Below are 122,184 nucleotides of genomic sequence, written 5' to 3'. Positions count from 1 at the left end.
TTCATCCTACTAGATTTCGAAAGGCAAAGTGATACTGACTTAACAATAATTAGACTGAAGAAAAATAAAAGCACTTGACTTTCTGTTCTGTTCAGTTCAATTCTCTGCCTTTGCTCTTACAGCATTTTTTGGGGGTTTCCAGTTACATCATTTTCATTCTAAATGAACCCGTGAATCCCTGTAAATCCCCTGCCTCCGGCAGCTGCGTCTTCAAGGGACACAGCAAGTATTGCGCATTGGGGGTACCACCAGCAAGGCTGAGGGACTTCCTTCCTCTTCTGGAGGCTTCTATGTGCTTCCTCTGCTCTGTCCATCTCCCCACCCAGGTCTGGATCCAGCCTCTGGTGGAGCAAACTGGCACTGCCAATCCGGTGCTGTACCTGTGGTGGGAGGGGATTCCTCCTCTGGAGCGGTCCAGCCAGCACCTACTGCAACGGTGGCCTCCGTGCCAAAGCCCACAATAGGGAATGAATCCCTTTCCCTGCTTTCAGCTGCTGGATCCAGTGCTTCGGCCAGGAATCTGGCTGGGGGGTTCAAGCCCGCCATGCCTTAAACGCCGCCTCTCGCACTGCCCTCCCTTCCAAGAAAAATGGAAACAGGAGACGAAGGAACTTTCCTATGCTGCATCCAGCTTTGCCCGCTGCCAGATTATCATCATGATATTGTATTAACGTGCAAATCATGATTGCTCACTATAAAAAAAAAACATAGAAAGAACAGAACGCACGCGCCAGCGAGGAGCGAAGCAGAAAGCGCCTGAGCTACAGCTTAGTCTTTGGCAGCACCAGCTGCAACGGCAAAGCGCAGACAAATTGGGATGGTGTCACCAAAAGGGCCCGGCTCAGCACTTTTCCACCCAGAAAGCATCGTTAGCAGCCAAAAGCCCTCTCTGCTCCATCATCTTGTGCCATGTTTTGCCCAAAGGGGCTCCTTGAGCTCCATACAGAATGCATCCTGCTGGTTGGGCTCATGAGGGCTTTGCCTCACCGACATGGGCCAGAAGGGAGATATGAGATGGGTTTATTTGATTTAAGAGGATCAAGAACAAGTTGAATCAGATTCTTGTGAGTTTTTTTTCCTTCAAAGACACAATAATCTCCAAACTGATCCCCTTTAAAAACCAGTGGTAGCCTCAGGACGCAGGATTTCCATCCACAAACTGTTCACTTAAAGCGCTTACAGGTTCAATCCTCTGACTTCTAGGTTTCTGCATGAAAAAAGTCTGAAAGCAGCAAAAGGCTACATCACCACTTGTGTTTATAAAGGGCTTCCTACCCTTTGACAACCCCAAAGCTTGAGAGATTGATGCTGCTTTACGACCCATTGACTGCACAGACCCACGTGAACACACCGCCGACGTTATTAAAGGAATGTTAAAGTTACAAAAGCAAAGCTAGGAAATTCCAGAATTGCTGTTTCCTGGGCAACCTCAGAAAGCCTCTTTGTGTCTTTGCATTTCCATCCCTGCTCTTTCTGCTGGCCCCTGCCTCCCCCTGCAGCAAGCCTATTCTCGTCTGTGCATGTCCCAGCCTTGGGCTCCCCTCAGCCTCCCTCTTGCCCGACACTTCTGGATTGGTTCAGCTGAAATCCCAAATGGATGGATTATTTGGGAATGCCCTAGGTTTGAGGATGAAGGCAGGCACAGGAGCATGGCATGGCCGGGATAGCTGCCTCCCAGTGTTGGCATGCCAAGAGCCACAGAGAAGCACAGGCATTCATGTTCTGAATGCCCTGCAGCAGTGGAGTCCCCGCTGATGTAAAATGAAGATGCCGGTTGGATTACTGTGGTTTGGAGGAACAGTGGAAATGAAATCAGGTCCCAGGCTGAAATTGCAGCTGTTTTCCAGAGCTATTTTCAAGCAGTATCAGTTCCACCCTGAAATGCAAGGGCTTTCCACAAATACCCCCACCCCACAGCTCACCAAAAGTGCCAGCATATCTCCTGAAAGCATCTGCAGAGTGTCAGCATGTGTGGATATAAGACTGAGAATTCAGATAGATGCAGGGAGAAAACCGCATCAGGACTGTTTTAGGCAAAGCAGTGTTGCAGATCCTGTCCTTAAACTGATATTTCTTTTTTTCCATCATCACATAATCACTGAACCTGAGGAGATGGTACTGGAAAAAAACTCGGGAAGCCAAAGAGAAAAGCAAAGAAACTGCTTTCAAGACCCATCTCAGGATCTTAGAGAAGAATAAAAGCAGAGCTTGGCCTGGGTACATCACAGCACAGACTGGACACATCAGCCTTGGGTCCTGCTGTCCTTAGGAAGAATGTGTGTATTTGTGTGAATGTGAAAACATCCATACACCCTTAGGTAGGTGCAATAAACTCACAGCAACATTGAGAGCCAGCTTCTTTCAGCTCCACAAGTCACAGCCTAAAACGAGGTCCAGGAAAATCAAAACAAGGTAATTATGAGCAGATTTGGCCCTTAGCACTTTTTGTATACAGTAACTTATGGAAACGAATTAAACTATGGACCAAAGCAGTGCCGTTGCACATCCAGAATACCACGAATGTACTGCCCAAGGATGGGGAAAGCATCACAAACCAACTGGGTGGGATGGAACTGTTGCATCTGACATCCCCAACACCTCACAACCAGTCTTCAGAGGCAGGCACTGTATTTACAAGTTGCCAACACGGAAAAGGGGATTTCACTCTCAAAGGATCATCTGCTCCCCCTCCAGGAACCATGCTGTGTGTTTTTAGCTGTGTGTTTCAGCTCCAGCTGAAGGGAAACCTGGCTTTCTGCTAGTGGGCCCGTGGGCTTGGAGGCATAAGTCACAGCAACACATTGCTACTGGGGGAGAAACCATGGGGGCAGAGCTGCTGGACTACAGTTTTATGCCTTTTACAGATGCCAGAGCTTTGAAAACTACGAGATATTCTCATGTATTAGAAGAGGGACAGGCAGCAGAAACCTTTTCTGCAGGAGTGGACTGCGAGCTTGGAGCAACCTCAGGATTGCTCTGGGGCACCGCTGGCTTTTTTGGGATTCTCACGTTTGTTCATGTTTTCATTTAAGCAATGGAAACAGAAAAATGTTCCTTTCCTGATAAGCTTGGCAAAGCTGCCTTTAAATGGGAGGCTGCCAGAACTGAAGCTGCAGGATAGGAGTTGGGGAAAGCACCATGGAGGAGCAGGAAACAAGGAGACATTGACCCAGCAGGATGAGGAGAGGGGCTTCAGCCCTAACCTGGTGCTTTGTGAGGTCTCCCTATGCAGGGTTTTGCAAAACCCAAGTCATCTATATGGAAGACAACATGTATTTATGCTGTGATTGCATATCAGATGCACAGAAAACATCTCACCTATGTGCTACTACAAGACATCCGGAAAGGAAGAGCAACCTCCAGCCATTCTCATCCCACCAGTATCGCTCCAAGCAGCCTGCAGCAACATGCTGGGCCAGTCAGCAGCTCATTTATCCCAATTATGATGAGGAAATGGCTTCTTAGCTCCTTCATTCCCATGCAAAGTCTTTGCTGATGTTTTTGAGGTCTTTGGCAGCCTGTCTATGGGATGTTCCAGCCTGCAAATCCCTAAGGAGGTCATGCTGACTGTAGATGGGACCAGATTTGTCCTGCTGGCGACTGCATCGCAACAGCATTCCAGCAGAGGTGGATGGAGAGTTACCCCAAAAGCCCAGCACTGCAAAGAGGACGTATAAATAGCTGGGATGTATAAATAAGAAAAATGGAAAAGGAAGAAGAGGTGGCAAAAGGAGCAGGGCCGCATACGGAGGTAATTATTGACATATGTACGAATAATAATGGATGCAGATGCTAATTCCCAGTGGCAAAGAACGCCCTTCTCCTAGGGAAAATGAAGCATTGCAAAGAGGGTACTTCTAAAAAGCCCCTTTATTTGTCCTCTCAGGTTTTGGCATCTTGTCTTTTTGCAGTGGTTGGACACCCTAAACCTGCCCTGGACCCATATAAGCAGTGCTTCTTGGAGTTGAAGCTGTTTATGCTCTATTTCCATTTTCAAAGACTCCACATATATTTTATATGAATATTTGCTTGATATTAATATCAGCTTTGACATAAAAATACAGGTAAAATATGAAATCAGTTGATAAGAGACAGAAATGCTCTGCTCCTTCTTTCCAATAAATAAATTAAACCCCAACTGGGTTGAACTTTGCCTGGCTGTGTATCTTATTACTAATTCAAACTATTTACTGATGTCTTGAGATGTTCCTAATTATGGTGTGAAGAGACTCAGCCTCAGCGACATCCCAGCATCTCCACCAGGTATCTGAGTAAAGCATTTGCTTCAGCTCGCGCCTCCAGACAATAAGAGATAAAAATAATAAAAACTGCAGGAAATTAAAAATGCACAGCATTTGCCACCAATTCCACACCTCAGCTTTCACCTTTTGCTTTTTGCTCAGCAAAACCAGACAGAAACCTTTTTCTCTGCCTGCTCATTCTTGGTCAAGCCTTTGAAATTCAGACCTTCTTGAGAGGAAACCCAGTAAAGACTGACCTTTCTTGAAACACTCATAAACCTTTTCTAAATGTTCCTTTTGCTTTAATGTTCTGTGTTTTGATTGGGACCCAAATGTAGACTTATCCTCCCTTTTTATTTTCATTCCTCTTTTTTGCCACTGAATCTGACATCGAACATCTCAGAGGACGGGGAGTTTTCCACTGTTTCTGGTAGCAAACTCTTTATGTTTCATTTTAGCTTTTGTGGCTTCAAAGAAACAGCTTGAATTCCAGAATGGGTCTAGGTTGGCCAAGGAAATATGAAACATCGTAATATTTCTAATGTTAGAAGAATTTTTAAAAGGTTACATAGTGGAAAAACGAAATAAGAAAACCTTGTGGAAGCAAGGAGGTTCCTCGAATGCTCCTGCCAGCCCCCCTCCTACTGCAAAAAAAGGGCAAAAGAGGGAGGAGAATGACAAAAATCCCCCCCAAAAGCAATTTTCACCAGACAGAAGGAAAAGCATTTTATGTCCCGCAAAGCAGAAAATGGTAAAAGGCTTTTCTCAACATTTTTCCCATAGCTGACCTATTCCAATCATCATTTTCATTCTCCTTTTTTTCTGGCACGACAGACCAAAGCCACTGTGTGCATGTCCCTAAAGCTTCCCATGGACTTTCAAAACCTATTTTAATGGAAACAAAGCAGTAATGGAAACATTTTGATTTCCTATTAGCTTTCCTAAAGCCCTTTTACTGTGAAAACCTAAACTTTGGGCTTAAGACGTGCCAACAGATGCATCCCTAATTCCATTTGCTGTCACTTTGCAGGGCTGGCTAGACCAAAGCCCTGAGTGTTATGCTTCATATGGGCATAAAAATTCACTTTGGGTACAGGCAACAGCATCTCAGGGAATATTTTATTTATGCAGAGTAAAATAACGTCAGCAAGAAGCTGAGGTATTAATCCTGCCATCACAAGGAGCTTGGATCACTCAGCAACATGCACTGGCGTTTTTGGGCACATCATTCCTAAACAGCTCTTATGGAAACCAGGCACCATTTTATTTGCTGCTCCCTCTGGCTTATCAAATGAGGTGGATGCTGCCACTGCATTCCCCATCCAAGACAGGCTCCTTTTAGTTCTCTTTTTGTTCTCAGCTGTTCTTTCACTTGAAGAATGAGGTGGTTTATGGGCATTTTCTTCACAGGGGGGAAAAAAAACCACTCCAAACTATCAGCCCGTGCAGGCAGAGAATAAGCTGATTTTTCAACACTTTAAAATTATGTCATAAAGTCCCAGAAAGAGGCTTTGGCAAATATATAAACACAGAATCCAATAGAAGTCACAGGGTGATTAACTAAAATCAACGTTGCCAGAGAAATAATATCTACACAAACAGCCACATACTTTGTTTAGCTGAATAAGTAACAGCACTTCAGCCACTGCCAAGTGTCCCTTTCTTTTTTTTAACTAAAAAAAATAAGATTTTAGGAAGATTGGCTCTTTTACAGAAAAGGCAGTGTTGGAAGCAAATGTTGTACCCTATAGGCTTGACCTTGAGAAGCTTTGCCTTTATGGGATATGTTATTGCCACTCAGTTTGGGGGTCTGTGCCCATGAGTGTGGATGAAGACCAGGATGGAGATGTTTGCTACCTGCCTCCCCAGCCATAGGCAGCACTGTGACATCAGCATCTTGTGCATCACACATGTCAACAGCACCAGCCCTGTGCTCTGTGTAAGGTATCATGTTTGGAGGTAAGAGGATGGTGCAAAACTTGCTGGTTTTTCACAGGTCAGCAAGTATCCAGGGAAGACTTTGAGCAATACATAACAGCAATAATATTGCCCTGTCCCTCTCACATCTTAGGATGCTGTGATCCCTTACAGCTGCCTGGAAATGGATGGGGGATACTCGCCCATGCTCACATCTGCTTTTGCTCCTTCCCTGGGTGCTGGCTCTCTGCATCACGGCGGCACTCAGTGCATTGGCTGCAGAGGCAGCACCTTGCACAAGCCACCCCCTTTGGAAAATGATGTTATCCCCTCCATCAACTCTGTCCCCCAAAAGATTCTTGCCTTGGCTTCCAGCAGCATCTCCCTTATGGAGCAGAGTTGTTGGGGTGGGCTATGGATGGAGAGAGAGCCCTGTGGCATAGCCAGTTTGGAACCCTGCTGGTGGTGACTGTGATGCTGAACTATAGCAGTTTGTTTAAAAGAGAGGAAAAAAAATAAAACAAAATATAAATAAACAAAATACATAAATATATATATAAAAGTCCTCCCTTCTCATAACTGGAGGAGCAGACCCTGGATTGTGTATAAAACTCGTAGTGAACACTGGGCCCTGGAGGAAAGTTTCCTATGGAAAGACATATTAGTGCCGAGGGGCTGGAAAGGCTCCCACTGCCCGGGAGGACACAGGAGCTCAAGAGGGGATGTAACCAAACCTCGCCAGCTACGTGAATGGCTTTAGCAGGGCACTTTCCTTTGTACAGCATGTGCCTTCGGCCCCAAGTTACCATGGAAAAGGGTGAATCTTTGAAGTAAATAGTCTGTGCAGTGACGTCCCAGATCAGGTTATAGACTTGCATCATCTGATCTGCATTTTATTCCTATTTCCCTCTCCCTGACGTCTCCTCTTTAAAGCAAAGACGAACACAAAAATCCTCATGGCAAGGACCCCGCATACTGCTCTGCAGCACAAGCTGAGACTTCAGTTAGGCAGTTTTCCTGCAGCAAAAGTGACCCAGAAATGGGAAAGAAAGGCAGGCAGATCAGAGGTTAGAAAATAGACTTTTAGCTTCAGCAGACTAAACCCTCACCCAAGAGAATACTTTAGGGATAAGCTGAAGTTAAGCAGATGCTTAAGCTCAGTCCTATCCTTAAATCTGTAAACTCATCACTTGAATCATCAAAATGACTTCATGGACATGGGGGAGTTGCAGAGGGGGCTCATGGCTGAGGAAGGTGCAGGATGTTCTGGATGGAACAGAAACTACTCTGGCCAGGCATCTGAGGCAAGCAGTGGCCATGAGCAAATTTCAGGCATGGCACACATGGCCTGGGTTCAGCATTCAGTACCTTGTATCCATAACCCATGCTTTAATAGAAGCCACAAACCAACTGTAAATAATACCTGAACCAAACTTGTACACAGATAAATACATTAGTATGTTTACATGCTCTTAGCACTGAAGATAACCACAAGTAGAGGTGTGTCTTACTCCCCTGCTCAGTCCTTCCTGGAGCTGGGTGTGCTAAACAGGGGGAGAGGAATAAGTATTTATGCACAAGATGGATGATTCACAGGCTTGAAACCATCCCCATGAAAGCTTGCACAGAGGCAGTGGGTACTCTGTGAAAGAAAAGGCAGAAGCATCCCTCAAAAGATGTTGAGAGGCAGGAAAGCTCTGGATGAGACACACTCATTTCCAGCAATGCAGAGATATGGAAATACGAAGCAATTAAGACAAATGGCACCGGTGAAACGAGAGTCTTCTGGACCATAAGACATTGCTTATAGCAAACAAAGGAACCCAGAGCCTGATTGCAAAGACAGATACTCACTTCTGCACTGTGACCCCATCCCTCGTGAGCCCTCAGCCCTTTGCAAACCTCCTCCTCTGCTGCTGGGAGATGCGATGTGGTCCTTTAGATTAAAAGGTTTATATTTATTTGCTGTCTGTCATCAGATAGCAAATAAATGGAGCCACAAGAATGATTAAAGCAAATAACCTGATGGTGTGGAAGGAGGGGAAGAACCGTGAGCAGCACAGGCTGCGGCGAGTATGGATATCTCGTTAAGACAGCTGCAATTAGTAGCTGCTCTGGTTTAATTGTACAACACCCTTAATCACAGTACAGCAAGCAAGTTCCTACACTTCCCCTTTTGGCACACGCTTCTTCCTCCTTAAATTAGCTGTGTGGAAACAGCTCATTAATGCATAATAAGCAAAGCTTGCTTGGGCCAGAAATAATTAGGTGCTGTTTTGTTTATATTGTTCTGGCTTTGGCCACCTAAAAGAATAAGATCTGAGCTCCAGATCTCCTGGGACTATGGAAATTCTCTGCAGCCACCACACCTAGAAGAACCTTTTGAACATGCTCAGGTGCTGATCAGAGAAATTTGCTGGGAAAAAGCGTGTAAAAGGTACATATTTTAGTGGAGCAGAAGGCTGTGGTATGACAGAAAGGTGAGATGTTTCACTGAGAGCTCTCACTGTGCACCAGGCAGCTGAGATACCAAAAAGTCAGTGCAATTCTTGGGTAGCTGGGGTTAGAGGAACCCCCATCTGCACTAGTCCCAGAACCCAGCTCTTACATGGGAAATTGCCATGTCCAGGGGCTGCTGGCTCCCATTGTGGCTGATGCTGCTGGAATGAGCAGTCACCTGCTTAAAGATAAGCACAGTTTCAGGTGCGTAATGGAAAACCAGAGTTAAAACTCATAATGAGAACTGGCATCAAAGACCGATTAAGCAGAAAGAAGAAAAGGGTTTCAAATAAGAAGCACTATTTAGATTAGAGCAGGTACTATACCTGGATTAGTTTTGAGATGAACAAAACTGTTCAAGCACCAAAATCCTTAAAGCATAGGATAATAGAGTATAAAAATGTAACACTCACAGGCAAATTCCTAATAACTTCCCAGATTCAGTCAAGAGAATATTGTGATTACCTCTCATTTTGGCAGAAAAATAATCCCTAGGATAATGGCAGAAAGGCTTTGAAGGTATAAGCCAAGCAAATGGGCTGGCTGAAGCCAGGCACTTGATAGATGTGCAGATAAGCTGGGGTAGATATTATCTTTTCAGCACTAGCTATGAAAAATGTCTGTCTGTGCTCTTCACTTTCTAACAAACTTAATCGCTTCATGATGAACCAATGGCATTTCCACTTCCATATGCTTTTGATATTACTTAATAAACTTAATTAGAAAGCAGCCATCCTACTGGAAAAATAACATTTCAGAGGGTTCTCTCTCCCTGGTTAGGAACAGGCCCCATTACATAACTGGATTTCTCTGCCGCTCTGTATTATCACAATTGGGTTAAATTCCACTATTCATTTTTACAGCACATGGTAAAGCTAACAACCATGATCATTTCGCAGGTAGGCAATAAAATACCTGTCTGCCCCAGTTTGCAGGTAATGCCTTAAAAGATATCAGGTATTACTAAAAAAAGGTGTCCTCAGTCTGTGGCTCTCCCTACACAACTTATTTTCATATACACAACAAATTAAAGCCACAAAAGTCCTGTGTGCAGGAGGGAAAAAAGCAGGAAAAACCTCAGGGGAAGATATAAAGGGATGAGCAGTGTTACCCTGAGGATGCTGAGACAAAACCTGCTCAGATAAATTCCTCTGGAGAGCAGACAGCAGTCAGGAGGAGCTCCTTCCCTGAGGTCACTCCAAATTGAGTGTACCACATGCTGGGATGCATTTCTCTTCCAACCTGCCTTGCGTCTTCCCATCCAGTATAGAGTCTGGCTGCTCGGCATCTGCGTCCTCTGCTGCCCCGGAGACGGGCATGCACGCCCTTTCCAGACAATTGGAACATAAAGCAAAACCATCTGTACTGGTTTGAGGGAGGATGAAAACAACTAATCTACATTTCAGCCTTAATGTAAGGCACATTGCTGCTATTAGGACAAGGGCTTGCCTGCAGATAAATCTTGTCACCCGAATGGGATGAGCCTCCACCATGTGATGCTCAGAAGCAAAGCTCATGTGCTGGTTCAGCACCCACAGCATGCTGTGCAAGGTTGCACTGGAACAAGTGGATCTCTCTAGGCAAACCCTGGGGCTTGCGAATTCAACAGCTGAGGCACCTGATCCTTGTAAGTGGGTCCCACAGGGGTCAACTTATATGCTGTAGTATGCATCCTTCACACTACTGTGGTCTGGTCCTTCCTCTTCTTCTCTGCAATGGAGTCAGAGGCTTCCATTTTTTGAACTTAGGGGACATTATCCGATGGACTGTATTTCTTCTGTACAACCAGCCTCCTTGTGGTTTGCAAATTACACTATGAGAAAGAAACTGGCATGTTCGACCAGACATTAAGGGTTTGTTACATTTCAACAGACAGAAAACTGGACTGGCCTTTGCTCCTCCCTGATTTGAGGGTATTTCAGAGGCAATACAAATATCAAGGCTTTTCTACAATATGTAGGAAGAGCACACAAGCCTACAAGACTTGAAGGCAAGTCTCTCACCTCAGCCAGGACCTTTCCATCTGCAGTGGGCGAGTAGGAAAAGTCTCTGGCTACAAATGGAATACAACCACAAATGAGGAAAAGATGAGATTGGTTTTCAACCCTCAACTGATTTTTAAGTTTAACGATTTTTCTTCTGTCTTTGTTTTTGTACAAGAAATTGTCAGGCTTCTTACCATACTGCACAAAATATGTGATTAGGTTATAAGAAATGAGATGACCTTGTGATGTTTTGGGGAGCCTATATACTGCCTGTGAATTCTGTTTAGTAACTGAGGACATTTTATGTCTGCTTTATGACTGAAAACATCTTGAATGTGGAGCTTATCTGTTTTTCCCATTGCCCTTTTCCACTGATGAGCCTCTGGAAGCTCAGGGGCCAGAAACACAGGTATTGTTTAGGCAAGCCATTTTTTAAGTCCGAATTCCAGCACTGAAATAACAAAGCAACAGACCTTGTGAGGTGCCTGGATCATGTATTGAAGCTGAGCAAGAATCATCTGGAAAAGGACAGGAAGACTGTGAAAAAGAAGATCTCTCAGCAGTTGTTTTTGGAAACCAGCCCCAAAAGCAAGAAGGGCTCTGTGTGCTGGAGGAGAGCTCAGGTGCATCAAAGCAGGAAGAGAGAGGATATGGGATTATTTAGAGGGCTTGGACTTGTGTTCAAAGATCTTTCACGAGACATTAAAGAAAGAGAGGCAGGAAAACATACTTGGGCATTTATTATTTTGTCTACACTATGTGTTTCTTGGGTTAGCTAAAATAGAATGCTGGGGTTTCTTTGGAATTGCTAGTCTCCTCCAAGGCAAGGCTGGCACTGTGACAGTACGTGCTTCAATCACACTGTACAGACTCTGTGCTCACTGCAGAGCACAGGAGTGACCTTGGGTGAATCCCTAAATCCCTTTCCATTCTGGGAGCTGAGTCTGTCACAGACCAGATGCTCATAGAAAGGCTCTGCTCTCTTTGGGCAATGCTTGGTCTTACTACAACACAACTGTTGGTCCTACTACAACACAACTGTTGGTCCTACATCTGGGAGAGCTGAGAGGAGGAATATGGAGGCTAAGGATAAGTAATACTAAGCACAGTTTTGAGGGTCATCATAATACCTGGCTACAACATAAGCAATTGATCAAAGGCAGCCTTTAACTGTGATTTCTCTGGCAGTCAAGTAATAACTACAATGTTGTTTTAATGTAATGTCGAGTATTTAACTTTAGATTGCTGGCATGCTCGCACAAGGATATGACTGGGAGACAGGATGCACTAATATTTGCCAGTGAGACAGAAGACAAGAGATAAAGAACAGGATTACATACAGCACACTACATACACAATAAAGAGCATTATTTCATTGCTCTTGGGACCGTCGTGCAAACTAATTAAAATGGTATTTCAGCATATTGAATTAATGACTCCACTGAGGGCAAGAAAGATCTTATCAACAGGCGTTTTGAAACCTCATTTGCTTTAAAAAATATACCAGATTGGTAATAATCTCAACAGTGAACTGGCAGAGTCAAGTAGAAACACTAATTTTGTCAAGGTTTGTGTGGGGATGACCATGAACATTTCGCAGCCCTGCAGACACCATTGGCCAGGAGCGAGCATTAAGCATCACTCTTCACTCTCTACATGGGTATTGCTGTTTGTGGGACCTCCTACCTTAAGGAAAGGATTTCTGGCTGGAAAGAAAGGCTGCAAGGAGCAGGGTATTTTGCCCAGTTCAACCTCTCCTGAAGGAGAGGCTGTGTCGTCTCCTTGCAGCCACATAAAATGTCACCCACACAACTCCTGGCTCACAACTGCAGCTCTGTCTTGGGATATTTTTTACCCATTACAGCTCCTAGGCTGGAGATGTTTTGTGCACGGTTGACAGGGGTCTCCTGCATCATCTGCTAATGCCAAAAACTATGTCAGATAGTATCCTTCATAGATACAACTAAGCTCCAGCCCAGAATTGCTGGATTTTGCCTCTAACTTCTCCCTGAAAAGGACATGCGTGACTCATGGCCATGTATTATGCCGAAGTATGGATTGGTGTGTCTGAAGAATAAAAACAGAAACAAAATGCCTTGGCTTCCCTCCCTCTTCCTCCCTAGGCTCTCGGCAGACCATTGCATGGTACAGCCCACCATAGGTGATAACATGGGCTTCACCGCCTATGTGGTCCTCACACAGCCTGGGGTCTGCAGGGTGAGCAATGTCTCTGCTCAGACATATCGCTACCCCATCACAGCCATAAAGGCTTTCCCATGGTCCTGAAGTCAAGTCTCAGAGCAAGAATCAGTGCAAAACCAACAAAGTCCTGGAGAGCGTGAACAGATGCCAAAAAGATTAGATGGGAAAAACTTGCTTTTCCAAGTGCCAGAGAAGACAATGAGACATAACAAAGATCTTTGTTTGGGAGAGGGTTTTCTTTAGGGAAGAGGGGAGAAGACTGGAGGGGGGAATAATAGTCCATCCCACACCCAATCAAGCAGTCAAATAATGCTATTGAAGCCAAAAGCTTTTTCATATCCAACCGTTGCATTTTGGCGCCAGAGAACTCCTTGTCCACATGAGGTCCCTGAGAAGGGATGTGTCCTGGGTTGGTCTAGAGAGCCTTATTTTATAACCCAACCACCCTTTGGTTCAGCACACATAGATCACAGCTGGGGTGTGCTGGGTTCATCATGTGCACACACACAACAACCCCGCTAGGGTCTGATGGGGGAGAAGGATGGCTGTAGTGCATCAGCTGAGGTTGAGCATTGGCATTGCAAGAGAGGACGGGCTGTGAGGAGAAGGCAGTATATCCTGGGAGGAGCAGAAGAGTGGCATGACGTGTCATCTCATCTATCATATAAGAGATCAGAGCTCAACCACGCTGCTGCTGAACACAATGTCCCTGTGAGGATGCTGATGCAATCAATTCTGCCCCAGAGATCCCGACCGGCAACGACACAGAAGCCTCTGCTGGCTTTCAGCAGCTGATTCAGAGTGACTGGGAGCTTAACCGGGAGCCTGACAGTGTTGCAGCAGGGCTTCCATAAACCAACACAGGCATCTGGGTGTTTTAAAGCAGCTCTGCGTGCTTTCTGGACAGCTGTTGCACATCAGGAAAACACCCGTTACCGCTTAGAAGGATTCAGGTTATGCAAAGGTCTCTTTTTAAAAGGTGCCAGAGTGTATGCAACCCTTTGGCCTCTGCTTCTAAAGGAGGTGATACACCTATAAAAGCAAACACGTGGAAACTGGGATACATGGCTTTCTCATGGTGACCTTTGAGATCTCCTATCACAGGGTCTCAAGGTGCATGGCTCACCTGGGTTCAGTCTAAATGCCCATTTGCACTGAGCTACAACTTTCTCCTCCTGCCCCATGGAGCTGCAATGCCTTTACCTTGGCCAGTGTGAAGAGGAGGCACCACCCTCAGAGTGGGGTTCAGTATGGGCTGTGTTAAAATCTCTGCCAAGCATTAGCTTGGCAGCTATGGCAGAGCAAAGCTGAAGATGTGCTCCGGGGCAATTTGAGGCAGAGGATGAGGACTTGGAAGCATAAAACATCAGCAGGCTGCTGATGCAACTCCCATAGACACCTGTTTTATAACATGCCAGGTGCCTTTCTATGGCTATTAAGGGAGTGATTAGCACAGGCTTAGGTGCCTGAGCTTTAGATGCCTAAGGTAAGGCAGGTGAATCCACGCTTCATCTGCTCAGGAGTTACCACTCAGGGGCAAAGACAGGCTGAGCCAGAAAACTCCCCACTGTGACAGCAAGAAAAGAAAAGAAAAAGCCCCTCAAGTGCATTGGCCTCCCATTGAACCGCATGGGGAGAAAAAATAACCCATCAGTTAGGAGGAGCTGCTGTCTCACCCGTCATCACCAGTACCTGTGACAGTGGAGCTGACAGATCTCACTAGACAGCAAGCACTGTGATGAGGACTGGAGCACTTTCCCCTCACCAGCCAAGCTGGGTTTGAAGGCAGTGGGCCCCAGCATCATCACTGGCTGTCACCAGCACTGAGTTGCCTGGGATGGGAGGATGAGGGCTCCCAGGTAGAGGAGAGCCACACCAGGGACCCCTGTGCAAAGCAACAGCTACAAATGCTGGAATTTGAGGTGGTTTGAACAGCACTTCATGGGCACCCTTTTTCCAGCCAGAATTTGCCAGCAACCAAGACAGGCTCTAATACAACGCTATTATTATCATAATGCTGCTCTGCCGACTTGCAGAATTCATGGACAGTGCTCCTTGTAGGCTTAAAATAAACTTAATTTAAATGGACTGTTGATTGATGTCTGCCACTTCAGCAAAGAGTGTTAGCAGAGAGCTAAAGCAGCCACAACCCAGCCTTGCAGTGAGGACCTGCATCTCCTCCCTGCTTGGGTGGGGAGCTTGGAGACCACCAGTGCTCTCCCCATCGTCACAATGTTAGGCTTTTCGATAGAAGAGCTTGGGAATGAGTGTCCAGCAGCATATGGCAAATCCCAGGCAGAAAATCACAAGCATCAACTTTTTAAAATGCTGTTTCCCATCCAGGAACAGGGAACAACACGGAGCGTGCTGGGAACTGGGCCCAGGGAAGGGAAGGGGCCCGTGTGGAGCAGAGATGGTTCTCGCTTAATGCGTATTTGAAGTTTTAAAGTCTTCCTCCCTTATCAGCAGCTTACTGTCTGGATTCTGAGAAAACCTGAGTGCATTTTCCAGCCTGCATCTGTGGTTTTCCATTGCTCTGTTTCTAGGAGAGAAAAAGCCGTAGTAAAGAGGTAAAGAAGAGTGCTTGAGCTTACTTGCAGCATGTGAACCTTTTGAAACAGCTTGTTCTGCTGACTCAAGGACCAAGGTGTCCACAGCAAACCTCATTGAGAAACAGCAATTGGAGAAGAACCAACACCACAATACAAAAGGGGATGTATAGGTCCTTCACCCTGAGCACCAACCAAGGGCAAGTGGGCTGCTTTTAAAAGAAAGAGCATATTTTCCCTTCCAGATCATAAATCCTGTGGTCATTATTATCCAGTATTCCCGATTGACTTGATCTTGTGTTGGCAACTTCTCTTGCTAGAACAAGCCTTAGAACATGGCCAGAGCTGCCCTATCATACTTTCTGGGTGGGCAGACTTGGATTTCAGCAAACATAAATGCATTCAATCTCCTGGTGTCTGCTCCCTGCATCTCACCTCTCCCAAAGCAAAGCATCATGAGTGTGCTGGAATCTCTGTCTTTTAGTTTCCACAGTGAAAAGTGAAAAGCAAACAATTTCAGCACTAAAAGGCTTCCCTATACTGGAGATCAAGATATGAGCTGCTGGAAGACCTGGACCCCACCACGCACTGGGGGAAGGCGGCTGCAACGTGCCCTGGCCACCCAAGCCTTGCCATTGCCGCAGCAACCCGCCCTGTCTGCATCAGTGCTCTCCAGCCTGCCAAGGGCGATGCTTCGGTTGCTACGATAACAGGGATCTGTTTTCCATGCATCCCTGTTTGCACCTGATGCTGAAGGAGTTTGACCTTTCCTTCCCTCCCCTCCAACAGCTCATTACAGTCAGCAGGAGATGGCAAGGAAAATAAGGCGGCTTGCGCTCCAGCAGAAGGAATTGGAGCCCAGCTTGAAAACACAGCTAATAAACTTGAAAGCCTGAGCCTGCCTGAAGCCAGTTCCTCGATTTTTACGATAACCCAAAGCATCGTTTGAGACACTCACAGGCTCTCTGCAGCCAGGGCTGGCTGGAGCTCAGGGCAGAAGCATCTTCCTCCAACAGTGCTGGGCAGAAGTGCAATTGACACCCCCAAACCCACCAGCTGGACCCGTTTGCTTTGAGCCATCAGGTATCTCTGCACCAAAACTGCCCTGTGCTCTTGCAAATGATAAATTGCCATCTAACTAGAGGATGCTGAACCCCTTCAGGATTAAGTATGTTTTCCTAGCATCTTTTATCCTCCCTCTTCATCCAACAGAACTTTGTGCTTCCCCCATAGTGGTAGGAATTTCCTGCTTCCTGAGACTGCAGTAAATACTTAAATACACTAAAATAGCCACTGTGCTTTTACTTGTGTTTTAGAGAATGGGTCCTTGGTTTCTGCAGGAGATGCCCCATGCTGCCTATTGCCCATGGCACCTCTCCCAGCCCTCCCTCAGTCCTCACCTCTCATAGTGCATTTTAAGTCAAGTCTTGGCAATAAGCTACCAGCATTTACCTGGTACCAGCAAATATTGCTGTGTTGGAGAGAATTCAACAAGATTTCATGGAGCTTGAGAACAAAATCACTTTATTATTATATATTTTTTAAATAGAAATCTTTCTCCCTGTTGCTCCTCCACTTCTAATTCGTAATTGGACAAGGCAGGTTCTTTCCTATTTCCAATAGGGCTGTACAAAATTACAAGATACATTAGCTTTGCAAAGAAAAAAAAGCCTGAAATGATTTTCAAATTCCTCCTTGGAACCCATATGCTCTGTGGCAGGATAATTTTGTTTAGGGTAATTCACTTGCGCTAATTTCCTGTAAGTCTCACAAGATATATGACTATAGTTTTTGGTTATTTTCCACATATATTCAGCACTAATTTCCCTTGGAGCAATATTTATGAGCAAAATATCTCCAGAGACAGTGGAGGGTTTTTTGTTTGCAGAAACTGTGAAAATGCTTGGTGGGTCACATCACTGGCTCGTTCAACTCAGTGTACATCACAGCTAACAGGGACCTGGTATTCCGAAACATATAGATGCTGCCTCAGACGTAGTCCCAACCTTCCCCAAGGTCCTGAGCTCTTGGAATTGTAGTTCTAATTAGCGTGGGTGACTTCATTTCAGTACATTGCTCATAACTGAAAAATGCAGTTTCTGTAAACCACAGGCTACTGAGGGCAGGTTGAATGGTGAACATTAGTTCAGTGGAATATTTAAGATATACACCAAAAATTAACAAAATACGACGAGGAGGCGGATGCTGAGCGCCCTGAAAAAAGGCTTGCTCGGAGATGTAGGGGCAGGAGTGAAAAAACTTAAGCCACCAAACTCAAAAGAAACCTGTGCCAAAGGAGGGGGATCCCTTAATTCAAATCCTCTGTCCTGGTCACAGAGATCTCACCATGACAGAGGCAGCAGGGCTGCAGGCAGATGCTGGGAGAGATCCCCCCAGCACAGCAACGTCTCCTCCATGCACTGCCTTTCCATCACCTAGAATGGCTTAGTGCACTTCCACATCGCTTTTCTTTTAAATCACAGATTATTTCCTCAAAACAACCTCGGTTTCCAGTCGATGCAAAGTGAATATCCACCCCTGGCTTCCTTGGTTCAGCGGCTGATATACAAATCCCGTTATAATTTGCTTTCACCTCCAGGTGGAGCGTTTCAGTTGCTGTTGCAGGGCTGAGCCCATTCTCCCTCCCAGCTTTGCATCTGCCCGCTGCGGGGCCTCAACTGGACATCACGCTGTAAAGGGGGGAAAAACTCCATTGATGCCCAAATCCCAAATGCTGTGAGTCACCAGACTTGATGTACGGGTCCACTCTTGCCTTGGTGCACATGCAACGGGTCCCACTACCACCACCACCCCTTGATGGTGGCAGCAAGGACGTTCTGCAACGGGCTGTATTTTGGGGCTATCCCAAGCAGGTGATGTGATGAAGGTCTCAGCATCTTCCCCGCTGCAGTGTTGGCTTCCCCAGCAGCAGACAGTTTTGTTTCTGCTGGAGAAAGTGTATTGTTCCAGGTTGGATTTTCACACCCATAGACGCAGAGATGGAAAGCCGGTCGCAAGCCAGGAAGGAAAAATTGCAAGACAGGAATGGGGAGGAGGGCAGATCCAGATCAAAACCCACCCTCCTCATTTACAGGAAGGCAACTGGGAGAAAGCATGATGTGGAAATGAGCTTCCCAAAATAAAGGGAATTTAATGCTAACCAAAACACCCAGGCACAGATGAACTTAATCATACTGAAGTGAGTGAATGTCGTTAAATAAACAGCAAAAGTTGAAGTGTTGAGATAGGTGATATATTTAGCTATCAGCTCTTAGGGAGAAAAAAATAAACATCAAGAATTGCATGGCAAAAAGTTATTTGAAGTACTGAGACAAAGAGAAAAAAACAAATACGGGTCTTTGCTGACACATAACGTGCATAATGGCTCTTTCAGAGGACATGGGTAGGGGTTAGGAGCCGGTTAGGAAGGTAACATTGCAATGGCAGAGGGATTTCCAAGGCACTTTATATGCATTTGCCTTCTCTGATTTCTTATTCTTCTGCACCGTAGTCCCAACACCACTATAAAAAGTTTTAATGTTGACTGTGGTTGGTATAACCATCGATGGCCACGAGCTGTTCCTTGGCTGCTGGCTGACCTTGCATTTCATCTCCCATTATTGCAATTAGTTTCCCTAATTGCAAAGCCCAGTGGCTTCAGCATCCTTGTCAACCATTTGCAGCTCTGCGGTATAAAATGGGATATAAAGTTTTATACTGCTCCTCCGGTTTTCCTTTCTATCAGCTTGGCAAAAGCCTGCATTTTTTAAACAGATGATCCAGGGTTCAGGCCTTGCTAATGAATTTCACGTTCGTTTTCCCGTTGTAAGAAAATCCATGCAAAAAGCACACACCATGTTCCAGCCTTTACATAAATCCGACGTCCTGGAAACCAGTTGTGTTTGCACCTAGCGACCCTCAAGCTGGGATTGATGGTGGTGGCTGTTATTTGCAGTGCTCACCTGGCAGTCTTCAGCATGCAGAGGTGTCCGTGAAATTTGTGGGACCCATAAAATCAGAGCTAGCCAATGAGTCCGCTCTTTGACCTTCAATCCTTTTCCAGTCTCCTGGATGGGGAGTTTCACTGGTTTTAACAGCACATGTGCTGAATAAAGCACTTGAGCTGATCTTTTCTGTCACACCTGCACTACAGAAAATACCTTTGCAAAATGGGAAGGTAGAAGAGTAATTTTCCTGATAGGAACAAGCCACAGCCCTTTACACTTTGAAACACAGAGTTTAGGGGGAATGGATGCAGAATTACTGAGGAGCAACAAAGGATTGTTCGTGGAGCGATTGTTTGGAAATGCAAGGGAATAAATTATCCTCCCTGAATCACCAGTCTGTAGCAAAGAGATACCTGGACTGCAAATGCACACACTCAGCAAAAGTTAATAAATCAAAATTAGAGCTAATAGTCATGGTTGAAATCACCCCAAGAGTCAATGGGGATGTGCATCTGACTCCTGTAGCTGCTTTTATAAGTATTAACTCAAGCTCTTAATGCCAACAAAACCTCTGCTGGGCCCTCCTGATTATTCTGAGTCATTAGATGGTCAAGAAAACAGCAGGCCACAGGATGCTGGTCAAACTCCAGAGAAGAAACAGATAAAGCCATTTATTCTATACAGGAATCAAAACCAGTGCACACAATTCTTTTCTCCCCAAAACATTCTGATGATTAGCTTTGATTAATGGGGCTGCCAGAGGATCATTCATCAGTATTAACTAACAACATCTTTTTCCACATTATTTCCAACTCCCTAGAAGCTGGAAAGTGAAGTGTGCTTCTCTTTTATGATATTCTTTTTACCCTGTTCCCACCTGCATACTGGTTTTGGGGGGGGGGGAGGGTTTGTAGGGTTGCCCACAAGACCTTATTGCTCAAATACAAGAGGGCTGCATGGCACACACACTGGTCCTCCATTAAAAGGCTGTGGGTATCTCTTTCCCATTTGTTATTGCGGGGCTGCTTAGGAGCACCACTTACTAGAAGGCTGCTCAGTGTTGTTGAGCTTCCCGAATGATTTTCCCCCTCCCTAGTTTTTGCTGCAGGAGAGAACTGCCATAAAGTCCTAAGTTTGGAAACCTGGCCATTGCAGCCTGTGCTGCTGCACAGAAAAGATAAAGCATAATTAAAAATTAAGTCAGATTTTGGGCTGCAACAGCATCTTACCGCCACCAAACACAAAGGGACGTGAGACCTTGAACTCTGCGCTCTCCTGGAGCATCCAGGAAACACGGAAACAAAGCACAGCATGACACAGACAACCTTGATGGCCAAGATCTCCATGCTGTCTGATGTACTCCCTGATCCCAAATGCAGGATTCAAGTGCTGGCTTTCACAGGCTGAACATCAGTGTTTCTACAGAGGAAATATTTTGGAAGGTGCAGTATAATTGAGGCTCATGCTGTAAGTAGCATCATGTCATAAGAACAAATGACCGGGCAGACTTATAGATTGGGAAGGGATGGTGCAACCTGCATAGCTTCAGGAATCTGGGGCAGAGAGAGGTGTTCAGGGCAGCTCTCAGTGAACTGAGTGCCTTCAAGCAACCGCCATCTCATAAGTGAAGCCCACACATGAAACCATGACACAGGAAATGTTCTGCACTGTGTTAGGCGATTTACCAATCTAGGAAAGAAATAAGAGGTTATTTCCTTACTGTTGCTTGGCCAGATCCACGCTCCGGTGGGCAAACAGTGATGTCTGGGACGACTTCTGTGTTAAGCTGTGCTGCCTTTCCCACTCCAGCCCCAGCTCCTCACCTGCTGCCAGGCACCTTTGGGATGAAAAAGAAAAACAACATTAAGAGATTTCTGTTAGCCAATAGAAAGGTCTGTGTTATTGCTCCTCCATTTTCTCACTGATCATTTTACCTGGGGAAATTAGCAATGAAAACAGCAATTAAGCAAAGAACCTAGGAAATTTTACACCAGAAAGCTGAAAGGCAGAGCAAACATCACTTGTGACTGTGGGGCTAATATCTGCCCTCCAGGTTTGGGGCTGGGAAAGACTTTCCATCAAGCTGCCTATCTTCCTCCCGTTGGGGCCTCTTGAAGCCCCAAACCTTTGGTTCTTTTCCCAAACACCTTCCAGTCTTTCCAGTTACCAGCCAACAACTTGGGAGAATCAGTTCCTCCAGGCCTGGGGAGATTAAGTGGTGGGGACCCAAACTGCTCCTCTCCAACCCCAACTTCCTAGTGCTAAACCTGGGCATTTATAGGAGATAGAGAAGGCAAGAATGAACCTCAGGGAAAGGCAGGACTTTCCCCCTTCTTCCTTCCTCTTCCACACTCTTCTCCAAACCCAAGTGGTGGAGCAACCAGAGACCAGTTTGATGCCCCTTGTGTGGCAGTGTGCCCCTTGTCCTCAGACTCCCTCATGGCAGACCTGCCCACAGCAATGGGCAGAGGGGCTGAGCTGCCCCCAGCTCCTGCTGCTGCCTGCCACGGGTCAGCTTTCAACCAAGCTGCAGAGAGCAACCATCATTCTTCTGACAGCTCAGGGGGTGTTTCCAGACCTCTGGACTCTCTTTCTGTCACTGCAGATAGGAAAAAATCTCCAGTCATCCAAAGACGGATTCCAGTGGCCCTCCAGGTAATTCCTAAACTTTGAGACAGGCCTGGAGCGTGATCGTTCCCCTCTTAATCCCCTAAAAACATCCATGGGAATGGCAAGCCCGCTTCCCCCACATGTTTGCCCTTTCCCCTGCAGCCCCATCTCTTGCCTTTTCAGACTCAGGCAAATGAAGGCTGCCTCAAATCTCAGCTTTACCAGGAGTTTAGTTTCAGGTCAATGAGCCTATGAAGAATAATTGCATCGCAGGAATGGCACATGCCATCTCCATGATGTGATTCAGCTAGAACGGCTTTCCCCAGCTGATGCTGGCTCCTGGACCATATTATTCCTGAACTGCCTGGATGCTGCCTAACCCTGGAAATGGCAGAATGTCATTCAGACACTGGAAGCCAAGGTGACCTGTCACTTCTTTTTCTTCCAATCTGCATTTAATTTATGTGTTACCATAATAGATAACCCGATTACAATGTTTATAAACACACTCTATGTATTTATATTTATTATGGTTTGCATTAAGGTGGTATTAACGCAGGTGTCTCAACTATGTGGGTAGTAGGTAGGTAGAGGTTGCAATGGTAAGAACAATAAAGTTATGTAACCTGCTCTAGGCAGGCTCCAATATGCTTCAGGAGTAATTTTCAGCAGCCATACACCAACCTTACCCTAAAACAAGCTGCCAGACAGAACCATCTTGGGCCAGACCACCTCTGCTTCCATTTTGGCTGCAGGGCAGTGTTCTTCCCTGAGATACGCATACACCTACACCCTCCCACAATGCCCTCTGTCCATTACTAACAAAACCTGACAAAAACAGACAACAAAGAATGCAATGATGTGAACCAGAGGGATTGTGACAGATGGACAAAACTAGAAATGGCTCTTTGCATACATGCTTCTTTCTTATTTTTTCATTAGAAAATGAGGCTTTCTGTATCCAAATGGCCTCGTTTTGTGTCAAGTGTTTCTCATTTTTAAAGCCTGTCTGCTGTCATGTGTGTAGTGCTCTATAAATATTTTGTTGAGCTGACAGTGAAAGCCCTTTCCTTCGAGTTCATCCTTTGACACTTTCTTTTTACTCTCCAATGATGCTCAAGTAGGAACTGCCTGGGTCTGACCCTGAGCTGTCAAACCTCCACACGGCACAGACTGGGGAGGTACAAGTGATGGCAACAGCTATAACAGCGGTCACAGAGTTGTGATTTCTAGAGTTAGGATCATCACAATGCACAATTTTTTCCTGCAGAGGAGTTGGAAACCAAACTGTAAAAGATTTTTCTCCTTTTCTAATCATCGGCTCATTTGGGTAATGGAAAGGAAGTGTGACATCCTACATGACCTTCCAAAACCATGTATGACAGTATTTCTAGGGATTACTGTGTTGAAAACGAGGATCACAGGATGCGAAGAAAGAGAAACTGGGCATCAGCCCTCCCCAGGCATCTTCCTAACTCTGCAGATGACTTGCTAGAACAAGTGTGTGTGCCACTTGAAATGTTCCTTTTCTTGTTGCATTCACTAATGTTCACAGAGAAGGAGCAAGGGTTAGCAGATTAAGGTTAATCCTCAACTACCTTTTTGGTGACCACCACCCAAGCCCACTAGCACTGCTGAGGGTCTGTAACTTGGTGGTTTCCTCCATCCCTTAAGGACTTTGCTCTTCATTCACATTAATATCATGCGTGCTCCTACCAGCCTCTCTCCAGGGCTGGATCAGTCCTTTGGTAAATCTAAACCAGTGCAAAGAATCCTGCCCAGTTTACACTCAATCCCAAGCAAAAAATCACAGGTCCTACATGAATGAAGAAAAGGAAACGAGGAGAGAAAGCATGACTGCAGCAGTTTTCATGGCATTTGGCAGGGCTGGAAACAGTGATGGCAATAATTGCCCCAAAACTGCTTGTCACAGATTTTCCAAATGCTGAAAAATACAGAAATACATATATTTGTAAGTAACCACCAGACTCAATCAGCTCATCTTGACCAAATACTCCACAATGACATTATTCCACAATGGCATAATCCTTAGAGAAAAACCACAGCATTCTTGGACCCCAAACAGAAACTTGACACATGTAATACCTAATACTAGAGTGTACTTTATACCCTGTGTTCCTATGAGTCATTTTCCATCCCACTGTCTGTTGAAAAATGCTTTTTTGTTTATTTATTAAAGATTCTCTCAATGGCTTTATTGATGACAGAAGAAGGGAGTGAACGAGCTGAAATTCGGCATCCCAGAGACCTGCCACCGAATCTGGCCTAACTAAAGCCATCTGCTTGGGACAGGAGCCACAGCCACTGGACGTGCTGCCAAAATCCGATCTTAAAGGGACAGTGCTAAAGTGGGTGGGATGCAGAATGGACTTCGCCTTTTAAAACAAAGCCAAGTTACAGAACAAAAAAGAGAGACACGTTTTTAAATGGGAGGGACATGGGATGGAAGGACAAAGTTGTTTGTTTTGATTGTCAAAGCCCAGCTTTCTTGGCACAAATGGAAACAGCCCCAGGCCCGTCTGGAAGAACAAGTGCTGGGCAGCTTTTCAGCCGGCGCAAGAAGATAGGCAAATGGAACTATGTACCAACCCAAAAATGCAAAACCGGCTGGTCTTGCTCAATAATGTGAAGCAAAGCTTGGTTCAGCCCTTGCTGGTACTAGCATCATGCAATGGGACACATTTAAAGTCAGCAAGAGGCAGCTCAACATCAGCTCTGCGGGTGCAAGGCAAAAGAAAGATAAATCACCCATTTATTTAATAAATACATTTAATTGTGTTATTTGATCAATCTTTATAATCTCAACAGCTCAAGCCTGAGCTGCAGGGGTTTATTTTCCAATTAAATCTTGTCAAGACCCATTTAAACACTGTAAAATGAGTAGCCGCATCTTGTAGGGATGTTGCAGGGAACTGAAGGGCACTGAATAGAGTTAGGGCTATGTGAGCTTGTACAAAGCTGGGTGAACATTGCTGGGGGGGTTACATCCCAGCACCGACAGCAACAGCCCGCATCTTCAATAGACATTTAATCAACTAAACCTCCTCATTCTGAGTTTGAATCATACAATGGTTTGGGTAGGAAGGGACCTTAAAGCTCATTCAGTTCCTTCCACTATACCAGCTTGCTCCAAGCCCCATCCAACCTGGCCTTGAACACTACCAGGGATGGGGCAGCCACAGCTTCTCTGGGCACCCTGAGAAGGGAATCCTCACACCTTCACCACCCTTACAGGGAATAACTTCTGCCTAAGAGTTCATCCCAATCTCCTCTCTGGCAGGTTAAAGCCATTCCTCTTGTCCTGTCCCTACAGGACAACCCCACTCCAGGTTTCTTGCAGAAGCACTCAGCTCTGCTGCTCCACTCTGATTTGGTGGTAAGCTACCAGGTCACTGAATAAATGTAAGGCTGACCTTTCTTTCCCCTCCAAAAAAGAGCTCCATGTCTCTCCTTATGGGTTATGCTGGCCTTTTGCTGGATATTAGGACTTTCTAAACAGAAAGAAAGTGAAAGGCCTGGAGGGAGGGATCTTAGGTCCAATTAGCCAAATACAGCTAATTGACAGCTATGCAAAGGGAGTCATCCCATCTTGCTCCATCACACATGAGCTACACAAGCCTGACAGTTACCACCCTATCACCTGAACAGCCCAAATAAAGATCATCAAACAACATGACCTGTCTCTACTAATGACCAATGAAGCAAGAAACAATGTGTTCATGGTCTGTGAGAGATCAGATTAACTGATGGTCATGATCCGTGCAATAGCTGCCATGAATCAAAGCACCCATAGCAGATACGCTTGCCTCCCAGTGACGATTGTGCCACTGCCATGAAGGAGCACATTGTGTGGAGCTCTCAGCACGTGGTGAGACTTGCTGTTCCCATGAAAACTAATAATCACAGATCTAAAATGATAACATTAGGAATACCCTTGCTTCAAACAGAGATTCTGTCTTCCCTCACTTCCAAATACAAAGAATAAACTCAAATACATGCATTTACATACATGTATCATAAATACATGACACAAGCAACACAGCCAAGTCAGCTCTCCTGACCTATGTGCAGTGCTGACAGGAGATCCCTAGTGCATATGTTACACGTTTGCCTTATATTCTTTCTTATACAAAATGAACAAAGGTTAAAACTGAGTTTCCGTAGAAGGGCACATTTGCTGTCCAGATGGTAACACAATATGAAGGTCTTTTCTGTGAGTAGAATGGACAAATAGTGACTCTACAGCCCAAACATCACTCTGACCTTCATGCTGTACAGTACACATATGCTTTTTCCCTTAGGCTTGTGCGTCAGCAATGTCATTTGGGATTAGCAGAGCGCAGGGTGGGTACCCCATTTATGTGGTACCTGGTCTTGTACTGTACCAAGCCAAATGAATCTCACGCTATAGCTGAAGTGCCTTCAACCTTGGGATGAAAACCATGTCTGCAGTACATAGAGCACCACTTCCAGTGTTTGGCACTACCCTAAAGCGACGCAGTAGTCCTTACAAACAGGAGAAGGTTTGCTTGGGGCAAAAGACAAGATAAACCCAAGGCTGAAATCAACATCAGTGTAACAATATTTCTCAGGATGACTGGGTTAACAAGATGGCTTCTGAAAAGCGCACACAAAATGCTCCTATCCATTTTTCTCTCTTGGGAAGAAGCACTAAGGCCCAGTGGAGCAGGTTGCCTTCAGCGGCAACAGCTTCCCACCCTTTAGCAAAAGGCTTTGGGTATTTCTGCTATAGTGGTGTTGCATAGGAGCTGGAGAGCTTGTGAAAAACTGCAAGAAGAGAATCAAGGCCCTAGGGAACGGTGTTGTAGTGATTTTTACCATTCACCCTTGGCACCACAGTTGTGCCCAAGCCATATCTGGTCATGCAGGGGAAGGCAAGGAGAGGCAGAGCTTTCTGAGCCTCTATCCTGCCATCAGCCAGCGGTTTGGCGACTGTGCTCCATGTTCCACAATGGGGAAGATGCACATCACGGCCTCATCCAGACCACAGACCAGAACTGCTCCGCAGAAAGCACTGTACCAAATCTCAAAAGGGTAGAAAAAAGCCAACAGGGCCATGGCCCTGCGTCAAAGTGCCTGGGCTCTACGGTCCTGGAAGCAATACTGCAGACTGAAAGCTGCAACGATTCCCAGTTGTTTCTGTTTTGTTTTCTTGGCCTAATTGCTTTCAGGCTGTCAATAGCTACATGTCCTCTGCAGAGCCAAGCATAAATCTAGTCAATTTCTGACTTAGCTTGAGAAAAGAAATGTCCTTATTGTCATTCTAGCCAGGAATGCATGTATTTTTATTGGCCTGAGAAGTGCAATCAATATCCTTGGAGTGAAGGTGCTGCCTACCTGCAGCCTCTTCCTTCTCTATCCCACAAAAAGCTTCTTACAATATGTTTTTTTCCTACGTTGAACTACCAGGTAAGAAGGAAGGTCTTCAGTGCAAGAGAACCAGCGCTCTTCAAGTGCAGCTTTTGTATCTCACTCCAAACACTTAAGCTAATGCAATGTGAAAACTATTTCCCAATCACAGACGAAAGCTAATTCTCTAGGACAGTCTGAACATGCAAATATAACCATGATCTTTGCCATTTGCAACACAATGGAAAATTGCTAATAAAAGTTCCTATTGTGTCGGGGATGTAACAGTAACCTCATGGTATTTCTCTCTCCCTCCTCCCTCCATTCCCCTTTTCAGCCAGGCATCTAGAAATGGCTTAAAATGTCCCCGCTCAAATGCTCGAGGTCAAACAGTGATGCTGAAGCAACACAATGGAAGATCTGAAGACTGTCTATTTCACAGCCCATTGCCCCATTTCTAGGCTCAGGGGATGCAGAGCTCCCACTCCATCCTCGAAGCCCAGGAGTGTGGCTGTGGCTCTGAAGGAAGATCCCAAAGTGCAAAAAGCTGTAGGAATCCCCTCTAGCCCCCAGTTAATGACACCCCATTCTCTCAGCACCAGGCTATGGATATGAAGTCCAACCAGCCTGCCTCATTCCTGATGTCTCCAAAATCCCAAGCTGGCACCATCCTTCCCACCCCACCACTGAGCCACTGGTCACACCGCCTGATGTCTCATCCTCATGGCTGTAAAGGCACCTTGCTTTGGTCACAGTTCTCCCTCCTCCTTCCCCTAAGGGAAAACATGTGCACACACATATGCTGCATTGATGTCTTTCTACACCCTTGTCCCAGCCCAGGAAAGAAAGCTCAGACACAAGAAACAGAAACTGGGCCAGCATTTTTAAGGCTGGGTGCCTGAAGTGGGGCTACTTGATCCATCTTTCACCACGGAGACAAATGACCTGAGTGCTTTACAACCTGCATGAGCACCAGCAGCCTCCTCCTTAAACAGGGTCAGGATTTGCCAAAGGAGGGATTGAAACCCCATTCCTGGGCTCCCTGCTTTGGAAGTTGTGAGCTTTCCCTGAGGCTTTTTCTGACTCCCTTTGTTCCTAGGCTTTTAGGCTCATGCAATGAAGTGGCAGCTGTAGGACAGGGGTCAAGCAGGCAAGAAAAGGCAAGCACAGCTCACAGCACCTTGTCTGTCCTACTTTGTGCTTTTTCCCCACAGCATCCCCTTGCCTGCCAGCACCTCGTGCCCCAGAGCATCTGCTTTGCCCCAGCCTCTCCTCCAGCTCTTCCTCAGGAGAAAAATGCAGGATTAAACTGTGGCACACATGAGACACAAAACCCAATACAGAACCTCAGATCTTGATAGGGTGGTGGAAAAGCACCCATTACAGGGCAATCAGGGGCAATTAGGAGATTTCAGCTGAAACCTGTAGCTTCAGTGTTTCACCCAGGCAGCCAAATGGCTTTATTTCTGTGTATTTGTTAATAATCTCATTATTTACAGGGCCCATGTGCTCTCTATTACCTTCCATACTCCAATATTGAAGGGACATCTGAGGCTGGTTAGCCTGTTTGTAACGGGTCCATCTTCAGCTTTTTGGTATTTCCTGGTTGGCATGTGCCCAAATTAACACAATCCGCTTTCTGCGTAAATAAAAAAGAGTCCCTCCAAGGAACTGCACAAAGCAATTACTTCATTCTGCCATTCCTAATGCATGAGCTGCCTGGGGACTCTATAAGTAGTGATCTGGAGAGTGAGCTGCACATGTCAGCTGCATGTCTCTAAGCAGAGGACACACTGCCAGCACCTGAACCTTTTCCACTTAGTGTTCCCCTTGATCTTGCAGCTGACAGAGGCTCAGATGGAAGAAGCCGCATGACGCAGCAGCATCCCTTCCTGCAAGCTGAAGGCATCTGCTCCAGCTGATTTAAGAAACAGCAGTCTGAAAACAGAGTGGGGTTTGCATTTCTCCCTCCTGTGCTGAGTACCAGGACCCCATAAGGCGCAGGTTTGCTTTCCCTGCAGGCATTCCTACATTTCATGGTGTTGGTGTTTAGCAAACGTTTGCTTACAGCATGTTCCTTTAGCTCTGGCAATCTCAGCCTGGGTTTGACATCCATTAGTTTGAAGGAGATGAAGTCTGGGGAGGGTTTCCAAGCTGCTGGGTTCAGGCAGAGCGAGTGGTGACCCATCCTTAGCCCTAAACAGGCACCCTCATCTTGGCTTCCTTATGTCCACCCCTACCCAGCACAAACCTGGGCAGCAAGTGTGCTCCCTTCCCAACTTCACCACCTCCTGAAACTGGTTCCACAAAGCACCCTATTATCAACCAAGTGAACCACTTAGTTCACTGAACAACCAACCTTTGAATGTAATATAGACAGCTTAGGAAACTTACTTCTGTAAACCAACATACTGATTTATGTTCTAAACACATGCCCACGCATACCCACGTGAATATGTGATACGTTTCTGGACCATTTGCATACTATAATTATCACCAAAACTAGTAGCATGTAGTGAGTCAGATTAAATTCTCCAGGGCAGCCAAAGATGGTCACAGCTGGCATCCAGAGGTTGATATGCTGGGTCTAAAACGCCCTGTTAGAAGAGAGCCTGCCCTCTCCTGCCCCTGAGAGACAAAACCATGCTTCCTGCTTCTTACAAGGAGCAGTGTGCTATTGCGTGGAAAAGCCTGCCAGGAGAGCTTATCTGCTCTTATCACACTTGGAGTAGAGGGAATTGAATAGACAATTCCAGGCAGCTGTGATGGGTAACAGCAGAGATGCTAACACAGATGACACCTTTCCTCTGCCCCACCTTAGGCTCCTAAGAGCAGCTAAAAGCTGTGCAGACCTGATCCCTAACAAGCCTGCCTCTGTCCTTCCCAGAAGCCACCTTCAACATAATGACCTTATACATTAGGACTGCCGACAAGGATCCAACTCCACACGTGCCCGTCAGCTGGAAGCAGTGGGGACCATCACACGTTGCAGCTCATGACCACCTTTGCTGCTGCCAGATCCTGCCGGCACAGCTAGATAGGCAGATTTGCTGGCAAGTCTGACTTCTCTGAGGTTCACGGGTGGCCCAGAATATGACAAAATATTGAGCTGTTAGCAAAGCAAAGTGAACTGGGCTGGAGATCCTGGGTAAAACTGCCAGATCTGTCACTTTTACTCAGAGCTGAATTGGCAGATCATCACCGCTGGGGAAAATGCTGGAGGGGAAGGAAAGGAAATCAAGCAATTTCCCAAGTCACCTGTTTTCTTTATGCCAGCACTGCCAGCTTCACACCAGAAGTACAGCCCCCAGATTTAACAGGATTCCTCCTCCATGCCTCCATTAATTCTTCCATTCCCTCTGCATCCCTTGATTTGAGCCCTTCCCAGGCATTTCACACCTAATTACTTATTATCTCTAATGAGTATACACCATGCATACACTCCTCATCTGTAGCTGGTTTTAATAGGGCAGCCCGTCCTCAGCGGCAAGGAGTTGTGCAATCTTTTGCTCACATCTGCCACCAGCCCTGCTCCACCTCGACTGATGTTTATTTTAATCCCTAACAATGAGTCTTGAGGACTTTCTCTGGTCTGTCTATTCAGGGAGAAGCTTCAGTCACTGCACAGGGAGAGAGGGACCTCTCCAAGATAATGTTCCAGGCTGATGGTTCATCAACACGATGGCCTCATTAACAGCACAACCCAGATAATGCAATCCTTGCAGCACTGGCATTCCTCCTTGCTGAGCAGGCGCGTAATAAATTAAGAAGAGATTTGGTGGGAAAGAAAAGCCCTGATCTGTTCCCATGTGCTCTGGTGGTATGGTTTTCCACCCTAACAGACCCAAAACTTCTGCTGGGATGGAGTAGCTGGAGATAATCAACACCTCCCTGTTGCACCTCCTATGAACACACCAGCTCCCAGAGGGATGCCCCTTGGGCTCCTAGTGATGGTGAAGACAGCATTATGACCCTGCAATGTGGCAGCAGAGATGCTGCAATCAATTCTCCCTGACAGCCCCTGACATCCCCCCAGCATCAGTTGTCTGCGTTGGAAAAGCTGTGCTCTGCTTTCCCTTTCCACTGCTTGGAGCTGCAAACCTGATATGGGACAAGGGAGATTTTTTCCTCCTTCTTGGGACTCTTTTAGCCTGCCTGTGATTGCAATCTGAGCTCCTGCCTGGCAGGAGGCAGACAAATAAACAGGGCTGCGCAGCCCAAAATCCAGCCTGAAACCACAGTGCCCTCGCCCCAGAGAAGTGCTCCTTGTGAAGCTGGCTCCTGGGAGCACATCCATTCACTTGAAAGGCTAAATGAAAACCCTTTGAAAAGAGTGGAAACAAAAAGGGCATAGATCGGTCCTCAGAGATGGGTCCTCAGTCCTGCAGAATGGAGCTCTGCCTGGCAGCCACCCACCCCACAGGGAAAAAAGAGTATTCCACAACGTCTGTTTATTTTCCATTCATCCTTTCTAGGTAGTCTGTGCTGTGTGCTCGCCTTGTGAAGCAGCAACATGATGAGTTCAGGCATGTTATGGACAACTTTCCTCATCCCACAAATGTTCATAACCTCCTGCTGCTGCTGGCATCCATTGAAGGCTAAGAAATGAAGAACTGACCCAAGGCAGAGATTGTAGCCCCAGGTCTCCTGGAATTATCACAGGGTGTATTATAGCTTGTGAGTGTCCCAGCAGAGGTTGAAGGCTGGAGAAGTTCAAGGGAGAGGGATGGCAGGGAAGGCCAAGAAGCAATCCAGCAGCACAGCAAGTTTTCATTAAGACTGACTTCAGATTTGGCTTTCATGCACTTCTAGGATTCAGGCTGCTTCGCATAAAAGGACAGCTTTTACTCCAGTGAGCATCATGGTTTAGATTTACATCAAGGGTTTGGTTTGAGTCTGCTTTGCCTGCTGTGGGAATTTATGGTTAACTGATTTTTCCTTGGGAGCTCTGGAGATCATGTAGTCCTTTTCCAAAAAAGCCTGTCACATACTTGTTGGCATCTCACCTTGTACTTGGCAGCAGGAGGAATTTGACTGCATCTACCTGACATCAGGAAAAAATCCATGCGGTTTGGATGCAGAAGAGCAGTCGAACATTTTGAAAGGAGAGGACACAAAGAGTCCCACAGTGAAAAACCACTAACATCCAAACAACCTCATGTCAAATGCCTCCGTGCTGCTCTCATGTTCCCCAGCATAAGACTCTCTTGAGTCTCTTGATCTATTTGGAGGAAGGCAGTGGCTCACACAGACCAGCCAGCGCGACTCCCTCAACAGACCTATTAGTTCACAGCTCTATAATGGGACACAGGCCTGAGCAAAGCCCTAGATCAGGGAACATCTGAATCTGGTGGAGGCAGGAAACTTCAAACTCTGAACACAACCCCTAAGTTTTCTAAGAGACCTTGAACTTTTTTAATGGGACCCACATACAAATCTACTTATGGATTTCTGAGGTGTTTGAAATCTGAACTGAATGACATTTCAGGGCTTGGACCCATCTCTCCAGCTCATTTTTCAGCTCCTCTTTTACTTGAGAAGCAGTAGTCTCCCTCCCGACTTCAGTGTACTTATTTTTCCATTTATCCCAGAATAACAGAACTCCTTCTCCAAGAGTTACCCTGCAGGGCACCAGTACCTCGTAGAGAACATCTTGCCAAATTGAAAGTCTTCATGTTAGCTCCAGCACAAACGCTAAATGTGGCTTGCAGCTCTGCCTGAGAACAGACAGTGACTTACGCAGATCTTCTGGAAACTCAGGTCATGACTGTCAGTGAGCTTCACCTCCATTTCCTCTGGGACTCTGGGACCTTTGCCATTCCAAAGCCCTTTTAAAACATCATCACTTCAGGAGAGGCAAGTCCATGACTAAGCCAGGGTTAGCCTGCTGGGTGATGGAGTGATGAGACTAAAGCTTTGAACTTCCAACAGTCTGGAAAGCCAGAAGACGCCAGAGCAGGAGCTTACATCACTCTATCTCAGAGGCAAGCAAGCACGGATTCTCCCCAAGCCAGTGCATTGTAGCCACTGTTGGACGGTTACGGGAAGCCAGGATGATGAACGTATGAGTCATTGCAGCTAGATGCTCCCCTGGGAGGAAGGAGCAAGAGTTTCCTCACAAGAAGTGGCTTTTTTCCACTGTAAATCTTCTAAGCAGAGTGATGAGTCTGAAAGGTCACTGGGGCTTGGCACTGGTTTGGCAACTAAGAGCCAGATGGCTTTGATGGGAAAGAGGATAACAGTGTCTCTTTCTAAGTGCCTCTCTGCTGACAGGCTTCACCTATAACTTATCTGGTTCACTATGGCCCAGCTTTCTTCAATTCCTGGTCGTTCCAAGGTAGGCAGAGGTCAGACATGGGCTTTTGCGGGGCTGGAAATCCTGGTCCTAGCTAAGCGAAGGGGAATTTCATCTTTTGCTTCAACAAGAGAATGATTTTCAGCTAGGATCCCTGCTTGTACTTTGAGAAGGGATCTCTAGTGAATAGTGAACTAAATCTTCATGTATTCTGAGGGACTTAAGTGGACCTAGAGCTTTTGAATTTGCAGTGAACGTCCTGAAAACATAGCAGTGCGTTGCCCCCATTCAGATCTCAGCTTTGCCATTCGAATCGATGGAGCTCCTGATAAGAGTCTGTTCTTTCCACACATAATTGTTATTCACTGAAGTCCCTTTACTTGGATCTGTGAGAGAAGTGTCAACATTAGAGGGCCCATAGATAGGAAAGGATTCATCTGAAAGTGTGAAGAAGAAGATTTTCAGAGCTCTGTGATGAAGCAGCGGTACCCGAGAGGAAAGCACTCAAACACTGGAGGCTAGAGCATCTTCAGGAGTGCTCTGGAAGGCGGGAGATAAAGCCCCATGAAAGCAGCTGTGCACAGCTTTAGCCCAGCCAAGACTGACCTCTTCAGAAAGGCTAGCGGTACCACAGCCAGAGGAAAAGCCAGTTAAAGGCAATGAAGTTGTCGGAGGAAGGGTGAGAAGAAAAGCGAGGTGATGAAGATGATAGAAATGCTTCTGTGTAACTGTTCCTCAGGACTTCCATAATGCTAATTAAAAGGCACAGAAACAACGGGGTGACACCAAGTGTAATAATGGCTTTCTGAAGTCCATGTAGCCTGTATTTTGTCACTAGAAATGGCCAAAAGCAATGATTAAACCACAACAGATCCCTAGGGAAAGATTAAAGAATACAATAAACATGCTGTGATTTCCCCCCTTCTTTCCTCCCTGAATATTCTCCCAGCCACAAAAAAATGCAGCTCAGGGATTTCCTGAGCTAAAGGAGGTGTTGTCTTTGTATTAAACAGGACTCAGGGGGATTTCCCTTCTACAAACCTCTCTATTGTCCCTCAGTTAATAACAAAAGAAGAAAAAGAAGCATTGCAAACTATATTGATGATTAGGTGTCAGCCTGAAATGCAGGGGAAAGAAACCTAAATTAATTCACCTGCACCTAAATCCAGGTCAGAGAAAGCCCCATTTCTTCCTTTGACAACAGAATCTTGGTTCATTAACAAAAGTTTTGCAGTAAAAACTTTCCCCTGCCTTAATGCGACTGCTCTAACATCCTTGGAAGGATTATTTCAACACTAGAGGCTGGATCAGTTGGTTCATTAAGCAGCAAAGGTTGTGAAAATCCACAAGGGATTTCTTCATTGAACATTATTATTAGTTCTACAAAATGTCTCCCTTGATTTTTCAACCAGCTGCAAGCGAGTTTTTGCTTTTAAAGCAAATGAATCAGGGACCATCAGCACCCAAACACATCTGTGTAGAAGTGTTAACAGGCCTTTTGGGGTGAACCTTAGAGCTGGAGAATGGTATTTAAAGGCGTTTGACTAGGAGGAACAGCAGGGGAGATAGGTTCTCCTCATCACACATCTGGACATGGCTGCAGCTGCACGTTTTACCCCTCCACAAAACCATTTTTATAAGGAATTTGCCATTTGCTCTGCGTTGTTCTCGGTGATGCGCAACCTGGGCGAACACAGGATCTCACGCACAAAGTAATGACCCTTTCGCACATACCTCTCTGAATGGCATCCAAGGAATGCTGCTAGAGCTTTCTGCTCCAATGGAGAAATCGGTGAGTGTATTCAGCAAGACATGTCTGGGCAGAAGGCTTGGCCTAGAGGACCTGCCTTAGCCGAATTTTTGAGTCAGGAATTTCTGCTTGCCTTAAGCAAAGTTAATTTTCCTTGCCACTTTTGGGAATCATTATAGAAAATCCATCACTATGAGGTTTCTTCTCTTATTAAGTCTCCCTTTCATTGGCTTGACGCTGCTTTGCGCCATCTTTCTTGCACATCATGGCCATATGCTAACATACCAGAAATCTAAACTCCAGACCGGTTGCAACATCTTGATTGCACAAGGCACACAAGTACAAGACTCTAATCTGTGGTAGGAAAGCCTAAAGTCACTTATAACACCACAAGGGCAGAAGAAAATTTAGTTTCATCTCTGCTTTAGCAATAACTAAAAGGGTAATTTGTCTGGGAGATGTTTCCCAGTTTGCTTTTACGCAGATCCACATTTATGAAGAGATTCCAGACACTACAATGATACCACCAGTGCAAAAAAGGTTTTTCCTGGAAAACAGCAGAAAAACCCAAAGTGACTAGAAGAGAATGTCTGCCTTGACTCTGATTTCAACCCAAACCCTTTAAAACAACCCAGGGCTGCAGCACTGTGGGCTTTGAGGACAATATAGTAAACATGGAAGAGTGTGCAACCAAAAAGAGTGATGGAAAGAGGATTTTGGTAAAAGGAGGAGAGTGGCACTGAGACAGCGCAGCAGCAGGGCAGATGAAGAGGGAAAGCAGCTCATCATCACACAGACTTGCCAAATTCCTCATTTCCATGGCAAATACAAATACATCCAGCCATCCCCAAGCCTTGACTTTGTGGCCCACAAGCCCAGGACTTCCAATTAGCCTTGGACTGGCTAATTGACATTGAAATCATTAGCAGCACACCAAACTAGTGTCAGGGCTTCCTGCACCCTTGGGCTGCTAGCTTGTTTTTGCAGCCTCTATCCCAGAGAGGAGGCCCTGGTCATTGTTAATGAGGCATTTCAGCACCTACTCAGCATCGTTATTGGTCTCTAATGAGGGCAAAGGTGTTTGTGGTATTTGACCATTCACCTAATTAGTTTATAGCACAAATGGTCCCTGCTGAGTAGGAGATTTATGAGCTTGAGTTTGTTCCGAAGAGCAGTGCTGGGAAGGGAGCTGATGGTGGCAAACACTCCTGGTTTGTCAAAGTACTGCTCCCACCGACCTGCTCACCCCATTGGTGAGACATCGACAACCAATTGGGAAATATCTGGGGAGCAACAGCACCCCACAGGGCACAGCTTGCTGCCCCACAACTCACACACATGAGTCATCCCCTGTACGTCTCTGGGCATAGCAGCAGTTATAAAGGTTTGCCTTGTGCCAGGGTTCAACGACCCCAAAGGTATTTTTGCCCATGACACATTCAGCGCACAGCAAAACATGGACAACTGTTAGTGCAAAGCCTCTTCCAACTCAGGCCCTGGCTGGTGTTGATATGCAGGCAAGGATGAAATCCTGCCCCTGTGTTTGGAGGATGTTCTTGCAGGTAGGAATGGCTGTTGGGGTGCTGAGAGCACAAGTTGTACCACTATGGATGAAGATGGAGACAACAGACCTACGTCTTCATTCTCCTCCGTGAAACCATGTTTTGGTGATCTACATACTGGTTTTGTTTCAGTTCTGCCTCATGACTCTGCCTGATGCTCCTGGCAATGCCAGGAGGGTGCCACTCAAGGTTGGAACAAACTCAGTTCAACCTGGACTCTCACCACTCCTCACTACCGACAAACAACATCACTGTACACCAAGGACAATTCCAAACCCTCAGTTTTGGTTGTTTCAGAGAGCATGTTGGGTTTCATTGCTAATGGGAGGACAATTACAGCAGAACTTGAGGAGCTCCTCATGTTAAACAGGAAAAGCATCAGAAATTCAGCTCTTCAACTAAATTGCATCTGAAACCTTTGGGACTGGAAATCCAACGTCAGTACCAAGAGAAGAGCTACTATTTGCCGTCAACCTCTTGAAATCATACACTCAAAAATTTCCAGTGAATGGAAATAATTTCCCTCAAAATTTTCAGCTAACTAAAAAATGTTATAGATGCATCTTGGACTGCTAAAAAAGGTTTACTTTGCTTTCAACTATTAGATGCTTTCATATACATTTTTTGAGTTAGATTTAGGAGAATTTCCAATGAAGAAGCCATTTCAACCACCATAAGAATGCCTCCCTTACAAAATCCAAAAGCCTTAACAGCTAGAAAATGTGACATAAATGAAAAAAAGAAACAAACCCAGCATGTACACACAATCAGCTTCATACACATCCACATCTTCTGTGCGGGATGAAAAGAACATTTAACTCAAACCATGTTGCAGGAGCTCAGCTTTACCATGGCCATGCCGGCAACCCCAGGGCTGAGCCTATGATCTGGTCCCTGGGATGCTTGGCTCCCTGAGGGCAAGCACTGGCTCTGAGACACAACTCCCTTTCCACTGACCTCTTTTGCTGTTTGCCTCAGCAGGAAGAGTTGTTTGTTTGGTTTTTAAGTCGCAACAAATATCTTAATGCAAAGCAGGAGCAAACAAGCATCAGGGCTTGCCAAAAGCAGAGCATCTTTCCTGCCTTCCGCCTCCGGCTGTACCGGTTCCCTTTGCAATATTTTGTTCCTGTGAATTTGGGTGAATCATCTCTGACAGTCCCAGTTGGTAAGTGTAACACCAGCCTATGGAGGGGAATGTGGAAACTGGCATCACTGCTGCTAAGAGAAGGCTTAGCTTGACTGGGATAGCAGTGCGCCCTCACAAAATAGCCTGGTGCCACCTTTCCTTTGTTTTCCCACCCTGCTGCTCCCAGAGGACACTTGCCATTACAGGCAATCAGCACATCTTCCATTCCTGCTCTGGTGTGCCCTGCTCCTGCCTCAGCACTGTGGGTTTGTCAGCAGAATTGGCTTAGGATGTTTCTACATAGCTCGAGGACAACTGGAAAAATCACACTTCCAAGCAGAAGCTAACGAGATGCAATTCTGTCTGTGCAAGACAATAAATCACCTCTTAGACTTTTCTAGCTGTAAAATATGTGGAGCAGAGGGAGGGCAAAGATGTGGCTGATGAAGGAAGACTGGAAGGGCTGAGGCTGCTTTTGCCAGAAGGAAAAGATGACAGCTGAAGAAAGATGCAATAGCAGTCTTCAGATCTGTGGAAAAAGAATAAAATACGCTTCACATCTACTGTGCGTAAGACAAGACATGCTTGAAGATATTCACCACCACAGCCTAAACGATGAATCATTCTTTGTAGACAACTTCACGTTCCTGAAAAGTCTCAATAAACGCAAATTTTGGACAACAACAAAGTAAAACCAAGCAAAGCATGCTGATTTCCCCATCAACGGAGGCCAACACATTTCACCAAAGCTTCTCAGCACCCTCAGGGGTTTTTAGCCATAATTGTTTTCTTCATTAGCTGGAGATCACTGGTGTTTATTAATAGCTCAAACAAGACAATACTACAGTGTAACAGAGGACAAGAAAATGTCATCTTTGTCTGGAAATCTTGGGGGGAACAAAGAGGGAGAACTGATTGAGTCCAATGAGGGGCACATGCTGCCATAAACGTGATGCCAGCAAGTTGTCACTCAACAGGGACGTTCAGCCATCAACTCCACTACTGGCCTGTTCGGTGATGATATTGATCAAACTTGTTCAACACTGTCTGCCTCCCCTCCCCTCATCTGCAATGCTACTACACACCTATGTAAAGCACAGGGACGTGAGCATTATACATGAAGAAATAAGACATAAAAACTATGTGGTTTTACTCTGGCTTCGGTTTAAACCAGATGGAGGACAGCCCCTTCCTTCCAATTCCCGATAGCTCAAGTCCTAGGAGAAAGCCTAGTCAAGTTGCCTAAATGGTGAGGAGCTCAGCATCTCTCTCCTACTGGGCTTTCAATTTAAAAAGCATTACACAAATGTAATTGGATTCAATTGCTGCTGCACATGCCATCTGGGGCTGCAGCCACCGAGTAATATTCAATATCAAAAAGCCTGTGTTTGGCACAGCCCCTAATGAGGGCAGCTGCAGCACACCCTGGCCAAGAAACTGTCAAAAAATGAGAATCAAAAATAATTATGTAAAAAAAGAAGGATAATTGCCACAAAAACAAATGGGTGATACATTTACCTCATATGCCCACAGAGGACAATCTGGATGTTTAATACGGTCTGCTTTAAATCAGGAAGACAATAACTGATCGTGGGGGAAAGCAATGCAGAGCAGCTGCTGACAGGCAAGGCCCAGAGGTGCAAATTCGACCCAAGCTTTGCCTCTGCTACTGAAAAGATACAGACCATCACCACGGCCACAAAGGGAGCATCTTTGCAATGCTGTTACCCACCCTGCGATGACAGCACATCATCCCCGTGATACCTCAGCAGCTCGCACCGGTGCCCCAAAACATCCCCTCCAAATGAGACCTACCATCTGTTTAACCACCAAGGCGAAGCATCTCAAACATGTGGCATTGGCACCCAATAGAGGAGCACCTTTCCCCCAAAAGCCTGGATTTGTCTGCATAAAACACCTGCTATTGGCCCCTGCTCTTTTCCAGCTGCTAAATAATTGCTCAAACTTCTGCTAAATTTTTATCACACGTTCTCTGAATTTTCTCTTCCTCAAAATGGGAGTAGGTAAGAGCCTGCTACAGCTTCCCAGTGCCAACACATTGAGGAATGCAAGCCACGACCCCTTGTTGAATGAGATTGGGTGGAAATGACAGCTCTCCTATTAAAGTTTCAAAATAAAGCACATTATAAATCCAGCAGTAAAGTCATTGAATAACTGGAGCAAATCTGAGCTAAACTCCAGATTCACACTAGCATCACATGCTTCCTCTTCAACTGTTACTGCTGGAGAAACTCCCTCAGAAACATGGGTCAGGTTTCAGCCTTTCTGTTGAGGTTACCAGCACTTTTACCAGTTACACGACTCATGATAGCAGGATTTGCTGCGTGGGCATCTTTTCTGCCATGTCGGCAACAGAGATCTACCACCCTGGTTTCCAGAGGTTACCAAACCCTCATCAGCCATCAAGGCTATTTGGTCACAGGCTGCATGTTAACCATGAAAGACTGCATATAGCCTAACCCACCTCCCGAGCTGCTCTGTGTTGCCCAGACCCGGGTATTAACTTCCCTCCTCTACATCATTTTGTGGTTTGTGGTACTCTCAGAGAGCCAGCTAAGCTGTAACTGCTCCATGTGTAATCAAACAAGGGGGAGCAGATAAAGCTGTAGCATTTTGGAGGCACGTCCAGAGAGCACAGAGGGACTCAGGGAAGAACATCTCCCTCCAGCCCCAAGCTGTGTTGCCTCTGCATCCCTGTGCAGCCACTTCTTGGAGGCTTCCTAAGACATGCCACCATACTTGTGTTCAGACAAATTCCACACTAATCTTAAAGTCAATACATAAGAATGCAGAATGGACATGATCCAGGTGCAGAACATGTTCCATCCCAAGGATCTTCATTAATATCCTCTTTGGTGCTCTGCAGCAGGGGACAAAGTGCACACAGGGTAAGTTACATGACTTTATGGACCAAAACCTTGGCTACATATTCACATTGTCAATTCAAAATTTGCAGTCAAAGCATCCTAACATCCTGCTGGCAATGCATAATTTAGAGGTAGGATTCTCCGCTCTCTTTGCTACAGACATAACTTGTACTGACCACAGGAAAAGCTGTGTGGCATTTTACGGACGAAAGAAGAGAACTGGAAAATTAATTTGAGTTCTCCACTGCTTTGAAAGTCAAATGCTGGCTTTGTTTTCAGAGGCTCAGAAGGTAAATATTCAAGATGGTCCCAAGCCACAACATTCAACTCCAAATCTGAATCTTCCCAAAGTTCTGGGGTATGAGGATCCAAGGTTTTGGTTCAGTGATAAAGCCTGGCCTTCAAGTTCAGTGATGTGTGGATCAAAGTACAGATTCTGGTCCACCTCTAGGATGTGTCAGACTTGCCTGGAGAAAGCAGGGAACCTCCCCACTAAGCCACATACCAAAATCTTCATGTAAGGCAAAGGCATGAGACATATGCTGGGTACCCCCAAAGCCAAGAGAAACCCTAGAAGTAGTTCACCAAGGGTTGAGGTCCAGAAAGGTAAGAGGTTGACCTGGGACTTCAAATCCCTCCTCTGTTATCAAATTGTTAACCAACATGTTCATTTTCCTTCTTTGCCATGTCTTTGCTCTCTGGCCATAAAACAACAGCATCTCTCAGCCTAAGAGTGTCATGAAGGTAAATAAATAAAACACTGAAGCACCCAGATACGTGTGCTGCAGCAGCTGCAGCTGATCACATGAAAAGCTGAGGATGTTAGAACAAGTAGCACTCTACATACTTGATCTTTTTATCCCCCCTCATTTCCATCTCTTTATAGTGGCTCAAAAGCAAATGGACCACAATGTTTCCCATACTTTGTCTAAACTCAGAGAAGGGAAAACATAAACATTCCAGCAGCATCCACTGAACCATTTTACTAATTGGCAAATGAGGCGGAAAAAACCTCCACCATACTTTCCCCATATGTTCATGAATACATTAAGTGTTTATGATACCAACCACAATGCTGCATTAACTGTGCTCCTCACAAGATCGCAGTGACTAGCTGGAAAACAAGAGCCTGTCCTTAGATTAAGAAAGATGTTATTCATCCTTTATTATTTAAATTGTCACTTTTTCAGAGTCTAGCACTAATGACCCCTTCCATCACATTTTGCATTTCCTAAGTTTCACACAAATTAATTATTCCCATAAGCAACATAAATATCACACAATGCACAACTCCAAATGGATTGTGAGCAGTCCTGAAGCGTAAGGAATAACTTTGCAAGCCACCGTCCACTTTCCCCTGGAGAAGATGGCAGCCTACCAGGGAGGAGACTCAAAGCTCTGCACACCCATATGTATCAGAGAAGCCAGGAGCACGAGGGCCACAAGAGAATCATCCCAAGAGACAGACCGGTGCCAATACCCTTTCTATGACAAAAAGGAACTTTAATCACATCTGAAGTAGGGGTTTATACAGCTAATGCCGAATCCATAAATAAACCAAGATTAGGGATCACAATTTATTTTGCCTTGTATAATAATATCCAGACCCAACCATAAGAAGGAAATTCTGCATCACATTAGCATCCTGTGCAGGGCCAGCAGCACTCGGCTGTGACTGCGGCACAAAGATGTGCAGATGCTCCGCTCCTATGGGAACACTGTGCTGATGGCACTGCTCTGCCATGGAGCATCCTGCTGGGTGGTGGTCACCATTGCAGCACAGGTATAGGCTGTGCCTACAAACAGTCCTACACCAGCCAAAATGGTAGTAATGAATGAGAAAAAGCACCTCAAACCAACTTTATGTGACCCCGGGGGCTATAAAAGAAGGGCTGCCCAGGGAGGTTGTGGAGTCTCCTTCTCTGGAGACATTCAAAACCCGCCTGGACACGTTCCTGTGTAACCTTATCTAGGTGTTCCTGCTCCGGCAGGGGGATTGGACTAGATGATCTTTTGAGGTCCCTTCCCATCTCTAACATACTGTGATACTGTGATACTGTGACTTGGGAAGGTATGCAGAAGCACACGTGAACCAAGTTTTACGGTGAGATGGATGTTCTTCCTGCATGCACACATGGCTTTTGGAGCTTGCACGGAGGGACTCAGGAGCTTATCTCAGTAGCACCCATGTGAATTCTTCATGCACTGCAAGGGTCTATGTTATCCCATCTACCACAGTTTCTACAACAAGTAAGCCAGTCTACCTTAATCTCTACCCATATTTCCATGCACTTCAAAAGTGCCTTTATTATCAGGGTTGCAGAATGGCCAAGATTTTTGGTGAAGCCATTGCGAGTACTCACTACCTCCAAAAAGCTTACCTATCCAAAGGCCCAATTCCACAAACACATGGGAAATGTTAAAGCACTTGAGTAGAGCTGTTGAAATGGTTTGGATGCATGTGCTGTATTTTAAATCAGCCACTTGCAGATAGCCCAGAGAAAAAAATAAAATCTCTTCTCCCCCGTCTCCTTGCACTGAGAGAGGCCCATGGGGTCCAAACACGCTACACTGAAACCTAATCCATGGCGTCTGGCAAAAAAACAGGTCAATCTCTGCCCTTCACTTTGCCTGTCTCAAAGCCGGGGATCACAGGGATGATTATTTAATATAGCATGGTGGCATCAAGAAGCTTTAGCACAGAGCAGGACTCCATGCTGCGATGTTCTGTGCAAACAAGAGCACTTTGAAGGCAGTAGCTGCCTCCGCTCCAAGATGCTACAGGAGCTGCATCAGAGGCTTCACAGGCACCCTGTAAATCAGGCAAAAGCTATAAAAACCATGATGCAGGGAAGAAACAGGGAATGGAGAATGCAATAGCAGGAATTTCTCCATCTACAACCATTACAATTCCATAAGGTTACTTAAAATAAGGAACTGACACTGTTTGCTTTGTGGACATCCCATGTTTGTTATTAGTTATGCCTCCGAGTATAAATAAATATGTAACAGATTGCAAACTGGTTAATTCCCTTCGTTGTGCACTTAATTGCTTCCTTGTTTGCTTTATACTTTCCACTCTGCTATATCCTCATATTTCAGCATAAGCTCATCCCTTCCACGTTTGTTTATTGTGTCTACATTTCCAGAAAATGAAAGGTCAAGAGAAAATATGATTTGCTACGGAACTTCCTAATACTAACATAGCTTTAACATACAGCACAACTCCGTGCCCTCCCTTGGCATACAGCTGAGCCTGGCTTCCCTCCTAGCTTAGATGTCCACCAGCCTGAGCACCAGGCAAGCCAGCTTGGTTCCAACAAGGAGGCAGCTTCCCTGAAGCATCCTCCCCTGTTTTCTTTCCCAGACAGGAGTCTTGTGTTTGAGCCCTCAGCTCACATCCTCAAAGAGGACATTCTCCTAACCCGCAGGACTGATGCTCCTTGGGCAGGGATGCTGCCAAAGCAGACGGCATCCTGCCAGCACCTCTCACCCTGGTTTTGTGTGGCCACCCATGGCCGAGAAATGAGTTGTCAGCCCTTTTGGCACCATCTGATGATGCTTCCCGGTAGCACTCGTGGTTTTTGCTACGTGGATATCCCCATGTGCAAGTTGGGGCTGATACGGCTGCATAGCACAGTGACCACCCTCAGGAGACCCATAGGGAAGTCTTGCTTGGACCTGGATCAGTGATGTGTTCCATGAGGTTTTGCATGGTGAAGATGTCATCCCAAACTTATAGATCTGCTCCCCAACCCACAGTGGGGCAAAATCTGTGTCATGGCTTCATACAACTCATCACAGAAGCCTCTGCAACCTTCCTTTTATGATCTTTTGAGATCCAACCTCCACTGTGATCTTTGCTTCCAAAAATGAGAAGGAGGAAGATGCAATCCTCACTTGCACAAAAGAGGAACCTTAACTCTGGAGTCTTCACAGGCAGTTCTGGACACACTGGAAGGGGTTTCCATTTGCATTTATTTCATGGGCAAAGCGCTGCATTTGCTTTGCAGCAGAGACATGGGTGGGAAGTGTGCGCTCAAGATGAGAGCATATTTCGAAGGTGAATGCATGAGGAAAGTCACTCTGAGTTCATTATTGGAAGTACAGAGAAACACATGCTTTTTCCAAACAAATATTAGATCAAGATGACATTCATGCACAGTGTACAGATGCACCAGCTGTGGGCAGGAAGAAATGCATCCCATAGGATACAGCTGTACAAGTAGGTGTGTTGTGGAGGTCTTCCGTGTTCCCCTAAAGCATCCGGGAGCAGGCAGAACTGGAGGCACCAATGGGATGCACAGAGGGATGCCTGGAATTGCATCCACACCCTCCAGGAATGAGATGTTGGGAGTTGTAAGGACTGGGTTGGACACACACAAACTTAATGCGGTGGAAAGAAAGGAGAGATATGTCTGAATATCCTGCAACCCTCCCTTTGCACCACACTCTCAACAAGCAAACTCTATTCTTCCTACAGGGCTGTCATCCTTCCCCCAGCAAAAAGATGTCCTGTAGATGCTTTCCTGGGTGAGAGGAAGGCATTACTGCTCTGAATACCAGTAGCTGGTCTTGTTGCACCAGTGAATCAGGCCACACGCAATGTTTTCCTACCCTCTCACCATTGCCAGCCAACGACTGGCACCAGGTTTTATTATTTGATTTTAAACCTGCCCTCAGACTACAAAGCTGCCCAGAGTTTCCAACAGGCAACTGCCTGTTAGGGCTCCCACCCTCAGTCTGGTTAGTCCTTGTGCTTAAGAAAAAAGAGAGTTTTTGGTAAGCTACCAGAGGCTTAAAATTCCTATCTCAACCTATTAGAGGTAAGGAGAAAAATATGCAAGGACATGAAGCAAATTCCTGTCTAATTCCTCGGGAGACCAAATCAATGGAAGGCTTCTCCTCTCTGTTTATTTTCTTCCCAGCAGAAGTCCCAGTCTGTCCTCTTCCTCTTCCAAAAAACCCGATCACGCTCCACACCCAGGAGCCGTGACATCAGAGGATATTTTAGGAAGGCAAATTTGTCCCCAACCCAGGTTTGGTCTCGTTCCCTTTCCCTCACACAACCCCAGCCCAACCCCACAGCTTGCTGCAGAGGAAAGTCAAAGCTGGCTACTGAATGCCAAACCTGGAGGTAAAGTGGGAATTTAAAAAAGAAGGAATTGTCTTTTCCAGTAATTTCCCTCAGAAGAAATAATATGCTTGGCTTGTCTCTATGTTGATACAAGGGTGACTCATTAACCCAACAATGTGAGACTGTTTTAAGGTTAATGGCAGGCATCTAGAACTGGCATCATGTCAGTTGGCAGCTTTTGAGCTCAGCTAAAAAATGCACTTTTATCACTGTAATATATCCGGAATGCAACCATACCTAAAGACTTCATTCTCAGACTTATTTTTAAGGCTATTCTCAGAGTCCGTTTGCTCCTGGCTCCAAGATCTGCTTGAAAATTACCCTTGCAAACCACACTTGTGCCCACCGTTCATGTCTTTACGGTATATTAAAGCCTAATTGCATCTCTGCATATTCTCATCTTACCCAGGCTTGGTCTAACCCAAACCTCTGCAGATGACTATGGACTCAGTCAGTGTGCTGCAAGAGTTCGGCACAGGCAGGGGTTTTATAACTCTCTCAAGACCCATTCAACAACACCCCTTAGAGCATATCTGGGAACACACTCCAAAATGTCTACTGACCTCCACCTGAAAGCTGATAAAAGCTGCTCTCCCCAAAGCTTACTAGTTTTATGGAGACCTCCAACAAAAACAACAACCAATAGTGGTATTTCTGCTATGAAAAAAAGCCCTCTAGAAAAACTACTTCCACCCTTCCTACATCATAAAATAAGGGAGAAAAAAGGCAAGAATATTCTTTCCTTGCACGTCACCTCCAAAGTTTCCTTTAACTTTTAAAAGATGTTTGCTTGGTTGGTTATAGCCATCCTGTGGACAAATGTCTCCATCCTTACTCACAAACTGCTCAGGCAGACTTCCAAGGGAAAACAGTGGGCCAAGTCTTAAACTGCTTCATCCAGTCTTACCAAGGGAGGGCTCAGCTAGCCAGGGACATGTGGAGAGCTGGAAACTCAGCCCCCTCAAAGGCGCTCAGGCTGCCTTAAGCAAGAGAGGAGAATAAGAGGAAAATGTCTCTTTTTCAACATCAAAAGCCTCTCCTCCCTTCTAAGAGACTGGACTGGGGACTCTGAAATGCTCTCCTGCAGCACCACAAGCAAGCAGAAGGGTGATGCAAGCTCTACGGACTGAACACCAGACAGGTCATACTAGAACCCAACACCCATCCAATGGAAGATTTGTTTCCAGCAGTGGCTAAGAGCCATGGGAAGACTATAAAGTCAAGCAGCATAAAGCGATACTCCCCCATTATCCTCTATCAGCCTCCAGCTTTTTTGCATCACCGAGGTGTACCATGCCAGGTACTCTGTAGTTATTAGCCCTTGGCTCTTGCTTCTGCCAAGGTCCCTACGGGGCAAGTTTTCTTGGCTTCCAAATCCCATAACCGTGTGTAACTTCAAGGCACAACACAACTATGCTTGCAAAAGTGGCCTGATGAGTTTAGTATTAGTGAGGTTAGGCCTTGTTAAACATCTGCTTAGTGTTTGTAGGACCATGCCTCAATACTTAAGTATTTTTTTTCTCCAAAGATAATGATCCTTTTTCCATCAGGTTCCGAGTGACAGTGCAATACATCATTCTAACCATGGGCAAACCTCTCAAAATGCAAACCTGCTGCTGCAACTCTCAGAAACATGCGTAACAATCGCATCTATAATACCAAAATCACACACCTATAAGAAGAACAGACATGTCCCAGAGATTTGGGGTTATAAAACACATCTGCTGTTAGGCTTTTGAAAAACCGGCCTCCATTTATTAAGTATGTGGAAGTTCCAAAATGTAAATAAGCCAAATAAGTTATCTTTGCTTTCCATCTTATGAAATCTTCCAGCTTTGTTTGCCTTGAGGAACAGACCACATCATATTCCTGAACTCATCACACTGTGACATTTGTCCACGTGCTATAAGCCTTTATCTTCTTTTTCTGTCCCTGCCTGTGTTTTACTGCACTCCCACCAAAAAAGGTCCCTCATTAACACCCCATCTCCACAGGTGTCCATCCATTCACAGCAGCCTGTCATGTACCCCTACCCTTATAAGAAATGTCTACTGCAGACAAAACACAACCCTTGCTTTCCAATGTCAAAGGGACATTAAAGCTCATCCAGCTCCAACCCCTACTATGGGCAGGGACCCCTTCCACTAGAGCAGCTTGATCCAAGCCCCTGTGTCCAACCTGGCCTTGAGCACTGCCAGGGATGGGGCAGCCACAGCTTCTCTGGGCACCCTGTGCCAGCGCCTCAGCACCCTCACAGGGAAGAGCTTCTGCCTAATCTAAATCTACATGATAATAAATCTAAATAATAATGGCATCAGAATGACTCAAAGAACAACAATGTGGAGAAGAACAGGATAATTCTGGTAACACTTTAATCACGTAAAACTGACTGCTGCAGTTCATCCGGTGAAGCAGGTAAGAGCAGTGCATATCCCTGCTCTCCATCGGTTACCACATTGAAGAGACCACATTAGCAACCTGACAATGGTGCCACATGTTGTCAGACTCCACCACAGTAGGAATCTGTCCATCCCTTGTCAGGCATGATGACTGCTGTCACTCGATAGACACGTGACCCGTTCAGAAGGCAGCAGCATTGACTTTCATGGACAGAGTCACACTAATGTGTGAACACCTCACCTCTCCCTGCATGGACAATTCCGATGTGCTGTTCTGTTCCATTTGGAAGCACTAGTTTTCTGCTCCTAGTTTGGTGCTGAGCATTGGGCTCTGGAGAGGGCAGGAGCAGAGCTGGATGACGGCAGCAGAGGGCAGTGGTTGATTCACACCAGCCAATCTGTCCCACTGTCATGATGAAAACATTGCAGCGTGTGCTGAATAACTTTCCCCATAAACCACAGATGTGTCAGTTTGAGCTGACAGGTTAAGCCTGGGGAGCCTAGGAAAGCAGATAAACCTAAAGGAGGGGGCAGACAGCACACCTCAATTCAGGACCTATTTATGGCAATGATGCAAAAAGAAGTAAGCAGCAGTGACTACTCATTGCTCCTTCCCTTTTTGTTAAGGTGCCTACCCTGGGACAGTGCTGAAGTTGAGGCAAAACCCAAAGCAATATCAGAAGAAAACAAAAAAATCCAAACCCCCCACACTCAGGTCTACTAACAGAAAGGTTTCTGCTTGCTTCAGAAGTATTTTCTTTTTAAAACCAGAAAAATTTTTCAAGTAAACCAAACGTTTTCTTTTTTATTCAAACATCCTGGACAATGACAGCCCTAATATTGTTTGCGATTGCTCTTAATAAATGTTAGTTAGGACAGGAGATCCAGAAGCTTCAAACCCATCCCATCATCTTTCATTCAGAGGGAGGGAATCTAGGCAAAAATCCTCACTAGCAATCTGCTCCTCTTAAAGCACCCCAACGTATCCGCTAGCCATCCTCCTCCTCTTGTGTGTACAAGGCTGAGATTATACAGACGTTTCCCTCTCATTTTATGAATGGCTTTTATTTTTTAATGCAATTTCTCTGCAGGCCAGAGAGTCCTGAGAGGAACAGAAGTAGAAAAGGGACAATTAAAGGCTTTTTACAGCTCCGGAAAGCCAGGCCACCGACTATGCTAATTGCTAACAGCTTTCACTACTATTCCTCTCCTTTCATTCCGCTGCACGTGAAGTTGGTGTTCTGAAAGCACGAGCTGACTGTACAAGGGAGAGGCAGGCTGAGGAGGACCAGCTGCTTTGCCGGGTGTCCCACACCACCCTGCCAGAGCTACGTGGTCCAGACCCATCATCCTCGTGCTCCTCCAGGCCAGTGGCTCACATCAATGCTGCCCCATTCTCGGCACAGCCCAGACCTCCCACATCCAGCTGCCCGGCCATGTGTGGTTTCCTGCAGCCTCCCCCCAGCACACAGTCTCCTTTTCCAGGCCCACGTATCCCCACATGCACAACTCCCAACCCAGCTGTCCTCCAGCCCAAAGCATGCTCCTCTGCGTGTCACCATGACATTTGAAGTTTCAGCTCCTAAGCAGACATCTCTTGGCCTGTGGCACCCAGTGGATGAAGAACATCTGTAAAACACTTCAGCCCAGATAGCAAACCCTTTCTAGAATTTAAAAGGTCAGGAACTAAATCCATCTTATTGCACAGTGCTTTTCTCCACTATGCAAGGGCAGACCCTTCCACTGCTGGCATTCCCACAGCATTATGGGAATGCTTCTGAGCAGGACACTGCTCTTGAGGGATGCTCAAGACCTTTTGGAGGGTGTTAACCCAAGTACCACACATCCTGCATTCTCAGAGTTCATTTCAGTGTGCACGAAGGCTTTCCCTCTCACAATTTGGACCCATTCCCTGCTGGCTGTGTGCCTGTAGCTGGCAGTTCAAGCATCCCAGCAGATCCATAAATAATTCAACAGCTTGCTAAAAAAAGTAATCAATCACGTTTATGGTTCTAAAACATGCAGAAAACGTAGGCAGAGTCAGAGACCTGGAGTGCCAGGGATAAGTCAGGAGAAGTCTGATGGGGATATCATAAGGCAAAGATCAGAGAAGACAGCTGCAATAGGTCTGAAGGAGGGGGGGGGAGGTGGAACCATTTTGACTTTTAATTAAATGTTGAACAAAATAAAAGAAATAACAAACCTTTTTCGTTTCCAAATGAGAATATTTTAGGGCCTTAAACAGCCACGTGAGAAGTTCCAGCTAGAGTAAGCCTTTTTACACATCTTCCAGTAGCATATGCTTTAAAAATCACACAAGAGAAAAGCATTCGTTTCTTTGGCTATTCGTGCCTATTTATTTCCCGGTTCTAGGAGCAAAGTATGCCACAGAGACAAATTTCATCCCTACTTACAGCTACTGCTCCTCTGCTGATATGCAAATACCAGCATTCATTCATGCTCTTTTTGAAGTTTATTAGCCCACTTTCCACTTTGCTGTTATTTTAGTAACACCATCCACACCAGAAATTGTAATTCCATATCCTGTGCTCTGCAGATATTGGTGTAAAACTAAAAGACTGTTTTCTTGTATGGAGATCTCCAAATCTTTCTGGCAGGAAGAATGTCTGACAACTGACTGGGCTCCAGCCCATGCTGCTGAGTGCTGTTTTCTTTTCAGTTTTCCTTTCTTTGGCTGTTGTGCTAGATGTAGTGAAAAGAGGCAGGCTCTTTTTATTTATGTTTCTCATATATGTGTGAAAGCAGGGTCTTACGTTAGCAGGAGGAGCATGCCAGCATTTCAGACCCCACTGGTCATGCACGCTGGAAATGTCCTCCTTGAGTTATTGATCACAGAATGACACACTGCTCATATTTTCTGAAGGATTTTCACTCTAGAAAGAGGACCACACCAAAACCCTTGGGTAGAGTCAAACATTCATCTTCCTCCTTATTCAGCAAGAAACACGGTAACGTGAAGGTAACAGCTCGAATAGGCTGTTGCCTTCAGTTGCCCATCCACAGACAGCCAGACTTGGAGTAGGACCGCAGGGTCAGGCTTAGGTGCCATATGCACCTACCTCCAGCTTCCTGCGGTCTCCCACCACTGGATTAAATGACGTTAAAGATGAGGATAAAGGCAATAAAGGATAGAAAAGATTGCTGTATTTTTTTGCTTTAAGTGCAGGTATGTTCATGGTGAAGTATGCAATACAGTTTCCAATGGCTGGTCCAAGAGAACGCCTCCTGCTCTGTTGGCGAGGCAATGTTAGACCTTAAGAAAAATTTCCAGATAAGAAAACATGGTATCAAACCTCCTAGCAGATGCTTTGAATGCTAAAGTACCTTATACAACCCCACTGCTCACCTGCACTGCACGTCAGAGACAGTCCTCAGGCCTTTTCTGTCCTGTCATCATGGTACTGCTCTACACATGGTTATGGAGCAAGAGAAGAGGTCCAAAGCAAGATGACAACTGGGAACACCATGTGTTCCTTATGCAAAACCTCTTCCTTCTGAAGCAAACAGTCCTAATTCAAAAAGGAAGAGTGATTAAAACAACTAGGACTCACTTCTTATTGTGGAAGCAGGCAGAGAGATGAGTGGAGCAGGACCATTTTGGATTATTGGCCCAAAGAAGAAGAGATCCTAAATCTCTCCTTCCTAAATTTTGCAAAATTGGATTTCCTAAATATTGCAAAACACAGAATTACCCTGTTGACACTGCATGTCCCGTGTCATTTATCTTCCAATGATGCACTCAGATCCAGCTTTTTACAAAGCCATAGGCACATGCATGTTTTCAAAGGCTTTGTAAAAGCAGGGACACTTCCAAGAAGCCCAGGTGCAGGGGACACCTTCCTTCCCAGCCCTCCCTCCTCCTGGCATGCTCCCCATGGAATGGGATATTCCAGCTGTCCCTGCCTGCTCCTGGGCCAGGGAAGGCAGACTGATCTCCTGCCTTTCCTTCCCATAGAATCATAGAATAGTTAGGGTTGGAAAGGACCTTAAGATCATCCAGTTCCAACCCCCTGACATGAACAGGGACACCTCACACTAAACCATGTCACCTAAGGCTCTGTCCAACCTGGCCTTGAGCACCTCCAGGGATGAAACATTTAGAACTTTCCTGGGCAACCCATTCCAGTGCCTCACCACCTTAACAGTAAAGAACTTCTTCCGTATACCCAATCTAAACTTCCCTTGTTTAAGTTTGAACCCGTTACCCCTTGTCCTATCACTACAGTCCCTAATGAAAAGTCCCTCCCCAACATAATTATAGTCCCCCTTCAGGTACTGGAAGGCTGCTATGAGGTCTCCACACAGCTTCTCTTCTCCAAGCTGAACAGCCCCCATCTTTCTCAGGCTAAATTCCATCTTCCTTCTTGCACACTTCATTCTTCCCACAGAAGTACAAGTCTTGAGAGGACTCTTTCAAAGAATGAAGTCCTTTAGCTTGGCTGAAAACAGATAGAAATTGTCCTCAAAAACTTCCAATGTTTTCCACTCCTTGTTCCACCTTTCTCACTTGCTGCCTGCAACACCCCTTTCTGATTCAATGTCCCACTGAAGCATGGCCTGCAGCTATAAGCAGTAATAAAGACATTTCCTGGTTTAAGCACAGATATGATAAATGGCAAGACTCCACTTACAGCCACTGACTGCCCAAGATGAACAGCTTTACTTGGGTACATTGAAAGAAGAATTACATCAAGATGAGATTGCTTTTTAGCGCACTAGTTTGCTGTGTCCTCAAATGTCGTCTTGCAGCCAGCAGGATCCAACAGCAAGGACCTGCTGGGTCTGTATCCAAGAAGGAGCATGCTGGTGGTCCATGATGGTATTTCATGGGTCAGCTAAGAACCCAGAGTTTGCTTATGGCCAAAAAAATCCGAGCAACCTATAGGTATATGGCAAACAGAAAACCTCAGCATTTGCTATCAGTACTGGAAAGATACATACAGAGAAGTCAAAAAGAGGATGAAGAAATCAGGTTCCCTTTGTGCAGCCCTCTGCAGACTATTTACCATTTTCCTTAGGCTCTTCAGACTGAAGGCTTTTGGGGAACTTCTTCACTATCTATGGAGGTTTTCCACATCGCCAGACACAGATGTACAGGATTAGAGGAATACTGAGTTCTTCTTGTGCCCAATCTTACTCATGAAAGAGGAGTTACAGAAGCACAATGACATCTCAAGGCAAGAACCATAAGGTACCCTTGGGGTGAAGCCTGAAACAATGACATGTCTTTATCGCTCCAAGGAACAGGAGTGGCTTATAGGTCTGGCAAAAACAATTAAAAGAAGGAAAGAAGGAAGGAGAGGAAAACCAGCTGTGCTGGTGGAGACGTGGTGGCTGCACCCAGTGCCTTGTGACTGGGAGGTGCATGTTGGATGAAGCTACAAAAGCACATTGCAGGAGATGGTGTCAAACCCATCTGCAATGTGTCTTCCTGGCCATGAGCAGGGTGCTGGCTGCAACCTTTGAGTGAAAAGCTGTTTCCAAGATGTAATTGCCTCTGGCACCTCTGTGGCACAGATGCGTGTTTAGAGGGTGCCTGTAATTTAATTGCTTCTGAAGGATGAAAGAGGCTTTTTTCCTCTTCCCAAAAGAGAAAAGGGGGAGCCAGGGAGAGGACAGAAAAGCATCCAGGTAACAGTTTCCTTTGGGAACAGAGGCCTCAAAATGTAGGTGGTAGGACAAATAAGTTTCTGGGGAAGCTATATTGAGAACTTGGCCAAAGTGAGCTTCTATCCAAAACATGCCTTATTGCTGTTGGGCTAGGAGGCTAATTGCAAGTCCAAAGAAAAGAAAAAAAACCTTAATGGAACTCAGCTCTAAAGACAGTAACTATGCTAACAAATGCTATTTGGACACTGGCAAGCACATGCTCCATTTCAGACTTGAGAAGAGAAAACAAACATGTCACTACTGGGAACACACTGGAGGTCTTTAGCTAGGGATACTGAGAGGAAGCTCCCTCGGCAGCCCACACAAACACACAAGCTCACACGGTTGGGTTAGTTGCTCAGAACAGAAGGAAATATTAAGTACTTTTGGAGGTGAACACTAGCCTCCTGTATCAGTAGCCTGCCCCATCATGTATCCCACACCTATTCCAGGGCACAGGAATTGCCATCCAGGAGAACCAGCAAGCAGATCCCCTGCCAGGGAGGAGCTGCAGTACCTTGGCAAGCTGAGCATCATTAGGTATTTGCATCATACTTTGTGTATCTGCTCCTGGGTGGTGGCAAGCATCCAAGAAACATCACCGTTCAGGTACTGATGAGGAAGCTACGCTTCACATACCCACAGTGTGGGTGAGAGATTAGTGGTATTTAATGTGTTTTACAAACCCACAAAATGCTTGGAAAACTCCACCACAACCTGAGATGAGCAGAATGAAGGAGGAGACCAGTGGGTCGGACCTGCTTTGTTTTAGCTTGGTTTGAGAATACCAAAACTCAGAGCAAGCCTGGATTTCTGCAGGGATGTAAAGGACCGGCGTTGCCACCAATGCCACCTTGAGCAACATCCACTGTATTTCTCTGCACAAGCCTTGCAACATAACTGATAGCATTGATGCCTTTCAGGGCATCCAATGCTGGAACCTTTGTGAAGCCTCCTCAAGCAAATTTGCCCCTGTGAATACACACAGGTATAGTGCATAATGTCAACAGAGAAGGACAAGGGGAAAGTACCATTTATGGACACTTTAATCCTAGATGGTCAGTTCCAGAATACCCTTAAAGGCAAAAAACTTCCACTTGAGAGCAGGAGATATGGAAAGCCAACTTCACCATAAGGGCTTTTGTTTGCCCTTCCCATGTAGCTCAGTGTGGACACCCTTGGCACCTTTGCCCCTATCATCCCTCCAGAACATGGATATGAAGAGATATTTTGAGATATTTGATCACCTGAAGGTGATGCTGAAAGGTGATACTGCAAGTATCAGTAGTTATTCCAAATAACTGCCTTGCTTATGCAAAGGTGAAAAGGAGGAATTTACAGGTTGGGAAGGCAGAATGAATTCAGAAACAGTAATTGCCATGCACAGCATGCATGCTATGAGACATGTGACGGAGAGCAGCCATTTCCCTCTTGCCCACCACTTCTTTGCATCAGCGCTGGGTCCAGCTCCAGTGTACAGGACACTTTCCGCTCACCTGCTCAAGGGGAACAAGGATTTGAGGCTGCTGTACTAAACTAAAATAAAATGGATAATGACTGACTGATCCTGCCTATAATACAAATGACTTGCTAGAGACCAGCAAGAGATTTTATTTCCTAAAAACATTCACAGCCGTGCTAGGAAGGGTAATTCCCATTCGTCAACTTGAGTTTTTCCTGGCAGTACCTTCTAATCTCTTGGCACCGGTTTGCAAGTTAAAGCAAACAGATGTGTACATTTGCAAATCTAACTCATGCACGCAAGTCAGGTGTGAGAACTGATCAAAAGCCCCCCCCAGTAACAAATGTCAGGGCTGCATTTTGATGACAAATTAAGTTTTGATTAATTCTTTTAAGTGATCCATTTCCCCAGAAGATATCAACCATTCATCATAAATTTGGGAATAAATTTGTCAAGGTTTTTGCTCCGTCACATTTTGCTCTCTCCAGAAGAAAAATCCTAATTTTCCCTTGGGCAAAACTGTTTTTCTTTTACCTTTAAGCACAGTGTCTTCATATGCACAGCATACGCCATCACTAAACCTTGCTCTATGAAGTCAAAGGGATCACAACAAATTTAACAGAAGCAGCAGCATAAAGTTGATTTTTTTTAAATCCCCTCTTTTTCCTGAGTACTCCCATAAGCATTTTCTATTAATCTTATGACAACATATCCACCCCCAGAGCAAAGCTTGTGTGCAATGTAATGTGTTGTTTCAGTGACTGACAGGTACCCCATGGGATCTTTCACTCTCTGCAGCAGCAACCTCATTAGACCTGGCCATAGCCTGGATGGATGCGGTGAGGAGGAAAGGTCTAGACTAGATGTCTAGATACATGTCCTGCTGGCTGTGGCAACAGAGCCCAGCACCAGCTGGTTTACAGGATCAGATATCTGGAGCTCTCCTTGTTGCTCCACTGCCTTCATTCCCCGAGAGGCCATAGGGCAGCATCGCTCTACCTGATCATGCTCATGCACCAATGAGTGCATAAAGCTTTGACTTTTCCCTCCTAGGACCACCTTTACAAGATCAAGACTACATCACATGGGGAGGTGCCACATGGCACAGCATCATCCATTTACTTGGACTAGACGGGACAGTGTTCCGCAACATCCTGCCCCTCACCATCATCCAGGATTGGGGACATGCTGCAGCGTGTGCACAAACCCCTTCTCCTCACTGACTTCACTATTTTCTCCTCCTTATGACACAGCCAAGTGCAGTTCTGTGGTGGGGGAGGAGGGTGTTGTGTAAAGCTTGCAGCCCCAGGGGAGCCTCCAAATTCCCTATCAGCAGCCAAGTCCTTTGGACAAGCTTCTCTGCACGCAAAGCTGCTGGGACAACCGAGGGCGTTTGTCAGCAGGATTTCCCTCCCCGTAATTTAAGGCAGGCGGGTGCTTAGAGAGGCTGCAGCCTGCCTCCCTGCAGTAAAAACCCCATCATAACTCTCTAACAACCAGCCAACTTGTTAACACCCAGGTACATGGGAGCTATGCAAGCAGTCACATATTCATGCACTACAAAATAGTTGCTAAACCATGGACAAAAAACCCCAGAAGAAACAACCACAGAGATCTGAGAGAGCAGAGAATTAGCTGCTGTTACTCCAGTGGTTTCCAATCTCCTGAGTCCTTCTCCCAAGGCTATCCACAAGTGTGAAATGGCTCCTTATTTCTAGCCATCATCATCACTGATGCTGTTCAACACTGCTGATGGGGTCTTGGGTGTGAAGCACATAGGTTTAGTGGCAATTGTGGCAAGAAATGCCAGTACATAGAGAGGGAACATGTTTGGATCTGGGCCATATAAATGTTGACTTGTTGCAGAAAACAGCAATCTCAAAAATATCTCCTTAATCCCAAAGATTGATGGCCTTCATCTCCAGTCTATGGAAACCCTTACAGGACTTCAAAAGTATTTGGAAAGAGCAACCCTCCAAGACATAGTTTTTGGATTGTGTGTGTATAAAATCCTAGGTCTGTATCTTCTACCCCATAATGCAAACAAAGAGCTGGTTTACCCAAGGTATTTCCTTTTATTAAAGAAGAACAAAAAAGGAAAAAAATCTGTTAAATTGGTGATTTTGCATTCCCTAGCCTGTCACACACCAAGGTGCCCATGTACAGCATTTTAGATCTCAGTTTATCTTTCTACTTTTTTCAGAATCATCAAGGGGAAACTGGATGGTACAAAACTTGAATCTGGAAAGCAAGGGGGTCACTTCAGAAATGCCAACAAATGGTAGTTGCCCTTCTCTCCGAGGTTCACATCCTTTACAGATCTGTCTCATGGACCCTTCAGAGCCAGAGGAGCAGCAGTGAAAAAACGGAAGAGCAAGACAAATCTATATTTCTGTATTCAAAATACATATTTCAAATGTACTTTTTATATATTGTACAATTTATACATTGAATAAATCTGGATTACTGTAAGAAGTTACAAGTTTTTATCTGAACAGGGACTTCAGGATTTGGCTAAAGTTCCTTTTTTTGAGAATACCGGAAGAATTGAGTCTTTAGGAAAGCTGGGCAGTTCCCCCCTTAAATCAGTTATCACTGCAATCCAGGAACAGCTGAGATATGCAAGTCTAGTCACAACTGACATTCTAATGACTCAACACTCAATTAAAAAGTCAGCTAATTTTTACTAGGCCAGGTGATAGAAATAGTTTAGTCAAAAGAAAAACCAAACTAGCCTTCTGATCAGCTACAAGCAGTGTCATACATTGCAACAACAGAAAGGAAGGTAAAGGTTGAAAAAGTTAACCTAGAAGACTCTAAGCACAAGTGTTTTTATAGGATAAACCTATGCCTTGTTGATAGGGGAGGAATGCACTCCTAGTCACTGTATTTTTATGGGCAGGGACTTGTCTAAAGTGGAATCAAATGAACCTACAGAGGTAACTGTCCTTCGCTTTACTGTTATTTAGAACACTGGAAAACAGATAACAATACTTAACTGCTGGCACATAGAAGAATGACTACAGTTTTACAGCATTTTTGCCAGTGCCGTTACAACCTGGAAATACTTCACTACTAAAACTACCAAGGGAGCCATCAAACATTTAGTGTGGGATCTATTTTCAAGACAGCACCCTTAGAACGACCAGCATGTGGAACATTCTCCTGTAACATTCAAATTACTCCTACATTTCCCTTGAAGGATATGGACAATCAGCTGTGACCCCAAACCATCAGTGGTGTAAGACAGACCAACTCAATGTGTGCCCAATATCAGTGGGTACAGACTCATTTAAAATGGTCATCTGTTTTCAGCCAGGACAGGAGCACCTCAAATACCCAGCTTGGGGTCTCAGCTCTATTGCGTCCTTTCCACATGCTGGGAGAAGTTAGTTGATAAAGGTGTTTTAACACAGCAAGGCATTTTTGAGAACCCATTAGTCATCTGGCTGCACTTCAAGTGCCTTTTGAAACTAGTGCACTGGTTCCTCTACATTTCACCCTCAAGAATGGGGGAATGCCATTGGAAATGGCTCTAAAACCTCTGATGTTGCTCAGATACTGCCAAAATGGAGCCACTCCCATTACTCACAGCCAGTGAATGCTGGGAGTGCTGTCACCTCTCTCTGACTCTGCATCCCAGACAAGATGCTTCTGGATGCCTGCTCCTCTCCAGCGTCTGCCCTCCTGTTTAGACCATGATCACCCTCATCCATCACATAGAGAGGCCCCAGGGTGCTGCCAACATCTACAAAGTGGATGAGAGTGATCCCATAGTCAGAGCCCAGGAACAGCCAAATTACAAGCCAGGAGCCCTTGACACAGAACCTCAATAGCATCAGGTATCAGAGCGTTTGCAATAAAGGAGGACCCTTGGCATTCAGCTGGGCATTTATCATATACCCTGCAGATACTTATAAGTATGTAATCACACAGAATTCTAGTGAGGGCAGGGCAGAGCTCCATAAGGCATTTTTCCAAGTGGCTATGCTGTTTGGATGGGAGATAATAAGAAATCCCCCAGAGATTTGGATGAATGCTCATAGAGCTTCTAAGATTTATTGGATGCATGCAACACAACTGAGATTCTTGAAATGTTCTTCGTGTGATTATCAAAAGAAGGTAGAAAGGAGAAAATTAACTACAGGAAAAGGTTACATTTTGCTTTTATTGCAGCTAAAAAGTGAAATCTAGGCAATTGCTTTACTTCAGTTTTTCCTTTATTCTTTGGAAGCACAAATAAGACACGGTTTGGCTGGACATGAACCGCTGTCTCTGAACACTCCCAAAGCTAAAGGTGAGAAATGACTCTTCAGTCACATTTGCCCTGATGCTCTGTGTTGGTGCTAGCTGGTGAAGCTTCACTTTGAGCATAGGACCCTATGTGAAGCATCATTCAGAGGGACAGCTCATGGAAAATACTAGAAGTGAGGAAATCTCCCTCTCTGAAGGAGAACAGCATCAGAGCATCCACACCAGACTTTTTCAAATCGGTTAGAAACCTCTGAGCTGATTCTCAGAATTTACATAACTTTGAATTGGGGCCAATTTATTTTTAAGGTTTTTGCTTTTTAAAAGCTGTGTGTTCTGTCAGACCCTGCCATCGTGCACAGTGGCACCTGGGTCAGGTCATACTGGAGGACCACAGGGAAAGCATCTATAAAATCCCAAAATTTAGCTTCTTATGGCTGTCATAATTGCAAAAGTGGAAACACCAGGACTTGTACTTTCCAACCTGTGCCAGATCCATTCCATGGGGACTCAGTAAGAATTTGGCATAAGCAATCTAAAATGTTGCAAGAAGCTACAGAAGAGTTTGACAGGGGAACGAGTACATCCTGGCTGTGGCTGTCTAGCCAGCATCTCCCTCTCCCAGGCCTTATTGCCTCACTCCACGTACTTCAAATTCCTTTAAAGGTCATGGCTACTGAGCCAGTTTTCTGAGATGCTGGGAATCTCCATCATAACTGAGTCAGGAAGAATAACCAACGGGTCATACCTTAAAAACCCAAACCAGGCTTGCTCCTAAAGCATTCCTCCAGCATGAGCATGCATTATCCTTGAACAGAATCAATAGGACAGAGAGGTGGTGAGAAAAACAGGACACAGACAAAAAGTAACATGACTTGCAGTGAATGGAGTCACCCTGTGGAGTCACTAGTGGACTCAGGAATTACCTTCCCATGTCCCTTCGCCAAGTGACAACTCATGCTCTTTGCCAGCAAACAACAAAGCATGCATGCAAAGGAAGGAGATCTGAAGAGCTCAGCAACAGCTTGTTTGTGTTCCTGCTCGACTGCAGCTGGATGTTGCTCAGAGGCAAAGTTGATGGGGACTTGATTTATTTATTGGATGATGTGTGCAATTCAAAAATATGGCAACGAACCCACAGTTCTACAGACTCTGTTTAAAGGAGAACATAAATCAAAAAGCATGGCGGAAAACTCCGTATCCATGAGAGATCTTACTGCACGCCACCTCCACCTGATACCTTTTCATTTGCCCCAAACTCATCAAGAGCTGTGGTTGTCCTGCTCTGCAAACAGCTCCTGCTTCATGCATCCAGTCCCACACACTGATGGACTCCAGTCCCCGCAGCACATGCATTATGTGAACATGGGGTTGTGCCCTGTATGGAACTCAGGCTGACCCACAAGCCTCCCAGAGATATCAAGGAAAGCAGTAATCAATATATTCACTCACTTTGTTTCCCATAAGGTTAATTTCACACATGGCCTTTGGTTCCTGTTCACGGTGGTGGTGGGTTCTGCTTAGGCTCACCCCAGGAGGTGTGTCAGACCAGGGAAAGGAAAAGCCACTTCAGATGTCTATTTATACTTTACATCAATAAATCTCTTCATTTTTAATAACATAGTCATCTCACCTATGTAAAATATGCATTAAAATTAAAACCCATAAAGTTTGGGTCTGTCACTGTAGGTTAAGTAAACATCACTTCAATTTGCCTGTAGTCCTATAGCAAATGCTCAAGTTGTTCTCATTATTCAGTCAACTCATTTTTTATTAAAAAAAAAAAAAAAAGAGAGAGAACCTACAGCACAATAATACAATTCATGCTCTGAATACACAAGTACATCCCGAGCTTTCCTCACTCACAAGGGATGACACAGAAAATTGCATGCCTTTCCCAACAAGTCCTTACTACAGAATTACAGGCACAACATCTAACCTGCTGCAGCAGGTCTTTCACCTGGAGAGGGACTACAGAATTACAGGCACAACATCTAACCTACTGCAGCAGGAGAGGGGTGTCTTGGTTCTGGGTATCTATCAGTTTGTTCCCAAGAAATAGAAGCAACCCAGAGCCCAAAACTAGTTTTTTTTTTTTTTCCCAGCTGATCAGAAGGTAAGTCCTACAATCAATTATATGACTGAATAAGGGTCTGAAGCAGGTGAAGGATGCCCTAGAAGAGACAGTTCATCTCTTTCCCCTCAGCTATGGCAAATGATCATCATCTGTTGTTTGTCTTGGCTGAAACGGTTATTAAGAACAGGCACGTGAGAGCACCTTGTCACACTGCCACAAGCACTCCCATGTGTAATACAGACTCAGATGCTTCTCTTCTGAAGCAACCATCACATTAGTGGTGATGATCTGGGAACAAGATCATGGCAGCATTAAGTGGGAAGGGCAGTAAAAGGTTTATAAGACTAAACACCTTTTAAGTGCAATACGCACATACAAGCAGGAGCCTTTCCAAGGGAAAACCCTACTTCTAACTTCTTACCTAAGATAAAGGGGAGAGCCCCTTTCCCCCTGCCAAGGCTGAAATTTAAGACTAATCATGGATTAAGCTACAGAAGCAAGTTCTTTGTCTCTGCCATGTTTAAATCTGTGTGAACAGTGACTCCACAACAGCATAAAAGCAAGCCCTGTTCATCATTTCCTTCCAGAGAAAGCCCAAAGCAGCAAGTCAAGTCTTGCTCCCCATAAATGTGCTAGAAACATAATAAATATTAGTAAATTCCATTAGACACTACAAACCCAAAAGCCTCATCTGGGGGATGGGTGAACTTTTGACACAGAGATGATTGATTTCCAGTAGAGTTAGAAATGTAATGCTTGCTTAATAGAAGTAAAATACATGTATTTAAGTCTTCCTCCTCACCAGGAAGCTGCAATACATACGTTTCTGTCTTGGTGTGACAACTGTGGTGACAACAAGCTACTGAACAGTGTTAAGGTAATTAGGTCCTGACCTACACTGCTCACAGCTAAGTACACATCACTGCAACATGACAGATGACCCCTCGGAATTGTACATCTCCAAAGAGTGAAGCAGAAAAGAATGCACAGAAAAACACACCATGCATAATGATTCTCATGTGCCAAAGGACCTTGTGTTGGGTCACTCCTGTGCTTGACTGCTGAAAATCACCTCTGTGCATGCAGGTTTTAATGTCTGGATATCCTTTTTGGATTCTCAGGCAGAGATCACAATCACAGAATGGATGGGTTTGGAAGGGACCTTAAAGCTCATCCAGTTCCAACCCCTGCCACGGGCAGGGACCCCTTCCACTAGAGCAGCTTGCTCCAAGCCCCTGTGTCCAACCTGGCCTTGAGCACTGCCAGGGATGGGGCAGCCGCAGCTTCTCTAGGCATCCTATTCCAATGTCTCACCACTCTCATAGCAGAAGTTTTTTCCTTTTATCTAAATATCCCCTCTTTCACTTTAAGGCCATTCCCTCACCATGTGCTCTTGTACAAATCCCCACACCGGATTTCTTGTAGGCCCCACTGTAGGTACTGGAAGGCTGCTAAAAGGCTTCCATTTGGAAAAGCTCCATGAACAGCAGCTATCGTCAAGAGCAGAGTGCCAAGCTGTGCCCAGGATGGAGGCGGTGGGGGGATCACTATCCTTCCTATTCCCAGTTCTTGCTCTATATCCTCTGCTACGTGTTGCTCTTACCTTGCTCCTTCTTAGAGAGTTCTTCCCATCAGCGGTGCTGAAAGCAAAAATCCCTCTCTGATGATGAATCTGGTGAAGTTCCACTACTGAACATGACACCGGACTCCCACACACTCCCCGGAGGCCAGTTGAGCCCATCCCTTCCAGCTCAGCCACTTCCATGCACTGCTTCCACGAGTCTAAGGTTTCTAAGAACTGGCTCCAGGTGCTGGGAAGTTCAGGATGCAGCTAAACCAGCTCGTGTGGCCTTTAGCCTGCAAGGGCTGAGCATGACAGGAGAAACAGAGTTCAGGTCATTTAACATCAAGCCCCTGAGCTTCCCACCTCAGCCGAGCTTGGGGAATGCAGCTGTGGGGAAGTGACATAGAGGTTAATGCCCCTTCCCTGCTCTGTAATGAAGGGAGATACAAACATAGGAAGCCTGGTGGTGTGGGCTTCAAAAGCCAGCTCCTGTGGCCAGAGGTTATAGTCAAAGTCACTAAGTAAGGTCCTGTTTTCTACTTGGCCAAGGATCTGCTGTGCTTCCTTGGTTAACACTGCTCTGTCTCTTCGGAGGAACAGAGATAATAGAGATGAAAGACACTGCATGCATGCAAAGAACTTATTATCTTGGTTCACAAGTTGGCAGGAAGAAATGCAGGTCCTACCCTGGGCAGAAGGTAAGCACGTATAGCCTGCTCTGTGCGGGGTGTTTTTGGTCTGTAATCATATTCTGCTGTCATTAATACTGCACATCCAATCTGAGGTTTTCCTGATGTTTGGAGCCCAGCCACAGCCTCCTTGTTGTGTACACGAGGTTTTCCCTGTTGTTCTTGATGGCTCAGCAAACTGAGCTGCCTGTCCTGGCAGCACGTTATTCTCAGGGGGAAGAGATTCATCTGGTAATAGATTGCAAACTAAAAATCTAGTCGTGTTTGGAGGTTTGGTTGCTGGGACACTAAATGCAGGCTGCTACAAAGGCTTCTGGAGAAGTGTTTGCAAAGAAAAGGAGAAAGGATGGGTCATTGAGTCAATCAAGAGCACATTACACCAGCAGAGCCAGGTGGAAGTGAGGTTCAAACCACATGATCATGACTTTATATCAGTTTTAAGCATCAGGTCTCAAGCAGAGAGCACAGCAAGCATTACCTAAGGTAGCTATATCAGGAGCTTTCTTGGACTCTAACTGGCAAACATGGGTACGTGCATTGCTCCTGCCCACCACCAGCGCTGGTGGAATGTGTCACGCAGAGTACAGAGCTCACTGGAAAACACAGAAAATACCCAATTCATCAGCAGTATCTTTGCATACATGATAAACCCATTCCCATACAAACACCTGGGGAGAAAAGGGCAAGACGTTGCTGAAACAGCTCTTAAAACCACACACAAACAGTCCCTGCTGCAGTACATCCCCAGAAGCTCCATCACATGGACTTTTGGAGTTGCTTTTCCTTTGATCTGGAAGCATAAGCTGCACTAAGGGCCCTGCTGCCCTTTACAATTACATGGTATTTAGGGATGAAGCTTTCTCAAAACACAAGACAGCCTAGATATTTTGTTCTTTCAGTGGGCACCAGAAAATCATCTGGGTGAAGAGATTTAAAACACCCCTCTGGTATCCTAAGCTGTGCCACGTTTCTCATCATAGACAAACGTACCAAGGTTAAAGGCATCATGAGAGCTTTGTGGAAGATCTGAACCTCTCCAATGCAGGACCATGGAAGAGGAGAAGGTAGAGATGGAGAAACTGAATGATCCAGAAACAGAGCTTTTTCTGGGTTTTCTTCCAGGAAGACTGGTAGGGACACGCATACGCTTCTCCCTGACCCAAAATTAATGTATCTAGATTTAGATTAACCTAATCCCAGGTAATCGGAGCATTTCAGCCACCATCTCTCTCAGAAAGTACAGCAATCCTTCTTTCTATCTTTCCTCCGCTGGCCCAGCAGCAGGTTGCTGTTAACCACATCAGCGGAGGCTGAAAATAATTATCCTTAAAGGAAATCCAAACACTGCAATCTCCCCTTTCACTCACTACCTTATTAATAGTTTCCAGGTCACCCTGGCTTTCTGAGAACATCTGTTTGTTTTCATTACATTCAAGAAAATTCAAAACTGGTCTAAAAGAGGACTACGAAAGCGCGTTTCATGATTGCACAGCCTCCCGTCCAAAGACGTATTCAGACACTAGGGCCTTTGAGTAAAAAATGTGCATCCACAAAGGCAGATCCATGACTACAAATCTGCAGTGCATGTGTCTGCAGTTCAGAGATGGCTCTTGACCTCCACAGTCACAAGGAACAACGAGATTACCTGCAGGTGCTTTTAGGGTTTTTTTTGCCAAAACATAGAAATAAATGTAATTATGTAAAAAAGACAGCATGAGTTACCTCCAAGTCTTTGGTGCCATTGTATGAGGAAGTTGCACTCGGGCCTTTGTGTTTTTACCACTTGGTTTCTACACGTGGGTGAGACTTGAGTCAGTGCATGCATACACAGGAAAGGTCTTTTCTTTTTGTTTAAGTGAGGTCTGCACACATCCAGTCCTCACATTAGTCACAAGAAAGGGCACATTCATCTTGCTTTGTGTGGACTTGAGCAGAAGCAGAACACCAGGTTTGCCACACAGGCTGGTGGCATCATTCCTATACAGAAACATTGCTGTGACACCGATTCCTTCTGCATAAAACAATGTGTAAAGCTAGGAGATGTAACTGCAATAAGAGTATTAGAGGTACATGGCAAGAAAGAGACACCAGAACAGGACAACAGACATGCCATTGATGAAGATGAAAGATGACAGGCAAACTGCTCCAGATAGTGAAGGCTAGAGAAGTGAAGAAGCGGGGAGGGTCAACAGCATGGGGACGAACAGAAGGAAGCACAGGGAGATACAGCTCCCGAAGGGAGTTTCTAAACTAAGAGGAATGGGCAATAAAATGAATGGCATCCGGGAAAGAGCTGGAAGATGGAGCAGATACGAGTGTTCCGGCTTTCCATACATCCAGGGACAGAACCTGGCACCAGGAGCTCCCCCGGAGTCTGTCAGCACCTTCAACCCAGTCATCACTTCACAGCACAGCCCTGATGCAACTCCCAAGCTGTAACAGAAACAACACGGCTCCGCGGCTCAGATCCCAGCTCATCCACAGCCGCGGCCAAGGATGTGCATTCCTGCGCTCTGTGTTCCAGAAGGCAGCGCACTGCCTGGGTTGGGAGGCGCTGACAGAAGTTAAGCAATCTCTCATTATTCTTCGTTGTCAGAACACTGTTCCACCCAAGAACACCAAGTCCTTGGGTGACAGTCTTCGGAGAGACCTTTAGTACCTTCTCAAGTGACATCAGCTGCACAAGTGCTCATAGAGAAGCAGAAATGACAGAGCTTTGTATGTCCCACTGCACCTTGCACTGTATGCTCCAGGAAGGATGGGTTTGCCTGCGTTCTGTTGGGGTTAGGCCAGCAGCACAGTTCAGATTGTTACTGACACCCACTTGGGCTGCGTCATTCCCTCCTCCCTGCAGAAACTTGTTCAAGCAACAGGAGCAAATAGACATGAAGTCAACTGTGCAGCTCTGCTGTTTTTCCAGAGGTATCAACCTCTGCTTGTAAGTTGACACATGAGCCACCCCATCTTCCACCCATGATCCTACAGTTTCTCCTATAGTGGTAGAGTTGCAAGAATAGACTTGGGATTGCATGAAAAGTCCTGAGATGCTGGTATGTGATACTTGAGGGGGTAGGTTGTTCTAAGGAGTAATTAGCAGGGTACCCTCTACAGGGGATAATATCAGTTTTAATATCATTCTCTTTTTACTTTATCAAGTAGGCAGCACTTGTATTTAGCCTCTTTTAGCCTCAGCTTTAACATCACTCACTTCACTATCCAGTGCCTGGCTCTGATTTTCTTGCCCTGCTGCTTGAGACATGGAAAAACAAGTCCGGTGTCACACAGAGCAATGTCACTGGTATTTGATCTCTTTCAAGAGAAGCTGTATTTCAAAGCCAAACCGAATGTGCCATTCTGTTTACCATGGGCAGATGGAATAACACGTGGTGCCTGGAGCTGCCCAGGCTGTGGGACAGCACACGCGGTGGATGCTTGGAGGCAGGTTTCTGCAATGGATTCTCTGCAATTCGGACACTACTTAACTACATTGCCATTTATTTGGTTGTACTCTTTTTCCAAAGATTTTCTCAAGTATTGGATAGTAACATTAATCAACAATGCAGCAACCCACCAAACTTGTGAAACCTTCCTTTAACATTATTCCCTAGCACTGGCGAGACCACAGATGAGCCTTAGGCTTTCAATTCCAGACCAGCACATACAGTCAGGATCAGTGCCATGGAGCAAGAGACCTTGCATCCAAACCACACTGCCCAAAACTCTGCAGGGATCCTCTTTGACCTCAAGAAATACTTTAGCTGGGAAAATAAGTAAATGCTGTGGACACATTCAAACAGCTTTAACTACTGTCCTAAAGTGCAAGGATTTGTAAGGCTCACAAAAGCACATCCTGACCTTAATATATTCACTGCTGGCTTACATGACAGCTTATTAAGATCAGAATCTGCCCTTCTTGTATTTTAAGAGCATCTAACATATGTGCACTCAAGTCAAGAGCAAAGTGACCGTGAACCTCAACTAGCCTAGGATGGGGTCTTGTCCAGAGCCGACTGCACTTGAGAACAGGCACAAAGGAATGAGCATCTGGGAATTGCCACTTCCCAAGATCAAAGCATTAATTAAATACTAGCTTGTTCTCATGAGGAGAATCTATGGTTGAGAAAGCACCCACCAGATGGATATTGGAACTACAACTCAAAAAATGAGGGAAATACATTCACAATGACATTCACTGGTTTGCTCAAGGGATGAAAAAAGGTTATATTTTCATGAGGAGTGAAAAGCTTTTGATTTATTTGCCCTCCTCAGCAAAGGAAAACCAAAAATAATCCTTTGAGTTCAGGTCAACCAAAACACATGACCAATCCGTTCTGGCTTAGTAGTCTAGATAATCTTTCCCTTTTGCAAAAAAGGATTAAAATGCAGGCAAGTTATGAAATGAAATGCTGCTCCAAAATGGAAGGATATGAATATTTAGTTCTAAAAATGTTGAAGCAAAACATAGCTGCCCTTTACAAAGAGATTAGCTACTAGTGCCAATTCAGTAAACAGTTTCAGTCAACCCCAAAATTGCATTTCTCAGCAAATAACTATTTATCCTCAAAAAGGTTGCCCAAATCTATGCAGACTCCAAAAACAAAGTGCTCCACTGTTTGAGCTCAGAGAAAATCGCCACCACTGCAACCATGCTAATGACTTGGATCCTCCCCGAATGCTCCCAAGCCGTTACGTGGAAACATTTTTAAGAACTTTGATCAAATTGATCTCTTGGTGCTAAATTTTGTTCTTAGGAGGAAAACAAGAGCAATAATGGTATTTTTCTGCTTTATTCGGAAAAAAAAAGGGAGTGGGATATGGGAATTTGCCTGGTACCCGTAACAGGCACATAAACAGGTTGAACGATCCATTCAGAGATACCCATTCTGAAAACCCATGACCCCCTTACCTGGTAGTAATATTGTTGTATTGTCCTCTCTGCCAGCCCATTTGATGGGTTTTCATAGTGGAAAAAATTGAGGGATTTTTATAGTGGTGGCTTCACAGAAACAAGCCCCAGTAGATGCTAGTGGCAGAACTGTAGTCCCACTTGGGTTTAGTTTGTTATGGGTCTTTTAATAGTGCTGACAGCAAAGTCCTTTCATCTTCTGGGAAAACAGCAAATGGACTTTAATAAGAGAAGAAACCCATGACCTCGCCAATTAAAGCCCTTCAAACCAGGCATCTCAGCTCCCTGCAAATCAAGACTCTTCCTCTGTTCCCAGCACTGCATCTGCTCCAGCAGAGCCCATGAAGAGAGGAACCAGGACCCAATATTCACTTACTACCTAGCAAAATAAACACCCACATCCATACCTGGAAAAGACCTGGTTCTGTGTGAAGGCAGACCACAAGAGATCAAACATCAACAATAACAGGATCTAGTCTTGATCCTTCATGGGGAATAGCATCCAAAAAATTAAAGCCCTCAGAAGCAGCACAACTTTAAGTTCATACCACACTAAGATGATCTTGACATGCATAGATCCAAAAAGTTTATGAAAATACTGCCTAGAAGATACACAAGAGAAAATACTCACCCTAAATCCCTGGAGTCTGAAAAACGATTAAACAGGAGCTGAAGAAGTTTATACCTGAAGTTTTGATCTTGTGTCTATCAAAGAAACTAGACTAAATATTACTGTTCCAGATGGGAAAATCTGCACAGTGAAACTTGAACCACATATACAGCCAGCTCATGCCTGAGGCAGCAAGAACCAGTCTCTTTGACCAACTCTACAAATCTTCCATTTAACCCAGTTTAGTCATCTGAGGTAAATCATTTGTACGCATCTCTGTAAAGAGAGGCCTGGGAGATGGCAGAAGACAAGACTTCTGTTTTACCACCACCCCAGCCCTCCAGTGGTAAGTTATCAAGAGTCCAATGCTGCTCTTTGCTTTACAGAAAATGTCTTGTCCCTAAAGAGGGATCCCCACACTGCACTGGGCAAGCTTAGACGTCCTCTCTGTCTTTTTTTCTCCCTCTCACTCCTTTCCCAAGACTTTCCTATTCTTCATCACTAGCATCAGCTTTCCCAACAAATTAAGATGGCTGAGGTTGGAAAAAAATAGCCAACATTTGACATCACATTCCCCAACAATGTGTCTTGGTCATCAGAACAAATCCAGTCTTAGCTCCTGGCAAAGCTCCTGTTGGAAGAAGATGACCTCTCAGAGTAGGTCAGCATGACACTGGATTCACTTGCTTCTCAAAACAGAAGTGTAAAAAAAATGTAGATAAATAAAACAGAAAATTAAAAAATACCTAGGGTCTTATTCTGTCCACACTATAAACTGGCTCCACACTGGGGAAATCCAGCTGATTTCCTTGGAGCTGCTCACAGTTTACATCACCATGAGCACCAGAAGAGTCTGGCCATTCACTGTGCGTGCTTCACAGCGCTGGCTCAGGGCCATAATGATCTGATCTCAATTTACATTTTCATTAAGCTTGTGGGTGGTTCAGAAAGAGGGTTTTATTGGGCTCAGAGACAATAGGGTGCAGCTGTGAAGTTTGCATCCGGATCTGAACTTGCAAAGAGTTCAAATCCAGGGTTTTGGGTCAGATCCATCTCAAGCATTAGTTTTCTAGATATCAAAATACCACCCTTGGGACTTGCAATAGCAAAGCCAATTCTGGCTTACAATGGTGTAACAGCATTGCCCTCCATGGAGTCTGTCCTAATTTACACTAGAGAGAGATCAAAATTCATGCCAGGGCAGCAGGGAAGTTGTGCTTTATGTTCATTGCCACGATTCCAGTGGACACAGTAACATCTGCTTGCTCCAAACCAGGAAAATATCCTAATGTGCTTCCCATCCATTGGTTATTATTGCCAGAACAACTCTAAATGCATTTTAAGCTACTATTTTTGTTTTGGGAAGATATGCACAACTCTTCTGCGCTCACATCCAAATGGTCTTTTGCATCCTCCTCCCTTTCTCCCTGGCAGCTGCTCGTGCTGCATCTGTGCTGGTTGTGTGAACCGTGCTAAGGGTGTGTTTTTATAGCTGGGAACTGGCAGTCAGTGTCTTGGTACCCGCTGTGCTCTGGCCACTGCTTCATCACGGCTCTGTGCAGGTTTAACCAAAGCTTCCCAGGGCTCCAATCATCTCATGCTCTGTGGAGTTTTGTGCTTTCAGGGAGGGTATTACAAAAGCTCCACAGTCATGGACTGAAAATGAAGAAGGGGGGAAACGCAACATCAAGCTTAGATTCAACTCAGCATTGAGCATATTTTGGCCAAACTAAAGGGTGTATGAGTGGGGAATAGCTTTCCAGTGACAGCCCATGGTGAGGCCATGGGGTAACCAAAGCCCGGGAGAGCTTGTAAGGGCCACAGGAGCTTTGATGCAGTTCCCAAAGCAGTCAAGATTCACAGTGCCAACGAGCCTTTGGATTGAAAGGAGAGTACGTTACTGGAGGAGCAAGCCCAAGGATGTTCTGCAATAACTGCCCGTGCTCACATTATTGGCCCTTTTGAAAGGGAGGCAAATGGAATGAGCATCAAAAGAGGTTTAAGCAGCTCCAGACCTCTCATGTGTGCCATGAGCAAAGATGGACACCAGCTCACCACCAAGCAAGAGATGGACAGTAACTGATAACCTTGCCAGATGAGACTTCTAAAGGCTTTCAGCACAGTAAGATGCAGGGCAGCTCCTAGCAACCATCCCAGTGGATTTTTCTGGGACTGTTCACCACAATTATTATGTTTATTAAAAGTCATGGTAGGTGCACATCCACATCTTCAAACACTAAGAATTCCTTTGAAAAATCAGTAATATGACAATATTTAAAACTCTAATCTGCCTCTATCAGAGAAGTGTATCAGACAATCCTGATTCTCTCCATTCTCCATTTTGTTATGAAATGAGCACCACAATTTCCACTGAGCTAATTGAAAATGGTGTCATCTCAGTAAACTATAAGCAAAACAAAAGTTTCTCTTCCTGTATATGTACCAGCTTTAAAGGACAGACTCTTATTTAGCAGTGTGTAAATTCAGCCATTTCCATAAAAGAGTTTTGTTTGATAACGATTAGACCAGGATTTTCACTTCAAGATACACCCATGGATATCTATAAAATACAAAAGCCCCTCTGATAAGCAAGATGATGAGGTTTTGGGAGGGAAGTTTGCCACAGCAGGTTTCAACCTGCCTGACTTTTCCAGGCCTTTTCAGAGGATGATGGATGCTACAAGCAGACCTCTACCTATGCAGGAGAAAAGGATGCTCCAGTGCACCACCCCTGACATGAAAACTTCATGTTACAGAAACCTGGAGGCAGGCAGAGGTTTCCAAGCAGTGCAGGCAGTTTGCTTCTTATCCTGAGGATTAAAGGCCAAGAAACATCCGAGCCACCAGCATCCCCATATGGCCAGCATGCCAGAGCTTATGAAAACACATTTAAAATTAACAACTCGTGCAAAACCAGCTATTTCAGATTTAGCATTGAAGCATCTGCTATCTTTGAAAGAAACCTATGATTCTATAAACCTCCCAGCAGAAGCACCGGCCGATTGCTGACATTAACTGTTATCTTTCCCCCATGGTGGGACTAGCAACATTACTGACCACCTCTCAGCACATGCCGGCTCTCACTGCACCCCAGCCGTGCTCTACAGCTAGGGAAGGCTCCGTGACACCCCGGGGTGCTGGCAGGGATCTCCAGCACTGTGGCTGCAAGGGGAATTTGGCCCAGTATGTTTAAGTACATGCAGTTTAAAAGGTCAAGTTGAGAGCTGCTTGCACGCTCTTTATGTCTGGAAATGGGAGGTAAGTGCAGCCATTAAGTGTGGCTAAAATACATCTTAGTAAGAGATTCTTGGAAAGTCTTATAATCTCAACTGCCTTCACCTTTGGCTAGGAGCAAAGAAAGACTTGCTCCCATTTAGTCCGTCTCAATCACAGGCATGGGGCCTTAGACAGCTGCATCAAGCTGATGCTGGTGGGAATTAATACACACAGAAATTCCTATGGAAAGCCAGTCCATCCCCTCCTTACTGTGGGGAAAACTGTGATTATTATTTATTACTAGTATTATTTTTTAACGGCCAGATACAGGTTCAGGAGTCAGGGAAGCAGAACCATTGCTGCCCCCTGCACCGAGCTAGCAGACAATCAGGGACAAATCCTGCCTGCACCCCCAACCTATCTAGCCTCAGCATCATCAGAGATCGGATCAGATCCCCTTGGCACATTGCTGAGGACAGTGGCACACCAGCTGCTGCAAGCATTTCTTCTGCTGCCATTACCACTGTTTAGTCAGGTTTCAGAGAAATATAAAAATATGGCAGATTATGCACCTTTTCTATGCCACAAAACGCCCCTGTGATTTCCAAATGACTTATGAACTGTGACTATATACAGTGACTTACACAAAATTCTTGTTAACCAATTACCCTGACAATTTTATAAAGACAAAAATGTATATTCACCAAACAGACTACATTACTATGACACTTCTATTAAAGTCTGATTTGTTTCAGATGATGCTGCTAGCAAAGAGAGCAATGGGACAATTCAAAGAAAACTCCACAGGGACAAAGATTAGGGGAATTCAAAGTATTTCTCCACACATGTAACCAAAAATAAAAGGAAACAACAACCTACAGACCTCCCTGCCACAGAATCTCATAGAGGCCAACAGTCAGTGGGATTCAAAATCATTACATATAAATACGTAAAGCAAAAATATGAGGAGTTCTAATATCAAAGATTGAGAAAACTCCTGGAGCTTGAAAGAGCTGTACTTCTGAGAGTTAAACCCCAAACCCTTCTTCATCAGATCAGCCCACCACTGGAGCAGGTGGTCCTGGAGATGGTGCTGCTTGGGTGAGCTGATGGCAAGAGCAGGGTTAGGGCTTTAAAGGTGCTGGGTGGAAAGCCTCAGCTGCACCATCCCCAGGTCCGTACAGCCCATGGCTCCTGAAGGAGAAATGACAGAAATAAAGGGGGAAGAGTGAAAAGAGCAAAACCAGGCAGGAATTCCTTCCTCTCATTTACCTTTGAGGAATAGCAGTTGGCAAGCCTAGGTGGCCCAAAACTGCCCACTTCAACATCAATGACCCTGGCATTCTCCATCTCTGGTAACAAACCTTAAATCCCATCACAGGGGTGTCGCACCAGTCTTGAAACTGGTGCAAAACCCAGATCTACAACACAGCAACTGCTCCAGCACAGCCCTAGGTAGGCAGAAAGTTAAGAGCACACACCTGGAGCCATGCCAGCCCAACCCAGCCAACATCTGGCTTCACTTTATCCTTTCTGCTGATGCTATGCATGAGGATACATAGCACCCACATTGTCCTTTGCAGTTATCTCCTCTTAGGATCCTCACCGCAGAGCTTTGCTTTCAGCTGTTGTGTTTTGTTTGGTATGCACTAAAAAAGTGGTTTTTAATTAAACATGTTTTAAATTGTTAACTTTGTTGACTTTAAATTAATTAAAGTCATTTTTTTTTTCTGGGTACGTTTCTGATTGTATCACATTTAAACCAGACCTCCAAGTCCAGATCTACATTTCTGACATTAAACAGAAAGTTCTCCATAGAACAGTTTCCCAAAACTTAATTACTTTTTTTAATGTTACTGCTTTTCTGCCTTAGGGGCCAGTATAGGGTCTTGGGACAGAGATGCCACAGTCCTGAAGCTGTCCACAAAGCGAGGACAATGGCAATGCCAGGTTCCTGCTCTATCATTTGGCAGGTGCTGTTAAGAAACCACCAGTTTCTCAGGCATAGCTCAATCCCTGACTCTTGAGCTAGGGTGATAAACAGGGCTGCTCAGACTCTTCACAATGTGGAGAAACGCTCAGATCTCATGCCGTAACTGCACAGAAACCCTCTTTTCTCTCATTGGTTTTTACTGTTAGGTTACCACCTTCCCTTGAATATTTGAGCCAATAAAGGACTTTTCCAGACTGGAGAGCAGGTGCAGAGTTTGGGGATTTTACAGCCTGGGCTTTGGAAATTCTAGCTGCAAAATGCATCAGAACTGGAGCTGTGCTTGCCTCAAGGTGTTTCCAGAAGAAATAGCCAAGCAGAACATAAGGAGGCACCACGGCCTCCTTACAGCAGCCAAGCAGCGGAAGCCAGCCCTGCAATGCAATCAAACAGCCTTCCAAAGCCATCATTAACTGTCTGCAGGCAAAGGGAAGTGCTGTCCGGCAAAAGAAGTTGGAAGGATCAGCAAAAAGCTCAGGGAGTTCAGCAGGCTGCTGCTGAGCGGATTAGGTTACTGTTAGTTCTTAGAATTCCTTCCATAGGGACACTTACATATATTGAAGCCTGCACGAAAAAGCCACGCGCTGTTCAGACTAACCAGCCTTTAAACCATAGATCTGAAACTTAGGATAATGGACAGAAAAGCAGATGCAAAGTCCCATTCAGCATCACTGGATACTGGCTAATAAATCCGCCTTGGAATTTCCAGGGACTTAGCGCATCTTGACTGCATACCAATACTTTTCTTTCCAATACACTTTGTCAACACAATGACATAAGCTAGTGCATACATCCCAATACGTGCAGCTCTTGTCCAGCTCTTCGTTTCACTTGACTCACCATAAACATGCAACTCCCACTCTTTTGACTTCCACTGCCATTAATCTTTGCTCCTGGGAAAGTTTCAGCACTCGGTTAGTTTAAACCTACAGCAATGAAGTCATGCTCGGGGCTGTTGGGGGAACTGACTCAGAGGGGCAGCAACTCACCCACCCGAGGCAAACTTGTCCATATCCAAACACTCATTCCTGGATCCATCTGGTCTGGAGGGCTGTTTTAAGACACTGGCCACTGAAATGTGTTGGAGAGGGCTCAGCACAGAGGTATTGGGAATGCTGGAGAATTAAGCGGTGTCGGAAGACTGAACATGAGTGTACACGTAGGTGAAAACAGATCTCCACATTTGCAACTCTCTGCCGCTTCATGCCTCAAGATGAGAGGTGGAGATACGACTTATGTCTGTGCAGCAATCTGGGAAGACTCAGCTATTGCTCTTATTCTCATGCTTCTGTCACAGATTGAGGCTAAAGTTAGGAGAAAACCTAGATCAGATGGGAGCTTCCAGAACTGCTCTTTGGCAGAGCTGCCCAGGAGTAGACACACAGTAAGGACAGTTTTGTTTGGCAACTTGCTCATAGAAGTATATATATATATATATATATATATGCACACATATATATGTTAAAACCTTTGGCAAGTAAAGGATCATAGACAGAAAAGTTGGTTGGCCTTCCTGGCTGGGCAACAACATACTTTAAGTTAAAAAATAGACTCTGAACTGAATAAGATGAGGAAAAAAACCAAACCAAACACTTTATTTGCCTTTGAATCTGCCTTATGTATTGCTGATGCCACAAATCAGTGTCACGATAAGAGCATGTTACTCATGGAAAGCAGTTGATCAACAAAATATAATAATGGCACACCTTTAGGGAGACATATTAGAGACTAATATCTTTTCAGTCAGGCCCAAGCCCCCATATTTATTAATCCACTCTCATGATCTGGAATAAATTGCATCCAGCATAAACCACTAGGCTGAGAATGCAAATGATGCAAAAGAGCAACCACATGTTTCACTGTGGAGCTCTCTTTCTTCCCCTTTCCCTTTAATTCCCTGATACTAATCCCAAAACCTTCAGACTTTCCCTTGCCTCCAGCTTCTCACTAGCCTGGGAATCATATCAGTGCCTTGACAGTTAATGTGAATTTCTTTCATATTGAGAAGAAAACTGCTCCATGGTTCTCTGAAGCACTAAGACAACTCCTAAATGTTGCCTTAAAATGTATAAGTTTTATATATGTGCCTAAAAAGCCTGTTTCAGCATGACAGATACATAAAATAAGTTACAGACTTAAAATGGTGCCATTTCCATGTAAAATGCCCGTAAAGGTATTTGCTCTGTTCCTTACATCATGTAAATCACTTCAAGAGTACTCCAGGAGGCCAGTACTTGGCCAATATAAAGCAGCCTAAGAAAGGAAGCAGCTTCCATGTGTAAGGGACCTTTATGGACAAGTTCCTAACATAAAGTGCCTCCATCCACCTGGCTGTCTAAGAAAATTAAGTTCTGATGGGCTCCACAAAACCAACCCACACTTCTGGGGACGTGGTGCTTGGACCCAACACCACAAGTAGTGAAAACCCATTATATTTCTGCAACAACAGGACCAGTGCTAGAGGTGCAGTCCAAAGCATAATGAGTTACTGGGAATGTATCCAGTGATGACAATGGGCTTTACACCAGAAACCATGTAGGATCTGGAAAGATACTTAGAAGATTCCTGTTCTTAGGTGTCCACGTGCTCTTTGGCATCCTCTGAGGGAGCCTACCTGCATCTGTTGTTGAGTTGTACTGCTTCAGAAATCTAAGCATATAAATTAATAATGAAGTTATGAGCACAAATAACAAAGCCCTCATGGTGTTTTGCAGATATTCCCTGACATTCTTCTTGCACAGCAGCTATACATGAAACGGCATTTGCTAACTGAACACCACATCCACACATTAATACGGTGGCATTGAAAATGCTTCCAGGTTTCAGTACTGGTGAAAGTGTGTGCAAATGACACCAAAATTTGCCTATCAGCATTTGCAAGGTGGTGGTGTATGTTATTGCACACAAGCCAGACCCGCTATCCAAGAGCACACAGGTGAAGCAATGCCTGTTCATTGCTATTTCCATATCATAAAATAAATGCATAGTGTTTTACTGCAAGTAAAGCATACTACCTGAACCACAAAAATCTCTGCCTTGGGGAACATAAAATATTAAAACAACATACTTAGGTACAACTGCTGGTGAGACAGAGAAGGGTAGAGATGCTTTAACTGCTGCTCAAGGCATAGCTGGAAAGCAAATTGCAATGGGAGGTTGTGCTCGGTCCTGAAGGATGTGGAGCAGATCAACCTTAAATTAAGTCACCTCTACTATAAAAAAAATACACATAGAAGGACCAAAAAATTACAGGCAGGATACCAATGCCCTAGCTGAATACTCCAGCCACTAACCACAGACACAAGCTCAAAAGAAAAGTGGATGAGAGAAAAAGTGCCCAGATACAGGAGAGATCTTAGGCTTCAAGATCTTCTTTGGACACGTGTACACATCACAGGGCAAAGATCTCTGCCATCCAACCAGCTGAATCTTATTTTTTTGCAGGTTGTCAGATTCACACAGTCACAAAATAATGGTGGTTTGTCATTTTGAGCTAAACTCGTATTTTCACCATCACAACTACCAGCAACACCATCACAAGAAAAGTAAAACAGAAATCAGCACATCTGGTTTCAGTGAAATGCAATTTACCAATCACTTCCCTAATCTTTTTCCCAAGGCTGGGAAACCCATCCTATGATACAGCATTGCCTTTCTCAGGTACAGTGAAGTAACTACAAACCTCTATAAACCTGATGTTTAAAATCAGTGGATTCCTGCATTATGTGATTATGTGGTTAGGCAGTTTATATTTAGGTTTTTATTTTCATGCTTTACTCGTCATAGGTGGGAAAGCTCTGCATAGGCTTCTCTCAGCCTTTTCTTATCCCATCGTCCATCCTTGGCAGATATGGGCAAGAACAGATCCGAGATGCTTGCAGTCCACGGGGAAGTGCCAAGTGTTCACAGCACTATCCCCAGAGTCCCAAAAGTCTTGGTGTGGGGGATTCGGCATGTGCTAAAGAGACTTCTCAAGCCCATCGCAATGCTTTCATGCTTTAATAACTCCCCACCCGAGGCTAAAAACCACCACAAAAATGAGAAATGATGTCAAAAATCATGAGAAACCAAGCAGAAAATGCAGCTGACCCTCCCCTCTCACCCGTCCAGGCACGCACATCACTGGCCAATCTGTGGCGTTGGTGTGTCAGTACAAAAGTGTTTGCTCTCCATGAACTGACTCATGAGTTGGAAATCCGTGAGCCACCACAAGAGTCCTGACGCATTTGTCGAGCCGATGGTCAGAACATTATACTCTGATAAACACCGGGCTAAGAGAGAACCTCTAAATTTTGCTTGAAAACAGATGCTTTTAGCCAATGTGGGAAGAACTGCCCTGGTCTTGCGTCCTCAAGGATAAGCCCTACCACTCACCCAAGCTCTCAAGATGTTTTCCAAGCTTGTCAATGGCTCTTGCTTCCACGATACTGCAAAGAGGAGTAGGGTATACTCACTCTGCAGTGCCCTGATGGGAAGATAGATATGAGCTACCTCTGAACAGAGAATAAAACATCTAACTGGGCTTTTAACATCCACTCCAACTTCTCTGCATACTGCACAACAGCCACCATGCTTCAAAGCACTGCTTCATGTGTTCCACAAGCTCAGCTTCATGCCCAAAACATGAAGCCAGGCTTCCCCATAACTCTTTCCAGCTACATCTCTTAATCCAACACATACCTTTTCTTGTGTTAGATAACACAATAAAAAAAACTGAGAACTCAGAGAAGGAAATCTGCTATCCAACTGGGTGTGGCAGGCCGAATTAGTTTCCATCCACAGCTGATTTTCCCCTGTTTTTAAAGTTGCACGGTTTTCCTTTCAACTGTTGTCTTGAGCATTTGGATGCCCAATTAGTAAACTAGCAAACCCAAATCCCATAGGTACCTTGGCTCCATAAAAGTCATGAAGATACTCATGGGAAACAGTTCTATCCAGAGATAAACACGCATCCAGCAAACAGAACTGAGCACACACTGTTGTGCTAAGCAGGGAAGGGAAAAAAAAAAGAAAAAAAGAAGAAGGTATTGAAATCTCTTCCCTAGTCAACAGCCTTTCAAAAGCAATTAAAAACCCTTCTAGGCCTGTGGATGTGACCTGAACTGGCAAGTCTGGCAATGCTCCGGTTGTCAGAACAAAACACCACGAGGACTGCTGTTGTTGGGAATTTTGCCATTAAAAAAACCCAGTCAAGAGCAACAACAACAAAAAAAACCCAACTCACCACTTTTAGAGCTTTGTCATGTTCCTGTCTGTTTGAACCAAGATACTGGATGTTTGCATAAGCTTCTGGCAGAGACCCAGCTCTCTGCAGTGTAAATACAGCCACAGAACACCAAGGTTTTCAGAAGTTGTTTCTTCAGTGTGTGTTAATGTGGCTTTTCAGGCAGTGGGAGATGGAGAAAGACTATCTGCAAGGAATCCTGTGTTAGTCTGCTTTATATAAAACAGCACCAAGCAGCAGCCAAGTTGTCTCAATTTCCGACTCTGACTTAAACGTTTACCAATCTATCTCATTGGAAACCCATTGCCTGACATTCTGACAACAGGGGTTGTTGAAATTAGAGATGCTCAGGCCTTTCTAAGTTGGTTTGCAGAGACAGATTCCCAAAGCTCGCTTCGTGGTGGTCCTCCAGAGATTTGCCTGGCCCATCTCCCAAACACTGCGTGTCTCCAGGCTATCACCAAACTGCATTAATGTTTCCAAGGGAGATGGGTCTAAACCGGAGGATCAGATCCAAATATCCTTAAAGTGGATATGAAATCCAAACCAAATAACTCAATTTAAGCTTCAGACTTGTTCAACTTTCCTCTTACAGGAAGAGAAGAAACTCCACCTTCCAACACCTCCAAAACTGGAAGTACTTTTAACATCTAGATCTTTCTGCTACAGGCATCTAAGCCAATATGTTGGAGGTTTAACATCTGAAGAAAATCAATCACAGAGCTAAGGATCTGGACTAGGACTCAGGAGGCCTGGAGTCAGTTCCATACGTCTATCCAAGGTTAATCTCTCTCAATTTTCAAACAGCACATGCCCACATCAAGACCAATTTTGTAACAGAAATATTCTTACATAGCAAACAGTCCAATACACCAAGTGGATAAACAGAGGGGCCCATTCTTCAGATGCAGCTGAGACAGGCCAAAGATTTGGAAACCTGACAGCTTTTTGTCATGCGGGCATGTTCAGGTTTGGATACGAAGTCAACATCTCCAGCTAATCCATAAAACCCGCCCAAACTTCACAAGCGTGAAAGGCTGACATTTCTGTAAGCTCTGTGTAATCAAAGTGGCAGACTCCCATCCAACACAAGCAATCACTGACAACTTGTCCATCAACCCTTTTTAATGCAATTAAAACCGTTTTAAGGTTTGCAATTAAGGAATGTATCCCATTCGCCCTGCCAAACATTTCAGTTTGCAGAACAGGGGCTGAAACGGAGCAGCCAGGTAATACCTGCAAACCCATAACACAAAAGCAAATTCTGATTCTCTTCCAACAGCACACTCGTGTCTGCATGAGTTCTGTTAAGTGAACACAAGGTAATTATTGTGAAGGCATCATGGTGACAACTTTTTACCAACCACAATCTACTGTGGACACTCTTCAGTTTAATCATGCTATTACACACATGTATATACACAATTTGCTCTAAGGTTTGGGCCAGCCACAGCACAGCCGAGAAGCAAAGGTTCGCTTAGTTTGCTCACAGCAGAGCAGTTCTGAAAGGTCAAATAAGGGGACATCAGAGTGCATTTGCAGTGGCACAATCTCGTGTTTCTAACACATCTTTCACTCTGAACAATGATCAAGCTAAACAATTCCCAAGCTACATCTGAGGACTTTTCAGATTAACTTTTGCCCATGGCTGTTAGTTGCAGCTACAACTTCCACAAAGGGTTGAGCAACCTTCTGTAATGAAGGAACCAGGAAGCTGAAGGAGTTGTACACTGCTCTTTACAAGCATAGAGAGACAGTCCCTGACCTGGGAAGTTCACTAATTAAATATAGAGGCAATATAGGACTCAAAGGACTAAAAGCAGCTATGAAACAGTACTGGGCAGTTTGCTTAGCACTGTCCTAAATCTGGATGCAGTCTAGCATTCTGAATGAGGAAGATGAAATGGCTTTAAAGGTACTTGCAGAAATTTTGTCCCAACTTGACAAGCAGTATGAGGAAAGGCTAAAAACGGCCAGAAGGGAATAAGGAAAATCTCCAAAGAACAAAGGAACCCTGAGAAAAGTTGGAGAAGCAATAAGAGTCAGAGGATGGTGATGGTGACAAAGATACTGATGAAGGGTGAAGCTGCCGGAAGAGGAGCATGGCCACAGCAGAGATCTGGAGGCCAGGGACAGATCCCCAATTGAGTACAGTTTATGACTGCATGCAAGGGTAGCCAAACCAGGTAGAGTCCAGAAAATGAACCAGTAGAGAGGAACCCAGCACCTCCAGTGAGCATGGAAGTGCAGAAAGGGTGAGAGACCACATGGAAACTCAGCAGGGGCTTAAGGGCAGCAAACAGAGCATTTACAATGAAGCAGAATAACGTGTGTTCTGGGGAGAGAGCCAGGAGAGAGAAGACCAAAGTAACAGGGAAGAAAGAGTGAGTGTTTTATGAGTTTTCCCTTGGAAAAAGCTCGTGCAGAAAGGGCAGCGGGGGCCAGAGAAGGAGAGTGTGGAGAGCCAGAGCAGCTCATCTGCTGCAGGATTTAAGACCCCTGCCAGCAGCATCCCAGAGGCCATGCTCAAAAGTGCCCTTCAGACAATGTGCGAAATGCACTCACCTCTGAGTTCACCTTTCCTGGGAGGGAAACCAAGAGCCTTTTGTGCTCCAGCCCTGAAGCACGGAGATGGATGTTAAACAATGGATTTTCCTCCTACCATGTGTAGCCAATACGGAAAGGCTAAAAGCAGTTTACGATTGCAAGTCAGGAGACTTCCCATTGTGCCAGCTCTACACATGACACAATTTCTCAGCAAATTGGCTGGAATTAATGTACATAAGTGCCCAGTTTAGTTATTAAAACATTTTGCAGCATGTTCTAATTTAGACCTATGTGACACCACCAGACTGCTGACCTTCCATCAACGTGCAGCTTCCAGCAGGATCTCTTCATAAAATAGATTCTGTTAATGCAATAAATCCATGGTTCAGGGAGAACTCTACAAGGCTCCAAGTGAGAACTAACACACAAGCCCCACAAGGTTCCAAAGTACAGGCTGCAGTGAGAACTAACACACAAGCCCCTCTTCAATATAACTTTTTTCTCTATGAATCTACAAGATACACATTCACAAACTCATAGTGCTTTCTGCCTTCCCTGCCTGGTGACATGGATGATTTCACCCTCAGGGATGCATGATCTTTAACCAGACAGTAATTGCCTTAAAATCCCCAAGACCTAGTCACAAAGCTCCCTTTAATTTGAGATTGGCTCAACCACAGCAAAGCCAAGAAAGTCACTAAAGTCCTCACATTAAATCCATGCCATTGCGCTCCCCTTCAAACTCAGGGCTCAGCTCTGTTAACAAAGGAGGAGCGGTTCGTGGCTGCCATGCCCTGGAAAGGCATTTCCCAACATTTTTCCCAAAGTGGGCATGCAGAAAAGCAATAGGAAATAGAAGTTAAAAAAAATTGATGGGAAAGGCAAAGCTGGGCTGGTCTCTTCCCCACTGCATGGCAAGACATACATCACACTTGACATGGTCAGCAGCCACTGAAGAGAGACTTACATCCCCCTGCCTTCCTTCCAGTAAATTCCCAACTGGATCAGTGTTCAGGCTAGGTACGGATCACTGTCCAAAACAGCCATTTCAGATAATTCAAAAGTGTATTCATAAGTTTTCTGAAGCAGACACAACAAACAAGCCAGCAAGCAGCTTTTCAACCTTCAGAAGCATCCTGTTCCTCTACCTCCTTTTCCTCCCTATATTTTCCAAAGAAACACAAACTTCTCACCAATGTCCAGTGGTTTTTCAATATTTCTCTCCCTTGGGAAGCATACCAAGAAGAGCCTGTTCATCACAGAAGCTGCCATTGGGCTTTCTGCATGACAGTACTATGTTCATCCTGCCTTGTGTCCCTGCTCTGGTGGTTGACTGCACTCAAGACCTAGCCAGTGTCTAAGGGTTGTCCACACAAAGTCCTACCCATTTCCACATTTCCTGTTGTTCTCATTTCCTGGAGAGGGAATCGATGTGCCACCAAGAAACCTGTAAGCAGCCCTTGCCAGCTCATGTCGGTACATGGACCTGGGTGAAATGACGCAGCAGGCATCAATAAAACAAAAACTCAGTAGCCCTGCTTTAAAGTACAAGAAACACAAATAACTCCCTATAAGTAATCCTGCAACTTTTATTGCAGAGAAAAACATTTTTAAAGGTATGGAGCTCTTTCATTTATGTATGTGCATCAGAGATCGAATTTATGTTTCTCTTGCAACTATTAATATAAGCAACTAATCCAGCACCAGCATCCAGGATCCTCACAGCATTTTAGAAACCCAGAAATATTTATGATCAGGCATTGGGTCTCTTAATATCTCAAAGCAGTATTGGAGGGCCTGACTGGAGAATGCACTTTAAAAGATTTACTTCCCTCCCACTGGGAATTCAGTGTCTGAACAAGGAACAAATTCTGAAATGACATAATATTCCATAAAAGAAAAATATGGCACGAATATTTTGTACGGACATAAAAATCATAGTTTTAATTAAAAAGAAAAACATATAGCAGTCTTATCAGGGTTTTTGGCAAGAAATAAGTGTTACATTTAGTGTTATACAACCAAAAACTACTGGAATTTTTTATGCTTCATTTTTATCTACTCTGAGACACATTTCACAAGCAGAGTAGTTGGAAGGATCTTATTCTGGTTTTGCTTAAAAGAATAAAATATATAATTGTATTCACTAAATACACTTCAATCGTGTCACAACAGATCAGTGCCCTCCTGGTCACTGTCCCAAGTCCCTGATGGAGGGAAGTTACCTCATGGGGAAATTCAGCCCACCCTTTTCACAGCTTGGCTCATTTGCCAGTTTTCAGTGTTTGCCTCGTACCTTCGTCCAGTTTTGGTTTGCATCGATTGCAAGTCCAACTAATTTCTCTTGGAGCCAAACTCAATGACTCAAACATAACACAGTCCAAGGCATTAACTTCTGCCTGGTTTTTGGTGGAAATCATATGACACTTTCCCTCCTTTGGCTTTTTGCATGGTTCCTACCTGCAAGTGTGAATGACTTCAGCTCCTTCAAAGCACCAACTTAGGATGGGTCACGCTCCATTTAGACCCATGTTTGTTCTGTTTGTGTGAAATCCCTTCTCAAGCTAAAAGCAGCACATTCTGAATGTTTCGCAGTTCTGAGGGGTTCTAGAACCTCGTGTGCTGTTGCCTGCCAGCTCTGATCAGTTACCTAACAATGGTTCCCAGTGCTGAAGGCTTCTAGAATCATGCTACCTACCAGCTCTGATCAGTTACCTAACAGTGTTTTCAGTCTGGACACTACTGAAAAGTGTCTAAAGGTATCAGAGGTGCTTCTTCATTGTCTCGATGAGAGCCACCGCTACTCACAGAGAGCATCACATCAAGCAGACTCTTGTGTCCCTGCCCTGTCCTGTTGCTTAACATTCCTGTTATTACCCAGTGGAACTAAAGCTTCACTGACTCACTGCACAATTACCTGTAAAACCATCATGCTTTTGTCATGCCAGCTCACTTTGGCCATGCCAGTGGCTACCATCACCACCAGCAACTCCTGAATACGTGGAAGGCCACACATGTTGTCTGTAGCTATACAAGGCAGCAATCTCAGCTGCAAAAACCAACACTTGAAGTCACAAAGAGGTGGACCAGTCCTCTGTTCTCCGTGCCAATATCTTGATAATATATCCCGATACCCCAACCACTGAGTCAAAGTGTTTTCAAGCAAAGCTGAGTCATCCCAGAGCTATTTTGAAGCAGGACTTTCCATGCCCTATTGTGCCCCTTGCAGCAGAGCTCAGCAGGGAGCTGCTGTCTGATCCCACAAAGCAGGACAGAGTTACAGAAGTCTGAAGATGACTCATGTCACACACATAAGCCTGGGCTTCTGTTTTTTATTTTTACTTTGACAAAATATTCAGCTTGCCCTGCAGCAAACCTATTAGTCATGCTTGCTTCTGGGAACGGTCAGAGTCCAAAAAGGATCAAGAGTTATATGTGGTTTCCGGCCTATCTATCATGCTTCCCTTAGATGGAATATAGGTCACCTAATTTCACCCCTGAAAAAAAACAAACATTTGCTGAGAAAAATCCCCTTCAGATTCCTGAGAAACTTTTTGGAACAGAATACTCACTCCCCAGCCTCAAAACCAAACTCTGCCTCATTTTTAAGTCAGAAATGTTGGAGTTAAAGCACACAATCTCCATCTTTTCAGAGGAGATAAATCCAGAGAAAACAGAAATTATCCAAACCAGCAAGTCATATTAGCATTGAGGTAAAATAAGACCCAGACAATGATTAAGGGCTTTAGTGGGACCCTTGGGGCATTCTGCAGGCACAAATTATTTGTTGTATTTATTGCAATAGTATTCTATGATTCAACAAGGATAAAGCCATCTGCTATAACTTATAGCTATAACTCACATATAACATGACTCTCAAAGCAAACACATGCAGTCATTGGGATGCTCTGTGGTATGCAGTGACTAATTACTCCAAAAGCAGACACTGGACCACAGCATATCCCTAGGCAAAGGGTCTCCAAGATTCCTTTCAAAACCAGAGAAGACCCATGTCTCAGCCCTCCTTCTCCACATGCAAAACAGGCTTTTAAACACTAGATATAGCAAGAAGTAGATGCTTTTCTCATCCTTTCATAGAACAACATGTCCTGGGGGAAAGGGGTGGAGTGTTCTGATTAATAAGCAAAATTAAAAAAGAAGATAAATTCAACTCCAACCCACTTCCAGCCTTCGGTGCTTGTAGGGCTCCTCCCTTAAAACTGCTCATCCCATGTTCTACGCTCATCTCTCTACAGACCTTTCCCATTTCCTCCCCATCCAGGTGGGCTGTAAATCAGTGGCCATCAGAAGGTCAGCAGATCTCACTTAACCGTTTTCCATCAGAGTCAGTGACTACAAACAGGATGTTTCATGCAAACACCAACAGCTATTTGTGGTATCTTACGGTGGAAGAAGTGCCGTTTCAGAAAAACACCACTGAAAACAGCACTAGCCTTTACAAATTACTCTCACTGGGATGTAAAGAATGTGACAAGTTTACACAGTTTCGGTTGGACCGCAAGTGCCTTTGCATTAGAAATATAAGTAAGCAACTTAATCTGAGCTAGACCTTTTCCCAAAGAGCGAGAATCCCTCAGATTTACTGCAACCCACCCAGATTTTATCTGACACGCTGCTAATCCAGCTAACTTCTTCTGAGCTACCAGCAAGACAAAAAAAAACACTGTGGGAAAACAATAACTTGTTTAAAAATGTCTTAACTCAGAGTCACCGTCTTCAGACACAACATCCGTTAGCAAGATAGATGACAATTATCACTTCCAATAGCCCTTCTTGTCAGGGGTAGCAGGGAAACACGGCTTGTGAAATCACAAAAATGTGAATGTGTTTCCAAAGGATCAAGCACAGTCACATCTTTGAAGCATCTGCTTCTCAGCATCCCACAAATACAGCTCAAAACAGGACATGTTAGTGTTTCTTGATGCTTTCCATCACTCACCGCACATTAATCTATTCCCTACCAGTTTGCCTTGATTTGGAAGCCTTGTTGGAACTCCCAGTTTTCCAGTTCCAGCCAGGACCTTTGAGTAAAGATCACAGTTGTCTCCAGTTTAGAGCAGGAGGAAGTCAAGTGACTTGTGCACTGATTGCTTGATGAATTAAAGTTCCTCCCATCTTATAATCATTCTGGGCTGCAAAATAATAGACTTGTACAATGGTTTGGGTTGGAAGCTCCTCCAGTTCCATGGGTAGGGACACCTTCCACAAGAGCAGCTTGCTCCCTGTGTCCAACCTGGTCTTGAACACTGCCAGGGATGGGGCAGCCACAGCTTCTCTGGGCATCCTGTGCCAGCGCCTCAGCACCCTCACAGAGAAGAGCTTCTTAATAGATAAATGAACTGGTAAAATATTACACCAGATTTACGTGTTTTATTAGATTTTCCTTACCACTGCATTTCAAAGCCAAGATAAGCACAATAATGCATCAGGGGACAAAATCCAGCTCTGATTTTCCCAGAACGAACCTTAAAGCTCATTACAGCAATACTGATATTGCACATGTATTTACCTCCAGACATCTTTGAAGCATGCAGCCACGTGATACCAGACAACATAAGGGACAAAAAGACCACCAAACTGAGGATTTTGAGTAGGCTCATTTAGTGCAGAAAACCTTATCAACAAAGTAGGCATTCTGTAGTAAAGCACATGCAGAATCCCACACATTTCATCTTCAAAGACTCAGAGATAACCAACTCAGAATGAGACATGCAATCCAGTGCAGGAGACTTCACTTATAGTGTTGGACACAGGAAGAAAATAAAAGGGAAAATGCTGTAATGAATTCTGAGAGGAAAAGGCACACATAATTTAGTGTCTTTATCTGTTTTAAAGCACTTCCAGAAGCCAGCCTTTTTCCATACTGAAAAATATCTATATATCTAATCAGACTAGACTTTGTTACAGCAGCAAATAGCTACATATTTCTAAAGAAATAAAATGGCAATTCAGAGGCTTTTTTAAAAAAATAAAAGTTTCTGCTAGACTTGCAGAGCATGCACACGTTTGCATTTCACAGCAAGGGAGAGGAGCACAAAGGTCCTTTGATTCCACAACCTCCCCCCATTCCCTGCCTGGATCCAGGCAAGGATCCAGCTGGAAACAGAAAAAACATTAAGACCAAACAAATAAACAATTTCCCCAAACAAACAAACAAAAAGAAAAAATGAAAAAACAAAAAGCCAGAAACCTTCCAAAACCATCCAAACTCCCCCTCACTGCCTGCTCCCTTCAGGAACATGCTCACAGATCCTGCTGGCTGATAGGAAGAGGGCCAAGCCCTGTGAACTCAACCTCCCATCCATTTGGGAAGAGTAGGTGGGATGGCGACAGGGGAGAGATGCAGCCCCATTCACCCCATGGCAAAGCCCATGCTACCTCAACCCTAGAGTACTGGGACCTTCCTCCTCCTCAGGCTGCAGGTCAGGACCATGGAGACTTTCAGCTGCCATGTGGCTGGCAGGGCTCCATGGTCTGCAGCAAAGCTGTGGAACACCCTCACCTGAAGGGTTGGTGCCTCCATGTTTCCTTGCATTTACCTTTAAGTGACGCAATCCCATGGGATTATTGTGGTTATCTTCCCCAGATTCCTCTCCAGCGATGCACCTTTGCTTTCAGCTGCAGATCCCAAGGCATCATCTAGGCTACATTCACTATTACAGCATCCCTGTTGCTGGTTCCTCACTTATTCACCAAACAACATCTATGCAGCCAGTCAATGCAAGCGGTGGGTGATCCGGAAGCCAGCTCCAGCCCCTGGGATCACTCCATCCTGCCTCCTCCTCCTTGCTGCAGAGAAGTGTCCGCAGCCACTGGCAAGAGCAAGGACCTCCAGCTACATCTGCCGGAAGATGCATCATTTCTGTGTGGTCCTCAGAGGGAGCCCAGTGTTGCTGACGACATCTCCACTCCCCCAGTTTCCACCCCAGTCAATCCTGTTCCAGTGCACAGTGTAGACCATCCTGAACTTTAGCATCTATAAAATTTGTAGTACATTATTATCTGTGTCATCATACAAACACTCCCTGGCAGTTCAGTGCTTTCCTGTTAATCACATTCCCAAACTCTGCAAAGGAAGACTTCAGCATGGAGAGATGTGGTCCACATCCCCTTCCACTGCTGGAAGGTTATGCCCAGGAGAGATGAGAAGAGAGAATAAAAAGCAACCCAATCTAAGACAGCTTGCTGATCCTCTTCTGACTTCTTCTAGCATTGAGCCTATGGGATGCTCAGTGCTGTTCTGACAGCAACATCGGGCCAGCCATACAGCTGCGACACCTTAATGCCAAATCAAAAGATGGACCAATAAGTAGACACCAATATGAGCTCTGATGCAATGCTTTATAGCATCACTTGTCATGGAACAGATACTCTGGTTAAAGTTTGGAAGCCTGCACACCACCACCCAAATTATGCTGCCCTTTCTCATCCTAAGAAACCTAATCAAATCCATTATCCTTGAAAGCAGTAGGCCCAACACAACCTGGAGAAGGGCTGTTTCTATCCCAGGGACCCACTGCAACTTCCCTACCCCAGCTCTGCTGCTTGCACTTTGCAAGCTGCCTCCTTGATGAGGCAAGAAGAGCTTCTTCTCTGCACCAGTCTCTGATCTCTACCCAAATATGTGGTCCTGTGTGATGGGAGCTCACATCTCATTGCCTCCCTGCATAGGTTGCGACGCCTTTCCTGAACACACAAGATGAATTGACACAGTGATTACTCAACTAAACCTAAAAAAGGAAAGGCTGGGGACTTTTCCCCCTCCCTTCTCTAAATCACTCCATAGATCAGTAACCACAAAGCAAACAATTGCCATCTGTAAAGACAGTGCTCTCCTTGCAGGAAGGAGAGGGGGTGTGGAAAGCACTCTCAGGAGAGGGCTCAGCTGCCGAGCAGGATGTTCTGATGGAAGACAATTAAATCAGAGCTGGTTAAAAGAAGGCAGGTGGGTTTTTTCTCTCTTTTTAGCACACACCACTCTTTGTTGCTGGGGAGAGCTCCTGCTTGCTTGTGTGTCCCACATCCCAGCAAGAAAGCTCTTCCTCTCTGCTGACCAGAGGGTAGCAGCAGGGATGCTCTCTGCACCCAAAAGCCAAGAGTCATCACCTGCATTTTGTGGGAGGAAAAGCATCATGGGAAGGGTGAACAATGAACCCAGGGCCCCAGACCAGGACTGAAAGTAGAGTCTGCAGGTCCAGTTTCCTCCTTTGGCTGTAATCAGAAGAGGATTTTTCTTCCTCCTGCAATTTCCCCTTCCACTCCTCCTTGCATATTCATAAAGACAAGGAAAGCCCACTCGGCAAAGAGGGGGGATCACATGTTTTATCCCAGCTCATTACTCTGCAGTTCATTCTGCATTGTTCAGCTATTAAAATATGATGACAGCCCAAAAGACACCAGGAAATACCTCATTTTCACAAGCGTGCCTGTTCACAGAAAAGCTGTAATCTTCGCTACATCATGATCACCATCATGACACTACCTTTTCCCCTACCAATTCAAATTAGGCTTAATATTCTCCAAGCAATAAAGAGCAGGAAATTGGAAGTTTCAGTATTTTTTGTCAGACACACCAAATCCCCACATCAAAAACTTACTTGTCCCTTGTTGAATTAACATTTGAAAGTTCAACTAAAGGGGTTTTTGTTTTTCAGATTAACAAAAGATAACTGAAACCCTTCAAGGCATTCAGCAGAAATTTAGTTTAATCTAACATGCATCCACCACAGCATAAATGATTTAAAGACATTAATATTACAATTAATTTAAGCCAAATATATGTTATAATTGGGCTGGATGTTTGCTCTGACAGCAAGTGCAGAGGAACTTACACCAACTGGAAATCTAGCAGGATAGAAGAGGAGCATCTGAGTTTTGCAGAGTACCATAAAGACAGACTAAAAGAGATTTGCAGTAGAGGGGTTAGGAGAGCGCTCTCATTTCAGATACCATCTCAGATCCAGATTGAGACAGTAATTTATCCAAGCATTCTTGTCACACGACTGACTTAGTCTGTGACTTGCCAAAGGTCAGCCTGTGCCTCTAAGAAGTGACAATGATTCTGAGATCCTTTGCTGCAATATTCAACATGGAATTGAGAGCCCAGTACTGGCAGGATCATCTCTTTATGCTTCCACCCCAATATCATCACTAACCTTCACACCAGCAGTCAAGGAGCACCATGGAAAAGTGTGAAGCCTACACATTATTTTCAGTTTGAAGCGAAGACAAACATAGAGATGAAAGCCTAGGCAACTTTTTATTCTCCCACCTACATGCCATCCATTATCCACTCAAAGTACTACAACATTTAAACAAGAAATGCTAAATTATCCCTAAAAAAGACCCTCATGCATGAAAATTATTGCTGGCACCTGTGAAAACATTTTCCAAGTAATTTCAGTGGGAAAAAACCTCACCTAATGCAAATCTGAAAGCATCCCTAGAAGTGATGATAATCACTTGAGATCACACATGAGAATCACTTACATTACACATTGATTGATAACAGCATACTTATTATTTGGTACCTGGTATATTTTCATTATGCAAGGTATTTAATAATGCTCAGACAATAGAGTTCAGAAGTTCATATTTTGCTTGCAAGGGTTCACTAGAGATACAAAAAGAAATAATTTGTGGAGCAGGCTTCACTTACTGTATGATTAAACCAAACTTAAGCACGGATTAATTTTTCTTGCAATTCTTTCTGTTCTACACTGAATAACTCACCCTCAGAACCTGTATGTAGGGAATCTCCTTACCAGGAGGAAGCAGAGAGATTTCAGTCTATATTTAGGGACAGCTTTCGTCCCTGCCATGTGCATGCTTTGGGTATCACCAGCACAAAAGCGATGAGTAAATCACAGCCCTCAGAACTGGGCTCTCACACTGCAAAACTCATCTGCCAACACATCTGTCCAGATGTGCTTCCCATGGACACAGATGTAGTTTTGCGTCAGTTTCAAACTTATATTATGGCAAAAAAAAAAAAAAAACAGCAGTAAAGCCTCAGCATGACCAACTGCTGCCAGGCTTAGAGCCACACCATGCTCAGTCCTGCAGTTGAAATGCCAAGCAGAGTGCTGTCACAGCTTTTCTGGGTGATATTTGTGTCTGGGACTTCGGATGACTTGGAAAATCACATTTCTGTGCCCATTAATAGGTTTCTGAGATGCCACTGAACCAAGAACAGTTTTATTAAAAACACACAGATTGAAGATTCATCTGTTCAAATGCTAAGCAGTTGATACAATTCACATCAGCTGCTGGGTTGTTATCCTTTGGAAATACTTTGGAACTCAGCACAAACATACCAGCTGGAAGGAGACAAGAGCAGCGCATCCCCCTGCTTGGTTCTTCACAAGATACTTTTCTTTTTATTGCTCAAAACTACACATTTTTATTCGGACACAGCTCGTTAGGATGAGCAGACAGTTCAGAAAAATAAGAAGTGGCCCACGCCCTGAAAATCTTTTATCGCCAGCATTTCAACTGAAGACAGGCATTTTTCTGAGGTTAGAAAAACCATTTTACTTTTGAGCTTGTAAACTGCTACCCCTCTCTGGGAATCAAAAAACTTAGAAAAGACTCTGTGAAAGAGGTTTTCTGGGGAGCATTATCCCATCTGCTAATACAGAGAGCCTCCCCACACCGCATAGGTTTGTGACACACATATTCTCTGGTGCTGGGACACTGATAACATTGACTCCAGCCCAAGTCATTGCCAGGCTCTTGCTCCCTAACAGGCTGCAGGGTTTAAAGCTCCCCACTCCTCTGGTACCCTGCTTCAGCTCTATTTTTGTGTGTGCACACACATGCATTTGTGTGCGCAAAACATCAACAGGGTTGTGTTGTAAAAAGCAAGAGCTGCCATCTGAAAGCACTTAGGAGATGTTCACACATGCAGCACAGTATAAATGTCAATACAAAACAGCACAAATGTAAAACTTAGTTTTTAAGCTTTATGAGGACATAGAAATAAACATCAGCAAAAGCATCGAGAGCACTAGCTCTTACCCAGCGGGTGTCTGAAAGGTTTTGTGGATCTGCTCAATAGCTTTGTGTTTTCTGAAGGACTGATCCAGCACTCCCTTTGAATTCATCTTTGAGCCATTAGTACTTACACACATGGTTGCAACCGCAGAAGGTTCAGCAGCATAAAGCTTTACAAGAAGTCCTGAGAAAACACAGAGCCCTGCTTATGCAAAGGATTAAGCAACAGCTAGCAAAGTAAAGGATGATTTACCATGAGTACCCTTTTTACCTTCAAATAACAGTTCACGTGTCCTATGGGCAAAACCACTGTGACCGCAAGTATTCTAAATCTGAATTATTGCATAAAAAGGTCTTGTAATAAGCCATGGAGGTCTATCAGGGGGGTATAGTAGCAGACATTTTAAAGCATTACTGTTGTTCAGGCAGTTGACTTTGGAGTATAAAAGATCTCGGGGAAGTCTGCAAGAAAAAGATACTCTTAGGCAGCTTATAAATACCATTGACCCAAATAGTGAAGCATTTACACTGGCAAATTTTCAAACTGTGTAAAGAAACCAGATCCCTCTATCCATGATTGCATCCACTCTTGATGGGGAAACTTGCTAAATAAGACAAAACAACAGCCTGCTTCCAAATTTAGCCAGCTCAACCTAAAACTTGAATTATTAGTTCATTGTTGATGGGAAGATAAAGCATTAAGAGAAACCACCCACACGGGGGACAGCGTCCAGGTCATAGACCAGATGAAAAAAAGACTGAAGAAATGAAGGACCAATAACAGGAAGGAGATTTCCTAGACCATGCATCAGACTGGATAACATTTTACGAGAGAAGTTTATGGACACCCTTAGTAGAAGCAAATGAAAAGCTCTTACAAATTGAAGTTTCCATTGAAAAACTCTGGGTTATTTTTTTTACTTCTCATTGAAACATGTCAATATTAATTAAATTCACTGGAAAAAATTCACTGCAGCTTGGTGAAGTGCTCGGTTCCACCTTTCCTTTGCATAATTCTTAGTTACCACACAGTCAAAGTTTAGTATTTAAATGTCTGACATTATCAAAATTGAAGTGTCTGTTTCTCAGAAATATTCTTGATAGACACCCCTTCACAAAAGTTTCCTCAATTGTACTGTTATTTACTCCAGATATGACCTTTTCCCCCAAAAGATATAAGAACTTTCCAAGGAGAATAATTTTGTTTTGCAGCTATTTGCAGCCATCATCTATTTATGAGCCAACATCACAGAATATCTGGCTCACAAGAACCAAGGATTCACCTATCATCATCTTTTAAATTTTTTTCTTTTTTTTTTATGCTCAGAGCATGCATTCATCGTTATTAAAACCAATAAATATGATTTGGAAAAGGTCCTGTTTCTAATCAAAGATAGAGAGGAAAAAGGATGCTATTTGGAAAGGATGCAGTTCAAAAGAGATGGAAAAAATGCTGGAAAAGGGTAAGTGAGAGCAACCTACTCCTTTTATCACTTTCCAATCCGTTTTCACACTTTGCCCATTCTGAAAAACGGACAAGGATTCTGTGCAATCAGAAAAAGAAGAAAAGGAATAAAGAAAAGGGGAAGGTTTACTTCTGTCAAGTAGTCAAGAGGTCGAATTTCCACAGTGGGAAGGCAGGGCAGGATGATGTCATTCCACCTCCTGCTTTCCATCAATTAGACACATTAAATGGCTATCACTAGTTACAAGGGAAAACCCAGAGTAGTCATGTATCCCAGACAGGTTAAAGAAAGGAAATAAGCTAATTTCCTATTCAAATACAGAGCATTATTATGATCTTTTTACATTCAGGTGACATTGGGTTAGTCCTTACGACCCTCATGAAGTGGTCATGAATCACCAACTCAGTATTTTACAGGTAAGGAACCTAAGCCAAAAAAAAGAGCTGAAATTCAAAGTAAAAATCTGAGTTAATCCTCAAGGCTTCCTAATGGCCTATTGCACAGAATGTATTCTTCTATAACTGGATCCACGCTCAAACATGCTTGGGATCTTACAGTGAACTTCCTTCAGGAAACATGTTTCTTCCTTCTCTCTGCCTTTTTCTGCTTACAGCAGGTCTGAATGTTTTGAGAGGCTGGAATAGGGTGCTGAAGTCTTGGAAGACATTTACCGCGTGGCATTTGTTGCTAATGTTTAATTTTCTGGAGCCTGTGCTGTGCCTCTATCAGAAGCATCCTCGAATTAATTTGAGGAAACAAGTACAAGAGTATTAAAATGACTTGCCCTAAGGCAAGCATCAATGCAGGGCATGCCCTGGGCTTGAGGTAGCACTCCTTTCACAAGGTGACTCACCATAAGAAAACAAGTACTGTTTTTCCAGGCTCTGGAAACTGGTAATGCTGTACAGAGCTAATAGCCTGTTCAAACCCAACCCACATCAATGCAGCTCAAAGAGGCTGTATTTTGAAGGGCTACAAAATGAGAGCTTTCAGGCAGCATGTTTGGCAGGTACCCATCCCAGGAGAGGGCCACCAGCACTGGCATCCTCCTCCATTTTTGGCTACTGTGATGAGGGATCTCACTAGCTGTAAGACCACCAGAGAGAATGGGAGGTGTTTCACCAAACATGACATTGTGGTAATTTTTGGGGATACCTGTGCTTAGGGAAAAGACTCAACTCAAGCATTTGCCACCAGGCACCTCTCCTTGCAGTGCTCCAGATGAGCACCATGCAGGCACAAGCTGTCCTGGATCCAGCTGCTTCCATGCTGCTGAGCACATCTGGGAGCCCAGCCACCAGGAGCAAACCAGATAGAAACATCTGGATCAGGAAATTAAACATGGGGATGATAGGGGTCAAAACACCACACTGGAGCACTCCACCAAGCTTGGTTTGCAGAATGCAAATAAAGCCTGAAATAATTTAGTTTGCTGCAGTCCAGCAACAAAACGTTTAACCTTATCTGAAAGGGTTGTGACAAACCCAAAGCAGAGGTCATGCTTTCCCAAGCAAACACAAAGTAGACCAAGAAAAAACAGAATCAGAGACAGTTCATCTCAGTATTAGCTTTTCACAGTTAAATCCGTGTGTGTTTGCACAGAAGAGCTCACTGAAATTTAAGCAAATAGCAGCAAACCTCAAAGAACAGGAGAAATCTCAGTGCATCCCCAAAGTATGCAGCAGTGGAGATGTTGCAAAGATGCCAACTGGCAGGAAATGAGGAGGGAACACAGTATTCCTAAGAAACCTCCTCAGTTTTCCCATTAATGATGTGAGCCAATCCAAAGGAGCAAGGAGGAGAAGGGAGCTCAAACCTTTCCCCTAAATCAGGGCAAGAGGGAAAGAAAACACTGTTGTTCCAAAATGAGTAGACCACACAGTAAAAGAAAAATTGAAATAGTAAGAGAGAAGGCAAGCTTATTTTCCCTTAGTTTTTCCTTATTTAACTATTTACTCAAGACTAACCATACAAGATGTACCAAATTCAAAGCTTATGTCAATTTTCTGAACGTGGCCCATCTGTAAGGGCTGTGGTCCTTAGTATACACTTCACATCAGCTCACACAAAGCTTCACAGGCGATCTGAGGACCTCATTGCTGCTGAGGCCAAAACCAAGCAAGAATAAGAGAGTATGAGACAAGTGTAGGGATGGCAAGCACAGCCAGACTGCAATGAAACCTCACCTTTTAGGAGAACCCTCAAGGAGAGCACAAAAATGCAATACGGTGGCCTGCTTCTTATTGTAGAAAGGAGAATGAGTAGCTGCTAAGGTATATGAGAACACTATAAAGCTTCAAGAACACCAACTATGTTGTCCTCCACAGTGACGTTTTCCCTAAGGCAGCCCCTAAGTGGGCTGCCCTGGGCTCTGTCATGCTTTAGGGTAAGCCATGGTCCTGCTAGTGACAAAGCCCAGTCTGGCCAGCAGCTGAACCTGCTGTCCCCTCACCAAGTCTTCTGCCCTTGCAGGAATGAGTGGAAAAAGCCCATTTATTTAGCTATTGTCTGCAAAAGGAGAGAGGCATGACTAAGGAGGAATTAGCTGGAGATGGGAACTGAACTCCCAGGAGAGATCAGTCTCCCAGAAAGTCCTGGAAAAGGGAACAAGGGAAGAAGTGCAACATCTTTGGATGAAATCTTTGGAAGGACTCACCTGGAGGACAAAATGAGATGCTGAGTCACTTGAGATAAGGGAGAAGCAGAGTTCTTCCCAAACCACCGAGAAAGGAGCAAATGAGCATAACGAGCTCTTTGAGACAGCCTCTCCGAGCACAATAGGTGGAGACAGCTAAACCCAAAACCAAGGCTGCCCTTCAGCAACCAAAGGGCTGGTTTGGATCATAAACAGCTACAAGGCTTGGTGCTTTTTTGTCAGCATTACCCATTAGACATTGGAGGGGCCCCACAAGCTTGTGGTGGCATTCAGCACTGGAGAAGGCCATTGTGACAGCAAGGCAGCACTGGTGGAGGTCAGAGACCTACTGGGAAGCACCAGCCTTCCCCACGGGGCATTATGGAGAGCTCAACCCAGAGAATGACTGCTGCAAAACTCATTGCACAAATGGATATTGCTCAAAACCCACAGAGTGGACAAGCAACTCCAGGCAACTCATACAGGAGCATCAACTGGTCCATGCTGCCTGCTCTGAGAAGCAGCTGGAAAATAGCCTCAGGTCCAGGCAAACTAGTTTCACCAAAGCAAGAGCTCCAGCAGTGTTCTCAGGGGAGCCTGGTCTTCACCCCCAGCAACAGAGCCTTGCACACTGGGCAGGCTTTTGGTGAAGTAGCTGCTATTGTGGATGTTGGTTCCACTTCTTGCTGTGTGTAACCATCTCTTTTGAGTCCTGTTATCAGATCCACAAACACTGTGATGCTGACTCCGCTACAGTGGCTTAATCCTCATCAGAGGTGCTTAGAGCTAATTTGCACCCCAAGATCAGCTCAGAGAACAGTAACCTGCCACTGAACAGCCAGGGATACCAGCACCTTAAACACCACTTCTGCAGCAAGCATCCCTCTGTGCCCTGTTTAAATGCTTCCCTTGGTACCAAAGGCAACTTTTCCTTCTGAATTCCTTGCATGTTTCCTCCATACCAAAATATTGCTAAAACAATTTCAGAGATGTAAAATATTTAAAAAAATTAAAATCCACGCTACAAGCTAATTATGAAGTACTTACATTGCAGCAATCCCTGTGACTTGTAGTCTGCGTTATCAGAGCTGTTGGAGGCAGCCCCAGCACAGCTTGCTTATTTGTCCTGATGCTACTAGTGTGGGAAGGGAGAATAAAAGCAAAAAAATAATTAGTTTGTATATAAAAGTGTGTCAGAATAATAAAGATGACCATGTGCTGGACCACTTTCCTGAAACACAGCCATCATTCCTCTCACTCTTTGTGCGCACTGACCCTTGCAGCTAGCTGGGATCCAGGCTGGTGCATGCACTAGCAGTGGCTATCATTATGTGTCTAGCCATGGGGACTGTTACTGCTGCTGACACATGTGCTGGAGGCACAGAGGGATTCTGATTTCCCAAACACTTAGAAATAAATAAATCCTTTTGTCCACTTCAGTATTTTAGGGGAAACAGCTCAAGCCAAAGCTCTGGCCAGATTGGATGGGGCTTTGAGCAACCTGCAGCTTTAGCAAGTGCAACAAAGAGCTTCCACAAACCTTCTGCAGCTGGAGTATGCCAGCTCCACTAACAAGCATCACCTATAGCTGTGACCATTTAATTCTGTGGGAAGGATAAGTCCCAGATATAATCCCAGCCTTTATATAAAGGCCACAGTCTCATTTCTAGCAGCTCTGTAAAAGCCACTGCTTTTGAGAGGTCAACCATCCTCATTCACCTGCATCCCTGGAAATGCTTGCTCCAACACATGGGATCCTGATGGAGAAGTTGGCTGCTTTCTGCTCGGCTGTCTTAAGCTTCAGGACTACCCAAGCAGTGCTGCCCAGACAGAGAACCATCACATGTGCCTTCAACACTGTCTAGTGGAGAAGGCATATGCGAAGTAGCCACAGTGCACTGGCTAGAGCCAGCACAACATTTCCCCTTGTCTGAGTTGGCAGCAGCCACATGCGTATCTGAAGAACCCAACCATGGACATGGCTCCTCCACCAAGGAGATATAAATCCACTTTCTAGGGTCTGTTCACCCTTCAGCAGAGACACTCAGCCTGTTTTCAGCCAGTGGGTTTGCCCACCTGCAGCATCCTCTTCATAGCGGTCGGCTGCTGTAGGCAAACTGCAGCAGCTGAAAGCATCAAAAGGAGGCATGATGTGGTTCAAGAGGAAAAATCTCAAAGAATCCTCTCTGACAGAACACAAGCCCCTTGCATACAAGCAGATTTTAACGGATAGATTCCCCTTCTCTTCTTAGTTTATGTCCATGACTTCCCTTGACAGCCATGTACAGAAGCGAACCGAAAATTTCCTCAGGCCATTTATTTACAACTACAAACCACCACTTCGTGTTTCACTTAAAACATCGGAGCACTGCCAGCAACATTTTGTTTTCATATTCCCCAAGACCAAAACATTTGTTGGGTGTTGGGAATATTTGATATTGGAAGCTACAGGCACCAGATGGGATTGAGTCAAGACGAGTCACGAGGATGTGCCCTTTCCATAGCTGCAGCTCTTACGGGACATCAAAGCTATAAGAAAAGTACTGGTGACTGGAGGAACATGGTACTGGATACCCAGAGCCATGCAGTGCTTTCTTTGGTGATTTTGCCTCCTCCTCCTCTGCCCTTGCCTCCCTTCTCACACTGTAGTTCTCCTTCACCTCATTTGCACTTTGCTCTGCTTACACTCTGGTTCTTGTTCTGCCTAGGCACCACACTCAGCATGACAGATCCCAGCCGTGGCCTCCAGGCACTTCCGTGATAACACTAAGTAACACTTTTAATAATACAGAGATCATCGAAAGAGCCTTCATAGGAAGTTTTAGCACTACATCTCCCTATCAGTTTTCCCCTCCAGTATTGAACTTGTACAGACCATGAAAGCATCTAACCAAGATTCAGAGTTAAAGTTGACAGAATTTTCTTCTTAAACTTACAACATTCATATGGAAAGCCCTTTTTGGCTAAAACCCCTCAAGCTTATGCTTACTCATAAGGGATTCAGCTATGTGGAAAGTCTGGAGACAGTTGGATAAGCCTGCACCAGAAGCAGACCAAAACCAGAACCACCTCCCCAGACCCCTGCTCGCTACCTCCATCACTAGTCCCCCTGGCCCAGCCCTCTCTCCAAAAACTCAGGCAAACTACATCACCCCTGAACAACAAAAGTTCACATCTCATTTTGCTCATCTTTGAAATTTCATGGGCTCCATTTGTCTACAGCTTAGGTACAAGTTCTCTCTTTTCACTCTTTTTTGGTCTATTCCTGCCAGGTTCAGCCAAGTATCATGAGTTTTGAACATGGCTATATTCAGGCTTCTACACCCACCTATAGAGGCAAATATGGCCCATCATCCTCCCCTCCATCCCCAAGGAGGGCATTTTCTTTCCTACCTCTACTTAAGTGCCAGAGCATTGGGCCACCTTTCCAACAGGAGCTGCCAGACAAGCTCAGCTCCTTGGCATTACACCAATGTAATAGCCTTCACGTCTGTTCATACCCACACATGTGTGCTTGCATTGCACACACATCTCATGTACATCACCCTTGTACGCAGGAGAGGGGAGCTGTCAGACTGGGCTCGTGCATGCACGCAACCCCAGTGCTTATTGAATAAGCATGTGCACTTCACGGTGAGAAATTAGCCCTTGGAAATTCCTTGCTGCAGGGAATTCATCTGGACAGAGAGATCTTTCTTTGACATGGAATACGCTCAGCACCCCTGCGGACAGGATGCGGTAAGTACATCTTCACTCTCTCCTCCTCCCAGTATCTGGCTGCCTATTCTGGCTTCCATTGCAACACCTTTAGTACCCCAGCGTCCTTTCCCAGACAGCAGAGCTTCCTCATGTCACAGCTCAGACCGCAGGACGTGAACATGATGGAACAGTCTGCAAAGGTCAACACAGTTATTTGATGTTCTTAAAGCGTCTGCATTCCTTCAGGATTTCCCTTTCTTTTCCTCTAGCTAAGAGAAAAAAGAGAGTGTGGAATGAAGGAAGGGGGGCAGCCAGCCCTGGCTCCAGGTGCAGCCCACCCCAAACCCTTCCCAGCCAGCTGAGCTCCCCTATGGGCATCTGCTAAAACCCCTAATATAAGGAAGGAGAGATCAGGTGGTCATGAGACATCGCACGGCTGTCAGGAAATTTCTCCACCGTGGTTTGAGGTTATGTCTTTCACTATTATTTTCCTCAATCTCCCTTTTCTTTTCTTGAAAATAATCAGTTTGCTCAGATTCTTGTGGTGAAAAGCTTCCAGTAAGTTCCAGCGTGGAATCTAGGCAAGGGGACAGATTATCTGCCTGCAGTAGGACACCTCACTTAGAGCAGCCTAATAACATAAAAATGATATATTTTAAGCCCTGCTCCCTCAATAATACCTTTTAACGTACTCAACTTATTTTAACATTATAAATAAAAGTGCTGGCACACACTGAGGTTTCTTTTGGAAGGGGGGAACAGCAAGCTCTCCAGCTCCTTAGCCTCTCTGAGGTTTGGTTGCCAACCTCAAAGCTGGAACTCCAAGTTACTTTAATAAGCAAAATATTCCATTTTCCATGTATTGTTGCTCTTCAGAATGGATCCAGTTTTTGGGAGTGACGATGAAAAGCTGCAGAACTTTCTTTTTCTTTCAGAGCAAAAGACAAAACTCATCAAACCCACATTACAGACTGTTGTGAAGGGGCTCTAGACTGTCACCTGGATACTCAACTTCATTCTTTTCCAGTAGAGGACCAGCTCCAATTTGTCGTCCTGTTGTCTCATCTCCAACAGCTCCAAGCTCCCTCCTGCTGCTGCAGATTTGGTCACTCTTACCATGCTAGTCTCTTTGCAACAGAAGCCTACAGACAGAAGCCTCTGCTGCTCCAAGTCCCCAAAGTCTTGAAAACTGCAAACCCAGACCCAGAACTTGGTACTTTGACATCATCTTTTCATGTGGGAGGTTGGAAATAGCCCTGAAAAGATATTATCAGTGGTGTTTTCCATAGTTTCATGAACAAAACTTTCTCTACTTTTTGTTTTTAATAATCCCAGTGTAAACTGGAAGCTCTGGGGGATTTTTCCATATGTGCTAACACATTGTCTACATCCCCTTGGATGCGGGTCTGTTACTGCAGGGATGGCTCATGTGTTGCTGACAGCACTAAGCACCTCATTCTCCAGGGAAGAAGAACTGAAAGCCTTTTTCTGGAATACAGCAAAAGGAAACTTGACAACTTTGAGCTGATCGGAGGGGGAATGAGGCAGTATCACCAGCATCCGCATTCACAGATGGCCGAGAAGACAAATACCTACTAATAACATGGCCCCAAAGGTACCAGAAACTCATTACTGTATTCAGGCCTTCTGGAGGCAGGTTGGCTTCCTGGATAAATGGTTTTGTTGCTTCTAATGACTTCATCATGAAGAAGGGTGGCCACTAGGCTTGGGGAGATTGCTGGCAGCCACTCAGAGCTGCTCTCCAATATTCCCTGGCTCAATCACCTCCCCAAGTACCATTATCTCCAGTTGTGCACAGAGCTCATCTCGCCACTCCATGTAGATTCCCCAGGCACTGGCTTCCATACGATGGGCTTTTCGTTAGCCAAAAAACACTGAACAACATTGACCTCCACGTTCTGGCATCACCGCTTCTCATGGAACACACGTCTGCTTTCACGTCCAACTAGGATAACTGAGGTTGTTTTCGTTGTAATTCTGATACAGCTGCATGACTGAAGAGTCATAGATGGAGCTGTTACGGAGTAATTGACCTGGTCCGCTGCTCCCTAGAACGATGATCGCAAGCAGACCAGCTGAAGAGTGGGTGTGGAACTGGCGCAGCTAAACCAAGGGGTCCCCACCCCATCAACTTCTCCTTTCCCCAAGGGTCTTGCATTAATAAAAGAGGGTGTGTCGACATTACACCAAGAAACCAGAGCGGGATTCCAGTTGCATAAAGCGGGTGAGCTGCTCTCATCCTCAGAGAGGCTCAGGGTCTGATCCCAATGAGGGCAATGGAAAGATCACCCTGGGACAAAGCTCTTCTAATGCCTGCCCAGCAACATAACTTCAGACAAGCCTTTTCAGGTATGGCTACTCACATCACACCTCATCACACTCATGCCCCTGATTTCTCTAAGTAGTGTAGGCACTGAAAGGGATCCTACAGCATTTGGACTCCAAGGCCTTGGATGCTGAGAGACATAGAGCATACCCACCACTGAAGGAGCTGAGTTCACAGTCAGCATTCCTTGGTGTAACCATAATACAAAAGCTACTCATAATTTGTAGCATCCACCCCTGGAGCTAAAAACAGAGACTTCTGGAACAGACTCCATGCAGCCGTCTGAATGGGTGCAGCTGCAAACCCTTGTAAACTTCCCATCGGCGCCGGCAACAGCCAGCTGTGGCCTGCTCTGCTGAAGCTGGATCCAAGCAGAAGTTCAGCACTGAAGAGTAGGTAAGGTCCATCTCAGAACCAAGGTGGTTTTATTCCAGATCAGGAGAAAACTAACCTAAAATCTTGAGCTTTATGCAAAGAAGTAGCCAAATACAGGGGTAAGGAAAACCAAAAATAAGTGAGAAAATATTCATTTCAGGTCAACTGAAATGTTCCATCTCACTTTACACCCTGTTCTTGCACACATGACAGTCGGGTGTGTTCTTTATTCAAGAATAAGGTCAAGGTAGCATACCATTAGGACTCCCCAAATCACTTCTGTAGCACATAACCCTTTATTCTGGAAGCACATCTCAAATCAGTAAGTCTGTTCTTATTTTCGGGCCCTTCTTCCCTCATTGCCACACACAGAAAACAGCAGATTCCCATTCCCATTCCACATTGAGCGTGAGTTACAACTGCTATATCTCAGCCAGCCCTCCCTGCTAATGAATACATCCTGATCCGATCAATCCTTGCAAAACTTCTGGAATGGTTTTTGTTTATAAAGGCAAGACCTACAGCAGGACACTCAAAATATTTCATATGGTGCTACGCTACAGTGCCTTCTTGACTGGCACGTTCAAAAACACTTGGAATAGATATGACCGGGATCAGAGCTCCCAAGCCTTTGCCTGTTGTTGGGAATTCACATGCAAAGCCAGTAGCGATAAGAAAAAGAAGGCAGAATGGTGAAAAGAAAATAACCTCATGAAAGTCACTGGCATTGTCCAGAAACAAGGAAGCCTTCCTACGGGAGCCATATCTTGCTTCATACATCTATCTGAATTTAACACTTCACTGAAATCTCTCCACAGAAGCACCGAACCCTATAGCAGACAGCCATTAACATCAAATATTAAACCCAAGTGTCCCAGGAAAAAAAAGAAATCACTGGAATTTCTCCCAAATGCTGCTCCTCATTCATCCCCACAAGCAAAAGCAAATACACAATAAGCTGATGACTTCTGCAAGTGACTGTGCCAATGTCACTGGGAGGTAAGCCCAGAATAGATGGCTTTCTAAAAATTTAACTGCACGGGCATGCAACCAGCTATCTGACCACACATCTTTTCTTATTTATCTGCCACACAGTCTGTACAATCACCAGCACATACCAATGTACATGCACGCACACACACTGTGCTTTTCAAAAGCTGCCTTTGGGAAAACATCTGCAGCTATAGACTCCTATCCATTATCACACCATGCTCAGTGAAATAGATAAACACACCTCCAGAATAAGGGAGAGGTCCACACACATAACTCACAGGAGCAGCTATAATTAAGAGTCCTGTTACTCTTGTACAGCTCTATCACAGATATCTACACCAAAAAAAAAAAAATACTAGACTCAGATCTTGGACTGAAATCAAGATCTGAAGATGCCCATCTCTTGGCTGCAGACAGTCTAATGCTAAGTAGGATGGAAGCAAGAACTCTGCCCTGCATAGAGCCACATACAGTGTTTCTGCAAAACCACATTCCCAAAGCACGCTGTTAAGCAGGTTCCTCTTATCCAGGAACACAAACGAATAGTAAGGGCAGGAAACCAAACCTTCCGGACAAAAAAAGGACCTTATACAACTGAGCAGCCCTTCCTCAGGTCTTTTTCATGGCCACCAATGTGGTGTTGGCATCTAGCACAGGGTGCCACACACTGGGCTAAATTGGAGCACTGGAGGCAACAGGTTGCATTAACGTAGGACTCCATATCAGCTAATTAGCCCTGCTATTTTGTACAGCTGATGCAGCCAAACTGCTTGTGGTACTTAGCTAGACCACTGACCTAGCTTTTATCATTGCATAGCACTGTGGGCACCTCTCAGGTGAGAGTAAAGAGGTGATAACACTGGACAAGTGAGAGGCAAATCTACAGTCCCCATCTCTACTTTCTTCCCTCCAACAAATTCCCTAAGAATTTCAATTCCAGGTCAGTCTCAGAGGACAAAACCTTGCTTAACTTCATGATCATAAAGCACAGTCTTAAATAGCAAGTCAGCTACTGAGTCTTAGGCACTGTAACTCAGTTCTGCATAAAAAAAAAGCCTTCTGTGGAAAAATTCCCAAGAATTAAATTAACAGAGATATAGGATAAACTTCCATATACAAGCATGTTTTCTTACTTTACATCTTGTGTCCTGAGAAGTATAAGATTGCAGGTGAGCTAACTAACTGAAGAGAGTAATATAGAGCTTCCTTGTTTAGCACATCTTGTTTGAAATGCTAACAGAGAATGTCAGTAACTACATTCCTTCCTTCCTCTTTAGGGCAGGGAAGTGCCCAAGTTCAGGGTCAGGCAACATGGTGATGGCTCTGGTTTTAATCAAATGAGCTTCCAGGCTGGCAGGAAGTAAGGCATAAACGAACTAGGCTAAACCCAATTATGGAAGTGAAGAAAATAGCATATAAAGTCTAACAACTGAAGAACCATAATTCAACAGCTTACATTACAGGGGAAACAAAAAAAAAAAAAAGACTAGTGGTCTTTTAGCCCAAAATTTGATGAATTTATGAACCATCAACAGCACAACTGTTCAGAAGCCCCCATTTCTCCAGTGATCAGCACCAGACTTTCAGGGGAAATTAAACCCTCCCCATAATGTGCCCTGGCTTGAAGCTCAGGATCACCAGGGACTCCTTCCTTGGCTCAGCAGAAGAGTACGATAAGGAAAGATTTGCTCACGTGCACATTTTTGAGAGACCTCAGTGTGTACAAACTTGGCTATACTTCGGTACTTAAATACACTCCAGACCTGGATGGCTCAAAGGGTCAGCATTGTTTGAAATCACCAGACCTCCAGGAAATAAATGGAAAACTTTTATAGTTAGCATGCAACAGGGGTCAAGAGCACAGCATGTGTACAGTGCGTGAGTGTTGAGATGTACATTTAGGGAAACAAATCTGAACATTTAAGTTGGAAGGGTCGTGGCCCATCTAATCAATGAGGGATGGTCTCTCCCACCCCCATTGCACAGCAGGGAGGGAAATGGGGGGCTGTTATCATCCACTTGTGGGCCAGGAAAACCAAAGTAATAAGTTTCCCCTTTCCAATGCAAAATGATAGATGTGAAGTGATGCGTAAAGCCAGCACAGGATACGTCTCTCCTTGCAGGGAAAGGGAAAGGGAGAAGTTGACTGACTCAGAAGAGTGCAGCCTGCTCTGCCATCTGCTCCTGGAACAGCACAGCTTTATACTGGCCATTACACAGGGCTTGTGGAAAAGTCACGGTCTGATGCCAATCCTCACTGGTTGGAGTTTCTCAGGACTCTATTTAATCCTTCTGAGGAGGAAAGGGTTGTTATTGGTTGTTACTTGTACAAAAACATGTGATTCAGTCATCAGCAGGATTTGATTCCAGTGGACTACAGTATCATGTGAGTCCTTCTAACAGCCATGGTTCTCTGTTTCTATCTTCACAAGCGTTTGGGAGCATTATTTTTTCCTATTTATTGCATGCTACACAACACATTGAACAAAAAGAGACCCTTGCTGAATGCTGAAATTTAGACCCACCATGTCTCATCCAGATCAGAACAAAACAGCTTGGGATTGGGAAATACAATCTGCTACACAACATGATTTAACCCATAAACCTAGGATTTCACTGGCACAGCTGCTATTTTGTAACATCAGACTAGACATCAATATGGAAAGAGTTTGCTGGCCCTGCAAAAGTCTATCATGTGGCTCAGCTAATTAAAAACTGACCTGGTCCACGATCATTAAATGTTGTAATCACATGCCTGCAAGTGATTAGATGTAGAAACAGACACCCCCTCGCTCCTTGTTCCCATAGATCACACAGATGAGTAGCAGGACAAGTCTAGCTCAAGGACCCTGATGATCTATTATATACACACCAGGGCTTAGCTTTTGTGATGGGGACTCAGGACATCTGACCATTTGATGTCTCCTCTCACTCCGTGACCATGTTTCTGCCACACATGGAGAAGTCGACATTGACTTCAGCCCCTCTGCTCTAACAAATACAGACACTGCTTCCCTGTTTCACCAAACGCTTTGTACTTGAACTGGATCACAGCCAGGGTGTTAAGGCTAATACATCTTAAGCAGCACTAGAAAGGTGATTTAGGTGGAGGCGATACCATCAGCTATTGGAGAACAAATTCCAGCCTTGGCACTCAATCCTTGACAGGTACATGAAGACAGAGAAATTGATTTTCAATTCTCTGGAAACTCTGCACTCCCTTTTAGTTAATCTAAGAGTACGTACACTCAGCAGAATGGGAAAAGTTAATTAAGGGCAGATGAAAGATGATGGAAGTAGAAGAATGGGTAAGAGGGGACAGATAAGATGCAGCATGTTCCTTGGAGGGTGGAGATAGGAGGTTGCATCGAGAGCACATGGCTTATGGGATTCTTCACCTCAGAAGCACCAAGTCCACCCAAACTCCCAGTTCACAGAAGAAATAAAAGGTAAAAGTATTTTTTTCTCAAACTGCTAGGATATGCCAGGGAGTTACCACCATCTCTCTTGTACTGGCTTCACCTACACACAACAAGCATCTCTGCCTCTGGTCACCATGTGAAGAGAAAGAAATTCCTCCAAGTTGTGACAATAAACAAAAAACCCAAACCACATATGCTCATTTATAAAGCTCTTGGCTCATTTGATTTGTTAGATTCCAATTGTGTTAGTGTTTTTACTCTTAGATATTTAGGTATTTGTTTAGTTGTGGGATTTGGGGGATGAGGGAGTGGTTGGTGTTGGGTTGTGGTGGAGTTTTTGTTGTTGGTTTTGGAGGATTTTTATTTTTTTTGTTGGGTTTTTGGAATCTTACCTCAGTGGTCTTACCCACTTTGTTGGGGTTTTGGAGTCTTACCTCAGTCTTACTGCCCTTACCTCAGTGGCAACCTGTGGAACCCATGGTCACAGTGTGATTCTCTGGGATACCCAACATATGTCAATCCAGGGTGTTGATTGTTCAGTTTAACTGAGCATCTTTTTTGTTGCATATTCTCAGAAAGAACATTTAAGTCAACTTATCTCCTTGCTTTATACTGCTTCCAATGACTTTAGAATTCCCTATAGGGAAACAGCTCCAGAAGATTAAAATGCCAACTCTTTTCATTTCTCCTGCCTCCAAATTCTGTCTTATTTTGCTGTGTTCTTTATGAGATGAATTCACTAGAATGGAAGACAAGATTTCAGCAACAGGCATTCAGCCGATTTATATAATGGCAAGATATTTTTCCATGTGTTTTGTATGCCTCTTAACACTTCTGTTTGCTTTCTTTGACCACTGTCGTGTATGGTGCCAAAGGCTACACTGAACAACCACAAAGAAGTTTAAGTACTTCTTCCCGATTAATATAATAAAACTTAGAACAGAAAAATTGTAGAGGCAGCTCCAACAATTTCTTCTACTGTGGCTTACTTGGCATTTGTCAGCAAAGAATTCGCCTCTTATTAACTTCTTTCAGCTTTGTGCTAGCACCCAAGCAGTGCTCACTTACACTGCCACGTCAAAGTTGAAAATAAACCAATACTGAAACCAGATGGCCAAAAGGCTACTGCATCTTCCAGTCCTGCTGGTCTACTGATAAAGCTGGGACCAAGAAGGCCCAGTTAGAAGCATCATAAAATAACATACAGTGCACTTACCCAAGATTTGCTGGGTGTGAAAGAGGAAGGGATTAAACTCCACGGGAAGGAGACTCTGCATGTACTCAGTACTTTTCCATTATCAGCATTTCAGAAGAGAAGTCTTGGACTACAAGCAGGCACATTTACCAGCAATATGTTGTGAATACAGATGTACTAGAACCATTTTGAAATCGTGCTTTCCTCTTAAGGAAGAACTCCAGATCTCTCAAGTATTTCCATGAAATAAAAAACCTGGCCACTTTGGACCAGCTCATAAGGTGTTACTAATCAGGTAATGGAAATCCGGCCTCAACACACATATAGGAAGGTCAACCTTTACAAAGTTAGAGCATATGAGGAGAAAAGGTAGTGCTCAATCATTTGTAGAAGAAGGAGCATTGATAATGGCAGAAATTGTGTGTCTGCATGTGCGTTGTGTAACACAAGTAGACCGCTAAACATACTGAAATATTTGCTGTAACAAAGCCTATCTATGCACTACATTACTGAAAAGCTTCCTTCCATTTTAGCCAGACGCCCACAGATTTCTTAACAAAGTGTTGATTAATATTTAAAGTTAACATTTTAGAACTCTGGCATATGACATCATCAGTAGCCTGGGAAAAAAAAAAAAAAGAGAGTTATTTGACTTGGGATGTGCCATGTACGGTGCTTGAATTTGTTGGTGTACTACAGAGAATAATGTCCTGGTAATCATGTTTACCTATGCCTGAAAATGGTAGAATAATCTCCATAGATAAATACAGTTGGCAAGACTGCTGCATGTAAACTAAGCTGTGTGGTTAGACCATTCTTCAATATACAGTTTAATATCACACTTGTGTTTTTTCTTGAAAGCCTGTTACAGGCTGCAGCTCTCCTTTTAGTGCCAACATGAATGACATTATTTCTTGGAAGGACACACAAACAGACTGGCATCAAGTCAACAATTAGCCCAGATCATAAGCACTCTGTGTCAAGATTTCAACATGTCATTTGCTGGCAGTTTGCAAAACCCTCAGAGCTTCTACTGAAAGATGTGTCACCTTCATGCCAGGATGCTACTTTCTGCACCACTCCGCACCAATCACAAGTGAAAATATTGCAGCTGAGAAACATGGGTAGGAGGGTTATGTTTCCTACCTCATTCCTGGATTATTTCTCTTCAAGCCTTTTTGGATACGTTCCATAATTGCTGTCTTGGCCATCCTTCCCTCTTTTTGCCCTATATCCTGCCTGCAGTTCTTCCTTTCCCCTGCTGCTGCAATCCTCTCTCCTGGCAGAAGAGCTTTCTTCCTACACACCTCCTCCAAATCAAAAGGAATTTCAGGTTTCTACACCTAGATGGTTAGTCACGTCTTCAAATCTTACCCCAAAGTATCTTTCAAACCTCACCCGAGCAAAGCCTTTTTAATTGCTTTTCTGCACTATTTTCTTGCACCACATGCTACAAGCTAACTTATTGTTCTTGCACACTTCCCCTTTTTACTGTAAACTGCAGTTCTTCCTGTGTTTGTAAAGCAGAAAAACGCTTTACTAGGAAGGCCAGCTCCCAAGAGGCTGTTGGATTTACTGAGCATTGACAGGGCTCTTGGTGCTCTGCTAACACAGAAAAGAAAGAGGAGCTCCCTCTTTGAAATGCTCATGATCTAAACTAGAGATGACAGGATTATGGCTGTGTTAAGCAGTGATCTGGCTCTGCACAACCCCCAGAAGATGACAAGTTCCCAACCCTTACGACACTTAGAGGCTAAATTGATGTGCAGTATAAAACAAGCTCCCAAGGAAAGGTTTCTTAGAGAATATTTTTTCTTTAGGTATTTAGGCTGCAGTTCAGCAAGTTGTTTCAGCATGAGACTGGTCTCACTGGACACAACAAGCTTAGACCCATGCCATAACCTAGGAATGTGCTTAGCTATACTGCTGAGCTGTGACCTCTTGGATTTACATTGGGTCAAACCCCATGCTTGCAGCAGGGGAGACCAGAGATACAGGATGAACCAAGATCCAACCTCCCAGCTGCGCTGGGTGTATATTATCATTTCACACTCTAACATCTCGTAACTGTATGGTGTCATTCAAGACCTGCGTGCATGCATCGAACAAGCTCACTTCAGGGAGACCCACATGTGCAAAACAAGCAGTGGATTTTCTTAAGCACTGTTTTTAAATAGAACAGAAGCTCCTAGCTCCAGAAGTTTTATTCAATCTGACTTTAAGGGATTCAAGAGGTCCAAGGTTGATACTACTTGATTATGCAGAGATTGCCCTGTGTTCAGTCCCACTTCATTGCAAAGGTCAGCACTCAGTGGACTGCACATTAGATATAGACCAAATTAGCATTACATGCAACAGTGAAGATTGCATTAAATGAGATTTAGCCCGCCAAAAAGATGACACAGGGTCAAGAAGATTTATGCATTCTTTTCATACTCACTTAGCCTCTAAGACCAACAGCTCAATGCCAGTTCAATGACATTTCATAGGCTTTTAAGTCCAAATCCAGAACTACTACATATGCCAGTAGCACCCCAGTGCAATAACCAAGACCATGTTTTCCATGCTGTGAGGGCAAAGCAGCTTCCCAAAGGTATGGCAATAAATGGCACTAGGATGGAGCTACTAAATAATTACTTTTTTTTAAATAAATAAATAAATAAATGAGCAAACACACTATAGGTCTGTCAATGGGTCCAGTCATTCAGTACCCTAAATAACCAGTTTAGGAATGGGGTTTTCTGAGTTTAATACAGCCTTCACATTATGATTTTCACAAGTTTGGGCCCTGCAGGCTTCTATGAAACAGCATAAGAACCTCCCCAATAGAATGGGAAAAAAACTCCATTCCACTCTATTTCTATTTGTTCCTGGCACAGGTTAATGTTTCTTATTTTTAAGAACCCAAGCCTTGTTTGAGATCTTTATCTAAATCAGTTGCATACCTACATGAGGCTAACGGAAACACAGCCAGAATCCATCATGCTTCTGGGACCAAAAGGCTGGGAAGAGGCATCCAGCCATCATTGCAGAGACTGGCACTTTCCCTAGTGAAGTTGTTCTCATGCTCTTCTAGCCCTACAAATAGGAATGCTGTTGCACAATGCACAAAATAAGTGTGCTTAGAGACTTTTATCTCAGAAAAAGAATAAATGCTTTGCTTTCTGATAACATCAAAAATCTACAAAATGAGAAAACTCTAGGAAAAAATACTATAAAATCCTGGAAAATAATTAATAGATTTTTCTGTGCTTTCATAATAGCATTCACTTGGGTAACCATAAAAAGTGATTATTATGGTAATAAAAAGGATGAATAATTTATTATAAGTCACAGACAAACTGTTCCCTTGCAGAATTTTAAGATGACTACATGCATATGAAAATAATCTCTTAAACATGTATGCTTGCTGTAGCCATTGGGCCAGAAAACGTCTGCCATTCTTTATAGTTTTACTGGATTTCTTTTCCAAACTTTTCCTAGGGAACTGAATTAAAATGGAAGTCTAAACCTGATCATATTGGCACTCCACTGTACCTGCAAGGCTGTTTAACCTAAGTCTTCCCATTTATTTACTACAGAGCTCAGGTTTGTTGTCTGTTGCATTTCAAAATACACAGAGAAAGCTGGGGAATTGCACACTGACCCGCTCCCAAATACCAGCATCTTCTTAACAGACAAACATTGATACCCAATATACACTTGCTCATAAGTTTTTGCCTGCAACAGCAGCATACAGAGCTGCAAGCATCTTTTTGCATGGACTGACCACCACAGTGACTGTGAACTGTGAAGAATCAGGGAATAAATCAGTTATTTGCAAGACACCACCACACCAAAATCTGAGAGGCGACTTTAGGACTTTTAATCACAAAGAGCTGAATAAGCTGTTAAAAGCTTTTACAAACCTCAGTGTTATTTGAAAATAACACAAAGTCCTTTGGCTGCTTCCCATGAAGGGGTTGCCCTGGTCCAGTTTTCCAGGCTTGTGATAGACTGACTCTATGCTCTTTCATCAATAGCAAGTTAAGTTCCAAACTGTGGTCAACTACAGTCCCAGTCTCCATCACCAACACATCAGCATCTACTAGAGCTATATTTGCTAAACAGAGACCCTTCCATCATCCGGAGCTTTGCCCTAATTCAAGCCACACTCAACACATTTATTTAACAAGAAAAACATGCCAGGTTCCCTAAATCTATTCAAACACCTCTGATTATTTATTTATGCAAAAGCAACCTCTGAGAATCAATTTCAATACATGTCCCAAACTTTTACTTGGCTCTATTCCTGCTTTCTTTAAGAGATGGTTTTTAAGAGATAGTATTTTCTTTCAGGCCATACCAAGGCCCCATGAGAGGTCTACATAAGAAATTGTCATCTTCTGTTTGGCATCAGGTAGCCTCCACTCCTTTCACCAGAGAAAATGGTCCTATCTAACTTCTCAGATCCACAACTCTGCCACATCCCAGCTCAAGCACACCAGTCCATGGTGTCTTTCACATGCAAAAAACAAACATCAGAAGAGTAGGAAAAAACTATAAACTTGAAAATAGGCTTTTCATAAGTCACTCAATATACCCATGGCCTGTGTGACAAAGGACAAAGCACAAGAGAGAAGGGAGAAGAGCACAGAGTTGCCGCTCATCAGGAGAATGCGACAAGGATCAGCAATAAGCCAAGCCCTGAGCAAGAAATGCAGTAACCCACTAGTTACCAGTTTAGGCTGCATGACCAGTTTAGTAGGATGACAAAGCCATCCTCTTGTCATATCTGCCTACAGCAACAGGATCCACAGAAGCCCTGAGTTATCATAACACCGGGATTACCAATGAGTACAGACAAGGGAAAAATAAGTGAAGCTCTTTCCAAAACAAACAGCCATAATTCAGTATCTGGGACTTCACAAATTACCTATTGAAAACAGTAGAAGCTAGATCTTAATAAAGCATAACTGCCTGGTTTAGATTTCACAGATGTTGAAAGTATTCGCAATCTGGAATTAAACTAGGCTAATCTAAACCATAAACATGAACCATCATTTGGATTATATCTGTAAACCTCTGGTTCAATTCACAGCTCATTTTTCTGGAGTTCAACGAGCGACAAATAAACCTTAAAGGAAAAGAATTTTGTTAGTGTCTGGTGTAATCTACTATTAAATAAGTCTTCACACTAATAAAATTCAATTTATTGTAGTTTGTAAAATGTGATTCCCCACCTTGATAATTAAAAAGATATTGTAATAGAAGTCTTCAGTCCTCTTGTGCTCACATTTGTTAAGATTCGATTTTTATCCAAGCAGAAGTATTATAAGAACGCAGAACTGCTGCTGTTGCAGCCTTTGCATGCAAATATAACATTAGGCAGACAGTTTTGGTGTTACTTACATAACAGGCAGGAAATTTAGAGCTCTGAGCCCTCAGCAGTCACCTGCACGCTGCTGGACCGTGACAGACCAGCACAGACCAGACCTGGCCTCCCAGCATGGGCACTAGGGCATCATTCAACTACACTGCTTCCACTTGAAGATCTCTGCACCACTTTCAACATACACAGACCCTTGGTCTGAACAGTGGACTAGTACTTCCCTTCTGCTTTGGATTCAAAGAGAGAACAAAGGCTCTAGTAGTCAGGTAACAGCCAGAAGGTGCCTTACTGGCTCTTGCAACCTGCATGGTTAGCTAATATCCAGGATCTTCTTCCCTGGTTTCCATGAGTAAGAGTCAAGCATCTTTCTGTTTAGGTGAAAAATATGTATACAAAGTAATTTTTCCTGAACTCAAGTAGGAATAGAAGGAGAATTTCCTTCAGACATTTCCAAACCTACCTTCATAACCAACACCCTGCACAAGAAGCTTCTCGTTGTCTTGGCATTATCTTGGGGCACAGCACCATTGCTCCTTTGGACTTTTCCTGGCCCATTTGCTACTTGACACATAGAGACTCATACACCTACACGCCAGTTGGGGTTCCAGCTCTGTACTCACAGCTGCTCTTTGGGACAGCTCTTCAAATTACCCCAGGTTAATTTTGATTCAGATCTTCCGAAAGGCCAGTGTTTTGAGTGGTGCTTTTCATTGTTCCAGTTATCTTGGCCAAAAAAAGCCTTGACTGTTTCTCCCACTAAGCTGGTGCTATGAGCAGAGGAGCTACTAGCCACTGATCAAAAGGTCCACTCTGGAAGCAACATTCTCATGAGCACTGACTAATGTAAGAAGCTCATGAGACGCAAAAATGGGACCAACTGCGGGGAAATGCCATCAGTTGCAACTCACAGTTCAACAGCAAAATCCTAAATGGCACATGCTGCACCTTGCACCCAGCCCTGATGAATAGGACCCTGCACTCTGGAGGCTCACAAATACTGACAATGTCCCTGACTTATGCAATTCCCCTCCCCTTCTGACTTCCCTTGGCTGAAGGCAGCATCCTGGATCTGAACACTGAATCTCAGCTGTTGGAGTAAGCGCAAAGGGAACCCAACTGCAAAATATAAATCCTTCATCATCCCTTCCTAAAAATCAGGCAAACACACCCAGTTCTAGAAAGTGCCCAAACTCAATGTTTATTTAACATGCATTCCTCCAGCTAGTGAGAGATGAAATACATCTGACGAAACAAACATTCCCATAACACGATTAATAATAATAAAAAAGAAAAAAGGACAGACTTCACTCTCTCCTACAGAATCAGAGTTTGGAAGCACCACAGAAGCAGGGTGAAGCCTCAGAAAATGTTTAAGTCTTACCCATAGATTGTTCCTAAAAACGTTCAGAAAGTAAGTACCCCCCCCTGCCAGCCCAAGTTGATGCCCACTACAGGTTCTCCTGCTCTGCCCATTGCAGCAGGACACAACCAAAGTACAGAGGTCTGTAATTCAGTTTATTTGTTCATATCTAGCCGTATAGAAAACGACCATCTCTCTAAAGCACCTAAGAGCTTTAGGCTGGATAACTTCACTCAGACAAGTTCCTGTAAAGAGAAGAGAGAAACTTGGCTAACTAAAAGAGTAGCTATGAGTAAAACACACTAAGAGATGGAGAGAGAAGAACACAAGGACCACTGCTACCATTTGGAGATTACAGTTTATTATATAGAGCCTAACCAGAATGACTGGGGTTTTGTATAGTGACAGGGCAGAACTGGAAGGAAGATCATGCACAAAGAGCAGCACAGGAGCGAGCACACAGGTTTCTCTCATCTGTAGTTTCCACAGCAAAACAGGGACTTCAACTTTACTTTGAATCAGTCCCACTGCAGTGGCAGTGAGGATAAATAAAGAGCCAACTAAACAAAAAAACCATCAGAACGAAGAAACCCACAATGTGTAATACACATATTAATGTTGAATCTTTTCTTTTGGGAACATTTTCAAATTGAGTTCTACACCTTAATCTCCAATTTCTGGCTCATGAGCACAGTTGCTGCCATCTGTGTGCGAGTCACTAGAATCATTGGTAGCTACAGCATAAAACTCAGGAAAATAGGTGAAACCGTTAGGTTTCCCCCACCACCACCACTACCAAAGAATTCAGTTCGGTGTATTGAACAATGAAGGAAAAAGTGCTCCTCCCTCTCCTACTTTGAAATATCAGTACACAAAAGCCTCTACAACCATCATGCCACATAGAACTCTAGGAGGGAAAAAGAGCAAAGCAGCAAGTGGTGGTGGATCAGCATTAATTTTGTACAGATGCTCCAAAAGCCGTATCTGGTTCAGAAAAGCGTCTCTCCCTCCAGCTCCTCTCCGCGCTGCACACGAGAGGGCACTGTGCTGTAGGCGCAGTGGATAAAGCAGCACAAATTAATCATGTGCTGCAGATGAAAATTGTTGTGCTAGAGCCAAGCAATTAGACCTTCTCTGGAGAGTTAACTGCGTAGCGAGAAGCAAACCTGCCAATTAAATCAGCATCTTCAAACACCTCAGGAGATCCTTCACTTCAGTGACCAGTGTTATAATTTGTTTGCTGCAAATCAAGCATTTATCTTAACATGATTATCAGTGTTATCACGTTTTTCAGGTATTACAAGATTGGAGCTGACTCCACACAGGACAACAGCTTTTTTTGCTGGGTATCTGTACTGGAGAAATCAGGGGTGATGGAGACTACACATGGCGTAAAGACCTGAAGACTTACAGGTCCAACCCAAGCTGGAAAAATCATTTCAGGTTTAGACAAACAGATCCAAAAACTCTGATTAAATCCAATGCTAAGTAACTGGTTAGAAATTGAAGTGACAGCTTGGTGCCTCCAACTTGTGCATTAGGCAGAAAACAGGTGCCAATATTTCAGGTGCTTTGGTGTACTACTAAGTGGACGCAGAAGAAACAGAAGGGACAGAAGCAGCCAAAAAACTTCTAGCCAAGAAAGCAAACCAGCAAGCAGGTGTAATGAACATGAGAAAGCTCACAGAGCTCTAGCTGCTCCAGACTAAATGCTGAAGTCTGTTCATTTTAGCAAAATCACTCCACATTTACCTTGCTGTGGACCACATGGGCTACATTTTGCTTTCGTCCCCAGACGACTGACACCTTTTTGTTACCTGCTGCATTTCTGATGTGTTCTCCGAGCACAAAAGCACAGCATTCATCATCACCTTCCTCCCCTCCTCCTGTAACTCACCCAAACAAAATTAACAGAAAAGGGTATTATTTAAAACACAGCCATCCACCTCCTCCCAGGACCTGGTTTTAGGCTTCTGTATTTCTCTTGCAGCATGTGTTGACAGACGCCACATTCCTGACGCTGCTGTGAATTTCTGCAGTGGGGTTAAGACAGAGGCACAGCCTTGAAACATAAGCAAGGCAGGAAATCGGTATCTGTTCATGTAATATAAAGAGAAATGTATGCACAGCTTCCCTGAAGACAATAATGTTCCTACTGAGGAACTGGGACCATTACCTCCATATCAGATTACCTGCACCCCAGACCACTTTACTTCCCTCCCATTCCAATTATAGCCTTCAAAATCTTATAGGTAAGTGGCCAAAAAACGTATCAGTCTAGTCATCGTGTCTGGTTTTCCTGTGCTTTTTCCTCTTTTTGTGCTAGAGGAACACACGAGCACCACATCACCCAAACACAGCTTGCTGGGAGTCCAGCCTTGCCGCGCTGACCACAGCACATTCCACTGACCCGTGTACCACCACAGGGACTTTGCAGCAGAATGAACGTTGCATAAAGCTTCTGGATTAGAAGCATCCTGTGAGTGCCAAGTTGAAGATCAAATGGAGGTTTTTCTTAAATTAAATAACCTGAAGATGTTCTTGGTCCAGCATTGTTGTGTATTACCAAGGGCAGTGTGCGCGCCTGGAACAGAACTCTTTTGTCCTTAGGTAGCCTATGAACTTCCTGAACTCATCCAAGCCTACGAATCACTAGTTCATCTCTACATGCCACAGTAAGGGATATTCATGTCTCCCTTGCCAATGCTCTGTATTACTATGGAGTCATTATATCATCATCTGTATTTCAGAAAGATGTTTCAAACATCTGGTTAGCTTTAAATGCACAAAACCACATGCACGCACCAGTATTTTCCACGTTAATCTGCTTCTCCCATGGTTATGAGAGAACACAAGAGCAGATGAACCTCAATGACTCCTGATTGATGATGGACATTCTGTTTACATTTCAGCTGACAACACTAAGGTATTTCCTCTCCAGCTGCAGCCAAACAACAACAGAAAAATAGAGTGAACATCACCAAAACCCCTAATCACGAGTCATGGACTCTGAGCCCGCTGTCTCCAGGCCACATGAGCTATAGAGGTAATAACATCGCAGCAGCAAATACGGAACATCCTTCATCCATATTCCAAAGGGATGCAGATGGATAACATTATTTTACCTATTGTTTAGCGGTACTTCCCTCTGATCTGGAAACCATTTAACCCAATAGAAATAATTAAGCTTCCTTACTCAGTTCCATGATAATAGAAGCAAAGCGGAATTTGACTTGAAAGGCAAGAGAGGCACATTGCAGTCTGCAAACCAAAATGATCACCTATTTTCAGGGACTCCAGGGAGCAGAGCATCACTGGGATTAGCCTCCCAACTTCACCACAGTGTGGTGCAGCACTGGATTAGGACAAGAAATCACTACAAGTCACACATCTGACCCAAAATACTTTTTCCTGGTTTTGCTACACAAAACCTGTAATACCTCCTTTCCCAAAATAAAGTATTTCTTTTGATAAGTTAATAAATGGGTTTGGTGGGTGGAGGATTTACTATCACTCTTTACGTCATCAGAACTCTCTTCTGACGGAACACTGGAAACACTACAAAGAGAATGGTACCTGCGGAGATGCCTTAGGATAAATTAGATATGAAAGGAAGGAAAACTATATTCCAAATTTCCCTTGTCTTGACAAAATCAGTTTGCCTGTGCTTCAGAGCTCCTTGAGCAATACATAAAACTGCCCTCAAGTGGAGATCTGTTCTGTAAAGGCACCTAAAAATATCTAATAACCATTTTACTTGACCAGCCTTTTATCTAAATATTTTCTCTGATGTTTAATGAAAGAAAAGTTTGGAGCTGGTGATGAGCATTAGACTCAAGCGCTCCACCTTCTCTGATGAATGTACCAGGGAGACAGGAGACAAGGTGGTCTGAGTCAACACTGCCTGCTGCAAGGCTCCAGCCAACAAGGACATCATCGTGTTTGCATCTCAATCTCTCTTTTCCATCTCAAGGAACACCAGTCCTTTCCACTAGAATACAGCAGGATTTTCAAATCTGTTTATTCACAAAGCTTTGAGTCCTGAAGGGACCATGATATCATCAGTCCTGACCTCCTGCATCACCCCAACCATTACATTTCACCCACTCACCCGGCTGTAGAAAGAACTAAAGCCCTACAATTAAAGCTTCAGCTGGGTCCTGGCAAAAGCTCCCCTCCCATGCAGGCAGGCTTGGTCTGACAGGCACCAAGAGACAGTAAATCCTCTGTGGCATTCATACTCAGAAACACGTTCTTTGTATCTAAGTTTGACTGTGTTGGGGTTTAGCTTCCAGCTAGCATTCTCACCATATCTTTTCCTTTTGTTTCCAAAATTCTCTCTCTCAAAGTGAACCCAGTGCATAAATACCAAGTTGCTTCTTTTTTTTTTTTCCTGCATAAATTAAGTAGATTAAGGGCTTTTAAATATCTTGCTTTCCTCAGCTCTCAAATAACTTTTCTAGCCCTTCTCTCCATTGACTTCTGTACATTGAAATCCTCTTGAAAAGAAGACCAAACCCATGTGGTTTGCTGGAGGAATACAAGCTCTCCTTCACACACCGCACAGCATCGCACTGGCTTTTTTGGCCAGCCTGGCACAGTGGGAGCTTATTCTGCCCTTCACAAAGGCATTTATTTCTGCAGCACAGACAGCAGTGCCACCAGCACCGCTTGCCTGCCTTATTCCCAGGTGTAGAGCTACATTTGCATCAAAGTGTGTTTTATTTACACAGGCTGAGCTTAGCAAGCCTTCCAGACCACACGGCATTACTCCTTTAGTCACCATTATGCACTTCCCAGCCAAAGTGTGAGCTGTACAAAAGCTTCATCAGCAATAATTTTATCATGACTTCAGGTTGCTGATGAGATGATGGAATAACAGAATGCCAAGCTCCATGAAGCCCAGCAAGCAACTTCTCTTATTTCATGAGGGCTACCCGATGATGGCTATATTTTTCAGATGTATCAGCCAATTCTTGGTCCATTTGGTGTGCTCTTTATGCTGTAAAATGCTAATTTCTTTCTTTAGATACACATCCAACACTTCAGAAAAACGTCCAACTTTATTTCAGCTACCTTTGTCAACCATATCCTTAAAAACGAAGCAATTTCTGTTTGACAGTTGACCCCCATTTGAAAGCATCCACCAAACCCCATGTTTGTCTACAGAACCACAACTGGAACAGTTTACTAGTGCTTTCTCCTCCACTACAGGAAAACTCACAGAGAAGCAGAGCAAGCAATCAAGTAGCAATAGCTTACTCAGTTGTAAAGTCCAATCTAAGTATCAAAGGCAACAGCTGCTTTCTCCAGTACTTTGCAAGGAGAGAAGCAGAAAAGCAGACAAAAGCATTCATCAGTGTAGGGCACTCAGAGCAGAGAATATGCTGCTCCCAAGAGATAAACATCATTCAGCTCTACAGAAGCACAGGCATTAACTGGTAATTGCTTTGAGAACACTAAAAGCTGAAAGGTAAATAGAGTCCTCACATTTCCCTAATGTTGGTCAAATAATGCTCTGTTCATTTATCCAGCAAATCCAGCTCTTAGTTTAAGTCATAACAATCTATAAACAGACTGTGCCTCTGCCACAGATTTCTA

The 122,184-nt window shown here is 44.5% G+C and overlaps 2 long non-coding RNA genes across 2 annotated transcripts in view; both read right to left on the bottom strand.

Moving 5' to 3' along the window:
- Positions 1–18,707: 18,707 nt before the first annotated feature.
- Positions 18,708–85,339, bottom strand: LOC133212425 (uncharacterized). The gene is made up of 3 exons (XR_009725468.1): positions 85,165–85,339; positions 21,061–21,177; positions 18,708–19,078 (listed from the first exon to the last, which is right to left on the bottom strand). It is a non-coding gene; the product is annotated as an uncharacterized LOC133212425 (long non-coding RNA).
- A 31,373-nt stretch (positions 85,340–116,712) lies between these two features.
- Positions 116,713–122,184, bottom strand: part of LOC133212423 (uncharacterized) — a 13,382-nt gene continuing 7,910 nt past the window's right edge. The window contains exons 3-4 of the long non-coding RNA XR_009725467.1: positions 118,530–118,645; positions 116,713–116,828 (exon numbers count right to left, since the gene is read on the bottom strand). This is a non-coding gene — a long non-coding RNA (uncharacterized LOC133212423). The remainder of the gene's footprint in view (positions 116,829–118,529; positions 118,646–122,184) is intronic.

The sequence above is a fragment of the Neopsephotus bourkii genome, unplaced genomic scaffold, assembly GCF_033783945.1.
Source record: "Neopsephotus bourkii isolate Nb327-2 ecotype Australia unplaced genomic scaffold, CSIRO-AGI_Nbou_v1 NB_695, whole genome shotgun sequence".
Classification (NCBI taxonomy): Eukaryota; Metazoa; Chordata; class Aves; order Psittaciformes; family Psittacidae; genus Neopsephotus; species Neopsephotus bourkii.
The sequence above is the reverse complement of the archived record's forward strand: the minus strand, read 5'-3'. Positions and strand labels throughout refer to the sequence as shown.